This window comes from Nelumbo nucifera, chromosome 1 (genome assembly GCF_055504915.1).
Source record: "Nelumbo nucifera cultivar China Antique chromosome 1, China Antique-T2T, whole genome shotgun sequence".
NCBI lineage: Eukaryota > Viridiplantae > Streptophyta > Magnoliopsida > Proteales > Nelumbonaceae > Nelumbo > Nelumbo nucifera.
In genome coordinates, this window is record NC_142649.1 from 105,336,806 (window position 1) to 105,480,984 (window position 144,179).

The window sequence follows — 144,179 nt, forward strand, 5'->3', positions numbered from 1 at the left end:
TTGGAAGGTGATAAAGCATTACCCAAAGAGGAAATAAACTCAGGAGCCCAACAATAATCCCATAGTTCCCATATTAATACTTATAGATTCATTTGCCTTTTTTCATCATTTGCTTCCCCTTTTTCTTTATTCTCACAATCTCTCTCAAGTGTATTGCCTTCATCACTTACATGAGACATGTAATCCCTCATGGGTATTCACTCTCAACTTTAAAAACAACAAGCTCACTAGAAGTGTTGGTTTCATCTCCTCCCCCCTACCTTCCCCTATCTTATTTCAAAGCAATTTAATTCATTGAAATATTTTGATTCCTTTTGTAGTTTGATCTAATCTTTATATGATTTGTCATGTTGACAAATCATTTATTGAGATGTACATCTCCTCTCCCTACCTTTTGTAGTTTGATTTAATATTGTTAGGTAATGAATTAAATGTGGACTACACATATTGGTGTCAATTACACTTCCATCATGTTATCATAATTTCCTTAAATGCCAAATTGATAAATATTTACAAATATGAGTGTAAGGCATTGATTAAGTTTATTGATATGGATATAACCATCCGCAATTGGAATTAATGTCACAGCATCAATATTTGAGTTATGTCACTTAATTCAATTCTTTCCTTTGGGCGACCAACATCCGTTTTAATCCCTTCCTATTGTCTATCTTACCAATAATGTAATAGTGTTTTACTTATCATGTTTCATCATATCTAAACATGTTTTTAATGAATTAAATTGCTTTTCTCCATCACTGATGTGCTTAAGAAGGTGTGTATCACTGAAATTGACATGAGGTTGTTTGGAGTAATTGTTATTCCTTTTTTTTCTCTTGTTGAATTGTGTGCCAATTTGTTTGAGTTTTAATCACACAAAAGGGGAAACTTTATACAATTGGTTTTATCTCAAGTTGATATACTTGGCACTATGAATTCTTCATTATTTCCTTATGTATATATTTTTGTTTCAACTGACCTTGATTATTTTCTACAGATATTTACAATGCAAGATGCAAGTATACACTAGAAATAGTATCACCCATTTGGTGAAGTTTATTTTATCACTTAATTTGTCTAGCCATAAGAGTGTTGAAGATTTCATGGGACAAACACAATTTGCACATTTTCTTGACTTCCCAAATGTAATGTCTGAGAAGTCACTTCTATTTGCACTTGTGAATTGTTGGGACATGTAGTCAGATTCGTTTAGGTTAGGGAGAAAGCTTGTCACATTCACGATATCTATTGTAGCTTTGATTTTGGGTTTGCCTACGAGAGGCAAATTTATAGATTTGTACATGGCCCCACATACATTACATCTACAAACAAAATTCTACGAAAAAAATGTGATACAATGGGGTGATTTAGAAGAAAAAATTAGGGAGTTGTTAGGAAACAAGAAGGTAGAAAGGAAATATGTCTCAAAGTTGCTTATTGTCTATATATTGGGTCAATTCCTTTTTACAAATACCTGCTATAACATTGACTATAAATGGTTTGAGTACGCTGATAAGCTTGAAGAATTAAGAGATTATGATTGGGCTGGTGCTATTCATAGGGAACTACTAAATAATTTGAATGAACTCTCTATGTCAATGATGAAGGAGGCACCACCCAAATCTGGGTGGCTACGTGGTTGCGCTACTGTACTCATTGTAAGCTTACATTTTGTATAAAAATTAATTTCATTTAATAAATCTTGTATGCTAACGTTGAGTGAGTTCTTATCTTGTCACATGTAGATTTGATTGTTTGAACATTCCACTATATGGATTCTTTCCATGATCGATGCATTTCCAAGAATTGCAAAATGGTCTACCACCACTTATCGTCGAAGGAAAACATAGTGATGCTATTGCCATGCTTGCGGATAATGAGGTAATATAATGGGATTTTATCTATACTGTCAATCTTCTAACATAGATTATTGTTCTAAAAAATTTTGTGCTTCATTTTTTTAAGGTTCTTCAAATTTTAGTTCCTACCTCCAGTGAAGAAGTGGCTATATTGGATGATGGAGAAGATGAGGAGAAATGAGCTTCCTCAAATCAAGAATTGGTTTTGGAAATTAGAAGTCTTAAGTCAAAGGTTGAACAAATAACCGAGAACATTTATCTTCGATCCTTGTTACCATCACAAGTATGGGAAGAAAAACAAGGTGATGAAGAAGATCAATCTGAAGAAGATGGTAGAAAGATTCGCTCCAGGTGAGAAAGAAATAAAGCTCCTATTTTGTGTTCACCATTTGTTAACGAATGAGCAAAAAAGATTGAGAAAATACACATGATTTATGCAAATAGTACAACATCACCATCAAATAAGGAGGTATATTTCCATATCGTATCTATTAAATATGAAGGGTTGGCAAAACAAGTTTAACAACCTAGCAACAATTTATATTTCAGGTCATCAATGGAAAGAGATTATGGAGATCCTGCAACTTCAAATGCCAGTTACCTAAGATCTAACAATCAACTATTAGACAATTTCTATCAGCTCCAATTATTAGGTTGATTACACATGCATTAAACATTGGTAAATAGAACACTCCTGATTTATCGAGTTATTAATACAGTTTCCACATATGCAGTGAAATTATTTGGACCAATAGAACCAACAACTTGGCTGGAGTACACTTGTACTCACTATTTGATGGTGGCCTGATGTGGGGTGATGTATGTCAGTCTTGCAACATATTTTTTCCACCTATAATAATTATATATTTGTTATAATTTGCATATAACTATTGGGTTGCCTTTATTTTTTTTTGTAGGCCATAAATGTGTATGGATGTCTTTTAATTGAAAGGGAGCGGCAGAAATTGGGCAATGCTGAATGTGAGAGGTTCTTCTATATTAGCACATTTGTGCAAGTAATGGGTTTTAACCCTTTTTATTTCATTCATTAAGTACTCATATATTGAATAATCTATTTTTTCCCTTTTCAAATACATATACCAGGAAGTGATTAAAATGGGTGATGACACTGCAATAGAGCCCTATATTGGCAATCTTCTAAGGCAACGGTATAGCAAAGTATTTATACCCTTGCAAAGTAATAGGCATTGACATCTTTTGGTAATAAACGGGGATAGCGATTGCATTGAATGGTATAGTTCAATCCAGTCTGCTATATACAAGCAATTTGCCAGAACAATGGTATGCGTCTATGCACTACAATATTTTCATGTGCAAGTGTTTTTATATTAATACACAATCATCATTGACTTTGTAATTAATATTTGTCTTAGTCCAACTATTACAGGAATAAACTCTTGGGAGTGGGGTTTACAAGCAAATGTGGATTTAAAGTATGCAAGGATGCTCCATCCCAACATGCCAATGGGTATGATTATCATGTTGTTTACCATCAATCTTTATTATACCGATACATATCTTAAGTATTGCAAAGTAACTTCACCATACGTGTTGTGTAGGACCAAATGTGGGTTTTTTGTAATGAAGTACATGGATTGTTTATTTCGAAGTGCCCCATGGGATTTTTCCTTCAATGATACACAAATTTTACGGTGGAAGACGGGTGCACAAATATTGCAATCCTAGCTAGAGTAAACCATCACTAGCTCATTCAGGTCATCCACCCCATCTATACAGTTGTGTGTGTTACAACAGAATAATGTATTAATTATATTAACTATCTGTGATGTATTACTTGTGGTGTATGACTTACAACATTATGGTTTGGAACTTTTTCCATTTTATTTTCTATCGACACCAATCAATTCTTAAATAGAGGTGGTGCAAAACTTGCTTCGTGTAAGGTCTCAATGGCAATGGAGATGGAATTTTTTGCTATGCCAAAAAACTAAGCCAATGCTCATCTTGGTTATATCTTATCAATATTGCTATCAAGGCATGTGGTGCTATTGAGACATTAGAACTACCTACAATATTGCTATCAAGGCATGTGTAAGGTCTCAATATTGCTATCAAGCTTAGATAGTGAACTTTATATTAAATGAGTCTGAATACTATATGAGACATTAGAACTACCTACATAAGAACCTTCATTCTTAAGATTATAAGCATTATAAGCTAATAAATGGGCATATGAGTTTGACAATTTAGATATATTATATACATACTCATAATATTTAATTAGGTTTAGAGTGGAATCATTAAAATTCTTCATAGACCAACCCACCTCCATGTCTTCGATAGTTGCATCTGTAATATTAGTAGAGTTGCAAAAAACTATCATATGTTTTACTCTCAATCTCTTGGCTTTCATTAAACCATCAATTATGACTCTTCATTTAGATTGAGTTGCAACAAATTCTTCTTCCGTTTGTATAGACAGAAGACAAGTCTTTATACATTATCATAAAACCAATCCCTCCGACCTTAGTTGTTGGCACGTGAGACCCATCTGTAAACATTAGGACTTGAAGCATGACAACAGAATTTAAATGGGGTTTACTTGGTCTAGAATATTTCCCATAGTGCTGGTAATGAATATTTCACATTTTCTACAATCAAAGTTGGGTCGGGCAAAGGCTTTTTGTGCAATTTTGCATTTTTTGCATTTCATATTAGTTTTATTATAATTAGAAACTTTTCCAATAATAGTTGTACCTCCTACCTTTGGTAGGTAAGATAATTTAACAAGAAGAACTTATTGGTTGATGGGGACCAGAACTGGATCTTTCACCTTTATATCCTATATTCATGTCTTTATTCACACTAGCCCAAGTTGTTGATCTTCCAAGTTTTCTTCAATATCAAGCAACTAACCTTTCATCTTATGGACTAGTTTCAGATACAACCCATCTACAAATTATTTAGTATCATCTCAAGAATTTTTTTAACATAAAGGTAACATGGTGTAGAAGATGATGGTTAAGTATGAGTATGAGTTTGTAAGCATCTTAGGTAGGATTTGCATAGGCATATTATAGATATGGATATGTGATGGTTGAGTATAAGTTTGTAACAACCGAGTATTAGGTAATGAAAGTTAATTTGATATGCTAATGGATATCATTCAATGCAATTCATATGCATGCTTGTACTTTATTTTGTGCCTTGCTGAATTATGTACTAATTCATTTCTTTGTATTAGTTGTAAAGAAAGATTGGGAACTACTTTCAACTACTCATATATTGATGCTAATCAATTTTTATTGGTCACAGGTGGTGGTGCTCTATGAAATGTATCAAGTGATTTAGAAAAGGAGCTTCAACCTACCCTACAAAACTTGGTTCTTCCCGATGGAGGTGGATGCAAAAGCAATATCATATTTTCAGATGTAACATTTATTTTAATCTCTCTTAATGGCGAACAAAGATCATGTTCGGTGTTTTTTGGAAAGGCATATCATATCTACTAGGGATGATTTGTTGAATTTATTTTGCTAAATTCATATGTATAGTAATTACTATAAATATAAAAAAAATTGTCATAAGGACTATTACGGTGTTGGTTAAACATTTTTGGACGATGAAATTATTACTCACTTGCAATGTTTTTGACAATGGTGTGATTGTTAATTCCACATCAGGCTATGATTCAATATTGGCTTGATAGGCTAAAATGCCCAACTTGATATATATATTTATGTAGATGGATGTAAAGTGTTGAATGGAAAATTAAGACATGAGACAATGTTCACCCCCTCCTAAATGAACATTTATCAAATAAGGAGGTTATGTAGGTGGATGTGAAGGCTTGATGGGCTAAAATGCCCAACTTCATTCACGTAATGGTCATACATGCCTTAACAACCACCTTTGTAAACATTTACCAAGATGGAATTGGAGGTGTTGGTTAAGTTTATTTGAGAGAACATATCATTTGCAATTGGAACATCTGTTTCGTATGAATTAACTGATAACAAATGGTGAAATAGTGTCTATTATTATGTGTTTACCCTTTCCTTAATGGTCATTTTCTAATGACCCCATATTATTGAAATTTACCAGGTTGGTTCATATGACCACAATTTGCCAAATAGCCATCTAGCAACAGATGTTGATCATGGCATTAGCTACCCCCACCCCCCGGTGGCCACGAAGAAGAATAACTAAATAATTTTGCTGGTAGTGCCCCATCCTGGGACTGTTATCCTAATCTCATTCAATGAAAAGAAAGTTTTGCTAGATGTTGGGGAGGAAACGGTTGAGTTCACCATAGTGGAAACAAAAGAAGACATTATGGTGATCGAAAACTGGCTCTTAGGGTGCAACCATTTGATTAAATTCCACTTTACTGACCTCTATTGCAATAAGCAAGAAAGGTAAATAGAAAACAGGTTTATAAAGTTGAACTACAACTTTAATTTCAAAAAAATTAGCATTTGACATAAAAATTGTGGTCTAATTTTGGTGTTCTACAACGTGAATGTTTTTTTGCTTTCACTTGTTTTTGAAATTGACACATTGGCAAAAAAACAAACACTAGTTCTTGAACATTGTCTTTGTTTGAAAAAGCAAGAACAAGTTGGTTTTGTTCCAAAAACAATTCATGTTTTTGAAATCATCAAAATACAGGTTTTTAAACAAAAAAACTCTTTGAATATAGATATTGTATAATTTATAAGATATACTTTTTAAATCTCTTGATTTTTTAAGGCAAAAAAGATTATTCTATTAACTTATGAAGGTGATGTACATGAAGACTCATATTCAGTATATAGGGATCTTTCAACCCTTTGACAAGTTGCATAAGCTAGAGCATGCGATAGTTGGTTGTTTTCTCTATTGACACACATAATATTTGCATCCAACAAAAATACTTAACTAAGTATATACTCTAGAATATGTTAATATTGCCAAAAGAGTCCTACTTGAGGATGATGGCTTGATTTGACTACGACTAAGACATCAGAATAGGGCAAAATGATGTTGAGTCTTTGATTTTTAGTCTGCATCAATACTTCAAGGGTACCTCTCCATTTAGTTTTTGTTGGTCTAGAGTTTATGTGAACTTTAGCTACTGCAGTAGTTACAAAGTTATTAGAATTCATACTAACATAAGATGTTGCTTCTACTTCTAAGTGTGGATCATAAGAACCAACATCATATATGGAGAAAGTATGTGAGGTATTAATTTGTGTGTTGCAATGTTGCTTTAATTGGTCAATGGTGCCTGCTATTTTAGAGAAGAGATACGACTTTATTAACTCCAAAATTTGTATTGGCTATAGACAATATTTGTTATGCATGGTCCTATTTATCTGATCCCATATGAGTCTAAGCACAATGAGGAATTTTTGCAAGCATATAATTGCTGCTTATCAGATTTTGGTGGATGATTCAATTTGGTTGACCACCAATTTGAGAAGATTTTGTGTAATTCTAGGTTTGTTGTGTCATCCAGGTTGATGCCTATGTGCAATGACATCCAAATTGCTCTTGAAAATGAACATGTGAAAAAAATGTGGTCAAAAGTTTCCTGTGGGTGTGGTAAAGGATTCAGACAAATCATCTTCATTAAGGAAACCGAGTCAATCCTTGGTTTGAATTCCTCCCCAGGCAACCTTCAAGAAAAACATGTGGAGATTAAATGGCACTGATGCTTTCTAGATTAGGTACCAATTTAGGAGAGCAAAGAGCATATTAGGTGAAGAGTTGATTCTGATTATAAAAAATATAGACCAACTTAACTGTAAATTTACAGTTTTTCATTGGCTTTCACAAAATTTGGTATCGACCTAAAAGAGGATTTTGTAGTCTTAAGTACACTTTTGGTTACTACTTGTGGAACAAATAGTAAGTGAATCAAGTCCTTTCTCCAAGTACCATTATCATTTAATAGAAGCTGAACTTTCTATTACCTTACTAGGGGTCTGTTTAGGTTTTGAACCGATGTTGTAAACATTACCTATAGTTGGATGGATAAATAATGCTAGATTTTGAAGTGACAAGACTGATTTTTAATGCTCAAATGCATTATTTATTCATTTTCTAGACCATATAATTACTCGTCATATGTCATTATCAACCTAACTATTTGTTCTTCTAGTCTATTTTGAAACTGTAATACCTTAGGTTATATTCTAGAAATTTGCTTCCCTATAGTCGAGCACATTTTACTTTTAGTTTAAGACCACTTTTTTAACAATGAACACTCAAAGTCTAACAAAATGAGACCTTAAAAATCAAATCAAGTAAACCTCCATTTACTAGCATGAACCCACTGTAGATGACATCCAAGAAGATGCAAGCTTAGTGACAGGTGATTCTAGGTTTAATTTATACTATAGATTACGCTGCTTGCAGATTCTTAGTAATAGTTTTATGCTTTCTAAATACCCATGTTATTAAATTGACGATGGGATTGAATATGCTATTACTCAACTAAAATTAACTTTTAAGAGATCAACCCAAAAGTTGGTGCAAGTTTCTCACTTGGTGGCACAATAGGCATGTTTCTAAAGAAATATTAAAATTAGAGGTACAAGAAGGTTCTAAAAGCAGCTTGACTCTCCAAAATTAATGAACTTCCAGACTGACATCTTGCACTTTTCAATCCAACATTATCTTCAGATGTTATCAAATGGCTCCTAAGAAAACTATTAATCAGATCTGTTTTGCTCTTTATCAATGTTTTGCCACATCACCAAATCTTGAAGTAGGTCAAGCCACAACTACTAGTGGAAGATAAAACTGGTGTTTTCACTGTTAATTCCAAGTTCTATTTTTGGCACAACTTGCAAAATATTACACTACTTACAAAAAATGCAATTACTACACAAAAAAATTCAAAATGTAAGACATGTATAGTACCAAAAGACAAGACAAAAACCTGTACATGTGCTTATAATACTTGGGAATGCATCCAACTAATCGATTGCAGCTCGGCAGGTGTGTTGGTAGTGACCACTTTCTCCACACTGACTACAATGGACTTCCCTTCTTTCAATTTGTTGTAATTCAATTCTTTTAGTCATAAGTCGTTCGGGTTGACGTTTTTGCTTTAGTTGCAACAAGTTCACAACATTATGATTAACACCACTACTCATAAAAGAAACTGATTCATTACTGAAATCAGGCACATCTGAATTAGGCATCGCATGTATGTGTTCGGAATAAATTGCATGTTGAGTTTCTTTCAAATAGCAATCTTCAACAAAATCATAAATGTTTAAGCCCAATAGACCAATGGCACAACATGCATGCACACATGGTAATCCAACCATTTTCCATGCCTTACATGAACAAATTCTAGAAGTCAGGTACACTATTTCTTGTTTTCCCTTATAGCAAATTTCAAATTCATCAGCCACACATTGTGTGTACCCTAAATTTATGGACTCTAATATGTTAAACTTAAGAAAATCCTCTATATTAGGGCCCGCTAGCTGTTTATATCCCTTAGTTTCATATTCCCTCCTAAATATCAACTTGTCATTTTCAAGTGAATTATTTTGACTAAGGACATGATAGGTTGTTCTTGTGCTTCTAATACCCATGCATTAAATGACTATGCAAGATTAGATGTAAACTTATCATCCCTTAGAGATCAAATTTCATGGTATCCCTTGTATAAATTAATTGATTCACGTAATCCATGATTACCTCTTTTTCAACATTTAATAAGCGTAGACGACACATGTATCCCTTAAGGTTCTCCATCAAATGTTTTGAACAAAAAGCATGATATTCAGAGTCAAACACAGTTTCTACTGCATGGCGAATGCTAGTATTATGATCAGAAACAATTACTAGCTTCCAATCATCATTCAATGCAATTTTCAAATTCTCTAAAAACTAAATCCAATCTGGAATTAACTCGGAAGAAACAACTGCAAACGTAATTGAAAACATTTGATTATTTGCATCATATGCATTGGCAGCTAATAATTGACCTTGATAGCTACCCTTTAAATGAATCGCGTCAATGAATAGCATTAGACGACAACCAACTCGAAATCCATGTAAGGATGAGTGGAAAGCAACAAATAATTGATTAAATCTACCTGAATCATCAACGACAAAAGTAGCAATTGTTTTTAGATTAGTCTCGACCAACTTTTTGCACAACCAAGGAATAAGCTTATACAAATCATTTGCAGGCCCATTAAACATTTCTTTAGCTCTTTCTTTCCCCCGCCATGCTTGTTTATAAGTCAGTGAAATAGCATGATCACGATTAAAATCCTTTATTATATATGATGGAAGATACTTAGGAGAATCACGAAGCTTTTCCAACAAAGCAACACTTATGAATTTATTTAATATACGAAGCTGACAACTTGATTCATCACCAGCTGAATGTGTATGTACGAGATTATATTTATACATCCTAAATGTTGGTCTGCCACTTACTACACTTGCTCGAATTTCTCATTGACAAGTGTTGACATCACATCTACATTGTATGTATTCTCTTTCATTATTTAAAAACTTATATGCAAATCTTCCGGCAATGAAAAATTTATTTAATGTATTTCAAAAATCCTCTCCACTATCAAATGTTTGCCCCACTCTAATTATCTCATGCTCCCAAACATGTAACAAATTGGCATGATTGCTGATGTTAAGCTTAGTTGTTGGTGTCTAGAAGATGTTGTCAAATCATGTACAATATGTGCATGATGACTTGGTTGAGTTTCAACATTAATTTGCTCTATGCCCTTCCAAAACACATGCACCTTTGCACTTTCATTATTAAACCCCAACAGATTTAAAAGGTCACGTGGCCCATTTAGTGGCAAAAAGCATGTTTTGTTGAGATGTATTGTATAATGTAAGCCCACGCTATTAGCATGAACCTTCAAACCACCACACACTTCATCAACAAATTCATTAAAATCTATTTGACTATCAACACGAACCTCAATTATAATATCCTCAAAAGTGCAATAACATAATAAGACCTTGTGTGGAGTTGTTTCCATTTCTACATAATAAATAATATAAAAACATTGTCATAAATCAGAATAAAGACATGAACATATAAATTTAAATAAAGAGGTTATGCGATCTTGTAAATATTACGAAGCATGTATCTAATTTTATCATTGTGAATTATTCAATCCATATTAATCTTTTATCTCATCATTTTCCTCTATACATATTTCATAGTACATTATAAAATGTGTTAATTATGATGCTCAAACATCTATTGGACAACGTGATGATGGTTGTAGGGATGTGAATCATTAATCATCACAATATATATGCTTAAACTATAATTTAATAAAAAAATTTCCATAAAAAAAGTCACATACTCTGCATTTCAGCATTTGCATTCTCTTCAAATATGATTTCTAAGGTAGATAATTTATAAATTGGAAAAGGAAAAGCATTACCATCCTTCCCTTCATTTCTTTAATATATAATTTATACATACTCTATATTTCAACATTTGCACTCTATTTATTTGTTGCATTTTGCTGATTTAATGTGAGAATATTGGAATTCAAGCAGATTTAAAACAGGAAAAAAAATGTTGCAATCAAAATCAGTCTTGTCCAATCTAAAACTTAAGTTTGCTACCAAAAAAAAAATCCTTATATAAATGGAAAGACTTCAAAAGAATTTTTGGTGGAAGGGTAATGCAAGTAAAAAGGCATTTCACACTATTGGGTGGGACAAGATAATGCAAACCCAAAAGGGAAAGGGATTGGATTTCAGACGGATGTCTCTCATGAAAAAAGTGATATTTGCAAAACAAATATGGAGATTCTACAATGAGCATAATAGATTATGGGTTCAAACAATAAAAGCAAAATATTTGAAGAAGGGACCCCATATTTGATCAACACCCACCTCTGAACATTCCCTATGGTGGAAACAAATGATATTTGTGGCACGTCATATGGCAAATTAAGGATGGGAGCCAAATTTTCATCTATGGTGATCCTTGGATTCCTATCATTCAAGGTGGATATGTACATACAACACTAATAGTAAAGGACATTATCCTCCCCAATGGGAGTTGGAATATACCACTTCTCAAGAGTTTATTCACACATAATACAATAGATGAAATTCTCAAGTCGCATCCAATTTCCAACTCAAATCAAGACCAATTTCTTTGAAATCAATCTAACAATAGATGAAATTCTCATAATACAATAGATAAAATTCTCAAATAGAGTTTATTCTACTTGAGACGAGTTGTCTTCAGGGTGACCCACTTGCTTGGGCCTGGGGTGAACTTGTTCTTAATTCACAGACTGAGATGAGCTTAGCTCGGAGTGCAGCTCAGGACACCGGCGCACTCAAGCTCGCTTTGTGGCGAACTGATACTTGGTGAGTTGTTACCTGTGTCGAGTCATGTTCACGTGTCAATCCGCCTGTGCCGAGCTGTTATATATGCTAAGTCACATACACGTGTCACCTTCTTAGGGGGTCAGCTCAAATCACCCTTCATCATCTTTATTTCCAAATAACAGGAACCTCTAACAAGATCTGATGTACAAATTATTTGTTGATGGCTCATTCTTACACTCATGTAATCATGTTGCCAACTTGTTTGTATTACATAAAAATTCAGACTGCATACTTGCAACAATAGGGCACTAAAGAGATGAGAGATCCATCATATGGATGCCCGAATCTTGCGGAATAGAATGGGCGAATTTCAAAAATTTTTCTCCATCCTATTAGGAATTGTATTCCCTAATTTAGAAAAATCATATTTTTCAATGATCAATCTTGAACCAAGAACCGAACCAGATCTGAACAAAAATAGTAGGAGAAGGATATACCTGATACGGAGAAACAATATCTCCCAATGGAGGTGTTCACGGCCAAGGAAGGAACCAAAGACTGTTCCCACTGAAGATGGCGCAGTGTATGATAGAGCAGAATCAACAACGTTCTTCAAAAGAACCAAATCTTTCGCAAGAATCGGTTGGACGACAAGTGAGCACGACTTCCAATCAACCATTTCACAAAGAACTGATATCAAGATCCAATTTTGATCACTCCCACTGAGAATAGGAAATCGAACTGGTAGATATGGCGGCAGCAGGAAGCGGCAAGAAAGAATTTTCACAGAGGTGTTGAAGTCTTTCTTCTATGATTTCAGCTCTAAAGAGAATGTGAATATGAATTTCTTTTAAAAGCTGTCGCCGCCTCCTCATCTTATAAGCTTAAAGAGATCAATTCCTAATCCCATTAGGAGTTGTTGATCCAAATCATATTTGGATCAGAATTCCCTTTAAGTGATAAGGGTAAACCCTTATCTTATTTGCAGATTAGATCAGCCCTTTTCTTATCCCTTGGCTGCAAGGAATAGTGTTGTATCACGTACTCTTTTCTTGGGGATATCAGCCGATTTAGTTTTGGCTATGTTAGTTTTTAGAGAATGATGTAGAACATAGAGACCATTCTCCAGTTCCCCGTATGCGATGAATTTATTGTTTCTTTTAATAGTAATTGTATTATTGAAAAAGACAAAATATCCATTCGCACACAGTTTAGAGACAAAAATCAAATTTCTTCTCAAATTTTGCACAAAAAGACAATCTTTAACTACAATGGATCATTCTCTAAAAAATAACCCTACGATTCCTATTGTCGTAGCTGCAACACTTGCAGAAATCCCCAAGTAGAGCATCACTTCACCTTCATTCAACCTTCTGCTTACCTTGAACCCCTGTAGTGAATTACACGCATGAGTTGAAACCCCAAAGTCAATACAACAGAACGCAGAAGTCACCAATAAATTGGTTTCTATGACACAAGATTTGAAATTACATTTCTTGGATTCCAGGTATTTAAGGATAATTCATCTTCTAATGGTCGGTCTGTTTGTAGAAGTGACACGCATCTGATGCCCTGTCTTTCTTCTGCTTCTTGGGTTTGGCAGCTTTCTTCTGGGGCTTCTTTGCCTTCCTCTTTTTCTTGCCTGATTTGTTAGTTTCAGCAAGCATAGCCCCAGACTCATACTTTTTAATCAAATCCTCAGCCCTCTGCAACATATTGCTGAGTTCCTGGACGCTGACATTCAGCTTGTTCATATTGTAGTTCATTATGAACGGATTAAAGGAATGAGGCAAAGAATTAAAGATGGCATCCACTTGCGTGTCAAGATTTAGTACGGATCCAAGGGCTTCAAGCTCGTTGATATAACCCATCATCCGAAGGCAATGATTGTGAACCTGTTGCCCCTTAGACATTTGCACGGTCATGAACTGTTTTAAGACCTTTTGCCGAGTAGAACGATTCTGCTCTTCGTACATCGTCTTTAAACTATCCAATATGTCATTGGCTAGTTCGATCTGATCGAACTGCCTCTGTATTGGATGGTCCAAGGAGGCAATGACATAGCAGCGGGCTAGGGAGTTTTTATCCTCCCAATCTTGGAATTTCCTCCTTCTAGCCTCAGAAGCCATGTTATCCGGACGCTCCGAGGTAGGATTTTTGACTACCTTATGCAACTTCTTGGAAGTTAGGACCAGCATGAGGTTACGGTACCAGTCGGCATAGTTCGGGCCCTTAACCTTGTTGTCATCAAAAAGCTTTGCAAATTGTTTGTTTGCCATTTTCTGATAAAACAACAAACATTAGTTCACAACCTAATTTGATTCATGTTCATTACATAGATGTGGATTTTAATCTATGTTCCATTCCCATTTCTTCATCTCTGAGATTTCCCTCCCATCTCAGTGACAGAGACGACTTGTCTCTGGAAATGTGGGAAACTACATAGGGTGCATGGAACCAACTATTTCAGCTGCAAAACCCCACCACCTTTCTGTGAAGGATCATATCCACTCATCATATGAGCTTTCCCTTTGGCCTCTGTCAGACAAGGTTCATAGTCATTTTAGGGTAAACATTTCTGTTCAGTGAGTGCTTACCCATCATATTCGTGAACACTAAGGTACCATGAGAGAGTTCTCATTTTCTGGTGAAGCCCCTCCCACATCGGTCTATGACGCCCCTAACATCTTATGTAACACTCAAACAAGCCCAACAGCAAATGAATAACCCATTTTCTGGTGTGTTTCTTCATTACTGAAGGACTCATCCTCATGCTAATGATGAAAGGCCTTTAGAAAATTCATAACATGAATCTCCCTATCACATGCACTCATATTTGCTGGAGGGCACGAAAAATTACACCCTAATTTAATTTAGGTCAAACCAAAGTGGCTCCCACTGACTTTCATAAAACTAGATTTCGGTGGGCCCAAATCGGCTAGGGTTCTGCACGTTTCTTCTTCAGGAGGTGTGGGGCCCACCACTGAGGGAGATCATCCAATGACCAGTAGTGACACCATGGCAATGATGTGCATTCAACCATGGTGTGCGCAAGAGCCACTATCGAATCAGCATGGGCCAAACACTTATGGCCCATGAACGTAGCACATCACATGCAGGAAAGAATTGATCCAATCAATTAATATCTGTAAAGCTCATTTTAAAGCCCATTTTTAATCCATAATATTAACCATTAATATTATCTAGGTATATGGACCGAATTAGGGTTGAACAGTTTGGTCCATACAACTTTATCTACGAAATGGGCTTTGATCAGTTTTAACAATTTAAAACTGGGCCTTTATAGGTTGGGCCGAATTAAACATTCAATTAATTATCAATCATTGGGCCCATTACTGGGAGAATTATGACTGACATTCAGCCTTGATCGAACCCTAGATTCGGTCCAACCAGTTTAGACCAATCTGGTTAGAATGGGTCTAGGGTGTGATCTTTAATTAAAAATTTAATTCAAGAAATTAATATGATATTAAATACTAATAAAAGAAAGACAAGAATAAGTCAGATAGGGTTGTTCGCACAATCCATCCTGCAAAACAGAAATTAGATCACAGTTCGCAGTTTCATAAACAACAAATCGCACATAGCGATTCTCCCATCTGCGAAATCTCCTTCCTTGCGCCGCCATCTTCGATCCAAAATAAAATAAATAGAAAACATAATTTCTATTAATATTACATTAGATCAAATGCATATACATTCAATCTAAAAAATAAAATATATATATATATATTTTACATACCAAATGTAATAAAATAATCAAGAAACTGCAAAATCGCAGGTTCACTGTGCCAATCAAGATTCCGATCTCCATGTGTACGAACAACCCATAAATCAAGAAAATTATAAAGAATAATTCTAAACAATATCCAGATTTATAAAATTTAATTTCAGATCAATCGCCCATCAACTGGAAACAAATTTTCCAAAAAAACCCTAAATCTGTACAAATCGGGTAGAACGCCTTCTGCCCATTTATGCAGGTTCAGATTTGATCCAATTCGGTTCAAGACTTGAACCTGGCTCTGATACCACTGAAGAGATGAGAGATCTATCGTATGGACGCCCTAATCTTGCGGAATAGAATGGGCGAACTTCAAAAATTTATCTCCATCGTATTCCCTAATTTAGAAAAATCATATTTTTCAATGATCAATCTTGAACAAAGAACCGAACCAGATCTAAACAAAAACAGTAGGAGAATGATATACTTGATACAGATAAACAATATCTCCCAATGGAGGTATTCACGCTCAAGGAAGGAACCAAATATTGCTTCCACTGAAGATGGCGCAATGTAGGATAGAGCAGAATCAGCAACGTTCTTCAAAAGAACCAGATCTTTCGCAAGAATCAACTAGACGACACATGAGCACGACTTTCAATCAATCATTTCACAAAAGATTGATATCAATATCCAATCTTGATCACTCCCACTGAGAATATGAAATCGAACTGGCAGATATGGCGGCGGTAGGAAGGAGACGACAAAAAAGAATTTTCGCAGAGGTATTGAATTCTTTCTTCTGTGATTTCAGCTCTGAAGTGAATGTCAATATGAATTTCTTTTAAAGGTTGCCACCCCCTCCTCATTTTATAAGCTTAAAGAGATCAGCTCCTAATCCCATTAGGAGTTGTTGATCCAAATCATATTTGGATCAGAATTCCCTTTAAGTGATAATGGTAAACCCTTATCTTATCTGCAAATTAGATCAACCATTTCCTAATCACATTAGGAGGTTTCTAAATCTGTTAATCTAATCTCAGAATTTGCCCATCTTTTAACTGATCAAATCATACCAGTTTGAAATGGGCTTTAGGCCCAATAAGGATATGTGCTCAGTTAGCCTTCCAAACTGCTGCCCAGTTGGACTTCCTTGTATGGCATGGGACCCAAACATTGATTTACACATCAGCCACATGGGTTCAGCCCAACCTTTGTTACAAGGCCTGGTCGATTTCACTGTAGGAGACAGTGAACCCCTGAGCCCATCACCATGGGCTCTTAATGGGCCCAACATTTACACTAAATGGTCATTGGGTCAAGCCGCCTTATAAAAACCCAAGGATTGTGGACAGATGCAAGATTAACTCATCAGGTATTACCCTCAATAATTTTACACTTAACCTCTCAGCCCATAATGATCAAACAATGCCCGACAAGAGAGGACATATCCCTCGGCTACAAGGAACATTGTTACACTCTCTGTCACTATGATCACTTACTCAGATGAATTCTCGGACTGCCCCAACATACCCAAGTTTTGACCCCCGCTAAGGATCTCACTAATTGGCATATCAAAGACAACCCAACCCGACACTTAATGCAGTATCATAATCGAGTCTAGGGGTCAGGTGTAACTTTCCAGTTTTGCCCATCAATCTTCAAACTCCAGAGCAATACTGGAAATCTAGTCTGGTTCAAAGATTCAATTAATCCTACATTGCATGTGCCTTGGGTCTCACCCTAGCGGTTGAGACAGGCTACCCCAACATTTGGCAGCACACCGATGTCAGCCTTGGTAGGATAAATTTCCCCAGACTTATCCAACAGTTGTGAACATTCTAAAGTAACATGAGTCTCATAAGTGTCCAGTTTAAGGATATTACACAGAAACACACCACAAGAACATGAATCAAATATATACTTTATTCATTTATAATAAATTCATAATGTACATCATTCTGATTGGAGCTAAGGGCATACAACTGTCTAACAGGCACAGGGTCTCATCTCAACATCCATATGATGCACTAGCCATTGTGCAGAACTTGACCAAAATTTCCACTATAACCAACTAAAAATCTAAGTTGTATAATGATGCAATACTAAAGCTTAAAGCCTCTTTTGATATATGTCAAATAGTTTATGTAAATAGACAAGGAAATGCTTTAGCTCATCAACTGGCCACCAAGGCATGTAATAGGGGAACTGACCTGTTGTTTTAGTTACCCCTTAATGGATTGCACGATCATCTTTTAAAGAATTAATTTAAATCCTGATTGTGAAAAGAAAGAACAAATTTAAAACCAAATTACATAAAAAATTTGCAAAGGCAGAAAAGAAGATGAATAAAAAATTATCCAACAAGCTCATAAATAGGATTCAAGCTTGATAAGAAGTTAAATACCCTTTCTTGTGAGCAAAGTTTAAAATATCAATATAGGGTGATACACTGGTAGGGTGCATTAACATGTATCTATACTGTTTTTTTTTTTATTTTTATTTTTTTGAATCTGGTTCAAAGGGGTAGTCTACCCCCTAAAACACTCGCCAACCCAAAACAACCCCTGTAGGGGTGTATCTGGAACGGTCCAATACGATACATATCGGCCTATACGAGCCGATACGTAATGATATTTTGAACCTTGCTTATGAGAGCAATTTTCTATGTGTAAAAAGATCCTCTTCACTCTTTCAATCTATAGACTTCTAGTGGTCTAGTTCTTTCCACATAGAAATTAGGGCAGAATAACATGTTGCAAGACTTATTTCCTTGTTTTTCAATGCACCTGACTCCATTTAAAGTTGGTAGATTTGAGCAAAATGCTTTTGCTTAGATAATGTAGACTTTGCTTGGTCCCAAATTTCCTTGGTTGTTTCAACCCACACAAAATTCTTTTTAAGTACAGGCTAAATGGAAGATGTAAACCAAGACATAATAAGGTAGTTTCTTTCTCCCAATTTTCATACTCAACCCTTTCATTTGTAGGCTTCTTACTTTCCTGGTAAGGTACCCTAACTTTCCTCTAACTCCATAAAAAATCTTTACACTTTTGGACCATTCCAAATAATTTAGACCATCAAGAAGGACAATAGATACTAGAAAACCAACATTGTTCATCCCATTATTATCATAACTAACTTGTCTTTCAAAAGGGTTTGAAGTAACAAAACTCTCTAAGCATACTTGAAACACACTATTTTAAGGTCCAAACTCCAAAAATAGGGTTTTCTATGCACAAACACTCACATGGATGCAATAGTTCAAGGTAACAATGTTGGAATAGAGTTAGAATCCATCAGATGAATGGTTGAACCATGTTAGATGGTTAGCTGAAATTTCAAAAAATTTTCTAACATTTTCAAGAATTAATTTCTCGATAAATTTGAAATATGAAAGTTTAGGATTGTTTTTGCATACTAAACCAAATTTGAAACCAAAGATAAGGGAGATTATACTTGATACGGAGACCATAAATTATAGCTCCCAAGGTGGAAGTTTACACCCAATATCAGTCCTAAAACCAACATCCAACTGAAGATGGTGCAATGTACAAAGAACGGATTTAGCAACACTTGATTTCAACATATCTGTTATCCAACTTGCTTAGATCGAGTAGGGTAATTGAACTTGCTATTCTTCTGTGTTTTTCTTGCAAAAACAAAAAAGAAAAATTATCTAAATTAGTTCTTGAAAGCTTAGGTCATTCTAGGGTTTCTTGGGAGTCAAGAAAGAAGAAGAGAGAATAAGAGAGAGAGGTAGTCTGGCAAATCCAGATTTGACCCAAATCAAGTGATAGCTTAATTAATCTTATTAATATTGAGTCTTTGGCCCATTTTTTTCAAAGGGCCCACGACTCTAATGTTAAATGGCCACTTTAGGTCTGATATTGTATGGTGTGAGACTCCATAAAGGTCTCACTCAAGTCCATAAGGGTTTGGCCCCACCTTTGAGAAAGGTTTGGCCGAACTTACTATTCAGAACAATAAACCCCTAAGTCAATCAACATGGGCTCAATCTGGGCCCAACATTTTACACTTAAATGATCATTGGATTTAGTCACCCTATGAAGACCCAAGGATAATAAACTTAAGTGAAATAAAGCCCATCAAGTGATCATCCTTGTAATGGTCTCTTACACTTAACCTCTCGGCCCATAATGATTAAAACATTGTTCGGCAGGGAATGACCTCTTCCATGGTTGCAAGGTGCAGTGCCACACTCTTTGCTTAGATGGATCCCGAGATTAAAACATTTTGCAAACATTTTTCATAAAATAATAATATATATAATGTATAAATACATCTTGTAAAACCAGATTTCAAATACAATTAAAATCCACTACCAATAGTTTAGGTTTCCATCAGAAAGTGTAAACCCTAATATTCACTTTGTCTAACAATGGAGTCAATCTTATTATCACACACTCGGGTGATTTCAAAAACTACCCCAACATGCCCAGGTATTTAATCCTTGATGAATCTCACTAATTAACACATCAAAGATAACTTAATCCAACACCTAGTCCAATACCATAATCAAGTATGGGGTTATATGTAACTTTCTAGTTATGCCCATCTATCTCCAAGGTCTAGGGCATAACTGAAAACCAATCCAGATTCAATGTTTCTTCCCAACACACACTGCATGTATTTGGGGTTTAACCCTAACAGTTGAGGCAAGCCACTCCAACTGTTTGGCAACATGTCAGTGTCAGCCTTATCAAGATATCCCCAAGTCTATCCAGTAGCTGAGAACATTCTAAACTAACACGAGTCTTATAAGTGTCCAATTTAAATGGTAATACACAAAAAAAATATCAATATCAACATGAAATAATAATGTACTTTATTCATTTTCAAATAAGGCTCAGTTTGAAGGAATACAAATACAAATTTGTAGAGTGCAAAACATTGTATTTTGTATGTATTTGCACAATACATATTTGTATTTGTACTCCTTCCAAATTGAGCCTAAATGTTTATATACATCAATCTGATTGGAGCAAAGGGCATACATTATCTAAGAAACAATACTAAAATTGATTTGAAAAAGATAAACTGAAGCCTAAAAAACACTTACTCGAAAATTGCGATCACTTTAAACATTTACACTCAATTACTATGAATCACTATTGCAGATACCTGTTAACATCCAAGCAACCCTTTGGCTCCCACTTGGTAGACAAAAAAAAACATAAAATTGGTCACCAAAAGAAACCTCTTAAACTAAATACACCTTGCAGTTAAATACCAACATATTTCTTGGACATAACAACCTTCAGTAACAAACTTCTGTATACAACTTTCATGGTCCTCTTACATGCTTTAGTCATTTGAGGACCAATCCAAAAACAAGAAAAATGCAATTTGGTCCTATGGCCAAGAAAAGGAAAAGAGAAAACTTGATGGGGTGATAGATCACATGTTAGAAACGAACTACTATATTGGAGAAGAAGGAAGAGAAGAAAAAACCTAGAATATTCTATGATGCTCTGATACCATATAATCAGTCACAACATATCCTAGGAGAGAAGTGAAGGAAAAGGAGAAAGGAAAAGAAGGGAATAAATAGAAATGTAGGAAAAATGAATGAGAGTTGTGGCTTTCACTTTCCCCAATATATTAATAAAAGATATAATTACAAAATGGTCCTTGGAAGAAAGAAAAATCACAAAAAATCCTTTGTGCCTGAAACACTCATAAAAACACCCCTAACAATAGGTTCTAATGTTCTTAGGGTGACACAAGAAATCTTCTCTCAAAATAGCATTCTCCACACCTTGAATGATACCAACCTTATTTTCATACCCAAAATACATAAATCCTCAAAAGCTATCCAATATAGACCCACTAGCCTCTTCAATGTGTCATACAAAATCATCTTTGAGGTGCTAGCAAATATACTTACAACAATTAATGCCAAAATTGATCACGCCAAACCAAGCGGGTTTTGTCAAGGGTAGACAAGTCTCTGACAACATCAACATATCCGAAGAAATAATGCATAGGTCATGCCGGGCTTGAGTTTATTAGTAAGGAACCACAACTTTTTATTTATTTATTTATTTATTTTTTTTACAGATGGCAATGGTTGTTGTTGTATTCAGTTATGGTTCTATTGCATCTATCTCACCATTACAAGTAGTGGTTCTTGCTTTAAAAGGTTTGAAGTTGGTAAATGTGGCCTTACCTAGGGTTGTAAATTGGGTAGGGCTGCTCACAACCTAGCACAATAGCACACAACCCAGAATGTAGGTATAGGTCATTCCAGGCTTGAGTTATTAGGTCCACATACGACACGACATAACAGTGTGGGTCATGCTAGCAAGGGCCTATGACCCGGCATGTGGCACATTTGATTATTTAAAATAGGAGAAGTTAAGGAAAAGGGAAAAAGGGTTGTTTGCCAAAAATGTAGGAGTGACTAGCTATTGCAGAAAGGGTGACAAAATAACAAGGGAAAGAAAAATAACAAACACAAATTGGATGTGGGGTTTTGATACTTTTAAATATTCACAAGAAAAAATAAAACAAGAGTGACAAAATATATTGTACATACTAAACTTGATTTTTATTTACAAGCAAAATTTTATAGTTTAAGTGATTTCTTCAACTCGGAAGGAATGAATAATTTTGACATTTTAACCTGGTGGAGTGGACATGAAAATAATTATCCAATCATTGCCGCTATGGTATGTGATTTATTAACCCCTTCAATGTTTATAATTCCATCGTAGTCTTGTTTTAGTGCAAATATTAGGTTGATTGATGAAAATCTAGAGATGTGCATCTACTTTAAAGATTGGTTGAACGTTAGAGGATAGATTACAAGACAAATGAAGGCATAACACTACACCTAATGATTCACTTGAAGCAGATGATCAAAATCAAGATGGAGATGGAGGTGGAACTTGAAGAAAAATGAAATTTTTTTTTTGTATAAACAATTTTGTAACATTTTTTAAAATTATTATAAATTTTGTTATTCAATTTTATTTAAATTATTTGTTAATTTTTAATAATATAATTTTTTTTTATTTTCAATTTGTTATTGTATTATATCTTTTTATATTTTATTCCCTTTGGTTAAGTATTTTTTGACCATTGTATTGTTGAACTTTCAAATTTAAATGAAACAAATTCCTATTTTTTTTCTAATTTATTATCTACTTTTGTATTTTGCTAAATATTTTTTCATTTATTGTCCCTTTTTGTATTTTACTTAGCAAAAAAATAATCAAAATGTCAAAAGAACGTCTGGCCTAGTTAGGCCCAAGCCTAGCCTAGCATGGTGTAAGCCCATAGCACGACTTGCAACCCACTTAGCCTAGGTCCACGGCCCAACATGAGCTCGAGCCATGGGTCATGTCAAGCCAACCCCCAACTTATTTAAGGGAAAGGAAGCATGGCTCGGCTTGGCCCACATGGCTTGATTTACACCTCTACCTAGGAGGGTCAATGATCATCGATGAACATTCAAGATTGTTTGGTTCTATTTACATTTACTCAATAAACGTTTTGTACTTGTTTAATTACAAAATCAAAAAAAACAATTAATAAAAGCATTTATGACACATAAGCACCATTAGGCACATCAACAATATGCCAATAAACGCCAATTCATTTTAAGAAACTTCAAAACTGAAAAAAGCAATTAATGGAGCTCCCTAAAACATGAGAGGCATATTAACAAACCATGTCAAAAGGCAATATTTTTATCTTCTACTAGCATTCCAAGATAGGATTGTTTGTCCAATGAAGAAAGAATACCTTTGTTAGAATGATATCTAGAAGCCCAATCCTAGATTTTAACTTGCAAAAATCAAGTTGGCTTCTCATTCTTAGGTTTTAAACCTTTATCCCTTATTTGAACTTCTAATCAGCTTCTCTACCAATCTATGAGGATTTATTTTGAAGGAATTTAATATCTTCTTTGTTTCAAATTGCAAAGATTGAAATGTTAATAAAAAAAATTAAAACAAGGATTCATCTCACAAACTATCAACACCATAATGTAGACCATCCACAAGAAAATACCATAAACAATAAATTGGAATACAATCTGTCCATACACATTATTTTGTAAACATGAACTATCCATACATAACAGAATACCATATCTTATCATGAAAAGAGCCAAAACAGTCTCATCCATGATATTTACACTATCAACACCACCTAAAACATATAAGAGGTTTGTATGATTGTCAAAAAATTCAAGAGAGGTTTTTGCATTTTACTCTATATATTATTAACTTATTGCTATAATTTATTAAAATATTTATAATGTTTTCCTGATATGCATATCTATCTTACGAAATAAGAGTTCAAGTCATGGTTTCTGTACCCCTTGATCTCTTTTTGTTCTCCATGGCTAATAGACTAAGTAGGAGTTTAAATCATGATTTCGGTTCGGTGTCTTTTGTTTATGAACTGTTTTATTCCTGTTTAATGATAAATTAAATTTCTATTTGCCAAAATGGGTTTATATTTAAGCTACAATATATGGAATCGGATATGCATAGATTCAAATTTGAATTAAATAGATAATCCCTCAAAACCCTCATAACTGTTAGAGGTGAAGGAACAATTTTATGTATTAAAATTTTCATTGACACCCCTAGATGACAACTGTTCCAGTCTTCCATACGAGGCCTGACCCCCTAATAGCATTTATCCGAGAGGCCTCATCTCTAACCATGCATGTTTCTTATCTCTCATTCTCTCCTACTCCAGCCAAATTCCTATGAGCGAAACAAAGTATTACTAGAGAACCATCTTTTTTGCCATCACCAAAGGTGTAAAGCTTTTAGCTTTAACAGTTATTACTCCATAGAAAGAAACCATGCATTATCAGAATTTATAATCAATTTTCTTTAGACACCTCACTGTTTTTTCTTCAAAATCACTTCCACTCTAATTTGAAAGTATAATCTTTGTCACTGACGAAATCCTTACAAGACAAACTCGGACATTACAGAGATGGCTAAAATGTTTTTTTCTGAACCGCATGAACAAGGAGATGGCAGATGTATTACGGCAGAGATCACCTCTTAAAGGACATTAAAGGTGGAGATTACCTTCGTACTTAAATTTATAGAGTTCCAAAACATCTAGACATCTGAAAACAACACAATATCACAGCTAACATAATAAATCTAAGTCAACAGTCTTCGTTTGAAGCAAGAAAAATAGAGAGAACCTACAATCTACCAAAGATAATTTGCTTAGTTAGCGTTGCTTCCGAAGAAGAGAAGCAAGTTAAGATGCACACATTATCGATGAAGCCATATGAAGCCAAAAATCAAGTCACAGGAATGCGGAAGGCAGACTGATGGATGATGGGAGAGTGAGTTCAAATTATTACTCTCTCAGTCATCAAGCCCTCTCACCACGGATCCTCCTCGCAAGCTGGATGTCCTTGGGCATAATGGTGACACGCTTGGCATGGATTGCACAAAGGTTTGTGTCTTCAAAGAGACCAACAAGGTACGCCTCTGCTGCCTCCTGCAATGCAAGAACGGCATGGCTCTGGAAACGTAGATCCGTCTGCAGTATCCCAATAACATTGCATCATCAAGACACCGCCTTCAATTTCAGGAAACAATAGAACGCATGAATATACCCAGAAAAACGGAGTTTATCATCCCTACTCACTCACCTTGAAGTCCTGGGCAATTTCACGAACAAGCCTCTGGAATGGGAGTTTCCTGATCAGGAGCTCAGTGCTCTTCTGATACTTACGAATTTCACTGAACGATAAAACAAAAGGAGGTGAAAAAGTCCATCAATACTAACCAATCAAACAAAACAAAGGAAAGCAGAAGAGTTGCGTGGGGGAGTGAGGGATAGAATGCCAAAACTCAAAAGTTCTCAAAGTTTCCGGAATATACCGAAGGGCAACAGTTCCAGGGCGGTATCTATGTGGCTTCTTCACTCCTCCAGTGGTTGGAGCAGACTTACGGGCAGCCTGAAGTAATATAACATACCAAATGAGGATGTTGATAGATTAATATTTCATTAAAGAAAAGGTAATTCAACCGCAATTACAAAGCAGGGACCTTAGAAAACCCACCTTGGTAGCAAGTTGCTTCCTTGGGGCCTTTCCTCCAGTTGACTTACGAGCAGTCTGCTTGGTACGAGCCATTCTGCAATTACAAGATTTGTCTACTGCATTAGCATCCCTAGTACCTAAAATTTCAGTCGACAAGAAAGAATGAATGACTTTAACTAATCCCTGTAAGCAAAGTTGGTCATCGTTTATTGGGAATAAACTGCAAATCGTATTGGGATGACGGACACCCATACGAACTAGGGGAAAATAGGAATGAAGAATTCATCTCAAATTTTCATTGATTTATTGATAGGAAAGTAGGTACAAAATCAAAAAGTAGTTAACAAAGAAAGAGGATATACATTTAATTGAGTGAAAAAGGAACACATTGCAAACTTAGATTTAGTGGAGATTGCGCAAGTTCTAAGAAAAGGACTACTCGCAACAGACGAATCAAATCGGGAAGGAATAGAATATCCCTAAAGGAATCGCCGAAACAACAAACCAAGAAAACCTACTTTAAATTTTCTATTCACAAAATACGCAGAGACAACTAAACTATACCATTGTCCTCTGTCGTAACACTAATTAAATATGAGAAGAGTAAGAATACCGAAACCCTAAATCTCTTCCGGAAGAAAGGAAACAGGAAAAGAAAGTAAAGGCAAAGGATGGATGAAGAAGCCGCAAATCGAAACCCTAGCTAATCCCAAATGGAAAGACAAAAATTAAAATTTGAAGAAATTAATGTAATACAAGGCGACCAAATGAGATGCAGAGACAGAGAAAAGAGAGTACCTCTTTTTTAATTGTCAAAATTGAAAAAGCCGGAGAGCGACGAGCGTGGGAAGATGGAACACTTCGTAACCGGAGAATACGGGAGTTTTGAGGGGTAGCACGGCCTTTATATTTATAGGTATAGCTTGCTCCTTGGACGAATTGGGTTTAGAGAGCCCTGAAAGCCCAATGGGCCGAGTTGTCCTGGTTTCTGAATTCTCATACCAGTCCAAGTCCAAGTCCAACCAGGAACAGGTCATATGAAATTACAATACTAGACCTGCGTTGGACCAAGTCTGTTCCACCAACATGACTGATGTTGAACAACACACACCAAACACGCTTTGCCATTCAAACGTACTCCAATCTATTATGCACGTGTCGAAAACAAAGTTGTCCTGATTTGTATCCAATCATGGTATTCAACCATACGCAAGGCAGCCTAGACTAGACTACCTTCCGGGGTATTTCCGTCAATCTAAGAGACAGTTTAGCGGGGCCCGGGATGAAGGGCCCCACCTCCGGGTTTTCTTGGTCGTGACTCCATGGAATGGAACATGCGTAATTAGTAATTAAGTTAATTACCTCTCTCCCATCCAACAGTAAAAATTCTTGTAGCGATCCCCACTGAGTGGTTTCAACCAATAGAAAGCGAGTATTTAGGTTTCACGATCCGTCGCAGTGCAAACTACAGCATATGTCAGCCGTTGATGACTGTCAAGGAAACACACCGTAAGTCCATATCGGCCGTTCGATATCAGAACGGGAAAGAAAACACAGTGCAGAACAATCGCCGACATCCTTCGTCTATAAAACACAGTGCAATCTATCAAAGTGTTTGGTTTTGCTCATTCTGGTCGAGGGTAGAGGCCTATTTCTGATTGTGTGAAGCAAAGCTTTTCGTTTCCTAAAACACCATAATAGGTAATGCGTTCTTTTTGTGTTCCCTTTCCTTTTAAAATTGGTAGTTACAATTAGCTTTTTTCTTATCCACTAATAAATTTTCTAAATCGGACTTCTGTTCTGCTGAGACGATTTTTCTGTTTTCCCCTTTGAATTATAGATTGTTTTGTTCATTGTCTCTTGAGTCTTGCCGAAAATTTTATTTTTTCTTCCTCAAGAGGTTTCTAGTTTCTTTTCGAATTGGTACTTTTGCGTTCCTTTTCTTATTTAATAGAAGAGGTTTCCTTTTAGTCCGTCTTTCAAATAGACTGTTTCCTTTTCTTCCTAAAATCTAGAATTTTTAATAATCCTTGTACAATATGCTTACTCTCCAAGGATTAGGGTTTGCTACAAAGTTGCAAGGCCCGTTGAACTGTTTTAAATTTTTATTGGAGGAAGTTCGCCCAAATTGGTTTTAACGTATGGCTTTGGTTGTGGATTTAGTTTTCTTCTCTTCCATTTTGTAAAATTCTCGTTAGGTTTATGTCAATCTGGGTAGAGGATTTGTTGCAGGTGTTTGAATTTAAAACGTTTGTAAATTTTGATTTCGTGAACCAAACATTGCCAACTGCAGATGGCTCGTACCAAGCAAACTGCTAGGAAGTCTACTGGAGGAAAGGCTCCCAGGAAGCAGCTTGCTACCAAGGCAGCTCGTAAGTCTGCCCCAACAACTGGAGGTGTGAAGAAGCCTCACAGATATCGCCCCGGAACTGTTGCTCTTCGGTATGTTATTTAATCGTATCTGGTTTCTCCGTCCTGTAAATGTTAGTCTTGGCGTCTTTCGTCTTACACTAATTTAGTGGCTTGATGTGATGCAGTGAAATTCGCAAGTATCAGAAGAGCACAGAACTTCTGATCAGGAAACTCCCTTTCCAGAGGCTTGTTCGTGAAATTGCCCAGGACTTCAAGACGGATCTCCGTTTCCAGAGTCACGCCGTGTTGGCCTTGCAGGAGGCGGCCGAGGCATACCTTGTGGGTCTATTCGAGGACACCAACCTCTGCGCCATCCACGCCAAGCGAGTCACCATTATGCCCAAGGACATCCAGTTGGCGCGGAGGATTCGCGGTGAGAGGGCTTGAAGCTGATGACTAATTAACCCTTGCTCGCTGATCAACAATTCTGGTTGACTTGGGCGTGGGTAGAAGTATTAGTGGTTGGATTTTTTTTCTTATTTTTAGCAGTAGGGTTTTATTAATCCAGGTTGCGGTAATGGAATTGGGATACAACGACTCCTTTGGTATTGGATGGTGGTGTGCAGTAATAGAACGTGGGATGAAATTTACAATTGTTTTTGTTTTTTGTTAGTACACTATTGCCTTAATTATTGGTTGTAGATTTTATGTGTTATTTTGCCTTTTTCTAATAATTAGATTAAATCCTTCTTTAATTACTGTATGAGCGATCGACATGGTTTGTGAATCCTTCAAAAATCTATTTATTCTCTTTGATCCTCGCTTTAATGATTAGACATCGGAACGGAATGGCATTTCTTAGACTCGGTCACCAATCAAATTGAGACCTAGTTTATGACAACATATCCCCATATTGAGCTTACGAATTATCAATTAAAAGGAGGTAAATCTGCAAGGATCGGAAAAAGATGAAAGACCTAATGTAGAAGGTTACAACACTTGGTTGCCTACCGTCAAACCATCAACTGCCTTGTTATCTCATTATATTGCCATGCCTTGGTTGTCAGCTTAGTCATGATGATGGAAGACTGGATAGTTTTGTGGGGTTATACGTTATAACTATATTTTGTCGACTCGATACGCAAAATTATTCCTTTGACGTGATTACAGAGGGCGACCCTAAGGCGGATGAGCCCGCAGTTGGGATTTGGCCGAAATCAAGGACAGTACTGGTTATGGACATTGTCACTCTTGGATAAGAAAATGGAAAGTATGAATCGGAAGTAACCATTCTTGCCTATGCAATTTTGAACAGATTGGTTACTGGGTATCTGGCTTTCTCAATCCTGGATGCTGGAGGCATAAGAAAACTGGGAATAGGTATTGTCAACCATTCACGAATCACGACCATTTCGAACTAATCAGGTCTCTACTCGATTTTGATTGAATCCCTCACAAAAATGCCGTTTTTTCATCTGCTGGTTCTTCAATGCTGCCAAAGATGACGTTGCAGACTTGCAGTAAGCAAGTGTTGCGATCACAGAAGCATTTTAATAATATGATGATATGCGGCATATGCCTGAAACAACGATGAGACAACTCGAGTACTCGAGCTTTCCATGCCAAAAACAACTTCCAACCGGCCTTTTATCATGAAGAAAACATCAAATTCTGGAAACTATCAACTATGATTTCCGCAATAGTACGTAGCATGCAGAATTCTCACCGTTCCATCTCTTTCTCATTCAAGGCCTTGGTACTGTAATTTATTTGTCAAAACATAAAATGACGTTGAATTGGCAGAGCTTGGCTTGACACCGCCAAGCATGGCTTTTATGTGAAAGATATTTCCTGTGTTTTGGACTTTAAACTAGTGCAGCAACAGACCTGCAAAATTTTTTTATTAACTCAAGTCTTTCAAATAGGAGAGTATATAGGATTCCCTGTTGATCACTCTCACTTCAAGGAACATGTATCCTCGCCCAACAACCTGGCAATAACGCTCCCACAACAGTTGCCTTTGAAATGTCAACTTCTACAAAGGGCCTGGAAAGGCTCCATTCTCTCTTTGCTCATTCCACCTCTCTATCTGCATCAATATATAATACCACATAGTCAGCATCAAGAGGAAAATCCAAACAGATCAACAGAAATGCTATAAGGATAAAAGTATGCTACCTAAAAAACCTATCTGCTTTGAGGAAATGTGTTACTGCTAGTTTTTAGCATGTACTTATCACAATTAATCCCGATTGGCCTAAAGGTTTGAACTGGGTATCCATCATATTCTTCTGGTTGACATCCAACATGGACTTTAAGATATAGATGAAATGGCTTCATTCATCTATTTGCTAGTTGAAAGAACCTTTTTCATAATTATATGGATTCAATTTAACTCTTGAACCACTTGCAGGAGTATTTTGGTGATGTTGGCTTGACAAAAACAAAAACCTTGAGATTGCCCACAGGGATGGGTGACTACTTTGCTCAATCAAACTCTCCTTGATGTTGCGACAGGGGTGTTGGCTTTGCAAAGGCAGTCTGCAAGTACAGAAAAGCTCAATCCCTGAGAAATTCATGGGACCCTGAGCACATGCCTTTCATCAAATAGGTGGAAGTCCTTCCACAGCAGAAGGGCAAGGGCATGGGGTTCAATATGTTTTTGATAATAAAAGAAACTTTTATTAAAAGGAAAAACATTACAAACAAAAAGTAGAAAGCATATTGAGGAAACCACTCAAACAGAAATATATGTCTATCCAAAACAATCCCTTACCACAAATGGAACAGCCTAACAACAAAGACTTGAACCAAAAGACTATAGCAGAATTGACATATTCCCCAATAAATACTACCAGCACTATGTGGAGTGGAAGAGAAAATATTATAACATAAGTTGGTGACAATATTGTACATATAAAGTAACAATGGTATTACCCATCTAACTTAACACGACTTCCACATTGAGATAGCTCAATATCCATTTCAAGCATGAAGTTAGATAATAGCTTTTGTTTGTGTAATAGATTATTTGGTTGATTTGTTACAACCATTAACATTTTCTATGAGTTTTAATTTTTGCTTTACCCCATCCATCTTGAAGCTGACTCTTAGGGTTTATAGGGCAACACCAGAACATATTCTTTTGTCTATAACCTTAGTTTCTTAGATTTGTTTAGTGATTTGGAGAAAGACAATAATTTAAAAAGGTGTGCATATTCTTCTTTTATCATTTCATAGAATATCATTCATTGTTTTGCATATTTTACAATGTTTCCACCATGTCTATAATTTTTACAATATTTCCATATGATATTTCTAACATTTCCAACATGTTTCTTATATTTTAAACCTTGATAGATACAAACAACAAAACCACTGCTCCTCTTTTCCTGCACTGATCAAAAGACATTTTTAATCCCCTTAACAAATACTAGCAGGGTGGCCCCTGCGTTGCAAGGGCTAATGAGTGTAAGAAAAAAAGTTCTTAGTGTGTGAGATTTTTATACCCCCACCATGATAAATACTCCTTATAGTAGTTAACTCTGACAATGGTAAGGGGTGTCCCGACAATTTATAAACAACATAAGAGGTGTTTTGATACAAGAGTATTTGTCACACAAATAGTGAGAAATTAATTGTCGATCACAATAATATGTTTTTGAAAGAAATTAATTATATATTTGGAAATGGTGTAATAAGCACTGCCCATATGAATTTAAAGAAAGGTTAATATGCTTCTTACAAAAAAAAAAAAATCTTATTCTTTACATAAACATGTTAATGCCTTCCCCTTGAGGTGAGCTATTCAAATTGCCTTGTATAGCAGAAGTTGCTCTTCAATGGACATCGTTGTCTCTCAACCCTCGTCCCTGGCCAAAAACCATTGAATCGGTCAACAACCCATTGACCCGAGTGGTCGAACTGTCAACCTGCTGACCCGTTCAATGGTTTTTGACCATTTTTTTATTTTTTTTAATTGGGAACCGTCCAGGCAACCAGTTCCGTTTTATCCCAATCCCGGTCCCTGGCCAAAAACCGTTGAATCGGTCAACAACCCATTGACCTGGGCAATCAAATCATTGACTCGTTGACTTGTTCAATGGTTTTTGGCTGTTTTTTTTATTTTTTGAATTGGATGGTTGAACCTTCGACCCGAAAACCGGTGGCTAGACGTTTTCGGGTCGTATGAGTCACGCTCAAATGACATCGTATGATACTGCTTAATGGACCTCACACACTTAATTTTTTGCCTATAATTTTTGTTGTTAGAATAGGTCGTCCGTTCGAACCAAACGATCAAACTACCATTTTTTTATTTTTTTAATTGGGAACCATCCAAACAACCGGTTCCGTTTTACCCCAATCACGGTCCCTGACCAAAAACAGTTGAATCGGCCAACGACCCATTGACCTGAGCGGTCGAACCGTTGACCCGTTGACCCGTTTAATGGTTTTTGGCCATTTTTTTCTTTTTAAAATTTTTGTTGTTAGAATGGGCCATCTATTCGAACCAGTCGGTCGAACCGACCCGAAAAACGATGGCCAGAACGGTTCCGTTTTTGGGTCATATGAGTCACGCTCGAATGACATAACGCGTATGATACTACTTAATGGACCTCATACACTCAATTTTTTGCCTGTAATTTTTGTTGTCAGATCAGACCATCCGTTTAAACCGAACGGTCGAACTGTTGACCCGAAAACCGGGTGGCAGATAAGATATATAAGATTCTTCATGTTTGTTTCTTGCAATTTGAGAATTTTTAATGAAGAATCTTTTATATATAGTAAAGGGAAATATTGCCATTTAGCGAAAGGGGAGAGCACCCCTTTCCCTTGGATATATATTATATAAGATATAAGATAAGATTTCTCATACCTGAAGTTGATGAAAATTGGAACTTTCTCTTCTACAAACAACTGAACAAGAATTTTGGTTTCCCCACTCCCTAGTTCCCAATAGATAAACACACGTACCTAACAACCCCTCAACACAGAAATTGGAAAGGAGACATGTAGACATCAAATAAATTAGGAGGCGTAGGTCACCACTCGCCACCTTGGAACGCTCGCCATGGAGCTTCAAGGCCTTACTCCTCGAGGGGTCCAAAACACTAGACCGTCTCCAACCCTCGGTGAACTCTTCTGGCGAGTGGAGAACACCCAAGACGAAGCCACCCGCAATGAGACTCCTCGGCACCAATCGCTCGACATTAACACCGGTGTTGACTCCAGGTCTCTTCCTTTTATTCTTTCCTTTAGTAATCTGACATACAACATGAAGACTCACCGTAAAATTTCGTTTCTTACGTGTTTTGGTCGGACCAAGAGTCTCGGAGCAGCGACGGGTCCAATCCATAACAACCCTAGGGTTTTAAATTCAAACACCAAGGTTCTCTTGAATGATATCTGCGGCTATGCCAAAGAAGGAGAAATCCTTGCTGTTCTGGGTGCTAGTGGGTCGGGGAAATCAACTCTTGTTGATGCTCTAGCTAGTCATATTGCCAAGGGGAGCTTTAAGGGGATGTATAACCTTGAACGGCGAAGTTATATCATCTAAACTTCATAAAGTGATATCTGCGTACAGCGTACATCATGCAAGATGATCTACTCTTCCCAATGTTGACAGTGGAGGAGACACTCATGTTCTCTACCGAGTTCAGGCTGCCACAAGCTCGCTAAATCGAGAAGAAAGCTAGAGTTCAAGCTTTGATCGAACAGTTGGATCTGACAAGTTGAATTCCACAAGTCATAGCAGCAAAAAATGAATCATCCGTCGACCTACGGATACAATAGATAGGGTCTCACGTTGAAAGACGCCACCGCTACCAGCATTTCAAGAGGAAAGCCAGTTTCCGGGGCGACAAACGATGGAGCCATACATCGTCAATGCCAACATTTGCTAATCCATTCTAGACTCTGAGGTGGCGATACTATCCAATTGATCGATGATGAACACGAAGCGAATGCCAAAGCTGGTTAGGGTCCATTTAGGAGCAGTTTTGGTCAAGGTTCAAAGTATCGATATGATACGAGTTTCGGTCGTATCGTATCGGCACTTAGAAACGGTCGAAACTCTATTTTTTTAATTTTTTTTCAAATTTTGTTTTTTTGGGAAGCTTTTAGCATGCTTTTTATTATTAAAAAAATTGGGGGTCCGAAACACCTGGAAACAGGAATTTCAGACCGTATCATTTTCAAAAGATACGATACGATACAACTCTCCCAAGGGCATCCAAGAGCGACTAGGATTCTTTGCCTTCGCCATGTCAACGACATTCTACACCTGCGCAAAGGCAATGCCAGTGTTCCTGCATGAGCGATACATCTTCATGAGAGAGATAGCTTATAACGCATATCGTCGGTCGTCCTACATTCTATCTCAGTCTCTAGTGTCCATACCTTCTCTGATATTGTTGTCGTTGGCGTTCGCGGTGGTAACGTTCTGGACAGTGGGTCTAGCTTCCTTCTGGGCTGATCTACCGCCGGTTCGACGGTTGAGAGAAAAATAGGGGGAAGAAGAAGAGGGAAAAAAGAAAAAATAAAAAGAAGGGAGAGGGAGGAGGCCGGAGATGGGTTTGGAGAACGTTGTCGCCGCTCCTCTGTCGTCGCTAAGGTAAAAGACAATGAATCTCTTCATTCCTCATCTAACTTCACACTTTCTACGAGTGAGAGAGGAAAAGAGAGACGAAGAGAGGTGGAAGAAAAAAACAAGAGAAAAAAAAAGGAGAGGTGGAGGGAGGAGGTAGCAGAGACAGGGGACGGAGATGAGAAGAGGGAGGGGGCAGCAGAGAGGCAAAGAGGGGAACGTGGGAAGAAGCATATTGAAGAAGAAATGGGAGAAGTGATTCGAGAGAGAATGGAAAGAAAGAGAAATCCAGATACGTTTGTGTCATGCAATGGGTACACGCACGAGTTGCTTCAAACAAAAGAGAGAAGTGATCAGAGGAGAGAGAGACATATGTCTCTCATGAAATGAAAATATATATATTGTACACACGTGTAAGGCATTCATCTAAAACGAACTACAGTGTTGAATAGTATGATTTTTTTTTTTTTTGATCAATAACAAATTCATTCAATTCATTGAAATATCAAAATATTTACAGCAAGGAAGACAAACTCTTATCTTCCGAATACAACTTAAACTCTCCAAAGAGAGAAAAAGAGAAAAAGAAACAAAAGAAACAATTAAGTTACAGCTTAGCCCAAAACAAAAGAAACAATTAACTATAGTGTTGAAAGTAAGATTCCGAATACCAAAAGGGGAAAGCACCCCTTTCACTTCAATATATATAAGATTTCTTCCCTCATTTCATCAATTCTCTTAGTTCCTTATTTTCCTCAACAAATTCCCTACTTCAGATTCATGCACTCTCCCCACCCTCACTACCCCACAATCCTCCAACTCCTTAACCCACCAACATCTGATCCACAAGATTTTTTTTTTTTTTGATGAATGGATCCACAAGATTCCTCCACCCTTAAAATTGCCTCCTCTCCTTGTTTTGTTCTGTCTTCTCCTTGTTTTTTCTTCCCCTATATTTCTAACTCTGTTTTCTTCCCTCATTTCATCAATTCTCTTAGTTCCTTATTTTCCTCAACAAATTCCCTACTTCAGATTCATGCACTCTCCCCACCCTCACTACCCCACAATCCTCCAACTCCTTAACCCACCAACATCTGATCCACAAGATTTTTTTTTTTTTTGATGAATGGATCCACAAGATTCCTCCACCCTTAAAATTGCCTCCTCTCCTTGTTTTGTTCTGTCTTCTCCTTGTTTTTTCTTCCCCTATATTTCTAACTCTGTTTTCCAATTCAAGAAGTGAAGAAGACATTTCTAGCATATTTATCCTCAACATAAAAAAACAAACCCAAGCTTTTGGCTATATGAATTTCAGTATGAACTATTTCAAATCAATCTTTCTATTAATTCAATCCATTGGAATGCCGCATCTCCATCTTCAACACCATATCACTGATGCAAATCCCATATAGACTAAGATCAAGTGCATGCATTCCTTGCTAGTCAAATAAATTCTACCTTAGATTTTTTTTTTTTTGAAGCCAATTCCACCCTAGATTAATAGGGGAATCATTGCAACTTTTGAACTCACCGAAAATTCACTAAATTAATGACATGATGGCACAAAAATAACAACAGGAAATACATCTGCAGGGTTCCATGGAAGATGGATTATAGTACACTTCAGACACAGGACTAGAGCACTGGATTCTGTTTCAAAACACAATAAGTCTATATAGGAGCTCCAATGTTAGCTTCACATAATTAGGCATGCAGGCATAGAATTGTATTGGAAAACAAAGAGATTTGACCCCCAAGAAAAACCTCCAGAAGGTACATATCAATGATTACAAAAATTCCAAAGCAGCATGACTAGCCAACAAATGAAATCAAGAGAAAATGCTTACCCATTCACCAGGGCAAAGAGAACGATAATATTTTGCAAATTTATCACACTCTGGCGCACCTTCCCCTTTTGCAGCAATGCACCTGAATAGAATTTTTTTTCTCATTGTCAACGACAAAGTTTACTCAAGAAATAGGTTTATGGATGCAACAAACTGACATACAGAAAATGAAGTTGCATAATGACAAAATCCTGATCTCAGAACTTGTTTTGCTCACCTATGATACTCAATATAGCGGGTAAAGCAGTGTCTTGTTTGATTGGTGGTTGGGAAACGAAAATCTGCCGGTGCTGTCTCAAGCTGGAAATAAGCCACAGTGTAAGAACAGGTGCACTATATCCTTCCAGAGAAAAAGGCATGGAAAAGAGAAAAAATAACTGTTGAAACCACACTATACCTTTATTTCTGGAGTCTGTTCAACAATTTCTGGATCACTTGACTCTTCCTGCTCAGGAGCTTCACTGCTTTGTTCAACTGCAGCTTTGTTGGTTTCTTCGGTTGCATCTTCGTTGATTTCTTCAGTTGCAGCTTCATTGCTTTCTTTGGATGGAGTTTCATTGCTTTCTTCAACTATGGCAACTTCTTTAGTTACTTCAGCAATATCTTCCACAACAACTGTATCTATTGGTTTTTCATCTTCAGTTGCTTCAGAAGGGGGTTGACCCTGATTTGGCTGTTCCACTTTCTCATCCAGCATGTATTGCTGCATGTGAAAACAATCTAATTAGAGAGGCAAAAGGACTGGCATCATAACCACTTAATCAATTGAACATTAGAAAGTGCCCAATGTAATATGTATTACAGAACTTACTAAAAGTAGCAAATATCGAAAACCCTCCAGGACTTGTAGACCATGATATCACTTCAGACCAATAAATGGTTGATATTACATCTAAAGAATGTTGGTCAAGAAGCAAGCAACTTGAATAGTAGGGACTGAGATCAGTCCTAGTCTAGATGAGAATTTCAACAAGAAACCAGAATGAAATAGGGAGAAAGAGAGAGAGGAATGAAGAGAAAGAATTTCAAAGAAAGAGTAGGATCAATCCCTTGCCGCTCTACTCAATTATATATATATATATATATATATTAAAGATTTAAAAGTTGCACACTTAGAAAATTGCCCCTACTAACTAACACTACTAACATGCTAACGGCTAATACAAATGACATTACTGCCCTACAACTTACTTTACACTCCCCCTCAAGTTGGGAGTAAATATCAATCATCCCCAACTTGCGTAAGTCTGTCTCCAGCTTGGACTTTGGAACTGCCTTAGTGAATAGATCAACAAGCTGCATATTAGAGGCAATATATGGAAGACACACTTCTTGAGAAGCAACTTTCTCTTTGATAAAGTGTCAATCCACTTCAATATGTTAGTTGTGTCATGTTGAACCGCATTATGGGCAATATTAATAGCAGTCTGATTATCACAATACAGCATTACGGGCTTCTCATAAGCAATACCCAGTTCTTCAAATAGAGATCTCAACCATAAGATTTCAGCCACCCCATTAGTCAAAGATCTGAATTCAGCTTCAGCACTGGAACGAGCAACAACATCTTGTTTTGTACTTCTCCAAGAAACAAGATTTCCTCCTATAAAGGCACAATACCTGGAGGTGGATCTCCTGACATCAACGCACCCGACCCGATCAACATCTGTGTAGACTTCTATTTTCATGTGACCATTTTCCTTGAAAAGTATACCTCTACCTGGACCTCTCTTCAAATAAGCAAGGGTCCTCTCAACTGCAAGAAGTTGAGTGGTTCCGGGGGAATACATGTTCTGGCTAACAACACTAATAGCATAAGAAATGTCCGGTTGTGTGAGGCAAAGATAAAAAAGCTTCCTAACCAATCATTGAAACATAACCTGTCTTCAAGGGGCTCTCCCCCTTCTGCACTTGTCCTATGGTTTTGTTCAATAGGTGTGTTAGTAGGTTTTAACACTAGTTTTCCAGTTTCTTCCAAAAGATCGAGAACATACTTCCTTTGGGAGACAAAAATCCCATGTTTGGACCATGCTACCTCAATTCCTAAGAAATATTTTAGTTCTCCCAAATTTTGACCTCAAACTCTTGGTGAAGCAATTGCTTAAGAGAGTCAATCTCACTAGTATCACTCCATGTCACAACAATATCATCCACATACATAGCAAGTAGGGTCAAGGAGGAATTCATCTTCTTAATGAAAAGGGTGTGATCTGACTGGGCCTGTACATAGCCGAATTTTTCAAGGGCCTATCTAAATCTATCAAACCACGCTCTGTGAGACTTTCAATCCATATAAGGCTTTATTCAGTTGGCAGACCTTCCCTGCTTCTGTATTATAGAATCCAGGAGGTAACCCCATATACACCTCCTCCTGCAAATCACCATTGAGAAAGGCATTTTTGGCATCCATCTAAAACAACGGCCATGAAAAATTTGCTGCAATGGATGGTAAAACTCTAACAGTATTCATCTTGGCTACCGATGCAAAAGTTTCCAAATAGTCTATGCCATATGTCTGTATAAACCCCTTTGCAACTAATCTAGCCTAATATCTTTCAACAAAGCCATCAGCATTACGTTTCACTGTAAACACCCATCTACACCCAACCGGCTTCTTTCCTTTAGGTTGATTTACTAACTCTCATGTATTGTTCTTTAGAAGAGCATCCATCTCGACCTTCATTGTATCCTTCCACTCAGGTACTGACAAGACTTCCTACATTGTTATGGGAATGGGAATAGCAACAATGAATGCCAAAATGGACTTATAGGATGGAGACAAAAAATCATAAGACAGAAACTGGGAAATACAATGGGTTGTAGATGAGGTACAACGATGCTTCCCTTTATGAACTATAATTGGAAGATCAAGATCATCCAAAAGAGGAAGAGAAGGCTCAACAATGGGAGGCATGGAAGGTATCTCATCTATAGTAGGGGATAAAGAAGTGATACCTGAATCTGGAGCCGCAAAGGAAATTCATGTTGGCCCAGACTGTTGATGACCAAAATCAACTTGCCTCCACCGCCTATGATACAAACACAAGTCCCGATGTCTGTGACAACCCTCCTCACTACTCTTCACCTGAGAAGAAACTCTATGATAATAGGGTGCATCCTCAAAGAATGTGACATCCATAGGAACAAACCATTTTTCAGAAACAGACTCATAGCAACTATATCCTTTTTGATTTTGTGCATACCCAAGAAAGACACATCCATAGCTTTAGGATCAAATTTAGTGCAATGAGGTCTAAGAATCTAAATAAAGCAGGTACATCCAAAGGTCTTAAGAGGGATGGTAAACAAGTCCTTATTGAGATATAGGAGGCTAAATGGAGTTCTCATGTCAAGGACCTGTGAGGGAACTCGGTTGATGAGGTACACCGCAATGTGGATAGCATCTCCCCAGAAACGTATGGGACCAATAGAGGTTAATATAATGCTTCTAGCAACCTCCAATATATGCCTATTTTTCCTCTCAATAACCCCATTTTGCTGAGGTGTATGGGGACAAGTGCTCTGATGGATAACCTTGTGGTCAAGGAGATATGAGGCCAATGGGTTTATCTTATGCTCCAAGTTAGGGTAGGGACCTCATCTCGAGAGTGCATAAGATAAACCCATGAGAAACGAGTTTAGTCATCATCTATATCCCCTATAGCAGTGATATGATATGGTCCCCAAACATCAGTATGATTTCAAAAGGAATACTACTTTTTTTTATTTTTGCTCAAAGAATAGGTTGTTCTGCAGTGCTTTGCAAGTTCACAACTTTCACATTTTAAACTAGACATTTGAACTAATTCAAACATACTGGGAAATAAACTCTTCAAAGATCTAAAAGACAAATGACCTAGCAGATTATGCCAAAGGATAACCTGAATTACAAATTGAGAAACTAGTGACCTCCCCACTTCTCTATCTTCCCCATGTGAATCCCCTCTAAGTAGGTAGATTCCTTTCATCTCATGGTCAATCCCAGTCACTTTTCTTGTCTCCAGATCCTAAAAAACACACCGATCAGAAAAGAATGTCACTGAATAGTTTTGATTTTTAGTGATACTACTAACGGAAAGTAGGTTAGTACTAAGTTTAGGAACATGCAAAACTGAGGATGAGGAGATGGCATCAGACAATCTAATGTCTCGCTTGCCAGAAATGGGAACAAGGGAGCCATCAGTAATGGACACTTTGTCTCTGCCAGAGGATAAAGAATAAGTATTAAACAATGAGGATAAGACAGTCATATGGTCAAATGCACCTGAATCTATAACCCGACAAGGTTCATTGTTAACTAGAGCTGAAGCATGATATGTTGAAGTCTTTGTACTTGAATGAGCAAATGTAGAAGTGGAAGTAGCAAATATAGTCGGTGGCTGAGATGAGGGTGTTGAAGTGCCAACCTCACTTTCCAACTAAGTTAGGGAAGCTCGGACAACAGCTAAGGTGTCCAGGGGTGTAGTTCTTGTACTAGAGGATGAAGCACCATCAGTAATAATTGCCACATTGGCATTCTTCTTTTTGTTTCTGAGCTTTGCTGGAATTAGATGTGGATACAGTTTCCAACATGTGTCCTTGGTATGCTTCGATTTCTTGCAATGGTCACAAACTAACTCCCTCTTGTCCTCTTTCTTCATATCCCTTTCCTTGTCACTAGACCTGTTCATGGGCCGGGCCGGGCTTGGGCCGGTTTGCTCTTTATTAACATAAACTTTTCAGGCCCAAGCCCAAGCCCGGCCCGACCAACAGGCCTAAAACTTGGGCCCGATCCCGGCCCTCAAAAAAGCCCGAAGTCCGGGCCCGAGCCCGAAGCCCGACTTGGGAGTCTGAGCGCCGGTGCCTGTTGAGTTCGCCGATTCCTGGGAGTCTGAGATTGAGAATAGAAACCCAGAAAGTGAGAAAATAGAAGATGACAACACACAACAGTGCCGGCTAGAGAGAGAGAGAGAGAAAGAGAGCTCACCGCTCGAGAGAGAGAGAGAGAGACGATCTAGATCTGGTGGTGCCAGCCGCCAGTGTGGCGGTGCCTGAGTTCGCAGAATGAAAACGGTGCGCCTGGGTTCTGGTGGCGCTGGGCCGCTGGTTGGAGAGAGAATTGAGAAGATAGAAGGCCTAGTTCTAAGAAGAGAGAGAACTGAGAATGAGAAGAAAGAAGATGAAAACGGTGCCAGCTAGAGAGAGAGAGAGAGAGAGATCACCGCCAAAGAGAGAGATGACTGGTTCTGGACCTTCTGGTGGAGTCGGCCGTCGGTGACTGAGTTCGCAGGTGGGTTGGGTTCATCGGTTCTGAGAGTTGAGAGGGAGAAATGAGAGCCGCTTCTGTGAGAGTGAGAGTGAGAAAGGAGAATGAAAAGAAAAATTTTAAGTATTTAGGGTTAGGGTTAAGTAGTTTAGGAAAAGTCAGGCCAGGCCGGGCTCAAGCCGGGCTTTTTTAACAAATCCCGAGTCCGGCCCGTAAAATAGTCTGGCTCGGGCTTTTAAGCCCGAGGTCAAGCCCGCGGGCTAAAACACATGCTCAAGCCCGTCCAGGGGCCGGGCCGGGCCGGGCCGACCCATGAACAGATCTACTTGTCACCCCCATACTTCGGTTTCACTACTGCTAGGGCTGATTCCATAGGCTGAGATTGTAGCATAACCTTTCTCCTACTTTCTTCACTGTGAACTAAGGAGTAGGCTTGAGACAAGGTCACACTCTCTCTAGTGAGGAGTTGTGGTCTCACAATGTCATATTTTGGGTTCAAACCAGCTAATAATTCAAAAATTCTATTGGTTTCAACCTGTTTTTTATATGTCTGTGCATCCTTCTGGCTTTCCCACTCAATTGTCTCCATGTGATCAATTTCATGCCACAAAGACTTCAAGGTAGAGAAGTAAATTGAGATCGGTTTCTCTCCCTGCTTAAGATTATTAACTTCACATTTCAGTTCATAGGCCATAGCAACATTAAGTGGCTGAGAATAGGTTTCTTTCATAATGTTCCAAATTTCCTTGGCAGTTTTAGCCCATAAGTAATTTTGGCTAATATGAGGTTACATGGAATTGTACAACCAAGTCATGACCAAATAGTTCTCCTGAACCCATTTGGCATATAATGAGTCTTCCTTGGCTAGTTTCTTAACATCCCCCATCACATAGCCTAATTTCCCTCTACCCCCAATAGTCATCATAGCTGATTGGGCCCACTCCGAGTAGTTTGATCCATCAAACTTCACTATGGTAATCTGAAAGTCTGAAAGGTGTTTTCAGTAATGCTTCCAGCCCCCAAAACACCTTCCCCTTGGGTTTTCAACTCAGTACCTGCCATCTCTACCAAGAACTTATCACAAAAAAATGTTTTTATGCTGAACAAAGGTAATTAATACCCTGAAACTGCTAACAGCCGAATTGGAATGCTAAAAAGGATCTAGCAAACACCCAGAAATTCTGAAACAGGTCTAATTGGAATGTTTTTATGCTACTAACAGCGAATTTGAACCCTAATCTGGAGTTTCTTTTCTTTCCTTTGATTCTTTCTGATCACCAGACTCTTTCCAAAACTCCAAAATCTCTTGAAAAGGTGCTGCACTCTACCTGTGATCTCCAAGAACCAGCTGATTGCCAAATCTTGCTAAAACTTCCAACCCTAGGATGTTCTCATGCAGTAACCTGATAAGACTCACATGAGAAACCCTAGGTTGGCTCTGATACCAACTTGTTTAGTAGGTATTGAGATCAGTCCTAGTCTAGATGAGAATTTCAACAAGAAGACCAAAGAATGAAATAGGGAGAAAGAGAGAAGAGAGAAAAGAGAGAGAGGAACGAAGAGAAATAATTTCAGAGAAAGAGTAGGATCAATCCCTTGCCTCCCCACTCAATTATATATATATATATATATATATATATATATATATATATATTAAAGATTTAAAAGTTGCACACTTACAAAATTGCCCCTACTAACATAACATGTCGGCAACTAAAAGAATAACAGAAATAACTAACTTATAACTTACTAACACTACTAACATGCTAACAGCTAACACAAATGACATTACTGCCCTACAACTCTACGTGTATTACAGAACTTACTAAAACTAGCAAATATCCAAAACACTCCAGGACTTATAGACCATGATACTACTTCAGACCAATAAATGGTTGATATTACATCTAAAGAATGTTGGTCAAGAAGCAAGCAACTTGTAGCTCATCATAAATACTGATAAGTAGCAACATGAGCAAGGTTGGTCCAGAGAAAAAATAGAACCATGAGAAACAAAGAGAGGACTAATTGAGAACACTTGATTTTCTTTTACTCAGAATCACTGGTACAATTTATAATATAATGAAAAAGTCCCATAATATTTGAATCACTGTTGCTCTGTAAAAACATTCTACTCCAAGGTTTTTCTTTTTTTGAAGAATAAAAAGGAAATTCATTAAATTGAAAAAATGCAGTACATCTCAAAATACTGGTTGTCTAGATGACAAACCATCTGTTTAACAGAATTACATTTAAAAGGAATCAAAATTACATGGATTCAATTCCAAAGTGTTACAGAAGTTCTCTAACAGATCTGCCTTGTGCACTTGGTCAAACTCTGGAAGACTTGGAGCCCAGGCTGAAGTCATATTGCCCACTCCTGCTATCAGATATTCAATGTTTTTTCACTTGTCTTCAAATACCTTTCTATTCCTTTCTTTCCAAATGGCCCAACACACTGCAAATGGAATACAGCTCCACAAGATTTTGGCTTCCTTGCTTCCTCTGATTTTAGGCCACAAGGAAAAAATCTCTGCTGATGTTGCGGGATGAAAAACAGCCACTCCAAACAGATGAGAGAAAAACTTCCACATAAAGTTTGCCACATTACATGAGAAGAATAAGTGGAGAGTTGTTTCCTCCGCTTGGCTGCACATATAGCAACAATTTGCAAGCTGCAAGCCTCTGGATATCAGATGATCGCATGTTAAGATACTATCATGTGCCACCAACCACACAAAAGCCTCTACCCTTGGGGAAACAGGATTGCCCCAAACACCTTTTATCTGACCATCTCTCAGAAGAGCCTTGTAAAAGGATTTAACTGAAAATTGTCCTTCTTTGCAATCTTTCCACCATAAACCATCTGTTGTATCTCTGGAAATATTAGCCTCTTCCAATTTCTCAAATAGCTGCATGCATTCTTCCACTTCTTGGTCCAATAAAGGTCTTCTAAACTTTGGATTCCAGACCACTTGCTCCCCCCTCCACTCATAACACTGCTCAATAGGCACTTGCTGATCTGTCAATTTATGAAGCTTAGGACATACCTCACATAATCTTTCCACCTCCAACCACTCATCTTCCCAAAACCTTACCATAAAGCCTTCCCCCACTTGATTGAAGCTCATGATACCCTAAAACCATCTGTTGATTAGACAAAATTTTAAGTTCTTCCTTATTGGTTCAGGTTTTGAAGTCTTTGAGGGTTCAATACAGCATTTAGCAATGTTTGTATTGATTGAATCCCAACAAATAAGAAAATAATAAAAACAAATTAGTATATAAACACACAAAATGAATATTTTAGTTTAATAGTACCTATTTTATAATTATAATGTCAAAAAATAAAGAATAAAAAAGTATTTTACAATACATAGTACAAAACTGCTTGGCGATTAGGCGAGGCAAGCCTCAAAGGGCACCTTGTCACCTAGGCGTTGCCTTGACAACTATGCCCTTCTCCATAATGCCTCCCCTTCTTCCTCTTGCCCAAACCTCAACAGCCATTTCCCTAACAGAGCTTTATTAAATAACTTTACCCTCCTCAGCCCTAAGCCTCCCCCCTCCTTTGCTCTCCAAACCTTCTCCCACTTAACCAGGTGGAATTTTTTGGTCCCCCCCACCCCTTCCCATAGAAAGTCCCGCTGAATTTTTTCCACCTTTGCAGCCACTGGGAATTTTCAAGAGGGAAAGGTAATATGTTGGTAGACTTGAGAGAACACTCTTGATGAGTGTGATTCTCCCACCCATAGAAAGGTACTTGGTTTTCCATCTGTCTAGCCTCCTCTCCGCCCTTTCTAATAAAGGTTTCCATACTACTTGATGATGCCCTTGCTCCCACCAGTAACCCAAGATAAATGAAAAGCAGCTCCCCTACCTTACATTCCAGCACCTCTGCATACTGTCTCATTACCTCAACTCATATATCCCCAACTCCTATCAAAACGCTCTTCTCTATGTTCACCTTTAGGCCAGCCAACATCTCAAAATTGGCTAAAATAGCTCTTAGGTTCAGGACTTGGTTTGCTGAAGCGTCTAGGAATATTAGGGTATCATCAGCATATTGTAGGTGAGTGATACTCAGGCTTTCTTTTTTTTTTTGTCAATAACAGTGAATTTTATTAAATATTGAGAAAGTACATAAATAAGGAGCTAAAAAAACTTAACTCCCTAATACATCAAAGTACACCCAACCGTAACCAACCACAAAACAGCCCAAAAAATAGAGTTTATGTTCACCCCTTGCCTAGCTAAGCCATTTTCCAATGAGTTTGCACTTCTCTTTACCCATGTACATCTAACTTCCATGTCCTTACTCAGCCACTTAAATTTCCTCTTTTCATTATTGTAGTTCCGGAGCTTGGAGTTGTCCTCTTTTAACCAGTTCACTACAATTTCAGAATCACCTTCTATGATCAATTTCTTGATATGCATGTCTTTGACCCTTTGTACTCCTTCAAGAGCTCCTAATATCTCAGCCCTCAAGGAGTCTCCCACCCCAATTGGGCCAGAATACATAGCTAACATATTCCCTTTTTCATCTCTTATCACTCCCCCTATTCCAGAGGGCCCTGGATTGCCCAAACTACTGCCATTAAAGTTCAGTTTGATAAACCCACTTGGTGGAGGGGTCCAACAAGAACTTGAAGCTTTCTTACTTGAAGTTGATTCTGCAATTTCCTTCCAATTCCTTAGCATCACATCAACTGAGAATTCAGCAAACAATTCCAAAGCTTTTAACCAATGTATCACCCTAATGTGAATAATCTCCAATATTACTTCCAAGCTTCTTTCTTTGTTTAGAAAAATCCGCGAATTTCTCTCCTCCCAACTTTGAATCCTTCTATCCATCCCCTCTGCACTCCTTTCTTCAAGATCAGGTTAAGTGCCTCCATGACTATGACAAACAGGAAAGGGGAGAGTAGATCCCCTTGCCTCAACCCTCTAGAGGCTTAAAATTTTCTGATGACACACCGTTAATTAATAATGAGGAGGCTGAAGAAATGCACCCGTATATCCAACCCCTCCAAACCTCCCCAAACCCCATCAACCTTTGCATTTCCTCCAAGAATCCCCATTCAACATGGCCATAAGCCTTTTCTATGTCTAGCTTACACACCAAACCTGGTCTTCTACTTCTTAACCTTGAATCTATACATTCACTAGCCACCAACACCCCATCCAGAATCTGTCTACCTTCTACAAAGGCCATCCGGGTCTCCCCTATCACCTCCTCATTTGAATATGCTTTACATATTATGTTTATGTATTTTAATTTTAGATAATAGGTTTTTTAAAATATTTATTTTAAAAATTAAGTTTATATTTTTTATTAATATTATGTTTAATATTTTTTATATTTTGGCTTTTTGGCTTTTTTTGAATTTTCTGACATTTTTTTATTTTTCAGCATTTTTTTGTATTTTTGCACCTTGCTTCAAAAAGGTGCACGCCTCGCCTTGTGCCTTGCGCCTTAGGCACAAATTGACCCCTATGCCTTTTTTGCGCCTTTCGCTTTTAAAACACTAACTCCACCTTCTCCCCGTGTACAACTTCTTATAATATGAAACCACTTTGTCTTGGATGTCTCCCCATGTGTCAAACACCTCCTCTACTTGGATCCTCGTAATCAAATTTCTCCTTCTCCCATTTGCAAAACCATGGAATAAAGAAGTATTCTTAACTCCCTCTTTCAACCATATGGCCCTAGATTTTTGTCTCCACCTAACTTCCTCAACATTAAGTTCTCTAGATCGGTTTCCAATACAGCCATCTCATTTCGAGTCTCTCTCCTAAGATCTCCTTCCTCTCTTACTCTTTCTAATCTGGCCAGCTTTTCCAAGATCTCTTTTTTCCTGTCATCCTCCCCTCCAAATGCTTCCTTCCTCCTCTCCCTTAGTTCTTGCTTAAATACTTGCAATGTTTTAAAAACTTTTATATCTGCTGACCCATCCACTTGCACTTCCTTCCACTTGTTTTCTACCCATTCTACAAAGTTTGATTGAAGAAACCATCCATTCTCAAACCTGAAAGGTTTGGAGCCTGAAACAGCCGCAAATTTTCTCAACAGAATTGGTTATGATCTGATAATTGAATGATCCACTTCTCCCACATAACCTGCCCAATCTTTTGAGAATAAGATTCTATCCAGCCTTCTGAGAATGGCTGGAATTTGGCCATTCGACCATGTAAACTTCCCTCCAACCAGTGCTGGATCAATCAGCTCATTATTGGTTATAAATTCTTCAAACCTCCTCATACCTACAGAAGTTCTCTCCCTTCCCCTCTTATTACGTTCCTTCTCCTTACTATGTTGAAGTCGCCACTCACACACCAAGGCTCATCCCACTTTTGTCTCAACCCTCCTAATTCCTCCCACATCTTCTCCCTCTCCCCCTCCTCATTTGGCCCATACACACTTGTTAAACCCCATTTACTTCTTGTAAGCATACTGAGACTGAGAACACTCAAAAAGGTCATGACTATAACAAAAGACACATTACAGTTGCGCCCAGAACAATGTTTCCCTGTTTGTCCCTTGTTTTGCCAAGACATCAGCAAATGCATTAGCTGATATCCCAACCCACTGCACTATTACAGACATATTCCTTGTCAGCCTTTTGAATTTCTTTATCTTATTCTTGTAGTCCCACGTGACATTCTCCGGATTATTTAACCAGTTCACCACCGTCTTAGAGTCCCCTTCAACCAGAAGCTTCTCCACACCCATTTCTTTTGCAAGAATTATTCCTTGTATTGCAGCTAACAGCTCTGCCTGAATAGAGTTACGAACACCTAAAGGGACAGAGTATAGTAAGACAGCCTCTCTAGCCTCATTCCTCAGTACACCTCCCAAACCAAAGGGACCCAGTTTGCCCTGGCTACTTCCATCAAAATTCAGCTTCAAAGAACCGTGAGGAGGGGGGACCCAGCTTGTCATTACCTTTATCTTTGAGGAGGAGCAATTTGCTACTGATAACCAATCCCCCCAACAGTTAGTAAAGGAGAAATGATCAAACAAATCCAGAGTCTTTAACCAATGCATTGCCCTATACAAAATGCAGTCCTTCAAGGCCTGACTGCTTCTCCCCTTTTCCTGGAAGATCCTGGCATTCCTTGCTTCCCAAACCATCCATAACAAGGCTGCTTGTGCAAACTCCACATTTTCCTTCCTCTTTTATGGGGCCAATAGAACATAGAAGGGTTAAAAGATTGTACTTCTGTTGCCATATCCCATCTACACCCAAACAATGATAGAAGCCAACCCCAGAGCTCTACAGTGACACTATAAGATAAAAATAAGTGATAACAGTCCTCACCATGAGATCTACAAAGAGTGCACCAGTTTGGAGAAATACATAGGAAGGGTCTTCTCTTTTGTAGGTTATCCATCATGCTTACTTTACCATGCCACACTTTCCAACACAAAGCCATAACCTTGGGGGGAACCGGTCGACACCAGACTTCTTTGGAAGGGAAACTTTGTTGAGAGGAGGTTTGGCACAAGAAATTAAAAAAGGAACCACAAGAAAAAGACCCATTAGGGTGAATGGCCCAAATCCTCTTATTAGGCTTCAAAGGATCCAACCAAACCTTATCGAGGAGACCAAGAAGAGCAGACAAACAATCAATTTCATCCTCCCTTAACCCTCTATGGAAACCATAGTCCCAAGACAAAGATGACAAATTTAAAATTAAAGGAAGGAATTTTGAAATCACCTCTTTTTATACAAAGAAATAGAGTACAAGGACGGAAAAAGGTCTTTTAGGGGAAGATCTCCAGCTCAAATGTCCTCCCAAAACCGAATAGAGTTACCAGAACAAGCATCATGCCTTATACAACTGAGGAACTGCGGAAGAATTTTGTGAATTGCTTTCCAAGGTGTTGCTAGGTTAGCTCTCCTTGAAAACATCCCATCCACTCTCTGAGCATCCATGAATACTCTTTACCACTTCATGCCACAGCCTGTCGTGCTCCATAGGCCACCTCCACAACCACTTCCCCTAACAAAGCTGAATTCTTCTTAAGCACATTCCCAAGCCCTAATCCTCCTTCTTTGCTACTACCCACAACCTCCCAACTGATTAAGTGGTCTTTTTTACCTTCTCTCGGTTCCCAAAGAAAATTTCTCATTAATTTTTCCAGTTTCTTCGCTTCCCTAGATGGTATCCTAAAGACAGAGGTAGTAAGTAGGTAGGTTCGCAAGGGTAGCTCTTATCAAGGTGATCCTCCTACCCAAAGAGATGTAATTTTTCTTCCACACAGCTAACCTCTTTTCAAACTTTATAACTGGGGTCTAGAACCAAATCTCCATAGGGTTTACCCCTAACGGCAGCCCTAAATAGGACAAAGGCCAAGTAGAAATGGAGCACTAAAGACAATCTGCAATAGCCTCAACCTCCTCAAAGTCCAGATTGACTCCAGCAATACAGCTCTTTTCTAAATTGATTTTCAAATTGGACACTCCTTCAAAGGCTTTAATCAATTCTTTCAAGTTTCCCACCTTCTCACTAAAACCACCACCACAAAAGATCATCAAGTCATCCGCAAACTGCAAACGAGTTACTGGAATTTGGTTTGTTCCTATTCTCCATCACTTTATCACATCTTCCTTATCAGCCCTTGTGATAATTCAACTGAACACATCAGCAACCAAGGTAAAGAGAAAAGGTGAAAGTGGTTCCCCTTGTCTAATACCCCTACTAGATGGAAAAAAATCCCTTACCACCCCATTTACTAATATGGAGTAGTGACAAGAGCTGACACAACCGAACATCCAACCACACCATCTTTCCCCGAACCCACACTTCCTCAAAACCTCTACTAGGAACTGCCAATCCACCAAATCATAGGCTTTCTCAAGATCGAGCTTACATACAAAGCCTCTTTGCTTAGACCTCTTCATCTCCTCCACACATTCGTTGGCAACTAGGATCTGATCAATTAATTATCTGTCATCCTTGGATGAATGCCCCTTGGGCCTGACTAATAATGGAGGGAAAGATTTCTTTAATCCTCAAAGACAGCACCTTTGCCAAGATTTTATAGATACTAGTCACCAAACTAATTGGCATGGAGTCTTTAGGATTGATGGCATCAGATTTCTTTGGAATTAGAGCCAAGAAAGTAGCATTAATGCCTCAGCTGACTATATGCTTATCTGCAAACTCATTAAAAGCCTCACAAAGATCACTTTTTATCACATCCCAACAATCTTGGTAAAAGGCCATTGTAAAACCACCTAGGCCTGGAGCTTTGGATCTATCCATTAAGAACACTGCCTTCCTAATCTCTTCTTCCTCAAAGATTCTTTTCAGCCACCTAACCATAGTTGTCAAGGCAGGCGCCCAGGCGACTAGGCAGTTTTCCATGGTCGCCTCGCCCAAAGACTTAAATGGGCACCGGTTACATGCTTCCACCCTTGATTGTTCTCAGTCGCTAGTCCTAGTCTCAGTCCCTTTTTTTTTTGAAAAAACAAGGGCTCTGCCCCTATACTCCTCTCTGCCCCTAACTGTTCTCAGTCGATAGCCTCAGTCCCTTTTTTTTGAAAAAATAGGGGCCTATACTCCTCCCTGCCCCTAATCCCCTATACTTCTTCTTCTTCCGCCCCTATACTCCTCTCCTCCCTTCCTAGTTCCTACACTTTTTTTTTTCAATTAATAGTTAGTGTACAAGCTTGCTAGTTAGTGTATCGTTAGTGTACATGCTTGCTAATTAGCACACAAAACCAATAAAATAGCTTAGGAAAGCATAGATAAAGTAAAAACTCTAGAAAATTAACATTTTAAAATTCCAACACCTAGCCGCCTGGGCGCCCTATGGTCACCTAGCCTCGCCTTGGCACCTTGAAAACTATGCACCTAACTTGATCTTCATCCAGACTTGACCAATCTATCCCTTCCAACTCCAACCTCTCATCCAAGGGTCTTCTATAAATCGATTTAAAGTGATCCACAAACTTCCTAGCAATATCATCTTGATTAGTGAAAACCTCCCCCCTATCTCTAGCTTAGACACAAAATTCTTTCTCCTCCTCCCATTTGCCACATCATGAAAAAGCTTTGTATTTCCATCACCTTCCTTGATCCACCTATGCCTTGATTTCTGCCTCCAACTTATTTCTTCTCTCAATAAGACCTATTCTAAATCCTTCTTCAATTGTTTCCTCGTGTCTCTGTCACCCTCCTCCAACTTATTGGGTATCAGGGATGTTGAATCAATCAACGATTTTTTTTCTTGTTTTTGTTTTTTTCAAGAGGAAGCTAAATGGACCTAGATTCCAGGATGGGTGACGGGTTGACTGGTATGACCAGCTGGGTGAATAATGGGTTGAAAACCTTGGTTCAAACAGTGTGAACTTTGATTTGGTGCATATCCAAACAGTCCAACACCACCAAATATTTTGATGGACCAAACCATCGACTGAACTTACTAGGTATTAGGCAATACCTTTTGAGCACAATGCATGGATTTTGATAGCTCAAACTAAAATGCATGCATAGCAAATTGGGTACAACTTTAGCTAAGCACTTGCAAGAATTTAGAAAGACAATACATTCTGTCAACTGTCATTATTGGTCCTCATTTGTTCTTCTCAAAGAGGAAGAGAGACCAAATTTCTTATGAAGTTGGAAGATTACACCATGAAGCAATACTGAATACACTCATAAATCCACCATGCTTGTTTTTCTAGGAACATAGGTTTGCTACACTTCAGAATTTCTTTTGGATGAAGAATGGAAAAGTGATGTGTAAGTGTTGCAACACTGACAAAGTGCATTAACCCATTGACAAAGTCTATTTACCAAAAAAAAAAAAAAAACCATTAACAAGGTTTCAAATACTTATGTTTCTTTTTTCCCCTCTATTTTTGGGTACTAATAAGATTAAACGATTTACTAATAACAGAAGAAGTTCATATACCAGACTAAGACAAGAAAATCAAAGTTATTAGTTACATCTGGTGCCGCTCCCAAACTTGAAACTGCAATCCTGATAACTTACAGAAAAGAAAATGACTTGCTTTTGTAATTATGACAGAATTCAAATGTAGCTAGAGTACAATTTCGCGAAACCCCTCATGGACAAGGGTCAAAACCAACCAAGCAGACTATATCTGGAAGAAATAACTAAAACTAAGCATAATAAAGCTGAAATTATACAAGGGTCAAAACCAACCAAGTAGACCGAGACAAACTAGACCAAGGTATTAAAATAAATTTACCAACTTGGAACAAACATAGCGATTTTCCTAGAGGAATAGATAAGCAAATAAAGAAACAAATCTGAACCACCTCGCTCACATTTTCAACACTGCAAGCAATTTCTTGACTGATGTTTCTGTTCATTTTAATAATAGACACCTGACTGGAATCAATTACACAAAAATAAAATAAAAACCGAATTGGAAGGAACAAGAATCGAAGAAACCCACATTACACTCAAGTTATCAGAAGAAAAAAGATTGTGAAATGTCAGAGACCGATATCAAATTCGGATCTATCGAGATAGATTGATACCCCAACCGCAAACCTAACATGTAATCCGAATGACATCCATTTGATTGCAAAAGACTAAGAGAAAGAAGTAGAGAACGTTTGAGATTAGCACCTGAGAGAGGGTTCGGGACTTTTCGTTCTCAACTTCGGCCATTGATCACGAGGAGGTTCCGGCGTCTGCTATCGAAGCTGAATCAGAGTAGCAAATTTCCACACAGAGGAAAAAAATGAGTTTTATGGTAGGTTTGATGAGAGGGGACTAAGCACTAAATTTTAGCCACGTTTTAATCGGAATAAAGCGGTACAAACGCTTTGGGAGGCCTCGTCATTCGTCAACTATTGGTCCAACAATTCCAATTTCCAACCTATGGGCCTCGCGGTGAAAAAGGAAACCGGGCAAAGTGTGCCGAACTGCCGATAATACAATAATGACCTTGACCATCCATCTTTTTAACGCAAACATGAGCCGTATGCCACGTGGCCCGTTTTGAAAGGAACAATCCAGAATTGGGCCAATTCTTGGATACATGGGCAAAATCAAACCCAGTCTGAACCAAGGTTCAAACGGAACCTTCCCGATACGCCCCAATAGGGGGTGTTTTGGGTCGGTGAGTGATTCCAGGCCTAGCACGGCCCTTCGGAACTAAATTTGAAAGAAAATAAAAAAACAAAAGAAAACAGTATGAATACAGGCGAATACACCCCTATTGGCATATCGCCTTGTATCTATATATTGAACCCACTTTTGGTCATGAACTTGTCGTGTGTTTTTTCCCTTCTTATCTTTATTTGCAAGGACCTCAAACAGTTGTCAAGCCAAAATAGTTGACCATGCCGGGGTGTTATGGACACACCACCTAGCAGTGCACTGTGGCGCAGTCATAGGCAGCAGCACATACAGTGGGCCGCCCAGTAGCACGCACCGCCCGGCAGCGCAGCACAGCAGGCCGGCAGCGCGTACCGCCCGACAGCGCGCTGCACGCACCACACGGCAACGGCACCATGGCGCGCAGCACGCACCGCATGCATTGCACGGCAGCACGCACCGCGCACACGCCGGCACCGCATGGCAGCGACACCATGAGCCGCGCGCACGCACTGCACGGCAGCAGCACTGCGCGGCAGCGGCACCATGAGCCGCGCGCACGCACCCGGCAGCAGTAGTAGAGCGGGGCCCACACGACAGCTCATAGGGGTGGGCCCACCCTTATCTGGACACGTCAACTCGCTGCCAGCTTAATCTTATCCCTCATCCCTTATCCCTATCTTATCCCTTATCCCTTATCTTATCCTTATCTTATTTTATCTTCTTAAGTAAGAGTTATGAGTTTTAGTTTGATTTGGATTACCCTAGCCTAGCCGAATCCAACAAGGAATTCTCTTCTGTAATCTCCTATTTAAGGAGCTACGAATTGAAAGAAGGCATTCAATTTTCCAGTCAAGAAACGAGTGATGAGAGTTTGGGTGGTCTCTTGGACAAATCACCCACTAGACAGGCAAAATAGGGTCTGTGCGCAAGGCCAAAGGCAAGGGAAGATCAGGGGTTCCTACCGTGGAACGACCCGTGACGCGATCCTATGCTCGGGCCCATAACATTTTTGTATCAGAGCCTACCGTCATGGGGGAACAGGAGCCGTTGTCTTCCAGGGTCCACGAGCTAGAGCATAGGCTCGCCGAAACCTGCTTGGAAGTTTGTGAGGTCAAGGATGATGTCCGAGAGCTGCGGCGCCTGTTAGAAGCGCTCCTCTCCAACAACGAAAGAAGCTCTGAGGGAACCGCCACCACCAATAGCCGCTGTCCGGACGGGGCGGAGACATCCAGCGAACAGCAGACCGCTGCCCCAACAGCCGCTATTATTCCCAAGTACAGCTGGCTAGAATTTCCATCCTACAACGGCGCTAGAGACCCACTGGGATGGTTGCACCGCTGCGAACAGTTCTTCCGCAACCAGTGCACAAGGACAAGGTCAGCTTGGCCGCGTTCCACCTGACCGAAGAAGCGCAGCTCTGGTTCTACCGAGTGGAGTAGGAGGAACCAGGTCTTAGTTGGGGGCAGTTCAAGTCGTATTGCCTCCTTCGGTTCGGACCCCCACTAACAAACAACCCCTTGGGGGAACTCATTAATCTCAAGCAGACTGGTACCGTAGCAGAGTATCAGCAGCAGTTCCAGACCCTTCTCGCCAGGGCCTCTTCAGTACGCCCAGACTAGAATGTGGATATGTTCATAGCTGGTCTAGCCGAACCCCTGAGAGTTGATGTAGAGATGCAGAGCCCGCCTAACCTGGTCACGGCAATGAATTTAGCCCGAGCCATCGAGCGCAAACTGCAGATTAGCTGAGGGCCGTTCAGCATGGGATGCCTAGCAGCGGCTTGGACAAACCCGAAGTCTACTGGAGGAGGGTCTTCGCTAGCAGCCAACAGAGAACCACTCGGAATGGCTCCATATCCAACAGCCAGCCTAGAACGGAAGCCACAGACGAGCACCAATTCCAGATCAGCATCCAGTGTGGGGAGCAGCGGCGGTACACCCCCTATCAAGCACTTGTCAAGGGTTGAGATGGCAGAGCGCAGGGCGAGGGGGCAATGTTTTAATTGCGATGAACTCTACTCGGCAGGGCACAGGTGCAAGAGACTTTTCTGCCTCCTGGTGAAACAAGAGGAAGAGGAGGATGAACCCCCTCCATGGGAACCCGATCCTAGAGAGCAAAGCTACCCAGGATTCCTTTGAGGGTGTTTCGACACCCAATTCGAGCTTGAGGACAAGCTCGTAGTCCGGGAGGGGTGTGATGTTATGGACACACCACCCAGCAGCGCACTGCGGCGCAGTCATAGGTAGTAGCACACACAGCGGGCCGCCCAACAGCACGCACCGCCCGACAGCGCCGCACAGCAGGCCGATAGCGCGCAGCACGTACCGCCCGACAACGCGCTGCACGCACCGCACGATAGCGGCACCATGGCACGCAGCACGCACCGCCAGGCAGTAGCGTGCACCGCACGCATTGCACGGCAGCACGCACCGCGCACATGCCGGCACCGCACGGCAGCGGCACCATGAGCCGCGCACACGCACCCGGCAGCAGCAGCAGAGCGGGGCCCACACGACAGCTCATAGGGGTGGGCCCACCCTTATCTAGACACGTCAACTTGCCGCCAGCTTAATCTTATCCCTCATCCCTTATCCCTTATCTTATCCTTATCTTATTTTATCTTCTTAAGTAAGAGTTATGAGTTTTAGTTTGAGTAGGAAATTAGGAGTTTTAGTTTGAATTGGATTACCTTAGCCTAGCCAAATCCAACAAGGAATTCTCTTCTGTAATCTCCTATTTAAGGAGCTACGAATTGAAAGAAAGTATTCAGTTTTCCAGTCAAGAAACGAGTGAGGAGAGTTTGGGTGGTCTCTTGGACAAATCACCCCAAGGGAGAGTTCGGGTGGTCTCTTGGACAAATCACCCACTAGATAGGCAAAATAGGGTCTGTGCGCAAGGCCAAAGGCAAGGGAAGATCAGGGGTTCCTGCCGTGGAACGACCCGTGACACGATCCTATGCTCGGGCCCATAACACGGGGGCTGGCCTCACCTCTGATTTCTGATGCTGACGATTTTTTTATGTTTTCATAATGTAATGGTCTCCCTGATTTTTTTTTTCAAGATTTTTGAAACAAGAACACTTGTTTCAATTAGTAGATCTTAATTGCAGCAAAATTAAAAAATTTATTCTTTACAACATAACGCTGAATTTTTAGTTTTTTACCATATTAAAACAATGTTCCAACCCAACACATTGGCTGTGTTTGTATTGAAAGAAAAGATCGGGAAAGGTAGCAACCAAACACAGCATTTGTGGTAAAAGTTTGCATGATGGGGAGAGTTGAAGGGTGTTAAATGGATAGTTATGGTGACTAGTGAGACACAATGGTTATAGTTTGTATTATAGTTTTGTAGATTGTTAAGAAGATGTTTGAACGTAACGTCGATATGTCCGAGTGGTTAAGGAGACAGACTCGAAATCTGTTGGGCTTTGCCTGCGCAGGTTCGAATCCTGCTGTCGACGTTTAGTTTATCTTTTCCCTATCTTCTTTTTTTTTTTTGGGAACACGACTCGCCATCAGAGGCCCACACGACATAAACATTATTATCACCCTTCAGTTACCAATTAATGAGTCGCCCGTTTTCTCGCTCTGGGTAACGCTGGGTCACCGGAAGTCGGGAACTCTTCCCTCATCTTTCTCGAGTGTTTGCCATTCTCTGTGATGATCTCTGCTGTAAACATAATTTTGACTGTTTCCAATTAATGACAATACCATGTTTGTACAAACCTCATTATACATGTGAACTTGTCCTAGTGGCTGCCGGCCGGGATGCTGTTCTACACACCCAAAAGAAGCGGAGATGTGGGATTGAATCCCTCCTGCATCACGGTCGTACGATGGGTGCAAATTTCTTAAATTATCTTTACTGTGAAAATTAACCACCCCTACGGTTTTTCATTAGCATTCCTTATACATGACATATAATTTTTTTTTAAAACCTAACATTACCCTTCTTTTATGTAACGGTAACCACATCATCATTTGAGACCTGTCTCTGATAGTCTTGTCCCAATTTGATTCCCATATGCAAATCTGAAGGAAATTCCTCTTGACCAAGTTTTTTTCAAAACCTCTCTACTGAATAGAGGGTTCATGCTCGCAAGGATGGACGCGTTGGCAATGCTAAAGAGTAGTAAATATTAAATAGTATACTTGGTATCGATCAAACGGCTCTTAACTTTTTCATGTTAGCACAACTTGGCAAGGGGGCAAATGGAGATCGGCTTCTATCAGGGCAAATTTGTGCCCACACCATTCTATAGTCTTTTGCAACCTTGCATTGGGAATATCTCCCCATGAAATAATGCACACAAGTACGAAGATATTCTCAATGCAAGGCAGTAAAAGCTGCCCGAATGGGCTTTTCCCTTACTGAATCTGAGTTCAGGCAAATGAGCCAAGTTTGGACCCTCCGTCCAAGTCTACGACTAGATCAATGACTCTTCTCCCTTTCATCCCCTACGCCGAACTGAAGCTTGACCCTCCGTCCTAAAGTCTACAATTAGACCAACGACTCTTCTCCCTCTCATCCTCTATGCCAAATTGAAGTTTGGACTCTTCGTCCTCCAAGTCAGCAACCAGACCAACGACTCTATTGCCTCTCATCCTTTGTGTTGAACTGAAGTTTGGACCCTTTGTCCAAGTTTGCAACCAGACCAACAACTCTGCTCTGTGATCAGACTGGCATGGGTGGAGAAGGCCATTAGTGCTGGTACGACCCTCAAGGGCTAGGGCTCTTGATGCGGTGAATCATTTAGCCTACACAAGCACACAACACAAACCAGCTCAGTCCCCTTGCCGTCATTCTCTAGTTAAGCTACTAGAACCACCGCTCCAACCCAACCCTCGCTAGAGACCTTCGCAACACTACTGGAACTAGCTAACACCTCATACAGGTAGCTTCTTGATATTGATGTATCTACCTCCATTCTTCCCCCATTAAATGAACTCCATTGAGCATTTTGAAAGATCAAGATTGTTCATCCCTTCGCCCTTTTCATCCATCATTCAGAACCCTGAACAACTCAAAAAATGGAGAGACCCGGTGGTTGATCTACCAGATTTGCAAATCTAAGAGAATGAACGAACCCTAGATTTGGGGATCCAAGGGGAGGAAGAAACCCTTCTTTTTTTTCCCTATGTCAGCAACGGAAGACGCGCTTGGGTTTTAGTGCACCAATGGTAGTTGTAGAAGGGTATCATATATAGGGCTGGCTGACTAAAAGAAATAGAGATTATAACCAATAAGGACAGCTTTTGGGCCCTAATATCAATAAAGTAATACTTTTAATAAAATTTCAAAAATATGTTAACTTTTTAAAAATAATATCAAATAAGGGGAAAAACATTGTTCATCTTCTTCCTCTTTGCAAACTATTCATCAGTGCCGCCACCACCTCCGGCAACATCCGGCAATGCCTCCGCCTACCTCCGTCGCCTCCACCCACCTCCACCTCCGCCTTTGCCGAAAAGCAAGTTCTCTCTTCAAAAAGGCTTTCTTTTTTATCATATCCTCCACATACAGACAAAACATTTTCAAAAATAACAAATACAAATTTATGTTCCTATTGATCCTATAGAAGAAAATGGAGTTTGGGAGTGCCCTTCGATTTCTGAACCGCAGACAAAGCAGCTTGAGCCACTATTAGGAGCTACCGACCTGATAAAGCTAAGACATCAAGTGAGTAGGTTGATGTGGGAGGAAGCTGGGTCTCTCTTTGGGGTGATGATGTTGTGTAATTGCTAGCTTCTTCATCATCACCGGCTGGTTCTTCCTTGATTGACAAGAGGACAACAACGATCATTTCAGTCTCCGACAATTTGTCGATAATTACTCGCCCTTCTAGCATCTCAGTAACATGGGCCATGGTGGGCCTAAGCCTGTCCCTCTCTTGTATGCAACAAAGAGCTATATACACTAAGACTCTTACTTCTCTCTCATCAATGCCTCCACCCCCGAATTAGTCTCTCATCAACCACCTCCATGAAATTCCCTTCTCTCACCTTCTGGTTCACAATTCTAGGAAAGTATGACCACTTCCTCTGAGTTATGTCAACACTTTGAATCAAGACATTTCTTCGTCTGCCAACAATCTCCAGAAGCACCATGCCATAACTATAGATATTGGATTTCTCAGAGATTCCATTCTCTAGGAGCCACTCGGGAGCCAAGTACCCCCTAGTGCTTTTGATAGTCATAATGACTCTACTCTCATCTTTACTCATAAGTTTCGACAACTCGAAGTCTGACACAACAGCCCGGAAATTTTCATCCAGAAGTATGTTTTCCAGCTTAAGATCAAGGTGCAGGATCTTGGGCCTGCAATCATGGTGAAGGTAGGCAAGAGCCTTAGCGATATCAATGGCGATTCTATACCTCAAGTTCCATGGCAAGCACACTCTCTAGGCTCTACAGCTTCCGCTTGGTGGGTAGATCCAGGCGTCCAACGACCCATTATGGATGAACTCATAAACAAGATACCAAGGCCCTCTCGGGACGAAATAGTATCCGAAGAGGCGCACCAGGTTGACATGTTGCATGTTGGCGATCACCATGACCTCTGACTGGAACTCCCTCTCCCCACGATCCATGCCTTCGATTCGTTTCACAACAACCAGCGTGCCATCATCAAGGATGCCCTTGAAGATAGAAGCGGAGCCACCTCTTCCGAGGATCGCCCGGAAATTGTTTGTTGCATCCTCAATCTCCTTATACCTAAACTTCGTAGGAACTCCTACTACCTTCCTAAGAAAATTATACTCAACCTGAAATTCTATTGCCTTTGAAGAGAATTCCCTCTCTAATGAATTTCGATGATGACCAACACGATTTTGGAGGTATACCCAGATGAAGACAACAAGAATTCCAGCTATGCTAGCTCCGGAAATGAGGAAAAAAGCTTTGGATAGTTTCAAACTTACACGAGCAACAACAAGCACGACAATGAGGAAGACAATCACTGAGACAACAATGATCTTAACTTTCTTCGCCTCCATTAGAAGTAAAAACTAATAAAATGGGAGGAAAAGAAAAGGTTGTCCATGATTGCAGTGATTGTAATATTTGTTCTTCCCAAAGGCGGAGGCGGAGGTGGCGACGTTGGGTAGAGGTGGAGGCAAAGGTGGCGGCGTTGGGTAGAGGTGGAGGCGGAGGTGGCGACGTTGGGTAGAGGCGTTGTCGGAGGTGGGCAGAGGTAGGCAGAGGTGTTGCTAGAGATTGCTGGAGGCGGCGACACTAATGAATGGTTTGTGATGTAGGGTAAACTGGCCCAACCCATTACAAGCTAGAGGGCCCAGCCCACGGACACCAACCAGGGTCCCGGTCCAGCACGGAGGGGGCTACCCTACTCCCCTCGTATAGAGCCAATAGCGGAGCGCCCCAGCATCCCCGCTTCTCTTGCTAACCGCCCTCATACGGAGCTCATCGGGGGCATCCATCTCCACCAACCTCCAGGTAGTTCAAGTATAAATACGGGATACCCCCCTCCAGGTAAAGGATCCCTAAATACCAGCTTTAACTCTAAACTTAAGTGAAGAACCTTACCTCCTGGGAGCCTAGTGGATACGAGCACCCTCTTCAGAGCCCTCGTCTACACAAGATCCCTCTCTTCAACCCCTGTACTAACTTGACCGTCGGAGCCTCTACCTCGGGTTCTCACCCGGGGTCTCTAACATCTACTGTCTTGCAGAACCCCAGACTACTAGGGACTTCACTGCTTAACTGACAGCCCTCGGCTTCTATAATACTCAGAGACGATCTGCCTCGACCTACGGCTCTCGGCCTCAGCACACCTCCTCTAAACCCCTCAGAGCCTTCAACCAGCCTTCAGAGCTCATGAGTGTTTTTACCTTGTTGCCCTCGACCAATTCGGGTAGTAACAATCGGCGCCATCTATGGGAATCATTGCTAAGACGGTCCCTTTTAACTCTACAAACTTGAAATCTCCTAACCTTTGATTGCCATGGTACAAAGAGCTAGGAACGCTTAGAACCTGGTCATGCGTGAACAATTCCAAGCTGTCCTCAACCTTCTAGAGTACCTCACACAACACGTGGAACAAGCCTACCCCCCAAGTAGGAGGTCCCTCCCGAGGCAGCCGCCCTGCCAGGGTGTCAGATCACCAGGGCCAACATGACCATGTCGAGCCCCCGACACTCGACCTAGCCGACCCCCAGTGGGTCGAGTCTAGCAGCAGCCGATTTGCTAGCCCACCATAAAGGAACGAAGGATCTCCCAACCGAAGGGAGGAAGAGCCAGCGTGGTCCGAAGACAACCGCCAGCATTTTGAGCAACACCGTCTTCGTTGGAGGGAGAACCCCCAGGATGAAGGCAAACACCTTGGCCGTCATAGTGTCCACTCAAGGGCCGAGGGCCGACGTCGAGCCTCTCCCATGCTGGTCTCAGACCTCTGCGATGTCCTGAACAACTGCCGTGCTAGACAGGAGGCACACGGTTCTGTCTCGAAGTATTCCGGAGTTCATGCGGATCCCCACCATGCCCGCGAAGATATAGACAGGCGGCAAGCTCCACCCGATCCTCGGATTACTGAGTTGCAAGCCGAGCTCGGGTTCATCAAGGACAAGCTCAGCCAAGTTCGAGAGAGCCGAGATGACACCTCAGCCGACGAAAGCAATCTGATGGGGAGAATGGACACCTTCACCTCGGATATCATCTCCGAGCTTCTCCTTTAGTACTTTAAGGCCCCTACATTGGAAATGTACGATGGGACCTCGAACCTTGACGACCACCTGGAGAGCTTCAGAGCGCTCAAGATACTTTACGAGTATTCTGATGCCTTGACGTGCTAGACTTTCTAGGCAACCTTCATAAGAGCTTCTTGTCGTTGGTTCTCCGGCCTCCCACCTCGGTCAATCAGTTCGTGGGAGTAGTTCACCAATTTATTTCTCGCCCGCTTCATCAGTAGTAGGCAATGCTAGAAGAGCGTCATCTTGTTGATGTCTATCAAGCAAAAGCAGGGAGAGAGTCTATGGTCATACATCGACCGCTTCAAAAAGGAAGAGATCGAGGTTCGTGACCTCGACCCCATGGTCTCTATGCATGCACCCATTAATGGACTCCGCGTCGGATCGGCCCCGAAGTGCTCAGTCACCAAAACCCCTCCGAAGACAAAGCTAGAGTTTCTAAAAAAGGCCCAATAGTATATTGCAACCGAAGAGGCTTCGGCCTGGGACCACTAGGAAAGAGAAGTCGAGCGCCATAATGGGCCCCTTAAGAAGAAGAGAAAGGGCGGAGACAACCACCGCAACAACAACAACAATGGCAACAAGGACAACAAAAAGCCATCGGCTTCGGCCCTAGGTTACAACCAGTACACGCCACTCAACTCCACCCAAACTCAGATCCTAATGCAGATCGGGGAGGAGAAGTTCCTAAGCACCTCCATCCAGTCGACATCCCGCTAGTCGACTTCTCCGGAAACGTGATTAGACAGGAGGGAAAAATTACCCTACTAATTACGGTAGGGAAAGAGCCCAAGCAAGTGATGAGGATGAACAAGTTCCTAGTCGTGAGGATCGGCTCACCCTACAATGCAATCATGGGGAGACCAACCCTTCACGCGCTAAGGGCGGCCACCTCCTCGTATCACCTTGCCCTCAAGTTCCTCATCGAGCACGGTGTCGGAGTTGTTCGAGGGGACCAACAAGCAGCTCGCTAGTGTTATTTGGTAGCACTAAAAGGCAAGAACAAGGAAGCACTGCCATAGTGGGCTTTGACCTTAGGGAGGAACCAGTGAGGCGAGGCCAACCAGCCAAGGACCTCATCTCGGTTCCCCTAGAGAAGGCCGAGCTCGAGAAGATAGTCCTCGTCGGGTCCAACCTTCCCCCTAAACGCCTATCCGAGCTGGTAAGTTTTCTCAAAACTAATGCCGGCATCTTTGGTTGGTCTGCCGCTGATATGCTCAGAATTGACCCATCGGTCATCACTCACAGGCTGAGTGTGGACTCGAGCTCTAGGCTAGTTTGGCAAAAGAAGAGGAACTTTGCACAGAAGCGATGAAAGGCCATAGGAGAAGAAGTTGATAAGCTACTCGACACCGCCTTCATTTAAGAGGTACATTACCCTAACTGGTTGTTAAATGTGACCTCAATCCCGTCCAGGTTGCTTGCAGAAGCATACTCGGCAAGGGCATGCTAGTACTCGGCAGATCACTTGAAAGCCTCTACCGCTTCGGCCACCCACCTTTCAGCCTCAGACGCCCACCTGCTTGCCTACCTCGATTGCTCATTCCTCAGCCTGCTTCGCCCTCCGGTTGGACTCTATGGAGAGGCTGTCAAGATAAGCCCTCTCCTCCTCAGATGTCTTCAATGCCTCCTACAGCTTGTCAAGGTGAGCCTTTGCAGCCTTCAGGTCATCCTCCAGGGTCACTCGGAGCTGCTGCTTGTCCTTGTGGGCAGCCCTAAACTTGTCCCGGCTACTCTCAGCAGTGGCAACCTTCACTTGGAGCTTCTCATTAATCTTCTCCAAGCGCTCCAAGCGCTCCAAGGTGAGGCCCATTCGATCTCCTAGGTCGATAAAGTGGCAGTGCAGACCTGCATCAAGTGCCATCAGTAATGCCACAATAGAAAGGGGGGGGGGGATCACGAAGAAAAAAGGGCAAGGAACGTACCTTGGCCACGTGATAGAGCCCCTTGTTGTAAACGAATTAGGGGTCGCTCTGCATCATCTCGAAGTGATCCCTCGGTAGAATCGCCCCTTCCATCAAGGCCTTCCCGACCCCCTTCTCTGTAATAGAATCCCCCTCATGGATGGACCATTGGGGGCAGAAAACTTTCGTGGGCTGCCCAGTCTCTTCAGAAACTCCTTGCAAGGAAGTGGGGGCAGATGCGGTTCCCCCCGGGGTGCCCCTTTGTAGGGGGCTTCTTCAGCATAGCACCCCCGACAGGGCGCTCTTGATGAGCCACCTTCGTTGGCGGCTGTCCCTTTGGTGTCCCCTCAACTGGCTTCTTCTTCCCGACCTCGGCCGTAGGAACCGGCCTCGTCTGACCGACTTTGATCCCTTCCGTGGGCCTCTTCACACGATCTACCGACCTTTTGTCGCCTTTTGCTATTGGCTTCTTTTTGTCTTCGGTCGCTAGCCTCTTGCCCTTGTCCCCTCAGTTGACAGGGACTTGCTGTGCGTTTCCCCTCAATGGAGGGGCGGGAACCCGATCCTTCCTTACAGGCTTCTCCTTGATCGGGCCCTTTGGCCTTCTTCTGGGCCTGAGCCCTCTGCTTGGCCTGTGCCTTCTCTACCAAGAGCTTCTTGGCATCCATGGGTACCTCTGCAAATAAACAAGAAGTCGTCAGTACAGCAAACCAAAGACAAAGGGAATGTGTTAAAAAAAAACTACAACACCTCTCCTACCGAGGGGAGTAGGACTGAGCCCCGTGAACACCAGCGGGAGCTCCTCCTCCACCAAGGGAAGGGCTCGGACTCTCTCTAGCACGAGTAGGTAAGCTAGATCAGCAGCCTCCTCATCCCGAAGCAGGGGGCACTCTTCTCCACCGTTAGTAAAGCCTCTCCCCATCCTGACTTGAAAGACCAACCCTTTGGGCAAGATAGGAAGAAGAACTTACTCTTCCAATTGTGAATGGACAAAGGGTTATCTATGTTAGTCCTACGGGGTTGGAAATAGTACATATCGGCCTTAGAAGTATGCTTCCTTGGCATGAACATAGCTTGGAAGAGCTTCGGCGTCAGCTACACCCCTTGAAGCCGAGCCACTACCAGCATGGTGACCATGGTTCTAAAAGCATTGGGTATTAATTGGCTGAGGGTGATCCCATACCACCTTAATAACTCAGAGATCACAGGGTGAAGGAAGTGTTGGTAGACGCAGATCTCCCCCTCCTCGGGAGTCTACGGCCGGTCACCTACATCGGGCACCGTAATGGTGTAAGTCCGAGGTATGAAGTACTGCCTAGCCAGGGACATAATTTGATTCATGTCTAGAGAACTATCGAACTCCGAATGTGGAAGACTAGCCCTGGCCGCCCCAAGGGCAGCACTTTCGGCCACCATCCTTGGGGCAAGATTTGGGGTCCCCTCCCCCTCAGCTTAGGGGGACCCTTTTGACTCCCTCGGCGTCGCTGACGCGATGCTCTCACAGGGAGGGTCACTGCCTTGACGGCTGCCCTCGGCACCCCCAGAGGCTATCCTCTCCTTTAGCACCATCACCTCCTACTGAGGGGGGACGACTACCAAGGAACCTAGGGAAGAAGGGGATGAAGTCGAAGGAGAACTCCCTTCCGAGTCAATTGGAAGCTCACAACACTCCAGGCCAGAATCAGAATGAGACATGGTGAAAAGAATTACCTAAAGATGAAGGGTAGGAGGAAGATGAGGTGTGTTGGAAAATCGAAGGTCTGGGAGCAGTGGTTCACTCGAATGCAAGGTTGCCTAGAGACAAATGGTGGAGAAAAATCGGCACTAAGGCACCTATTTAAAGAAGAATGAACGGCCCAGATCTTGCCGAATCCAACAGCCAAGAAACCTCTGCTTCCACAACCCAACCACGGTGTGCCACTCGGTGCCCAACCTCGAAAGACGAAAGGACGCCCAAGCAACGACTCAGATCGCGAAAAATCCAATGGCCGCGAGGACCTCCGCATCAGCAACCCAAATGCGTCGTATCCCTAGATTCGCGCCCTGGGAAGATGAAACGACATCTCAAGCGAACCAATGGACCCGGTCGCCATGACCTGTGGGTTCGAGCCCTTTAACCCGACGAATGCGCACATCAACCGGGAGTCTCACCTGGTTTTCGAATGCATGTTGGGCATGGTCCCCATGCGCCAACCTAGAACGCCAATGCCGCATGCACCTTCGAGCCATTAGTACAAGAGGGCATGCGCTCGGCTCTCCTGAGGCCTTGCCGCTTGACCTTCCTAGAAGGCCGAAGCGTGCCAACAACCTTGTCCCCTGCTTGTGAAAGACGAATTGAATGAAGGCACGAGAAATTCGACGGCACTACAGGGTACCCCTTAGTTGCCCGACCCACTGGCGCCCACCATCGCTACTCCCCTTGGCCAAAGCCGAAGTCTCCACCTCGGCCTCGGGAGTGGGGGGCAAGTGATGTAGGGTAACCTGGCCCAGCCCATTACGGGCAGGAGGGCCCAACCCATGGATGCCATCCAAGGTCCCGGTCTAGCACGGCAGGGGCTACCCTGCTCCCTTCGTACGGAGCCAATAGCAAAGCGCCCTAGCATCCTCACTTCTCCCAGTGACCGCTCTCGTACGGAGCTCATCGGGGGCGTCCATCTCCACCAACCTCCAAGCAGTTCAAGTATAAATACGGGGTACCCACCCTCCAGGTAAAGGATCCCTGAATACCATCTCTAACTCTAAACTTAAGTGAAGGACCTTACCTCCTGGGAGCCTAGTGCATACAAGCACCCTCTTCAAATCCCTCGTCTGCACTAGATCCCTCTCTCAACCCCCGTACTAACTTGACTGTCGAAGCCTCTGCCTCGGATTCTCACCTAGGGCCTTTGACATCTACTGTCTTGCAGAACCTCAGACTACCAGGGACTTCACCGCTTAACCGATAGCCCTCAGCTTCTACAGTACTCAGAGACAATTTGCTCGGCCTACAGCTCTCGGCCTCAATACACCTCATCTGAACCCCTCAAAGCCTTCAGCCAGCCTTCAGAAGTCAGGAGTGTTTTTACCTTGTTTCCAAGATGAATAGTGTTTTGCCCTTATTTGATATTATTTTTAAAAAGTTAAACCTATTTTTGAAATTTTATTAAAACTATTATTTTTATTGATATTAAGGCCCAAAAGTTGCCCTTATCAGCTATTTCCCTAAAAGAAATTACTAAGATAAAGCTTATAAGAAATGGTGATGAAATCAGGCTTATGAAATTTCTCCATTACTTCCTAGTTCCAATCATAAGCCTTTACTGATTTTGAGGCTTACCACAAGCAATAGTTAATTCCTATAATTAGCTGCTAATGATTTATCCATGTAACTCAGGTTGACGGCTTTTGTTGAAAGATTTTTTTTTTTTGATATACAGTAAATAATTGATACTAGTAATTAATTTCTACCCAACTAAGGATTAAGGATGTAGGCAGGCTATCCCAAAAGTAGAATTATAATATAATCATAAGCGCAAAATTGATCATAGAGTGGGAATCAGATGACTACATGTCCATAACTAAACCATGTCTAAGCAATTGATTTTAGAGAAATTGCATCATCTATTTTAGAGTTTCTATGAGAATGTTGAATATATTAGGCAACTCTGAGGAGTTAACTTACTCTTTTATGTGCCCGATTAAAAAGTTATAGGATGTGTAATGTGTTTGGTTAAAAAAAAAGTAGGGAAAGGAAGGGACATAATGCGCAGTGCTCTAATTTTATGGGGTAAGCTGTACGACCATCATTGGGTATTGGTAGTGCTGACCTAAATTTAAAAGCTCTCATTCATAAAATCTTCTAATAACAATTTGCTAATGATCCATAGAAAACATTTACGTGGAAATGTGGCTACAGGTAAATAGAGAAAGCCTGGCTTGGAATGAATTTGGATTGTGCTTTTCGGCTTATGGGCTGGGCCTGAGCCTAAGTACGGATCCCATTTGTTGAAATGGCTAGGCCCAGGCCTAGGCCCTATCTTGTTAAGTCCAACAGACCATGTGGTAGCCTGATATTACTTGTTTTTAACGTTTAATGCAGTTGTAACATTGTCTCATAATTGTTTTATGGATTTTTAGAATATGTTTAGTTAGAATTCTGTTCCAAGAAATCATATTTGAAGAATGAATTTTGGGCCAAAAATTAATCTTTGGAGCTCCAAACAACTAATTCTTAGAATAAGGTTTGATCCAAAAAGGAATAAGTTCAGACAATATTATGCACAAAATAATTCTTAGAATCACGAAGAATTAAAAATCATCAGAATTATTTCTCTGAAAGCATGTTAAAAGCTGCCTAACTGGCCATGGGACCTCAAATGAGACTATTCTACTCATTATTCAACGAAAACATATATACATGAAACGCCATAAACAAGGCAGAATAGCTGAAGCTCAAACACAATATATACATCAGTCTCTTTATTTGGTATATAAAAAAAATAAATTGAACCATATTACCATAAGCTTAATTAACTATGCTCGAACTCTTAATTTACAAACTAGAAGCTTCATTATACAAACAAACAAAATAAATTGAACTATATTACCATTATAATCAACATCAAGTTTGTGATCAGTTTATAGTTTTAAGTGCTCAGCTAATTGATGGCTCCCTTCTGCGTGCGGTAGCTTGTTTTCTTCAGAAGATCTCCGAATTTTCGCATCAACGCTTTCTTCTTACGCTGTGAATTTCTATGACTATCCATACTATCAACTTGGGTCTGATCTATATGATCAAAATCATCCGAGTTTGTCATCTCTCCATCATCTATAAATACCACAGAAGTTGTCCTTTCCGTGTCCACATTTACTTTTCTGAACCCATTTGAAATTCTAGGATCCTCAAGATGGAGACTGAGAACTTTGGCTAGTTTCTTATTACCATTTTTATGCTCCTCAACTATTGAGTTCTGTTTCTTAATTACTCCATCCATCTCCTTATCATCTGCTTTCAAGTCATCAATTGGTTTCGTTGAAAGAAACGTCATCTTCAAATCTTTGACATTCTCAGCAGTTGTGGCTTCATTTTTTCTAAGGCGTTCATTTTCTCGCACGAGACTTTGCAAAGCTTCATCCTTGTCAACTATGCTATCCTTGAGCTGAGAATTCTCAGCTCTAGCAATTTCTGCAGCTTCCTTTGCAACGCTAGACTCATTCAGGGCTTGTTTCAGTATATCGCGTAAATTCCCATTTTCTTGCTTTGACATTTTAACCATGTCCTCGGCCACTCTGAGTGACGCTGCCAATCTACCGTTCTCCTGTTTTGCAGTGTTGCACTCTTCTTCGGCCCTTCTTATACAATTAACAAATTCAATTTCCTTTTCACTCCAAGTCAGGGATGATTCCTCAGCTTCTAATTTCAGCCTTTCAACTTTGTCTCTAACTTGGTCAATTTCCTTCTTTGCTTCATCCAAGAGCCTTTCATATTTCTCCTTGGTACTCTTCATCAGCTGCTTCAATTGTTCTGCTTCCCCCCTCGCATTATCTAGTTCCAGTTGGGTTGAGCTGAGTTTCCCCGTCACCTCCTTGGCCTCCGCTGAGACTTCTTTCAGGGCTAATGCTAGATCATCCATGGCTGTTTTGCTCTTTTCTTCTGCCTCTGTAGCTAATTTCAATTCAGTTCTAAGTAGGTTCATCTCCTTGTCTAAACTACGGGCCTTCGATGAAGCAAGTTCTTCCCCCTCTCGGGCACGGAGTAAGCAATCTTTCGCAACTTGAAGCTCAGACTTGAGAGTCTCGATGCTTTCTCCCATGGAATATGCCCTTTTCTGAGCTGTTAAAGCCTCACTGAGCCTCATATTGGCTTCCTTGGAAACTTTCTTCATCTCCACGAGCTCATCGAGAGCTTGATCTTTCTCTTCCTCAGCTGCTTTTAATTTTTCCCGTGTCTTCTTCAATTCTTCCTCGAGTGGACCCAATTGATGTTGCATTTCTGAACCTTTGCCGCTTTTCTATTTGAATTACAGAAGCCAGCAATCAAATAAAGAGGTAAACGAATGAAAAAGGTAAATTCGATCCATTTTTTTGGAAATTCGAGCTATTTTTTGTACATTAAAACATGGAGAAGGGGAATCGTATACCTGGTTTAAATTAAGGAGCTTGGTGGGTTTCCCTTAGAGAGATTCAGGAGACCTTGAATCAATTAACAGATCCGTGCACTTTCAGAAATGCCAGGCCTATAACCCACAAAATATTCACGGAATTCAATACCAAATATGCAGCACTAGAGATACCCGGGCCATGAAGTCCAGAAACTCATTCCACACACGCGGGTCTTCCTTTGTTCAAAGATCAAACTTGACTTGGTTACATCTATATGGAGAGTCCACTGCAGAGGAGAGAGAGAGAGAGAGAGAGGTATTGCCGTAATGGATATCAGTGGTGGTTTTTGGTCGAGAAATGAAACGATTACACTTAGAATAGAATTTATTAATTTTCAGATTCTAACTTTTCGTTAGGTATTGACATCTTCCACCTATACCTGCACTGTTCGAAGTTTGAACCTCGAACATTGACTAAAGCGGTCGTAAGTCGTAACAAAACCACCGTCCCACAGACCTGACGTTTTCAGCCACGCGTATACGTGTGGAGCTATCGAATGGTGGGGCTCGGTACGCTAGATAAATCCTCTCTGGCTGGTTGTAGTGAAGAGATGAATCGATTCCCCAGTATCACCAGTTTTTTAGTTTTATTTTTTAAGGGAAATCAAACCCACCATTAACATTTTAAAACGTTCACGGAATCCCATATCAATAACTTTACATTAAACATAGGGATTTTTTTTTTCAAACTCACCATGAACATAGGGAAAATTCTCGATATAAGGAAAATTATCGATCAGCATCCGCTCGAATGACAATTTCGTTTTCAAACTTTAAAATACGATAATTTAATACTTAAACTTTTAAAATGTGATAATTTAGTACCTGTCGTTAATTAGTATGATACAAATATCTTTCAAGTGTTATTTAATTTTTTCTATTAATCATCTACTAAAATCAGAATTAATTGTCAAATTTTTTATTCTTGTGGCAACACTTTTGTCCTTCTTCTCTTCTGAATATTATGTCATCTTCGGACTAAAATTAAAGCAAATTTTGAGAGAAAAGTTTCCTTTAACTACTATAATTATATTATCCGAAAAACGAAAAAAGAGAAAAATCTTCGGCCACCATCACTGATCTCTCTCTCTCTCTCTCTCTCAAGTATAAAGACAAAGCTTCCAATTCTTCTCCTCTCTTTTACCTTCAAGATTAAAATATTACTGTGTTAAGTTAAAAAAAATAAAAATAAGTTGTATAAAATCTGGATTTTTTCTGCTTTTGGCAAAGTCATTGCAAGTGTTTGTGATAGAGAGCTTAGGCTCTGTTTCAGAGAGCTTGGGCTCTATTGCAAGGGTTTTGGTGTTTGTGACAGAGAGCTTGGGCTTTGTTTTATCTTCTTAAGGAAGATGATGGACAATGTGTTTTATTCCAAGATAATTTTGAAATTTTCGAATGTCTTAAATTGCACATGAAGTCATGTGATATACACAACTGACGGTCCATTAATGACAGGTACTAGATTGTCACGTTTCGAAAGTTCGAGTACTAAATTATTGCATTTTAAAGTTTGGGGACCAAATTGTCACTTGAGCCAAAGTACAGGATACTGATCGGGAACTGTCCCTTAAACATATTAATGTTGTTAATTGATTATGCTTTAGTTTCTTTACTCTCTCCTCATTCATCAAGCATTAGTACCTTTCTCAACTGATGCAGCCTCAGCTTTTGCCCCCAACTTATGTGGCGTTTGATAAATCCGAAATTTCAAATCATAAAAGTTAAAAAGACATTTTTTGTGTTTGAAATTTGAAAAGAAGCATAGGTGCTTTTCTACTTTTTTGAGGTTTTGAATCCATAAGTTTGTTTGTGTTGGATCAACCCTTTACCATATAAAATTTATTGACTTTACTATTCTACCCGTAGAACATACTATTTGGAAATGTTGAGTTAAATTTGCATTATGTCATAAAAAAAATATTTTTCAACCTCAAAATAATATTGAAACAATACAAATAAAAATGATAAATTAATAATTAATAAATGAAATGATTAAAAATAAAAAATAACTAATGACTATAAAAATATTAAAATAATTAATAACTACTAATTAATAATTTACACAAAAAAATTAATGAAATAATTAAAAATTACTAGTTAATAAAAAAATTAATAATTAATAAATAACACAAGTAAAATTAATAAAAAATAATTAATGTTTAATAAAAATATTAAAATAATTAATAATTAATAATAATTATTATTATTTTAATATTATTACTCACCCAGCCGCCGCTGTTGGAAGTTGCAGCGGCGGTGGCGGTGGCGGTGGCAGGAAGACAGGGGAGCGAGAGAGAGAGAGAGAGAGAGAGAGAGAGAGAGAGAGAGAGAGAGAGAGAGAGAGAGAGAGAGAGAGAGAGAGAGAACCATTGTTGCAAATCCCCATCTTCGGCCTCCCTCTCTTTATCTCTTCCTTCTTGTTTCCTTTGTGTGTTTTTTTTTCTTTCTTCATCTTCTCAGATTCACCAGAATACATTATTCAACATTGTGCACTCACCCCTTCCTCTCGATAGTGGCGGCGAACCAGCTGTAGGTCTCCGTCCGTTCTCTCTCTCTTTTCCTCTCTTTCCTCTTCTTCTTCCTCATGGCATTTTCCTCCTTCTCTTCTCCTGTTTTCATCACCGCCTCTCAAGTGTTGCAGTGGCTACCTATCTTCTCCAGGCTATTTCTCCCTTCCTTTCTCGCTAACATCTCTCTCTAACTCTTTCTTCCTTATCTTCTCCTCCTCCTTCTTCCTTAACAGTTTGCCCTCCCCTATCTCACAGCTGCAATTTCAAGCAATGGCAGTTATCCTCCCATCCCTCTCTTCCACTCTCTCCCTCTTCTGTTTGACCATCAGATCTCTCTCTCCCTTCCACCTCTCTCTTCTCTCTGTTTTCGTTTACCCATTAGATTCCGCTGCATTTGCAGTGCCCCAAAGTAGGTCGCAGACCCCCTGTTCTCCGTCTTCTCTGTCAGCTAGGTAAGCTCGAACAACAATGACCGTCCGTCGGTACTCGTTTCTCAGTTTTAAACTAGAATCCCATCGGAAGGCCGACATCCAACATGGGGCATCCTCTTCTTAATTCAGGTGCTGAGACTCGTACAAGAATCTTCTCACCGGTGGCAAGAAATGGGAAGATAGGGAAAGAGAGAGCCACCGCTGCAAGTTGTAGTGGCAATGGCGAGAAGATAGGAGAGAGAGAGAGAGAGAGAGAGAGAGAGAGAGAGAGAGAGAGAGAGAGAGAGAGAGAGGTTCTTCTTGGAGCTTGGATTCACGAGTGGCGCTTTTTCCCTGAGAAAACACGAAAATGATTAGGTTTTTTGGGTTTGGGGGTAATCAAGGGTAGCATGCGTCATTTCCAAAAAAATTAGAAGGGTAGCTTCGACTATGCACTGGCTCTAAAACGCGTCTGAGCGCGTTAAGAACCGGCCCACGCTATAAAGTTTTCAGATTTGAAAACAAAATTTAGATCAAGTTTAAGAGGTAAAACTAAACGAGTATGAGATCTGAAAAGCAACATTTTCAGATTCAGACATTTGAAAAGTACAACCAAACGCCCCCTTAGCTCCTCAGGCTTAGTTTGGAAGGAGTACAAATACAGATATGTATAGTACAAATACATTCAAAATAATACAAAATACAAGATTTTATATATCTGTGTTGATACTCCTTCCAAATTGAGCCTAATATGTAGAGTGCAAAAGTTTGTATTTTGCAATATTTTGTATACATTTGTACTATATATTTGCATTTATACTCTTTCCAAAATGAGCCTAATATGTAGGCACAGCCGCCATGTTGCTATGTAATTTCATTGGGGGAAGCGAGAGATGCTTTGCAACCTTCGTGTTTTCTATGGCTAAGACTTCCTACATTTGTTTCCCTTTTACCCATTTAGTAGTTATAGAAGAAGAAGCGATGGTAAAACTGAACTTCCTCCCTTTGTTTCCCCTTTACTCATTCAGTAGCTACAGAAGAAGAAGCGATGGCAGAACCGAACTTCCTTCCTTTGTTTCCTCTTTACCCATTCAATAGCTACAGAAGAAGAAGAAGCGATGGCGGAACCGAATTCGAAGGTATTTTCACAGTGCAGCTTACTCCATCTCCACCCTTTAGTGCCAAAATAAATAAATATACATTCAAGCATCGACAATCTTCCTAGTTTCTTCGTCGACCTTTATATAAAGTTTCGTGACATCACTGCAAATAGGAGCACTGACAAGTCTCGTCCCGACCGTAGGGTCGTTCTTGTCCAAGGATCCGATGTTACGGGGATTATTGTAGTGACCGGTGACCCTCTCATGGTAGAGATGCAGCAGAGTTTGTGGCTGTCTGATTCCTCTGGTTTGAAAACCCTAGAAATCTCTTACAACCAAGCCTCAACATTTTATTATCCTCCCTAATTAAAATTGTTTTTTTTTTTGTTTATTCTCTAGTTCTCTGGAAGCAGCAGCAGCAGGATAGCTTGAGAGAAGAAAAAACGGTGTGGTGATGTATGTTTGCCCCTTCCCTCTTTAACGACAAAAAAGAGAAAAAAAGGGGGAACTGAAGGGAGATAAAAAGAAGGGAAAAAGAAGAAAAAAGAAAGGGGAAGAAGAACAAGGAGGCAAAGGAGGAAGAGAGAAAGAAAGAAGGGGCACCTTTGGTTCGTTGGGTAAAAGACGATGAACAATGTTTTTTATAACGTTCGAGGTAGTTTGGTCGTAAAAATTGCATCTATGCTGATGTTGACAATTTCTGTTAATGAAAACTAACAATTGCCTACTTTTCAGAAATTTTAAAGTTATGATGAATTCAAGAGAAATATTGAAAAATTATGATAAATTTTAGACTTTTCCCTTTATTTTAATGGAAAATTGTCTAAAACCTACTATCACTTTTTATGAATTCTGTTAAATTCAGGTAACTTTTCAAAACGTCCAAAACTCACCATATCAGTGAGATTTTATTTTCTAAAACTCATCATCCCTTAAAACACGACTCAAGTTGTCCATGTCAACCTAAATGCATGTTTCATGACCAAACTGCCCCTAAATGTTGAATCAGCCTGTTAAACATTTTTTTGACTGAGATGCCCTTAAAGCACCCAATCCTATTTCATATATAAGATTCCACACTGAAGAGTCTTTCTTGCTCTCAACCCAAAGTGTCCTTGCTCTCAATGTATTGCCTCTATCCACTACTCGTGGGCCTAGCAGCCAAGCAGGAGGTGGCACCATATCCCGATGAGCCATTGAGCCCTTCGCTTTCAACATACAAGGGGATGGCGATAAAAACAAGAAACAGAAGATGCGAAGGGGGCAAAAAACGGTCCAAGGACTTGTGTACCTGCAAGCATCATCCTCCTAACTCTAGTTGTTAGGTTCTCCCCCATGATGCTGAAGAAATAATGTTGCGTTAGATATGCCACCATAGCGTAAAGCCCTGCTCCGATGTATATGAACACAAACTCCTCTGTTTTCCTCTCCATTGCCGTGTAATCCCTATACTAAAACTCCTCGATCATGTTGCTCATTACGAATGCAAATGTTGGACCAATAAAGCATGATAAAACTGAATCAACTGCCCCCATGATTGAATATGGCCACTCGGGTGCATTCAATTTGAGTAGCCGGAAGCTAGAAGTATCCATCTGGATCAAGATTATTCCTATCAGTGTCTGCATTCGATATCATCTCAATTCGACCATCTGCTCTAGTACTGTACCGATAGCTCAAGTTCCTCAAACTACCAGACCGCAGGCTCAGGGACTTTGTTTAAAGAGAATGGCTTAAACGGGAGGACCGTGATCGGCGGGTTGAAGGTGCACCCAAATCCCTGTTCCTGGCAATCTCCTGGAATCGGATTAAGGAGGCATAGGATCCAGCCCCCACAAACACCGCGATCTCCGACCATCTCAGCACGTCCATGAATGGAAGATCCAGAATTGGACGCTCTGTAATCACCACCGGCACGCAACCGAACTGCAACGCGTCTCCGATTCCCGAAACATCTCCTCCGTAGAAAAACAAGCAGAACTTACTGCTCGACAGTCTCTCCGCGTACAATGTGGGATCAGACGACTCGGATTCGACCAGGAACTGGGCAATTCGTTCGAGAACGTCGATTCGAGCTTCCCATTTTGATCCCCGCTGCCGTTTAGGTTTAAGTAGCCCAAATACTTGTCAGTCCGTTGCCGGACGACGCGTGAAGATGTTGGTCGTTGAGGTGAGGAAAGCTGACATCTTAATTTGTGAGGGATGAACCTACCTTCGACTATCGGAAAACACGAGATTTGAACGGAGTTCTTCTTCAACTCGACGATGTTCCTGTCGGAGTTCATGCCAATCCCGCTACAAGAGACGTAGAAGTGGTCAGCCCCGAGTGTACGGTTCCAAAAGGGGAAGTTCGTCCGCAGATTCCTGATCAACCGGACGATCCCTCTGTAGTTACGGGAGGAATCGTGGGGGAAGGCAAGTAGAACAGATGGGCATTTTTCAGCGGCATTTTGGACGTTTTCAGCGGCATGGGCATACTCGGCATTTTAGCGGCGGAAGAAGGGTAAAATAGTAAATTAACGATGTCTGATGAATTTAAGAAAATTCATGAAAAGCGATGATGGGTTTTGGACACTTTTCCTATATTTTTTATAACACGCCAACCGGCCAACACTTTGTCACTTGTGAGTTTTGTGGCCCCAAAAAAAAATTACAGAAAAAAAAGTGGGGTTTGAATCTACACCACAAGACCAGACAGACGATTGCTATACGATATCTCTTGCGTGTCTTACAAAAGAATATTGAGGGTAATTACTCTTTTACCTCACACCCATGTTCATGTCATCATGTGTAATTAGTGAATGATCCTGTATTAAGTACGGGGAAGTTAATTATATATATATTAATGATTTTTATTATTGTTTATAAACTATCATTTTTTAAGACATTCATACAATCTATGGGTCTACATAAATTGACCTTTATATGTCAAACCCATAAAATTATATGGGTTATTAAATTCAATTTGAACTGTTTATTACTATAATTTAACCATTATTATTATTAATTTATTTCAGTATTTAATTTATTTTTTTTGTTATATAGTAATAATATTAACTAAATTTGTAATTATTTAAATATTTACTTAAAATATTTTTTTTTCCAACCGAGTATAATTATTATATAATAGATTTGTTAATTCATAATTTGCATTTAAGAATAAACATTAATGATTTGGCTTAACAATTTTAATGATTGTTGTTGCTACTCGGCTTGGTCGAGGGCAATAGGGTAAATTCGCTCCCAAGCTCAGAAGGTTGGCCGAAGGCCTTGATGGTTCAGAGGAGGTACAACGAGGCCGAGGACTATAGGCCGAGGTGGATTGTTCTCTTCAAATATTGTAGGAGCCGAGGGTTTACGGCCGAGGGCTGTTGACTAAGTGGTGGAGTCCCTTGAAATCCGAGGTACTACAAGACAAGAAGTATCAGAGGCCTTGGGTGGGAACCCGAGGTAGAGGCTCTGACGGTCAAGTTAGTACGAGGGCAAGAAGAATGGGATCTGGTGCCAAAGAGGGCTTGGAAGAGGGAACTCGTAGGCATTAGGCTCCTAGGAGTGAAGTTCTTCTCTTAGGAGTAGAGCTAGAGCTAGAATTCAAGGATCTTTTACCTGGTGGGGGGCACCACATATTTATACTTGAGCTACCGGGAGGTAGGTGGAGATGGACGCCCTCAATGAATGTCGTACGAGGGTGCTCAGCGGGCATTGTGGGGACGCAGGGGTGCTCCACTGTTGGCTCCGTACAAGGGGAGCAGGGTAGCCCCTGCCGTGCCGAATCGCCCCCCAAGTCTGGCGCTCGTGGTAGGCCTCCCAGCCTGAAATGGGTTGGGCCGGGCTACCCCACATCACTTGCCCCCCACTCCTAAGGCCGAGGTGAAGGATTTGGCTTCGGCCAATGGGAGTAGCAATGGTGGAAGCCGGTGGGTCCAGCGGTCGAAGGGTACCTTGTGGTGGCGTCAACTCTCATTCATGCCTTTTCTTGGTTCGTCTTCGTGAGTAGGGGCGAGGTTGTAGGTGCACTTTAGCCCTTCGGCTGGGAGACTAAGCGGGAGGGCCTCGGGGTGGCCGAGCTCGTGTCCCCGTGTGCTAGTAGCTCGAAGGTACTCGCAGCATTGATACCTCAGACTGTCGTTCAAGGGCCATGCCTAGCACAGGCTTGGATGCCGGGGGAGCATTTCGTGTGTGGAACGGCCATCCAGATTAACCAGTGCGTGCATTCACCGGGTCGAGGAGTTCAAATCAGCGGGTCGCAGTGAACGAACCCATTGGTTCACTCGGGGCGTCGATTTGTCTTCCGAGGGCGTGCGCCCGGTAGTGCGGTGTACCTGGACTGTAGAAGCGGAGGCCTCCTCGGCCATTGGATTCGACCTGATTTGGGCCGTTGTTTGAGGGTCGTTTCATCTTCCAAGGCCGGGCGCTGGGTGACACATCTTGGTTGGTTGGCAGAGGCAGTGGGCTCGCGGCCGTCGGATTCAGCACGATCAAGACTATCCATTTTCCTAGAAACAGGAGCCTTAACTGTGATTTCTTCGTCATTTGTCTCTAGCCAACCTCGCACTTGAGTGAACCACTGCTCCCAGACCTTCGATTCTCCAACACACCTCGTCTTCCTCCTACCTTTCATCTTTAGGTAAATCTTTTCACCATGTCTCATTTTGATTCTGCCCTGGAGTGTTGTGAGCTTCCGACTAGCTCGGAAGGGAGTTCTCCTTCGACTTCATCCCCTTCTTCCCTAGGCTCCTCATTAGTCGTCCCCCCTCGGCGGGAGGTGATGGTGCAAAAGGAAATGATAGCCTCTGGGGGTGCTGAAGGCAGCCGTCGAGGCAGTGACCCTCCCTATGAGAGCTCCGCATCAATGACGCCGAGGGAGCCAGAGGGGTCCCCCCAAGCCGAGGAGGAGGAGGCCCCAGATCTCGCCCCAGGGATGGTGGCTAAAAGTGCTGCCCAAGTAGGGGTGAGCATTCGGTTTATTCGGTTAAAATCCGAACCAAATAAACCAAAATTTTAAAAACCGAATCGAAACTAAAATTTAGAAAAACCGAAATAACCGAAACCAAAATTTTCGGCTCGGTTTTCGGTTAAAACCGAATTTTAATAATATATACTTTATTATATATTATAATATATAATATATTATAAAATATATATTATGAAATCGAATTTCAGTATATTATATATTAATATATAAATATATAATATATATTACATATTACATTATATATTATATATAATAATAAAATGTTTGGTTAATTCGGTTAACCGGAATTCTAATTCCAAAAACCAAAAACCGAAATAGCCGAACCGATTTAACCAAAAACTGAAAAAATTGAATTAAAATTTTCGGTTTGGCTATTCGGTTTTAACCGAATAATGCTCACCCCTATGCCCAAGGGGTAGCTAGGGTTGGTCTTCCGCGTTGGGAGTTCGACAGTTCTCTGGACGTGAATCAGATTAGGTCCCTGGCTAGGTAGTACTTCATACCTCAAACCTACACCATTAGGGTGCCCAATGTAAGTAACTGGTCGTGGACTCCCGAGGAGGGGGAGATCTACATCTACCAACTCCTCCTCCAATTCAGCCTTAGATTCTCCCTTCACCCTATGATTTCCAAGTTGTTGAGGTGGTATGGGATCGCCCTCAGCCAATTAGTACCCAACGCTCTTAGGACCATGGTCACCATGTTGGTGGGGGCTCGACTTCATGGGGTGGAGTTGACGCCGAAGCTCATCCGAGCCATATTCATGCCAAGGAAGCATTCCTTTAAGGCCGTCATGTATTACTTCCAGCCCCATAGGACTAAGCCCGTAGACAACCCTTCGTCCATCCACAATTAGAAGATCAAGTTCTTCTTCCTATCTTGCCCCGAGGGTTAGTCTTTCAAGTTGGGATGGGGAGAGGCTTGCCTGATGGTGGAGAAGAGTGCCCCCTACTTTGGAACGAGGAGGCTGCTGATCTAGCTCACCTACTCGTGCTGGGGAGAGTCCGAGTCCAGCCCTTGGTGGAGGAGGAGCTCCCGCTGGTGTTTGCGGGGCTTAGTCCTGCTCCCCTCGGTAGGATTGTAGCTTTTTTAACATGCTCCCTTCATCTTCGGCTTGCTGTACTGACGTCTTCTTGTTTATTTGCAGAGGTACCAATGGATACCAAGAATCTCCTGATAGAGAAGGTGCGGGCCAAGTAGAGGGCTCAGGCCCAAAAGAAGGCCGGAGGGCAAACTCCCAAGGGCCTGACCGAGGGGAAGCCTATAAGGAGCGACTGGGTTCCCGCCCCTTGATCAAGGGGAAACGCACAACAAGTCCCTATCAACCGAGGGGACAAGGGTAAGAAGCTAGAAGACGAAGGCGACAAGAGGACGGTAGATCGCGCGAAGAGGCCCGTGGAAGGGATCGAAGCCGGTCAGATGAGGCCGGTTCCTACAGCCGAGGCTTGGAAGAAGAGGTCAGCCGAGGGGACACCGAAGGGTTAGCCGCCGACGAGCTCATCAAGAGCACCCTGCCGGGGGTGCTATGCAGAAGAGGCCCCCTACAAAGGGGCACCCCAGGGGGACTGCATCTGGCTCCACTTCCTTGCAAGGGGCTGCCAAAGAGGGCGAGCAGCCCTCGAAAGTTTTCCGCCCCAATGGTCCGTCCACGAGGGGGATTCCATTACAGAGAAGGGGGTCGGGGAAGGCCTTGGTAAGCGGGGCGATTTTGCCGAGGGTTTGCTTTGAGATGATGCAAAGTGACCCCCAGTTTGTTTACAACGAGGGGCTTTACCACGTGGCCAAGGTACGTTCCTTGCCCTTTTCTCTTCGTGATTTCCCTTTTCTTGTTGCGGCGTTACTGATGGCACTTGATGCAAGTCTGTCGTCACTTTGTCGGCCTAGGAGATCAAATGGGCCCTACCTTGGAGCGCCTAGAGCACTTGAAGAAGATCAATGAGGGGCTCCAGGTGCTGCAATTGTCGAGAGCAGCCGGGACAAGTTCAAGTCTGCCCACAAGGACGAGTAGCAGCTCCAGGTGACCCTGGAGGATGACCTGAAGGCTGCGAAGGCTCACCTTGACAAGTTGAAGGAGGCGCTGAAGACATCTAAGGAGGAGAGGGCTCGTCTCGACAGCCTCTCCATAGAGTCCAGCCGGAGGGCGAAGTAGGCTGAGGAGCGAGCAGCCGAGGCAGACAAGTAAGCGGTTGGGGTTGAGAAACTGGCGTCTGAGGCCGAGAGGCGGGTGGCCGAAGCGATGGAGACTTTCAAGCGGTCTCTTGAGTACCAGCATGCCCTCGCTAAGTATGCTTCTACGAGCTATTTGGACGGGATCAAGGATACCAAGAGGGCCATCCAGCAAGTGATGCCCGAGTTTGATGTTGACAGGCTAAAGGTGATCTCCGACTCTCCTTCGGCTTCGATTGCGGTTGTTGATGAGGCTGCTAAAGGCATCGAGGTCTCCACTCCCCCTCCTCCGGCCGGTGGTGACGCATAGTGGGGCTCTTTTGGCCTTCTCTGCTTTCTTTCTCTTTTTTTTGTGATTGTAAATGTATTCGGCCTTAGAGACCTTAAAACATCTCAATACTTGAAGTATAATGAAAAACTAGACATTCTTTTTGTACATTGTGTTCTTTTTGTTCCGTGCATCATGTTCTCCCTTTCTTTCTTCTTTCTTTACTTCTTCTTTCTTCCTTCTTCGCCGAGGGGTCCCTGCCTCTTCCAACGATGAGACCACAAGGCACACAAAAAGTAGCTTGTGTTGGCTCGTTATACGCACGCCTTAGGTTGTTAGGAGGGAGAGGCTGAAGTAGAGCCGCGTGACCGAAGTGTGGCTCACCTAGCCTAATTCCCTCTAAGTGTTCACTAGGCAAGGCCAAGGTGGCCTACTAAAATGTGGGGGAGAGGCCAAGGTAGAGCTGAAGCTTGCCTGGCTCCCTTCCTCCCGTGGTTGCTTAGGCAAAGCCGAGATGGCTTAACGAACTTTGGGAGATGGGCTGAGGCAAAGCTGAAGCTTGCCTGGCTCCCGTCTCTCTGAGTGGTTATTTCGACGAAGCCGAGGTGACGCTTTAAGGAGGTTGGGGTCTCGAGCTGAGGTGAACCACCGAGTTAGTTGGGGTTGCCGCCTTTAGTTAATCGTGCTAAGTGTATAAGACCAAGAGGCCATCGACGCCGAGGCGGGTAGTGAGGCGTGCGAGGCCTCGGCCTTCCTGGAGTAATTTGGCAAGGTGTTAGGGTGTTCGCTATTTGTAATATGCCCTAGCGACGATCCGACGCAAGCGTATGGTCCTCGAGAGAGGCTATGCGTCTCGACTAGTCGCAAAGCCGATGGGTCTTAGAGACTTAGTGAGAACACGCGCTAAGCTTTGAGCCGAAGAGGAACTTTGCTTCATTCATTCATTACTTCATAAAAAAATTACACTCATCTATAGTACATCTGGAGGTTCTCTGAGTTCCACGTCCAAGGGATGGGTCTTCCATCTAAATGTTCCAAATGAAAGGTGCTGGGGTCGACGAGTTGCTTGATCCTGTAGGGGCTTTCCCAGTTGTGGCCCATCTTTCCCACACTAGGTTTGGGGTCCATGACCTTCCTAAGGACGAGGTTTCCCTCTCAGTAGCATTTTTCTTTCACTTTTGAGTTGTAGTAGCGGGCCACTCTTTGCTGGTAAGCAACTACCCTGATCTATGCTTGCTCTCGAGCTTCTTCCAGCAAGTCTAAGTTTTCTCTAAGTGCTTCATTGTTCTCGGCTTCGCTGTACACTTCAGTTCAGAGCATCAGCTAGACGATCTCTATTGGGATAACTACTTTTGTACCGTAGGTTAGGCCGAACGGGATCTTTCCCGTGGCTGTTTGAGGTGTGGTTTGCTATGTCTAGAGGATACTATGTAACTCATCAGCCCATAAGGCTTTGGCTCGGTCTAGCCTAGTCTTCAGTCCATTCAAGATTGTTCTGTTGGTGACCTTGGCTAGGCCATTTGTTTGGGGGTAGCCCACCGAGGTGTATTGCTGCTTGATGCTGAGGGACGCACACTACTCCCAAAACTTGGCATTGTCAAATTGCTTCCTGTTGTTGGTGACTAGCATGTGGGGGAGGCCAAAGCAGAAAATAACGTTCTTCTAGAAGAAGCTCTGAACTGCTCGAGTTGTAATGGTAGCCAGGGGTTCGGCTTCTACCCACTTGGTGAAGTAGTCCACAGCGACGACGAGGTATTTCCTATCCCCCGTTGCTTGAGGAAAGGGGCCGAGGAGGTCCATCCCCCACTTGGCAAAGGGCCAAGGGCTGCTAAGAGCCGAGAGGGTGGTGGCAAGCTGATGGCACAAGTTGGCATGTCTCTGGCATTGGTCACACTTCTATACTAGCTCGGCTGCGTCTTTATGAAGGGTCGGCCAAAAGTACCCCTACCTTAGTGTTTTTTGGGATAGGGCTTGGACGCCGAGGTGGTTACCGCAGATACCTTCGTGAATTTCTCAGAGCACGTATTCGCCTTCCTCCTGACGGAGGCATTGAAGGTAAGGCAAAGTGAAGGATCTTCTGTACAATTTTCCCTCCAGTAGGATGTAGTGGGCTGCTTGACGTTGGGTCCATCCATCATGGCTCAGCCTCTACTGTGAACACTTGGGCTTCTTCTTTGGAGGGCTGATGTAGCTTCTCCACGTGGACAGTGCAGTCGAGGGCTGCATTCGAGGTGCTTGCCAATTTAGAAAGGGCTTCAGCTCTTGCATTTTTGGTTCGTAGGACTTGCTGCAGGGAGAAGCATTGGAAGCGGCGGGCCAGTTCTTGGACTTTGGCGAGGTACTTGGACATACTTTGCTCTCTAGCCTTGTAGTTTCCATTGACTTGATTCACCACTAGTTGCGAGTCGCTGAAGACTTCGATATGTAAGGAATCGAGGTTCCTGGCAAGCTGCAAACCAACGAGGAGGGCCTCGTACTTGGCCTCATTATTGGATGCAGGGAAGTCGAACTTTAGCCCATACTCTATGATTGCATTGTCTGGGGTGAGAAGGATGAGGCCTACTCTGCTTCCTTTGGTGTTGGAGGAACTATCCACAAAGAGTGTCCACATGGGGTGAGTCCCCTCGGCCAGGTGATCCCCTTCAACATCTTCGAAGGCTCGGTTGAGGGTTCGACTGAAGGTGCATTCTGCTACGAAGTCTGCTAGGGCTTTTGCTTTGATAGCGGGCCTCAGCTAGTATTGTATGTCAAATTCAGACAGCTCAATGGCCCATTTGGTCAGGCGCCCCGAGGTCTCAGGTTTGGTGAGGACATCCCTAAGGGGATGGTTTATCAGGACTATTATAGTGTGAGCTTAAAAGTACAGCCTGAGCTTTCTAGCCGAGACCACAAGGGTGAAGGCCAATTTCTCCACTTTGGGATATTTAGTTTCAGCATCACAGAGGACCTTGTTGATGTAGTATATCGACTTTTGAGCTCCGTCTTCTTTTATCAGCACTGAGCTGATTGCCTCGTCCCTGGCCGATAAGTATAGGTAGAGGGTCTCTCTTGGGGACGACCGAGTGAGGAGGGGAGGTGAGGTGAGGTAGGCCTTTAGCTCGTCAAAGGCTTGCTGGAATTCTTTCGTCCACTGAAATTCCTTCAACCTTTTGATGGCACGGAAGAAAGGAAGGCAGTGGCCAGCCGACTTCGACATGAAGTGACTGAGAGCAGCTATTCAGCCGGTTAGTCTCTAAGTCCCCTTTACCGACTAAGGTGCTGTCATGTCCAGTATGGCTTGTATCTTGTCAGGGTTGGCTTCGACGCCTCTTTGAGTAACGATGAAGCCCAAAAATTTGCCTGAAGTGACGCCGAAGGCACACTTTTTGGGATTGAGTTTCATGTTGAACTTCTGCAAGGTGTCGATGGTCTTGGCCAAGTCCAACGTGTGCATCTCGGCTTTCAGGCTCTTTACCACCATATCATCTATGTAGGCTTAGACATTGCTCCCCATCTAATCTTTAAACACTTTGTTGACAGGGCACTGGTAGGTGGCCCTTGCATTCTTGAGGCCAAAGGTTATCACTTTGTAGTAGTAAATGCCGTGCTGGGTGATGAACGAGGTTTTCTCCTTGTCCTTTGGAGGCATCTTTATTTGGTTGTATCTAGAGAAGACATCAATGAAGCTGAGTAGCTCGTACCCTGTAGTGGCATCAACGAGGTGGTCTATCTTGGGTAAAGGAAAACTATCTTCCGGTCAGGCTCAGTTGAGGTCTGTGAAGTCAATACAGATCCGCCATTTCCCGTTAGCTTTCTTCACCAAAACCAAATTTGACAACCAGTTAGGGTAATGTACCTCTTAGATGAAGCTGGTATCGAGTAGCTTATCGACTTCCTCTCCTATGGCCTTCCATCACTTCGGTGCAAAGTTCCTCTTCTTTTATCGAACTGGCCTAGAGCTTGGGTCCACGCTCAACCTGTGAGTGATGACCGATAGGTCAACTCCGGGCATATCTATGGTGGACCAGTCAAATACGTCGGCATTAGGTTTGAGGGAACTTACCAGCTTGGATAGGCGTTCAGGGGGAAGGTTGGATTCGACGCGGACTATCTTCTCAGGCTCGACCTCGTCTAGGAGAACCGAGACGAGGCCCTCGGTTGGTTGGCCTCGGCTCGCTGGTTCCTCCCTGAGGTCGAAGCCTTCTAGTGGAAATGCTACCTTGTTCTTGCCTTTCAGTGTTGCTACATGGCACTAGCGGGCTACTTGTTGGTCCCCTCGAACAACTTCGACGCCGTGCTTGGTGGGGAACTTGTGGGCGAGGTGATATGAAGAGGTGGTCACCCTTAGCGCGTGAAGGGTCAGTCTCCCCATGATTGTATTGTAGGGCGAGCCGATCCTCATGACCAAGAACTCGTTCATCCTTGTGACTTGCTTGGGCTTTGTCCCTACCGTAATTGGTAGGTTAATTTTTCCCTCCGGTCTGACCACATTTCCGGAGAAGCCGACCAGTGGGACTTCAGCTGGCTAGAGGCACTCAGGCGCGATATTCATCTTCTGAAAGGCTTCGTAGAAGAGGATGTCAACTGAGGAGCCCGTGTCGACGAGGATCCTCTTAACATCGAAGTTTGCGATGACGGGCGAGATCACCAAGGCGACATCATGGGGGACTACAACCCCTTTAAGTCCTCATCCGTAAAGGAGAGGGTTTCCCGCTACTTCAGCTTCTTGGAGGCAAGCCCTTGGATGTTTAGATGCCTAGTGTAGGCCTTGCAGGCCGAGGCCAAGGCTCCACCCGAGGCCATACCCTCGGCAATGACGTTGATGACGCCGATTATTTGCTGGTGTTGGTGTTGCTGAGGAGACGAGGTGTCCGCTTCTCCCCCGACATATTTCTTGAGGTGGCCACGGCGGATGAGGGACTCTATCTCGTTCTTGAGATCATAGCAGTCCTCGGTGTCATGGCCGGTCCCCCAGTGGTACTTGCAGTACTTTTTTGGATTTCCCCTCTTGTGCTTCCTCTTCATCTTCTCTGGCCACTTCATGAACTTCTCTTCCCTGATCTATATCAGTATCTGCGTTCGGGTGGAATTGAGTGGCATGTATTGGTTGTAAGCCAGGGCTGAGGCTGATGGCTTCTTATGGTCCTTGCGGTTGTTGTTGTTGTGGTGGTGGTTGTCTCTGCCCTTCTTCTTCTTCTTCTCAAGGGGCCCATTGTAGTGCTCGACTTCTCTTTCTTGGTGTTCCTCGACCAAAGCCTCTTCGGCCACAATATACCTTTGGGCCTTTTTGAGGAACTCTAGCTTTGTCTTCGACGGGGTTTTGGCGACCGAGCATTTTAGGGCCGAGCTGATGCAGAGTCCATTAATGGTTGCGTGCATAGAGACCATAGAGTCGAGGTCACGAACCTCAAGCTCTTCCTTTTTGAAGTGGTCGATGTAGGACCGCAGACTCTCTCCCTACTTTTGATTGACAGATATCAGCGAAACGACGCTCTTTTGGCATCACCTACTACTGATGAAGTGAGCAGGAAATAAATTGGCGAACTGCTTCCACGAACTGATTGACCGAGGTGGGAGGCTGGAGAACCAACGACGGGCGGCTCCTCTGAAGGTGGCCTGGAAAGTCCGGTACGTCAAGGTGTCGGAATACCTATAAAGTATCATGAGCGCTCTAAAGCTCTCTAGGTGGTCTTTAGGGTCCGAGGTCCCGTCGTACATTTCCAATGTAGGGGCCTTAAAGTGCTGGGGGAGAGGCTCGGAGATGATATTTGGGGTGAAGGCATCCATTCTCCCCATCGGATTGCTTTGGTCTGCCGTGGCATTAGCTCGGTTCTCTTGGACTTGGCAGAGCTCATCCTTGATGGCCCTGAGTGCGGCTCGCAACTCAGCAATCCGAGGGTCGGATGGGGCTTATTGCCCATCTTTATCTTCACAGGCATGGTGGGGATCTACACGAACTTCGGAATACTCTGAGACAGGTCCGCATGCCTCCCGTCTAGCACGACGATCATTTAGGACGTTGACCTTCGACCCTTGAGTGGGCGCTATGACGGCCATGGTGTCCGCCCTCGTCCCGGGGGTTTTCCCTCTGGTGGCGATGATGTTGCTCAGAAGGTTGGTAGCTGTCTTCGGACCGCGTCGGCTCTTCCTCCCTTCGGCTGGGAGGTCCTTCATTTCTTCGTGGTGGGATGGCGGGTCGGTTGATGCCGGACTTAGTGGACTCGGCCTGCTAGGGGTTGGCTAGGCCGAGTGCTGGGGGCTCGACATGCTCATGTCGGTCCTGGTGATCTAACACCCCGGTAGGGCAGTCGCCTCAAGAGGGACCTCTTGCCTAGGGGTAGGATTATTCCATGCATTGCGTGAGGTGTTCTTGATGGTCGAGGACGACTTGGAACTATTCATTCGTGACCAGGTTCTAGGGGTTCTTGGCTCTTCGTACCATGGCGATCAAAGCTTAGGAGATTTTAAGTTTGTAGAGTTTTAGGGGATCATCTTAGCAATGTATCCCACAGACGACACTAATTATTGCTACCCGGTTTGGCCGAGTGCAACAAGGTAAATTCACTCCCGAGCGAAGGCTTTGATGGTTCAGAGGAGGTACGCCGACGCCGAGGACTATAGGTCAAGGCGGATTATTCTCTTTGAATACTGTAGGAGTCGAGGGTTTATGGCCGAGGGCTGTTGACTAAGTGGCAGAGTCCCTTGAAATCTGAGGTACTACAAGACAAGAAGTGTTAGAGGTACTACAAGACAAGAAGTCCCTTGAAATGATTATTTCTGAATTATTAATTACCATTATAAAAATCATTATTAATTATCATTCAAAATTAATAATGAGAAATACTATCAGTAATTAGTTAATATCAGTAATTAAGTATTAGCAATAATTATTATAAGAAATTATTATCAATAATTAATTTTTATTAGTAATTAATATCTAAAATTAATTAATTAATTAGAAGTCATTAATTATTACCAGTACCCCCTCTCTTTCAAAAAGTTGACTCATCATCATCATCATCATCATCACTAACAACAACTTGATAAATACATAATTTGATAAAAGTAGGTAAATATCATTAATTTATTTATTTTTTATCTTTTGGAAAATTGAATAAGAGAAAAATAAAATGGTTAGCATTACAAAAGAAAAATTATTTGGATTTTTCAAAAAAAAATATTGAACATAAAAAACCAATTATTCAAAAATAAGGTCATTAATCAAAGAGTAATTAAAATTATTCAGTAAATAATAAATTTAAGAAATTAAAATTAATAATTAATTATCTTTCCGATTAAAATGGGTAATTTCAGCAAATAATTTTAAATAATTAAAATTTTCTATTAAATTTTTTAATAATAACCAGTATTATTAATAGATTAATAATATATTAATTATTATGAAATCGGTAATAATAATAAGTATATTATTATCAACTAATAATATATTCTTATTATGTGTGTATTGATTTTGAAATTAGTAATATCAATGTATTATTATTATTCCTACTATTATTATTTTTTTATTTTTATTTTTTAAGTAATTAATTTGTTATAATTACGATTTTTAGTTAATTCATAAAATAATATTTTGTTTTATAATTCTTTAAGTTTAACAATATTGAATAATTGAAAGTTTTATAATTTAACTTTCACTAAATGAAGTGTTTATTGGAGAATAATAATAGTATTAATTATAAATATGTAAAACTAATTATATATTTATAAAATAATTAATATGAATTTAATGTTAATATAAAATGATTATATCCCAATTAATAATTAACATTATTAAAATACTCATTAATTATCATTAATTAATTAACATTCCGAAGTAATAATTATCATTATTAGTATTAGTAATAATTAATTATAATTATTGATAATAATAATGTAACTATATTAATTAATATAATATTATTAATTATAATTACTTATAATAATAATATAATTAATTATTTCATATAAATGTATGAATTATATTTTCTGATAATAATTATAATTTAAATAATTAAAATTAAATATTTATTTTCAAAATAATTAATATTAGTTAATATAAATGTAAAATGATTATTTCCGAATTATTAATTACCAATATGAAAATATTTATTAATTATCATTTTAAATTAATAATGAGCAATACTGTCAGTAATTAAGTATTAGCAGTAATTATTATAAGAAATTATTTTTCCAAATTAATAATGAGCAATATTATCACTAATTAATTATTATCAGAAATTAAGTAATGGCAGTAATTATTATAAGAAATTATTTTCAGTAATTAATTATTATCGGTGAGTAATTATTATTAGTAATTAATAGCTGGAATTAATTAATTAGAAGTAGTTAACAATAATTAATTAGTAATTAACAATAATTATTTGCTGTACTTAGTTAATTAGAAGTAGATTATTATTAGTAATCAATAACTGGAATTAATTAATTAGTTTAGCAGTTAACAGTAATTAATAGCATAGTTTCCTTTTTTTTAGTAAATGATTAAAAGTGGAAACTTCCCATTTCTCACAACTCTGCATGGTGGTCGACTCCACTCTGCATGTTAGTGGACTCTTTTCTTTAAGTACTACTAATTAGAATTTGACACATGTTTTATGGGCTCTATTCTTGAACTATCACTAATCAGAATTTGACATGTATTCATTTTGTTTAAGTCTTTGGAATGACAGGTGTATGAATAGAAAAAAGTCACATGTCTGACTAAAAGAAAGCTTTATCCTTAAATCATTCCTTTAATATATATATAGATTAGATATCCAAGAACGTTCCCAACAGCCAATGAAGGTTTTTCTGATTTGTTAACAAAGCACACTATTTAAGCCCGTTCATGGCTTCAGCTTTGATTGAACCACTTTTACTTTGAAGAAGCTACAAAAACTACTTTTAATTACCTAAAATTCAATTGTTTAGCTGGATTAAATTGTACTTGAGTTTTTTAAAATTTTCATCAAACATAGTTGCAGTTTCAAGACACTTGTGATAATGCGTTGTTACGTTTTATATACGTGGTATAATTATGGGCCCCACTTATCTGATTTGGTTGTACACGTGAGGCCATGTTATCCCCAGGTGTACTGTTCTATCTGAATTTGCCACTTGTTTGTTTCGCGGCTCCACGGATCAAGCAGGAGTGACCGGGCGAGGTCGTCTTTGAACCAGCTGAACCGAGGTGCCGAGATCAAATTTTAGAAAACTTCAAATGAAGTTTTTTGGTCTTTCCATGTGATAAATACATTCTGAACATATTTTTAAAAGTCCACACATAGACTGAACGGCTTACTAAACCGTTTTTATCTGCTTTAAAATTAAAACCCAAAAATTCAATGTGTCTTTAAACTATTGAAAGATCTTTTTAAAAGAACTTGTGAAACAAAACCTTAGGCTTTCTGTGTAGATCCAGCATCTTGCAAAGCCAAAGGCCACTTCATAATTAATACCCTCTCAAACAGGCACTTGGATAAAGAGCCTTTTCCTCAAAATAAGGTCAGGTGGGAAGCTTCGGCCCCATGGACTATTTCATGGCTTATCCATGTCATCCAATGGGTTGAAGACCTTCTAGTTCTGGATTTGCAACCGGTCAGGTAGGAAGCTTCTTACATAATACATAATGGTTATTTTTGTTTTCCGGTTCTTAGAAATATTGATTTTGTCAAATACAATTAAACGCATGTTTTGATAGGTGTTGATTGGTCTAACTACCACAAATATGAAAAAATATTCATTTCAATTTTTTTTTGCCCAAGTATTCCAAGAAGAATATTCTTTCGTAAGTAATTTTTATATTGAAAAAACAAAAGCAAAGTTGGCCCGCCATAGTTGATTTGCAAAACGTTCCAATGGACGCTGACATAGGGCTGATGTGAACTGTGAGATTGAATGCATAATTAAACCTGAATATTCTTTGTTTTGTTTTGTGTTTTTGTTGAAAAGCAATTCACTACCATAATTAAACCTGAATATTTTTTGTTAAAAAATAAATAAACGAGAAAGTAGGGAACAAAAGATATTCTCTCGAAAACAGAGAGAGCCAGATTTGTTTCCAACTCTCCACTGCTTTATTTTTATGTAGAGAAAATAAAAAATGTTAAAAGGAAAAAATATTACATTATTATTTTGTTATATATATTTTCTTTGGCTGCATTTGTTTTAGATGTAAATTCAGTTTTATATTGATGGAAAATGTGAACCGGTTTAGTTGTCAATGGAAATTGAGATCGGTAAATTTTGAAAATTTACACCAACCATATTTAATTGTCAAGATGTAAATTCGATGAGATTATTTGTGAGTGTTTGGATAGACATCGGTGTGAATTTCCAACCCAATTTTTATTGCTGTTAATCAATGGATTTTGCGCCATTTTGGAGTAATTCTCCACTTATGACTTACGAACAACAGGAGAAAACTAACTCCAATTCAATCAATTGAATAGATGAGAACACAGAGAAAGAAAATAACTCACTTTTCTCCCCTTCTTGAATCGAAAAGCTTGGGCTGATGCTCGGAATAGGCTGAGGACAACTTTGTAGCTTCGCTTTCTAGACAAGCTGGCAGATGGAAGAGTTCATTGTGGCCGAGGTCAGCTGAGTTCAAGGAGGGTTGAGGCCAAGGACCAGTGGGGTCTGAGGTGGGCCGGGGCCGAGGACCAATGGAGTCCGAGGAGGGTTGAGGCCAATGACCAGTGGAATCCAAGAAGTGCCGAAGCTGAGGACAAGTGGAATCCGAGGAGTGCCGAGGCCGAGGACCTACAAAGAAGGGGGCGCCAGAGGCCCCGAGCGCTAGCCCGAGGTGGGGACTCTGACGATCAAGTTAGCGAGGGCGTACCAAAGAGGGCAGATGAGGCCTGAGTAGTAGCTTAGACGAGGTCGCCCAGGAACTAGAGAGCTTGGAGTAGTGGGTTTCCAACTCAGGTTTTTTAGATGATTACCTTGAGGGGGATAGCACCTATTTATACTTGAGACCACTTGGAGATAGATGGACGTGGACGATCAGGATGCCATTCAGCCCTGGGAGTGTAGCCATCCGAGGTCGTCGTGTGGCCGTGCCATTGGTCCCGTGCTGCACACCGTGCTCAACTGCGTATCGGCGTGCTACTGGCTTGCCTAAAGTGCCTACATCATTTGCCCCCCTCTCGAGGCCGTGGTGGAGGTCTTGGCTGAGGACCTCGGTTTCGGCCAAAGAGAGTGTGCCATCCTTGATGGGAGGCGCTGAGTGGTCTTCTTTGGCGAGGGCCTCGGCTACAGCCAAGCTGGTGAGAACGACCTTCTGGCATGGAGGTGCTGGGGCCGAGGACCTATGGGGCTTGAGGGCTGTTGAGGCTGAGGACTTGTGGAGTCTGAGGAGTGTTGAGGCCGAGGACCTGTGGAGTCCGAGGATTGCTGAGGCTAAGGACCTATGGAGCTTGAAGGCTGCTCAGGTCGAGGACCTGTGGAGCCCGAGGACTGTTGAGGCTGAGAACCTGTGGAGTTCAAGGATTGTTGAGGCCGAAGACCTGTGGAGTCCGAAGGCTGTTGAGCCGAGGACCTGTGAAGCCTGAGGGTTGTTAAGGCCGAGGACTTGTGAAGCCTAAGGGCCGGCGAGGAGGGGTTCGTATCCGTTGAGAGGTGAGCAGAGGGGGTAGCCGAGGTGTGACCGTCGAGGGGCCGCTACAGTGTGATAAAGGGGCAACCGAGGTGAGGCCGCCATCCGAAGTGACAATGCCCCGAGCCGAGGAGGTGAGATCTCTAGCAAGGAGGGGTGCGCGTTCGTCGAGAGGCGGGCATAGGGGGTAGCTGAGGTGTGGTCGCTGATGGGCAGCCGAGGTGTGGCAGAGAGGGCAGCCGAGGTGTGGCAGAGGGGGCAACTAAGGTGTGGCCGCCGAGGTGTGACCGTTGGGGTGTGACCGCTGAGGTGCGACTGTTGGGGTGTGCAAGCTGTCTGGTTGATTTGCAACTACCGCTACAGAATTTGAATTCTGGATCCTTTTTTTTTCTTTTATTTCCCTTGTTGATTCCCACACTTTATTAAATAAGACAATAAATAAAAATCAGAATTTAATAAAGTATGGGAATCAACAAGGGAAATAAAAGAAATAAAAAAACGATCCAGAATCTGGATCCGATAGTGGTAGTTGCAGATCGGCCAGACAGCTTGTAGAAACCCCTCCTGACAAGAATCGGATGTCCGTCCTTTCTACAACCCTCAAACCCCTCGAGACACCTTAGCGTTGAACCAAACGAATTCAAATCTGCAAAACAGAGAAATGAACAAGAATTAAATCTAAAAGATTGCAGAAATAAAAATAACAGAGAAGAAAATAAAGAAAAGAAAAGAATGGTTGATCAGATCCAGTGGCGGTAATTGTAGAATGGTTGAACAGCTTGCAGGAACCCCTCCTTACAAGATCTGGGTGTCCTCCCCTTCTACAACCCTTGAATTCCTCAAAAAACCTTAGCCTTGTTAACTGGGTGAATTGACCAACCCCTTCTCTAGGGCACCCGGGGTCCTTTTTATAGAGAATGGTGGATATAACTGGAATTAGAGAGAAAGAGGGGGGTGGATGTTGGGTTTTAGCAAAAATATGGGTGCCCTAGGGTTTAGAATGAAGGGTTAGGATGGTTCTAAGGTGATCCTAAGGCTGAAAAGAAAAGGAGAAAGCACCCAATATTATGTAAGGCTGAGATTTAATGGCTAAATGTTGAATGGTGAAGATTAGAAGTTAGGTGGCTCGTAGGGTTAGAATGCTAAAAAGAGAGTGCCCTAGAATGGATGGTGGGGATTAGAAGGGATGGAAGGTGAGGATTTAGCAGTTAGGGGTGGCTAGGGTTTGTTAAGAGTGAAAAGAATGGGTAGGCACCCTAGGGTTTGCTAAGGTGTGGGTAGTATGCTAATACAGTGGGAGGGGTGTCAAACTGGGTTTAGCAGGTAGGAGGCGCCCTCCTGCTTTCAGTTTTTCACAAAAACACCTCATCTCTCAGCTGGACTCCACACCAGTTTCCCAAAATCTGCATTTCAGCCATGAAAACTTTCCAGTTTTCCCCAGAATTTGCATAGAGACCCTTAGAGGCCACAACATTGCATTTAATTGGGAAAATGACACATCTTGACTATTCTAAGGCCGAAAATACCCCTGAATTGATGCCCTTAAGGCATCAAAGCGCAGAGTTATCACACCCCCAACTTAAACATATCTAGTCCTTTAGCAATGCAGCCTTGAAATTACATTGATCATAGAGATCTTTCCCATATCAAGATCATTCCTAACAGAATTAGTCAAGCATCCTTATTCCAGCATTCTCAAACTCTATATAGATTGGTATTGGGTTTTAGGGGTAAAACCGTCTTGTTTTGAATATTACAGAAACATGGCTTAAAATTCTTATTTACCCTTTCATTTGAAGACTATCTTGATAAGTTGAGATTGATTCTTAAAATTAGACATGTATTCTTCTTATCATTTATGACAGTGGATTTCTACCCCTGAACTTGATTTGCACACTTTTTTTATTGCTACCTTCCACCATTTGACGCGAATCTCGACACTTGCCTTAGGTGAAGAGATCCGGTTACTAAGTGTTAGGTGAGTGTCTTTGGCATTCCCTTTTCAGTTTGACGCAAATCTTGACACTTGACTTAGGAGAAGAGACCCGGTTACTAAGTTTAGGGTGTCCATTGACCTTTTGTTCTCTCTTTCTCTCTCTCTTCTTTTTTTTTTTTTTTTTTTTTTTTTGCAGAAGCACAGTTCAGGGTAGTCCACTATCTCTACCAATTTTGAAGAATTTTTTTTGTCTAATTTCTCAATCTCTCTCTTCTTATCTTGGCAGAGGCAAACTTGGAAATATATTCAAATTTTTAAACGGTTTCGACAATATTCATATAAGACCAATTTTTTACTCCTATCACTTGCTACTAATTTCTACAGAATTTAATATTCTTTTATCAGTTTCCTCAACTTTTTCTGTTTGAGAATTTATTTTAATGGATTTTTTTTTTAAATTTCAGTAAAATTTTAATTCTACATATTTAAAGGTTTAGCTTTTCAATTTTTTTTTTCAATATATATATATATATATATATATATATATATTAATTTTGTCTATGTTCAGTCCAAACTTCAGAATGCACCCTGTTAGAGGGGTCAATGGGTCCCCCTCTAATTGAATGCCCAACATGCCGGACCATACTTAACAGGACCTGGGTTTGAAAACATAGAACAGAATTCTAATTCTAGACTGAACCATTTGTCACAGAAAAGTTGGAGCTATGGCTATAAATTAAGGTCATTGAAATTTGATCCATTCATATATAACTGGTGGATCAAATATGGATCTATCTCAATCCGATCTGATAATGAACCAATATCATAATATTTAAACATTTAAATTTATGCTGATATACACCTACCTAAAATTAATGTTTATCTATTAATAAAGTTGATTTGGATTTAATTTGTATTTTTACATACTAAAAAGTCAGGAAGCCTGACAGAGTAAGACCAGGCATATAAGATAGCTTGGACTGTTGGTGGTTATGTTATTTAATTAGTTTCTCTACTGAAATTAAACCTCTTCTTCTCTAATCTGCAATTCATACATACATGTACAATTCTTCCTGTAACGTAGAACTGTTGGTCATACTGCTGGTTATGTTCTTTAATTAGAACTGTTGGTTATGTTCTTTAATTAGAGTGACTGAGCCATCTGCATACAGACTTCAAATGGTAGAGATTTGTTTATTATAAGAATCTGACCAGAGATACTATTACAATATGAAAACCAGTAAACTGCTTTAGTAGCAGTACTGTTGGTCATACTCATATGTTAGCCTCTTTCCAAAACTGGCTAGATAGATCCTTTTACGGCCATATTATTATCCAACTGGAACCAGAAATTGCACTTTGAGATCGATTGTAAAATACTCTGTTTAAATTCTACAAATAGATGGGTTCTCCTGAACCCCAAGTAACATGTTAGTCAGCAATATTTTAGAAACCGTAATTGAAACTTAATTTAGAAACCGGACTTCATTACGTGGAGCAAGAAATACCAATTTGACATTTATAGAAACAAACTCTCACAATAATGAAGAAACCCTAACAAATAGAGAAAAAAGACAAGGAAAGAGAGAGATATTTACCTGTGAGTCAAATGCTGTTGATGTGTCTGAGAGAGACCGTGAGAGCTAGATGTGTGAGAGATATAGCCATAGAGAGAGAGCGAGTGCGAGAGAGAGGCAACTTAGTGAGAGAGAGAAAGAGAAAGAGAGAGACGACTGAGCGAGCGAGCGAGCGAGCGAGAGAGAGAGAGAGAGAGAGTATTGAGCAAGAGAGATCGAGAGAGGGATGACTGAGAGCGAGGGAGATCTAGAGAGGGACGATTGAGAGAGAGAACTTAGCGAGAGAGAGAGAGAGTGAAAATAAGAGAGAGACGACTGAGCGAGAGAAAGAGACGATTGAGCGAGAGAGAGCGAGAGAGGGATGGCTGAGAGCGAGAGATGGATGACTGAGAACGAGGGAGATCTAGAGAGGGACGATTGAGTGAGAGAAAGAGAAGCAGAGAGATGAATTGGTATGAGAGAGAGAGAGAGAGAGAGAGAGAGAGAGCGCGAGAGAGGCTGAGTGAGAGAGAGGGCGGGAGGAATTTTTTAGCGTTTGGCCTCTAGCGGCAGTTTTAAACAACTGAGAGGGACGATTGAGTGAGAGAAAGAGAAGCAGAGAGATGAATTGGTATGAGAGAGAGAGAGAGAGAGAGAGAGAGAGAGCGCGAGAGAGGCTGAGTGAGAGAGAGGGCGGGAGGAATTTTTTAGCGTTTGGCCTCTAGCGGCAGTTTTAAACGACTGCCGCTACAAATCTATCTTTCTAGCGGTAGTCGCCAAACAGCCAGGTCGAAAAATGCCGCTAGAATTTTTTTTTTTCTTGTAGTGCGCCCAGTTGCTAAAATCGCAGGTGCCGATCAGAGCTTTGACGATATTGTTGAGCTGCTGTCGAGTGAACGGCATCTCGGATGAAAATAGCACTAGGGAAGCGACTACGGCAATGGCGGTTCGTGGGTGTAGGAATGTCAGTGTCAAGAGGAGAGGTAAGACGACGTTAGCCATTACCAAAAGTCTGAGAAAGCTTTTAGGCAAAGAGAGAGAATATTTCATACTGGATGTTTGACGGAGACTGGGCGCACTGGATGTTAAAACCGCAGGTGCCGATCGTCGGCGCCGGCGAGAGAAAAAACGGCAGTTAAAACAGAGAGGAGAAAAGAAACGTTAAGGTGAGAGGAATATGAGTACCGGATGTTTTACATCACTTATCAGCGTAAAGAAAATTCAAAAACGAATTTTATACCGATTTACCATATAAAATTACACTCTTTCAAAACACCTATAAAATCAAATTAGAATGTAAAGTTGACCCCAATTCAATTTTCCACCTTTCTTTTTCAATCCTTCTTCATCGTTGTCAGCAACTTTGAAAAAATTTACATTTCTTTGGCCCAGTTTGCAAAATTCCAACAGAAATGTGTGCATTCCAAAACCTTGTATATTTGTGTTCGTACTCTTTCTAAACCGAGCCTTAATTTTGTTTTTGCTAATTCTTTCTGATCTCATTTGTTTGAAAATTGAAACCAAAGGCCAAAAGTGAGAACCGGATCAAGTGATCAGTGACAGGCCATCGGAAAGTAGAGTTATATTTTTAGACCCACAATCCTGAAATCAATTAAGAGGAAGGGCCAATTGGAGTTTCTTTCATTTCTTTTCTTTTTTGTATTTAATTTGGCCAAACAATGCTAGTATTCAAGCATTTAACAAAACAATAATGACAGATATATAAAAGAAATACAAAATACAAAATAAAAGAGATATTATATTATTGGTGGAAGATAAATAAAACTAAAAACCCAATAAAAATTTATGAAATGAAACAAATCATAAATTTTCTGATGAGAGTAGAATTTATCATATTTTTATCCCCAATTATTCTGTCTTTTATACTAAATTAGCATCTAATTGGACTCATATTTCTTGTATTTTGGTACAGGGTATGAAAGAAGGCATTAAGAGCAAAGAAAGACAAATCAGATGATTTTTCACAGTTTCGACATCGTTCAGTGATCTGGGCCTAACTCGCGTCTCCGAACTCCGAATGGGCTGATTCAAGATCCATTGGAAAGATAAGAAAAAAAAATCCACAACTTTCATGTTTTGGGCTTTCACAGATTCGGCCTGCATTGAAGTCAAATCCGGGCCCGAAGTCGGGGCAATTTCGTAGGAAGGCCCAATCCGCAGCTGAAGCCCAACTCGCAGAAAAGCCTGGCTGAAGCCCAATTCGTAGAGGAGGTCTATTACGAATCCAAGAACAAAAAACTAAGAAGAATCCTTCTAAATCTAAATTCTTGATGTAATCTTAGAGTGAAAAAGGGATTGAGTTCAAGAGATAAAGAGATAGGATTAGAATTAGGATATGACTTTCTATTTCTTGTAAAAATCAACTTCAAGAGAAAGTAGGAAACCATCATGTTCCCTTTAATCTATAAGAAGGGGGGGGGGGGGGGGACCAGCTAGAGAGAGCACTTGATGACTGAATCATTCAATCATTCAACTTCTGATTTGAATCAAGAAGCAATGAGCAATCAGTTAAGGAGGGTTTAAGAAAGGTTCAAGAATTCAAGAAACTTCAAGAAGAGGAGATCTCAGTACCATGGGCAAATTCAAGAGTTCTTTCTTCCCCTTTGTTTGTTTTAATTCTTTCATCATGAACTGATTTGTTTCTTGCTAGGGCTATGAAAAGTCTAATCATGTTAATGAATATATTTTTATCTTCTTGATTTATCCAAGATTGACTCCCATATAATCTATGAATCATTGTGCTTAATGCAATTAAGAGCTTGGCCACCTCTTAATTGATTTGGATTATGTGAATGAATTGAGAGAGGAATTCACATGATTGATAGAATAATTCATAGTGTGAATTGAATGGTATATAGAGATATATATACGTGATTCATCTGAATTTAATGGTTTTCTTGGACTTAATGCACTTCCATCTTGAGAGCTCTACTCGAGAGATCGAAGGGTTACCTGATGGGCGTAGGTTTAGTATATCTCGAGAGAGAATATTAAATAAATTTGAAAAAATCTCAATTTATGGGAATGACAATTAGTTTTGGATAATTGAACCCATCAATATTCATTGCATTGGTTAGGTGAACCAAAAGTCCTAGCGATTCCATCATTTGCATATTCGATTAGTGATCACCCCTGTTTTTATTTTCTTTATTCCAGTTTTAATTTCAGTAGTTTTTCCTAAAATCTAAATTTCGATTGTCCAAATAATTAGGAAAAACTGTGATTCTAATACTTATTTTGTTAAATCCCCGTGGGAACAATATTATTATACTACTTGATAAGTAATACACTTGTTAGGGTTATATATTTATAACTATCATTTTCCACAACAAAATATAAAAGTGGACTGAGGACAATCCCCACATATATCTTATTAATATATATTGCCAGTGGAGATTATTTAATTTATCTCACTGACAGTCATTTATCACTGGCCATATATATCCTTTATTTATAGATGAAATAGAAAGCACATACATTAATTAATATATATCAATACATGTGATAAGAGAAGATGGTGGTTGGGATGAACAACTCCAACTCCTCTATCTGTCCATCCATATTATGCAACGGATGCTCTTTTCTTGGATAAGCAAATCAAAAGCTTTGTTTATATCGTGAAAGCTCACCTCGTGTGTTATGAAGTCGTCCAAATGCAGCTCCTATCAATATCATGAATCATGCGCAAAACAAACCAACACACAACCAAAATGTTAAAATATGAATCATGTAACTCAATCCTACTCTCGATCGATCAGATTAAGACTGATCCCGAGACCATCCAACATTCCAACTAATGGAATTAATAATTTAAGATTTTAAATTAAACTTAATATACTAACTTTAATTAATTTACACCAAATTATAATTATAATAAAAAAATTAACTAATTAACGAGGAAGTAGGTACCTTGTCCAGATACATTTTGGCGAAGAGTGGAATATCAGTTTTGGCTTTAGTTCCTCCAAATAAGGCGCCTGTGATGCATTTGCCTCGTAGAATCTCCAAACAGTTTATACTTAACGGTGATCCATGCATCTCAACCCCCAATATCACTGTTTTCCCCCAACCCTAATGCCATCAAATAAATTAATAATTTAATAAAAAAACAAAAGAATACAGTCTACCAAATGAAAGGAATGGAGAGAGAGACCGATCGACAACAATTGAAAGCATCATTCATCAAGGACGCCAAGCCAATGCATTCGAAGCAATAGTCGGCACCCCCGTCAGTCATTTCTGATATTACCTAGAAAACGTATCATGCAAGATAAAATTAGAGAAATCGACCACGGCAGCTTGATACTTAATTGAGCTTTAATGAAGAGTAGGTGGCAGATTTAATCAAGACCTCGGTGATGGGTCTGTCCAAGCAATCTTTTGGGTTCACGAAATCGGTAACTCCAAATTTCTTTCCTGCACGAAATCAAGAAAAACAAAAGATATGTCATTACATAACATAATGCTATCTTTCGGTCTCCAGTATTACTTTAACTTTTCTGAGCTGTTGTTAAATTATCAAACTGTTTTAGGACTTCGGAGTTCGGATGAAGGTCTATTTTTGTTATTAAACCCAGCTAAGGTTTGTTATTAAACCCATTGTGTTCACATGGTTAAAATTATAATCGGGATTAGTTGAATGCATTAGACCCACATTATTGAGATGAATGATTGTAAGCCATACTTAACATTAGTTCCACAGCCTGTTTAACAGCTATTGCTTTCAGTTAACATCATATAGTCTAGAATCATTGATTGCACAATTGACAACTGACAAGGCCATTGATACGTGGCCATTGCTAAGTTATCTCTTTCAAATCTGTTGAACGTGGTAATTAAACTACTGAAATGTCTAACTCCATGTCAAATCAATCTTGTGAATCACATGGTTGAACCACTGAATTATGAAGGGACGTCCCTACTGCCTGATGGTTCGACGTTTAATTCGCTTTCACAACAATGGGCGAAATAATTAAAACCAAGAGAAAGAGAAAAACATACGGAATGAGCAAATTAGAACAAACCTATCTCAAACTTTTGGGGATTCAAATCAACTCCAATGATTTTTGAAGCTCCACGTATTCTTGCTCCTTCTGCAACCTGGGGCCACAAAATCTTATCAGAGAGAGAGAGAAAAGCCGGTTCAGACCAGTATCTATTATCCACTTAGATATGGTGAAATGTGAATGTGGTTTTTGATTTGTAAATATATACAGATCGTCAACTTGCTGAGCACAAAAGAGATTTGAGCGTAGCTCTACGCTCTGAATAGTCAAAGTTTGTTTTTTTTTTTTTTTTAATTTGCTCTCTTCTTCTTTTTGTGAATAAAGACAAAAAAGAAAAAAAATATTGAAAAGAAAATGTTTATCAATGGTACAGGCTCCACCAAATAAAAAGAGAAATAAAAGAGAGACAATGATGTACGAGAGAGATAAGGTTTTAGATAAAAAAAAGAGCTTTTTATTGTTCAATCCACCTCAGAAATCTAAGCCCCATCATATAAATGGACACTTTTTCCACAGTGTGAGATCATTTTTAGAAAAAAATTAATAAAATACATCTCAATTCGGAATAGCTGAACGCTTTGGTTTGGACTGTTTATTATTGATTCCACAACCCAATGAATAGTCAAAGCGTTCAGCTAAACCTTGCTTCTCAATTAGCGCTTATGCGGCAGATAATTATTCATATTCATATGTGGTATTAAACAGTTAGGGGCATCTGAAAATTCATTTTTTGGACTTCCAATGTCTACTGTGTAAACAAACGAACCTTTAAAGAAAATCATTAACATAAGTGGTGTAGTTTATAAGTGAGCATATGTGCTCACATCCCACTTTTGTTCCGGGTGTGCTGCGCTGTTGTCTTATTACATGTGCGGTCTAATGAGTGCGGATCTAATAATAAGCAAGGCTCAGGTGAATGCATCGAGTAATCACATTACTGAAAGGTTGGTGCATGTACTTTAAATGCCCATTTTCTCAATGTGTGTTCATTTTCATTTTATGCATATAAACAAAGGAGTGAAGGACAGGATCAATTTTATTTACCGCAAGTCCCACGGCACCAAGCCCAAAGATGACAACTGTAGATCCTGCTTCTACGTCAGCCACCTTCCATGCTGCACCTACACCTGCATTATTTTCCCATTATACAGTGGATCCAATTAGAATCGAATAAGATAATATTTGAATTTGAATCTGATTAAAAAATTTATTATTTTAATTCGATTAATTAATTATTTTAGGTAATTAATAAATATATAAATAAATATTTTATTTATATAAATATATAAATTATTTTTATAACTTAATTTTTATATATATATAAATTACATATATTATATATAAAAATTAAATAATTAATCAAATTTAGATATTAACTAATTAATATGAATAAAATATTTGAATTCTATTCGATTATATCAAATCTCGAATTCTAAATCGCATTTTCGAATACCTTTGGATTTATATTTACTGTGGCCTTGCATGCATCATGTGTCGCAACAGAATATTTTCTCCACTAGGTAGATATTGGTAGGAAAGCCTATAACTGTTAAATGGGCTGGAGTGACAGTCTGGTTTGACATACGTCGAGAAACATGGATGAACAGGTGTCAAAAAAATTTTCTGACATAGGAGCAACCACTGGCTTTGGTGTTAGTTTAAAAGGGTATTTCGAGATGCAGTTTTTGGCATTTTGAGTTGGACCTTACATAAACTGTTTTTGGTAATTGGATGCCCAAACGAAGGATAAGGTAAGAAAGCCTGTACAAGCCTTATACGGGTTTTCCCATCTTTCCCCTCCTTTCTCTACAATTTTTTTTTTTTTTTCAAACCAAACAAATCCTAAATAGCTTATCCAAAATATGAGTGCTCCACCGCACTCCAAACATAAAAACCCTTCCAAACAGGCTCTTAATGCAAAACGAAGCGTGTTGGCGCTTTATTGAGGAGGTATCTCAGGAGGAGGTTAACAATGAAATTAAAGCTAACAAACTTGTATGAAATGGGATAAACGGGCAATTAATCTTGACTTACCCGTTGATACACCACAACTGAGCAAGCAAGCCTTTTCAGCAGAGATGCGACGGTCGTCTAGCTTGGCGACGTGAGTAATGTCAACCACCGTGTATTCGGCGAAGCTGGAGACACTCAAGAAACAGTGTAAAACCTCCCCTTTTGAGTCCCTGAACCGGCTGGTCCCATCCCTCGGCAACCCGGGAACAACCCCGAACGGAAATTTGGAGCAGATATTGCTCTTCTTCGACTTGCAATCTCTGCATTCCTCACAGTTGGCCAGGAACACTGGAACCACCATATCTCCTTCTTTTACCTCCTTCACATTCTCTCCCACGCTCTCCACAACACTACACCACCACAAGAAATTAACCCCTCGAAACCAAAAATCAAATTCACTATTCCAAATCCCAGAAAGAGAGAATCCAGAAACATAAATGAAATTCACGACTAATTCTAAACATTCAACGGAGAAACAGAGATTCAAAGCAAGGAAATTACCCAACAGCCTCGTGTCCAAATATCCTTGGGAAAATTCCATGTGGCTCCTGAAGAGATGGATTTGGAGAAACAAAATTCGGTTATGACATGACCCTAGCTAATGTTATAAAGCAATACTGAGCGAGGACTGAGATGATTTACTTTCAACTTCCAGAAGGTTACATCACTATGACAAAGAGACGTGCAGATTATTTTGATTCGAACTTCCCCAGCTTTGGGAGGGGCTACTTCAATCTCCTCTATTACCAGGGGTTCTCCTGAGCTTCTGCAAACTGCCGCTGTGGATTTATACAGAAGAGTCATATAAGAAATGGAAAGCAGTTCAAATTTTGAAGCAAGCACATATAGGAACGTTATTGTGTGTGTGCCTGTGTGGGAGAGAGAACCTTTGCATCTTATAGCTTTCCCTACTGTAGATGCTACTGAGTTTCCGTTCTCCATAACTGACAGAGGAATAAATTAACGAGATCTCAGCTCTTCTTCTCCCTACTGGAAACTAACAAAAGGCTGAAGAAAAACTAAGCAGACTCTGCCTAAACAGCCATTTTCTTTGTTTATCTACCGACTCCGTATAGACTAGAAAAAGTTATCGCTGCGATGATGCTGATGATGTAAGGCTGTAAAAGCTGTTCGAACGGAACTTTCATTGACCGAAGCTGATCTCTATAAAAGCTGTGAAGGCAATTTTTGGGTCTCAATATCAATAAAAATAATATTATTAAAACAAAATAAAAAAAAAGTTGATTTTTTAAAATTAAATCAATTAAAGGCAGATCACTGTTGATTTTTTTTTTCTTGCAATCCATCCGCCGCCTCTGGCAATACTTTTACCTATCTCCGCCCACCTCCGCCTTCGGCAATATTGTGGGAGGTGGGTAGAGGCAGATACGACGACAACGGCGGAAGAGAATATGATTTTTTATTACAGGTACATTGACCCATTTGTTAGACAGTTTTGTATGCCCTTAGCTCCAATCAGTTTTGATATACTTTTAACATTTAGTATAATGAATAAAGTGCATATTTGATTCATGTTGTGCGGTATATTTCTATGTAAGACTCTTAAACTGGACATTTAATGAGACCCGTGTTAGTTTAGAATGTTTACAACCGTTGGATAAGTCTGGGGAGATTTATCCTGTCAAGGCTGACACTGGTGTGCTGCCAAGTATTGGGGTGGCTTGTTTCAGCCGCCAGGGTAAGACCCAAGGCACACGCAGTGTAGGATTACTTGAACCATTGAATCGGACCAGATTTCCAGTATTGCTCTAGACCTTGGAGATTGATGGGCAAAACTGGAAAGTTACACCTGACCCCTAAACTCGATTATGGTACTGCACTAGGAGTCGGATTGGGTTGTCTTTGATATGCCAATCAGTGAGATCCTTAGCGGGGGTCAAAACCTGAGTATGTTGGGATAGTCTGAGAATTCATCTAAGTGTGTGATCATAATGATGGGATCAACCCCTTTGTCGGACAAAGGTAATGATCGGGGATGCACTCTCTCTGATGAAAACCAAACTGCCGGTAGTTGATTTCAATCGTTGGAATTTTGTTTTGCAAAATATATATATATGATATATATACTTACATACGGTTTCAAATGTTAGACAGTTTTGTATGCCCTTAGCTTCAATCCAATTTGATGTACTTTTGACATTTAGTGTAAATAAATAAAGTGCATGTTTGATTCATGTTGTTTGGTATAATTCTGTGTAAGACCCTAAAACTGGACACTTAAAGAGACTCGTGTTAGTTTTAAATGTTCACAGCCATTGGATAAGTCTGGGGAGATTTATCCTGCCAAGGCTGATATTGGTGTGCCACCAAGTGTTGGGATGGCCTGTCTCGGCCACCAGGGAAAGACCCAAGGCACATGCAGTATGGGATTACTCGAATCCATGAACCGGACCAGATTTCCAGTATTGCCCTGGACCTTGGAGACGGATGGGCAAAACTGAAAAGTTACACCTGACCCCTAGACTCGATTATGACACTTTGCTAGGTGTCGGATTGGCCTGTCTTTGATATGCCAATCAGTGAAATCCTTAGCGGGGATCAAAACCTGGGTATGTTGGGACAGTTTGAGAATTCATCTGAGTGGGTGATCATAGTGACAGGATCAACCCCTTTGTCGGACAGAGGTAATGATCGGGAATGCACTCTCTCTGACGGAAACCAAACTGTCGGCAGTTCATTTCAATCGTTGGAATTTTGTTTTGCAAAATTAATATATATATATATACATATATATATATATGTATATGTACGGTTTCAAAATGTTTGCAAATGGTTTTAATTCCCGGGATCCATGTGAGTAGAGAGTGCGACACTGCTCTTTGCAGCCAAGGGAGAGGTCCTCTCTTGTCGGGCAGTGCTTGTTCATTAAGGGCTGAGAGGTTAAGTGTAAGACCATTTAGGATAGTACCTGCTAAGCTAATCTTGCACCTGCACACAGTCCCTGAGTTTTTATAAGATGGCTTGGCCCAAGGACCACTTAATGTAAGTGTTGGGCCCATAGGGTCCATGTGATGGGCTCAGGGGTTTACTAAGCTTTTCAGTGAATTCGGCTGGGCCGAACCCATGTGGTTGGTGTGTAGATCAATGCTTGAGTCCCATGCCATACAAAGAAGCCCAATTGGGCAGCATATTGGAAACTAGTTAAGCACTGAACACTTAAATAGACCAAAAGCCCATTTCGTGCTGGGTTGATATGATCACCCATCTATGGGGCATATCTGGGATTAAAGTCAGAAAAGGATTGGGCCTTTTAATCTTATCTACTCTGGGAGACCAAATTCAAATCAGATTTGAATATGGTAACCTTCTGATAAGATCAGGAGTAAGCTAACTTAATCTGCAGATAGGATTAAGAGCATCACCTGTCCAAATACTGATTTGGATTGGGATAACTCCTAATTAGGAGGTTTCTTAATCAAGAAGAAATGAGGAGAAACACTAAGAGAAATCAATATCAGATTTCGAACCTAGGGTTTGGGGCAAGCAAGAAAGCATCCTGCGAATAGAGATTGGATCTCATACAGACTTCAGAAAGAAGAGAAGCTATTCAACCATCTTCGTCCCAGGAGTTCTCCTCCAGCCGCTGCCATTCTTCCTTATAAGATTCGATCTTTGAAGAAGAAAGAAATCAAGAAATTGTTTCTTGACATCAGCTTTGCAGAAAGACTGAAAAGATCTAGTGCTCAGAGTTTCCAGAGGATTCTTGCGAAGGATCCAGTGTGTAGGACGCACTCTACTGTTTCCGTTCCACATACAGCTATGTCATCTTCAGCAGAAGCGGATCTTGGTGTCCTCTTTGGGCGTGAACACCAACTTTGGGAGATACTGCTTCTCTGGATCAGGTATAATTCCTCCATTTCCTTTTGGTTCAGATCTGGTTCGATTATGGTTCAAATAGGATCATTGAATATTGTATTCTAAATTTAGGGAATATGATTCCCAATTGGAAGAAGGTAGCAAAATTTTTGAAATTCGCCCACCCATTCCACAACCTTCATGGTGTCCATTAGATGGATCCTACCATTCTTTTATTGGTATCAGAGCCAGGTTCAAATCTTGAACCAAAAGAAAATCAGATCTGAACCTACGCAGATGGACAGAAGATGTTCTGCCAAGGTTTGCGCAGATTGTTTTCTTTATTTCAAGAAACTCTTTCTTGTTAAGGGCGATTGGTCTGAAATTAATTTTTGTTAAATCCAAAATTTATTTAGAACTGTTCTTTATTTATTTTGATTTAATGGACTGTTCGAACTTGGAGATCGCAGTGCAGATTTGGCGTAGATGGTCTGCGCACCCTTTTTCCTTTTTATTCAATTCAGTCTGTAAATAATTTTTTTTTTTTATTTTCTAGACTGAATGTATAGGATTTGATCAAGAATCTAATTAATTAATAGAAATAGGATTTCTGTAATTTTTATTTTCTTGATTAAAGAAGAAGGAAGAAGAAGGTGGCGCTGGAGATTTGCAGATGGAGAAATCGCTTTCTGCGATTTGTAGTTTGTGAAACTGCAACCCTAGTGATTAACCTCTGTTTTGCAGGTGGTGCGAACAGTCCATATTTGATTTTTGATTGTTTAAAATTGAAATGATTAATTTCAGATCTTTCATGGATTAATTCTTGATTTGAAAATCAGTTTCGGATAATTTCAGACGATTGGACCAAAACTGTTTGGACCGAATCTAGGGTTTGAAGGGGACTATTTTTAGTCCAATTTTCTCCCTCTTGTAGTTCCAAATCTGATGTTCAATTACAGGGATTAATTTGGCCCACCTGTAAAGCCCAGTTTTAAAAGGTTACAACTGCAGAAGCCCACTCTTGTGAGAAAAGATGTTTGGGCCGAATTGCTATCTGCGATTCAGCCCGTACACCTAGTAGACATTAATTGTTAATGTTATGTTTTTAAATGGGCTGTTCAATGGGCTTTACAACAGTTAATTGATTTGATCAATTCTTCCTTTTTGGTGTTGTACGTGGACGATATTCTACTCATTGGGAGTGATGTAGGCATGTTGACTTCGGTCAAGGTATGGCTATCACAACAGTTCTCCATGAAAGATCTTGGAGAAGCTTTATATATACTGGGTCTTCGGCTCTATAGAGATAGATCGAAGCGGATAATTGGATTATCCTATGCCGCTTACATTGACAAAATTGTCAAAAGATACAACATGGAGAATTCCAAGAAAGGAAACGTTCCTTTCAGGCATGGAGTCACTCTCTCCAAGAAGATGTCTCCAAAGGCTTCTGAGGAGATTGAGGGCATAAGAGATGTTCCCTATGCCTCAGTCGTAGGGAGCATCATGTATGCCATGCTGTGCACTTGCCTGGACATTGCTCAGGCGGTGAGTGTGGTAAGCAGATTCCAGGTCAACCCAAGGCAGGAGCATTGGACTGCTGTGAAGAACATACTCAAATACCTTTGAAGGACAAAAGAATTTTGTCTGGTATTCGAGGGTGGTTCACTACAAATTCTAGGGTATACTATTGCCGATTTCCAGTCGGATCCAGATGATAGAAAGTCTACATCTAGATATGTTTTCACGATAGGATCGTGTGCTGTTTGCTGGAAAAGCAGCAAACAGGGGTCCACTGCAGATTCCACAAATGAGGCCGAGTACATTGCCGAAAATGAAGCTGCCAAGGAAGCCGTATGGATGAAGAAATTCATACATGAATTGGGAGTGATTCCGTCTAGCACATCACCCATCCCGTTGTTGTGTGACAACAATGGAGCGATCGCCCAGGCTAAAGAGCCTCGAGCCCACTCGAAGTCAAAGCACATCGAGAGGAAGTACCACGTACTACGAGAGATCATTGGTAGAGGGGACATCCTAATTCAAAAGGTAGCATCAGCGAATAATGTGGCGGACCCATTGACTAAGCCATTGACACAGAAGGTGTTTGAGAAACACGTGGTAAGTATGAGACTCCAGATTGTACTATTTTGGACCTAAGTGCAAGTGGGAGCTGTTAGACAGTTTTGTATGCCCTTAGCTTCAATTCGATTTGATGTAATTTTGACATTTAGTGTAAATAAATAAAGTGCATGTTTGATTCATGTTGTTTGGTATAATTCTGTGTAAGACCCTAATTCTGTGTAAGACCCTCATGTTAGTTTTAAATGTTCACAGCCATTGGGTAAGTCTGGGGAGATTTATTCTGTCAAGGCCGATACTGGTGTGCCACCAAGTGTTGGGATGGCCTGTCTCGGCCACCAAGGTAAGACCCAAGGCACATGCAGTATGGGATTACTCGAATCCTTGAACCGGACCAGATTTCCAGTGTTGCCCTGGACTTTGGAGATGGATGGTCAAAACTGGAAAGTTACACCTGACCCCTAGACTCGATTATGACACTTCACTAGGTGTCGGATCGGGCTATCTTTGATATACCAATCAGTGAGATCCTTAGCGGGGATCAAAACCTGGGTATGTTGGGACAATCTGAGAATTCATCATAGTGGGTGATCATAATGAGATGATCAGTCCCTTTGTCGGACAAAGGTAATGATCGGGAATGCACTCTCTCTGATGGAAATCAAACTGCCGGCAGTTGATTTCAATCGTTGGAATTTTGTTTTGCAAAATTAATATATATATATATATGTATATGTACGGTTTCAAAATGTTTGCAAATGGGTTTAATTCCCGGGATCCATGTGAATTGAGAGTGCGACACTATTCCTTGCAGCCGAGGGAGAGGTCATCTCTTGTCGGGCAGTGCTTCATCATTAAGGGCTGAGAGGTTAAGTGTAAGACCATTTAGGATAGTACCTGATGGGTTAATCTTGCACCTGCCCACAGTCCCTGGGTTTTTATAAGATGGCTTGGCCCAATGACCACTTAATGTAAGTGTTGGGCCCATAGGGTCCATGTGATGGGCTCAGGGGTTTACTGAGCTTTTCATTGAATTCGGCTGGGCCTTGTAATAAAGGCTAGGCCAAACCCATGTGGCTGTTGTGTAGATCAATGCTTGGGTACCACACCATACAAAAAAGCCCAACTGGGCAGCAGATTGGAAACTAGTTAAGCACTAAACACTTAAATGGGCCAAAAGCCCATTTCGAGCTGGGCTGATTTGATCACCCATCTATGGGGCGTATCTGGGATTAAAGTTAGAAAAGGATTAGGCCTTTTAGCCTTATCCACACTGGGAGACCAAATTCAAATCAGATTTGAATATGGTAACCTTCTGATAAGATCAGGAGTAAGCTAACTTAATCTGCAGATAGGATTAAGAGCATCCCCTATCCAAATACTGATTTGGATTGCGATAACTCCTAATTAGGAGGTTTCTTAATCAAGAAGAAAGGAGGAGAAACACTAAGAGAAATCAATATCAGATTTCGAACCTAGGGTTTGGGGCAAGCAAGAAAGCATCCTGCGAATAGAGATTGGATCTCATACAGACTTCAGAAAGAAGAGAAGCTATTCAGCCATCTTCGTCCTAGGAGTTCTCCTCCAGCCGCTGCCATTCTTCCTTATAAGATTCGATCTTTGAAGAAGAAAGAAATCAAGAAATTGTTTCTTGACATCAGCTTTGCAGAAAGACTGAAAAGATCTAGTGCTCAGAGTTTCCAGAGGATTCTTGCGAAGGATCTAGTGTGTAGGACGCACTCTACTGTTTCCGTTCCACATACAGCTGTGTCATCTTCAGCAGAAGCGGATCTTGGTGTCCTCTTTGGGCGTGAACACCAACTTTGAGAGATACTGCTTCTCTGGATCAGGTATAATTCCTCCATTTCCTTTTGGTTCAGATCTGGTTCGATTATGGTTCAAATAGGATCCTTGAATATTGTATTCTAAATTTAGGGAATATGATTCCCAGTTGGAAGAAGGTAGCAAAATTTTTGAAATTCGCCCACCCATTCTGCAACCTTCATGGCGTCCATTAGATGGATCGTACCATTTTTTCAGAATGCACATCATTGCTATGGTGTCCTAGAAGGTCATTGGATGTCTCCTCCTTACTTGGTGGGCCCCACATCCCTGAAAAGGGATGCGTACGGAAACCCTAGCCGCTTAAGGTCCACCAAAGATCTGACTTTATGAATGTCAGTGGGAGCCACTTTGGTTTGACCTAAATTAGAATTAGGGCGTAATTTTGTTCCCTCCAGCAAATATGAGTGCATGTGATAGGGAGAATCATATGATGAACTTTCTAAAGGCTTTCCGTCATTAGCACAATGATGGGTCCTTCAGTAATGAGGAAACACAACATAAAATTGGGCTATCCGTTTGCTGTTGGGCCTGTCAGAGTGTTTCATAAGATGATAGGGGCGTCATAGACCGATGTGGAAGAGGCTTCATTAGAAAATGGGAACTCTCTCACGGTACCTTGGCGTAACCTGAATATGATGGGTGAGCACTCACTGGACAGAAATGTTTACCTAAAAACGACTCTGAACCATGTCTGACAAAGGCCAAAGGGAAAATCATTCGATGAGTGGATATGATCCGTCACAAAAAGGTGGTGGGGTTATGCAGCTGAAACAGTTGGCCTCACGCACCCTATTTGATTTTCCACATTTCCATAGACATTTCGTCGTCTCCGTCACTGAGAAAAGAGGAAAATCTCAAAGATGAACAAATGGGAATGGAACAAAGATTAAAAACCATATCTATGTAGGTAACATGAGTCAAACTAAGGTTGTGGACTAACGTCTTTGCTGTTTTATCAGAAAATGGCAAACGGTCAATTCGCAATGCATCTAGACGATAACAAGCTTAAGGGCCCAAACTATGCCGATTGGTACAGAAATCTTATGTTGGTTCAAACTTCTGAAAAGTTAGATAAGGTAGTGAAAAATCCTGCCCCGGAGCGTCCAGGTGATAGGGCTTCTGAGGCTCGTAGGAGGGACTACCACGATTGGGAGGATAAGAACTCCCTAGCCCGTTGCTATGTCATTGCCTCACTAGACAACTCAATACAAAGGCAGTTCGATCAGATCGAACTAGCCAAGAACATATTGGACAGTCTAAAGATAATGTATGAAGAGCAAAACCGTTCTACTCGACAGAAGGTCCTAAAACTGTTCATGACCGCGCGGATATCCAAAGGGCAGAAAGTTCATGACCATTGTCTTCGGATGATGGGCTACATTAACGAACTCGAAGCTCTTGGATCTGGGCTAGATCTTGGCACGCAAGTGGATGCCATCCTCAATTCTTTTCCCTCTTCCTTCAATGCGTTCACAATGAACTACAACATGAACAAGCTGAATGTCAGCGTCCAGGAACTCAGCAATATGTTGTAGAGGGCCGAGGATCTACTCAAGAAGGATGAGCCTGTGGTTATACTTGCTGAAGGTGACAAATCGGGCAAGAAAAAGAGAAAGGCAAAGAAGCCCCAAAAGAAAGCTGCCAAGCCCAAGAAGCAGAAGAAGAACAAGGCATCTGATGTCTATCACTTCTGCAAGCAGACCGGCCACTGGAAGAGGAACTGTCCTACCTACCTGGAATCTAAGAAAGGTAACGTCGAAACTTGTGTCATAGAAACTAATATGTTAGTTACTTCTGTTTCCTGGTGTGTTGACTCCAGGGCTTCAACTCAAGCATGTAACTCACTGCAGAGGTTCAAAGTTAGCAAAAGATTGAGTGAAGGCGAAGTGACACTATTCTTGGGAACGACTGCAAATGTTGTAGCTGCGGCAATAGGAACCGTAGAATTAGCATTTAGAGAAGGAGTGCTTGTACTTAAAGATTGTCTTTATGTACAGAAGTTGAGAAGAAATTTAATTTCTGTTTCTAAACTGTGTGCTAATGGATATAATGTATATTTTAGTAATATGATTACTGTTAAACGGAATAACAAATTCATCGCATGCGGGGAACTGGAGAACGGTCTCTATGTTCTACATCATTCTCTGGAAACTAACTTAACTGAAACTAAGTCGGTAAAAAATCCCAAGAAAATGAATCGTGATAAAGTAAATCCCACGTGCCTCTGGCATTACCAACTTGGCCATATCGGTGTTGACCGAATCACAAGGCTGGTAAAAGATGGTCCTTTGGATTTTCTAATCGTAGAAAATCTTCCCACTTGTGAGCCTTGCCTACAAGGTAAGATGACTAAGTGACTATTTGACGGTAAGCCTGAAAGATCTGCAGGCACACTTGACCTAATACATACTGATGTATGTGGTCCCCTATATGTTAGGACACGGAATCGACACGTGCATTTCATCACATTTACAGATGATTTTTCACGATATGGTTACGTGTACCTAATAAGACATAAGTCTGAATCCATTGAAAAGTTCAAAGAGTTCAGACAGGAAGTCGAGAAACAATTAGGGAGAGAAATTAAGGCCCTTCGATCGGATCGAGGTGGTGAGTATCTCTCTGACGAATTCAGGGACTACTTAAATGTCAGCGGGATAGTGTCACAACTAGCTCCTCTTGCTACACGTCAACTTAACGGTGTTTTAGAGAGGAGGAATAGGACCTTGTTGGACATGGTCCGGTCACTTCTCGTATGCTCAGAATTACCCACATCCTTTTGGGGATACACATTAGATACTGCTATCTACGTGCTGAATCGGGTTTCAACCAAATCGATTCCGAAAACTCCATATGAACTATGGACCGGAAGGAAGCCAAGTGTAAGACACTTGAAGATTTGGGGTTGTCCTGCACACGTTAAAAGAACAAGTGCGGACAAGTTGGAGTCCAAAACCAGCCGTTGCCTATTTATAGGCTACCCAAAAGATTCGGTGGGTTATCTATTCTATGACCCAAGTGAGCAGAAAGTGTTCTGCAGTCGAAACGCCCAATTCTTAGAAACCGAATACATCCTGGACACCCAGGGACTACTTAAATGTCAGTGGGATAGTGTCACAACTAGCTCCTCCTGCTACACGTCAACTTAACGGTGTTTTAGAGAGGAGGAATAGGACCTTGTTGGACATGGTCCGGTCACTTCTCGTATGCTCAGAATTACCCACATCCTTTTGGGGATATGCATTAGAGACTGCTATCTACGTGCTGAATCGGGTTTCAACCAAATCGGTTCCGAAAACTCCATATGAACTATGGACCGGAAGGAAGCCAAGTGTAAAACACTTAAAGATTTGGGGTTGTCCTGCACATGTTAAAAGAACAAGTGCGGACAAGTTGGAGTCCAAAACCAGTCGTTGCCTATTTATAGGCTACCCAAAAGATTCGGTGGGTTATCTATTCTATGACCCAAGTGAGCAGAAAGTGTTCTACAGTCAAAACACCCAATTATACATCCTGGACACCCATCATCCGGAAATAGTTCTTGATGATGAGAGCTCAGGAGAAGTGGGAGATGTCTTACAAGTTCTAGGTAGTGACCAACCTAGAAGATCCACTTGGGTATACAGACCACCAGTCCGATTTGGTTATGACCAGGATAGTTACCTGGTGGAAGCCTTGACTAGTGAGGAGGATCCCGTAACTTATGCGGAAGCTATGTTAGACATAGATTCCTAGAAGTGGGTGGAGGCCATGGGAGCTGAGATGGACTCGATGGAGACCAATGGAGTCTGGACTCTAGTAGATCTGCCCTCCAGGGTGAAAGCAATTGGTTGCAAATGGATTTACAAGGGGAAGAAGGGCCCCGATGGCAGGATTGAGACCTACAAGGCTCGTTTGGTGGCAAAAGGGTATACTCAGAAAGAAGGCATCGATTATGAGGAAACTTTTTCACCCGTGGCCATGCTTAAATCCATTAGGATCTTGCTAGCTGTAACAGCATACTATGACTACGAGATTTGGCAGATGGATGTCAAAACCGCATTCCTGAATGGAGATCTTGGTGAAGATATCTACATGCAGCAGCCGTAAGGCTTCATTGCGGTTAGTCAGGAACACATGGTATGTAAACTTAATAGATCCATATATGGACTTAAGCAGGCTTCTAGGAGTTGGACCATTCGTTTTGATTCAGTTGTCAAAACGTTTGACTTTGAGCAGAATCCGGATGAACCCTATGTTTACAGGAAGTCCAGTGGGGATAAGATCACCTTTTTGGTGTTGTACGTGGACGATATCCTACTCATTGGGAATGATGTAGGAATGTTGCTTTTGGTCAAGGTATGGCTATCACAACAGTTTTCCATGAAAGATCTTGGAGAAGTTTCATACATACTAGGTCTTCGACTCTATAGAGATAGATCGAAGCGGATAATTGGATTATCCCAGGCCGCTTACATTGACAAAATTGTCAAAAGATACAGCATGGAGAACTCCAAGAAAGGAAACATTCCTTTCAGGCATGGAGTCACTCTCTCCAAGAAGATGTCTCCAAAGACTTCTGAGGAGATTGAGGGCATGAGAGATGTTTCCTATGCCTCAGCCGTAGGGAGCATCATGTATGCCATGTTGTGCATTCGCCCGGACATTGCTTAGGCGGTGAGTGTGGTAAGTAGATTTCCAGGCCAACCCAGGGTAGGAGCATTGGACTGCTGTGAAGAAAATACTCAAATACATTCGAAGGAAAAAAGAGTTTTGTCTGGTATTCGAGGGTTGTTCACTACAAGTTGTAGGGTATACTGATGCCGATTTCCAGTTGGATCCAGATGATAGAAAGTCTACATCTGGATATGTTTTCACGATAGGATCGTGTGTTGTTTGCTTGAAAAGCAGCAAACATGGGTCCACTACAGATTCCACAACCGAGGCCAAGTACATTGCCGCAAGTGAAGCTGCCAAGGAAGCCGTGTTGATGAAGAAATTCATACACGAATTGGGAGTGATTCCGTCCAGCACATCACCTATCCCGTTGTTGTGTGACAACAATGGAGCGATCGCCCAGGCTAAAGAGCCTCGGGCCCACTCGAAGTCAAAACACATCGAGAGGAAGTACCACGTACAATGGGAGATCATTGGTAGAGGGGATGTCCTAATTCAGAAGGTAGCATCAGCGGATAATGTAGCAGACCCATTGACTAAGCCACTGACACAGAAGGTGTTTGAGAAACACGTGGAAAGTATGGGACTCCGGCTTGTACCAGATTGGACCTAAGTGCAAGTGGGAGTTGTTAGACAGTTTTGTATGCCCTTAGCTTCAATCCGATCTGATGTACTTTTGACATTTAGTGTAAATAAATAAAGTGCATGTTTGATTCATGTTGTTTGTTATAATTCTGTGTAAGACCCTAAAACTGGACACTTATAGAGACTCGTGTTAGTTTTTAAATGTTCACAGCCATGGGATAAGTCTGGGAGATTTATCCTGCCAAGGCTGATACTGGTGTGCCACCAAGTGTTGGGATGGCCTATCTCGGCGACCAGGGTAAGACCCAAGGCGCATGCAGTATGGGATTACTCGAATCCTTGAACCGGACCAGATTTCCAGTGTTGCCCTGGACCTTGGAGACGGATGGGCAAAACTGGAAAGTTACACCTGACCCCTAGACTCGATTATGACACTTCACTAGGTGTCGGATCGGGCTGTCTTTGATATGCCAATCAGTGAGATCCTTAGCGGGGATCAAAACCTGGGTATGTTGGGACAGTTTGAGATTTCATCTGAGTGGGTGATCATAGTGATAGGATCAGCCCCTTTGTCGGACAAAGGTAATGATCGGGAATGCACTCTCTCTGATAGAAACCAAACTGCCGGCAGTTGATTTCAATCATTGGAATTTTGTTTTGCAAAATTAATATATATATATATATATATATTATATATATATATATATATGTATATGTATGTATATGTACGGTTTCAAAATATTTGCAAATGGTTTTAATTCCCGGGATCCATGTGAGTAGAGAGTGCAACACTGTTCCTTGCAGCCGAGGGAGAGGTCCTCTCTTGTCGGGCAGTGCTTGATCATTAAGGGCTAAGAGGTTAAGTGTAAGACCATTTAGGATAGTACCTGATGGGTTAATCTTGCACCTGCACACAGTCCCTGGGTTTTTATAAGATGGCTTGGCCTAGGGACCACTTAAAGTAAGTGTTGGGCCCATAGGGTCCATGTGATTGGCTTAGGAGTATATTGAGCTTTTCAGTGAATTCGGCTGGGCCTTGTTATAAAAGCTGGGCCGCACCCATGTGGCTGGTGTGTAGATCAATGCTTGGGTCCCACGCCATAAAAAGAAGCCCAATTGGGCAGCAGATTGGGCCTTTTAACCTTATCCACTCTGGGAGACCAAATTCAAATCAGATTTGAATCTGGTAACCTCCTGATAAGATCAGGAGTAAGCTAACTTAATCTGCAGCTTGGATTAAGATCATTCCTTATCCAAATACTGATTTGGATTGGGATAACTCCTAATTAGGAGGTTTCTTAATCAAGAAGAAAGGAGGAGAAACCCTAAGAGAAATCAATATCAGATTTCGAACCTAGGGTTTGGGGCAAGGAAGAAAGCATCCTGCGAATAGAGATTGGATCTCATACAAACTCCAGAAAGAAGAGAAGCTATTCAGCCATCTTCGTCCCAGGAGTTCTCCTCCAGCCGCCGCCATTTTCCTTACAAGATTCGATCTTTGAAGAACAAAGAAATCAAGATATTGTTTCTTGACATCAGCTTTGCAAAAAAGACTGAAAAGATCTGGTGCTCAGAGTTTCCAGAGGATTCTTGCGAATGATCCAGTGTGTAGGACGCACTCTACTGGTTCCGTTCCACATACAACTGTGTCATTTTCAGCAGGAGCGGATCTTGGTGTCCTCTTTGGGCGTGAACACCAACTTTGAAAGATACTGCTTCTCTGGATCAGGTATAATTCCTCCCTTTCCTTTTGGTTCAAATCTGGTTCGATTATGGTTCAAGTAGGATCCTTGAATATTGTATTCTAAATTTAGGGAATATGATTCCCAGTTTGAAGAAGGTAGGAAAATTTTTGAAATTCGCCCACCCAATCCTCAACCTTCATGGCGTCCATTAGATGGATCCTACCATTCTTTCATCAAAATGTTTGCAAATGGTTTTAATTCCCGGGATCCATGTGGGTAGAGAGTGCAACACTGTTCCTTGCAGCCGAGGGAGAGGTCATCTCTCGTCGGGCAGTGCTTGATCATTATGGGCTGAGAGGTTAAGTGTAAGGAAATTTAGGATAATACCTGATGGGCTAATCTTGCATCTGCCCATAGTCCCTGGGTTTTTATAAGATGACTTGTCTTAGGGACCACTTAGTGAAGTGTTGGGCCCATAGGGTCCATGTGATGGGCTCAGAGGGTTCACTAGGCTTTCCAGAATTCGGCTAGGCCTTGTAACAGAGGCTGGGCCAAACCCATGTGGCTGATGTGTAGATCAATGCTTGGGTCCCACGCCATACAAAGAAGTCCAACTGGGCAGCAATTTGGAAGACTATTGAGCACTTAATACATATTGGGCCTAAAGCCCATTTTGATCTAGGCTGATTTGATCGGTCACTTAAAGGGGCGGATCTGAGATTAGGTTAAGCCCAAAAGCTTATCTAATCTGCAGATAGGATTAGGAGGAGTCCTAATCCAAATACAGATTTGGATAAGGGCAACTCCTAATATGATTAGGAGGTTTCTTAATCACCAAGAAAGAGGAGGAAACCCTAATTTTTGAATTACTTGAATTCAAACCTAGGTGTTTTAGCAGAACACTCTCTGCATTCTTGAGATAGGATCTCAGATAACCCTAGAGAAGAAAATAGCAGTTCACCACCTTCTTCTCTAGCATTCTTCTCCAGCAGCCGTCACCACCTTTTCTGTCAGTTCGAGTTCTCAATTAGAGAAGATCAAGAAAGGTTCTTGATTGTTCGTGTGGTGCTCCAGTTTTCCATCGAGTTCTTCAGAAGAACCTGGTTCGTGAGATGAACACTATTGGTTCGGCTCCATCATCACTGTGTCATCTTTAGTAGAAGCTGATCTTGGGATCTTCTTTGGGCATGAACACCAACATTGGGAGATACTGCTTCTCTGGATCAGGTATAATCCCTCCCTTCTTTTTTGGTTCAAATCTAGTTTGGTTTGGTTCAAGTAAGATCCTTGAATTTTGATTCTAAAATCAAGGAATATGATTCCCAGTTGGAAGAAAGGTAGGAAATTTTTTAAAATCGCCCACCAATTCCGCAACCTTTTTGGCGTCCATACGATGGATCCTACCATTCTTTCACTATTGACCTATGGCGACTATCCAGACAGCATGCAAGCTCTTGTGGGAAATCGTTCGATTTCCTGGGATTAAATTACTATCCAGACAGAAAACGCTTCCACCTCCAACTATGTTCCCACAAGCTACCTTACAGATTCTCGAGTGACTTTGACATCGCAACGGAACGGTGTCCCCGTTGGTCCAAAGGTATTGGTTTTATATCAGCAACTAATCGATCAATCAACTCATTCTATTAAATAAATTGATTAATTAGCAGTTTATGACTTATGTGTTTGATTAAATTACAGTCTGGTTTTGATTGGCTTTATGTATACCCAAGAGAAATTCGAGACATGTTGCTCTATGTAAAGGCACGATACAATGATCCAACCATTTATATTACAAAGAATGGTGAGTTAATCAATCACGTACAGTTGATCTATTTCTTTCAGTAATTAATTTTTCCCATATATCATGAAACGTTGATGGTCACGAGTGGAGAAGTTGCTGATATATATTATGTTCTTCAATTGATTTGTTTGCTAGGAGTTTCAGAGGTAGACAAAAGTACATTGACGTTGGAGGAAGCCCTGAGAGATGACTTGAGAATAGATTATCAACGTCATCATTTCTATTTCCTTCAAAGAGCCATCTAGTGAGTTGGGATAATATTCTTTCGTTCTTTTCTGTGTGTTTTCTTTTCCCCTTCTGATGGTACGCGATCTAGATACTCCTAGCTGGAAGATGATCCGAGTTTCAGTTGCACGGCGAGCTGGACCAAGTTGCAAAATAATAGATCAAAGAACCCGGGGTGGCTAATCCGGTAAGGTCGCTCCGATGCCTAAGTCAGTTCTATACTATGGATGTGAGCTAAATACTTGAATGCTTTAATGCTAGTGAGTAAATAATCATGCGTACCTTTGCCTTGGGGTTTCATGTCCTTATATAAGGGAGTATGATAGATATAATTATATAACCCTAGCAAGTGCACTAGTTATCAAGTAGTATAAAGATATTGTTCCCACGAGGATTTAACAAAATAAGTATTAGAACTATAGCTTCCCTCAATTATTTGAACAACTGAATTCTAACAATAGGAACTACTGAAAATTAAAGAAAGAACAGAAATAAAAACAAAGGCAATCAACGACTGAACTTGCAACAATTTAATTGAAAGCGCTAGGACTATTGGTCCACCTAACCATCCCAATGAACATCAATTTATTAAATTAACCAAGATGATTTATTATTTTCATAAGCTGAAGTCTTTCCTAATTTATCTGATATTCCCTCCCAGGATATATCAGACCTACTTCTATCAAGTAACCATTCGATCCCTTGATTGGAGTTCTCGTGATAGAAATGCATTAAGTTCTATGAAAAACTTATATCATCAAATGAATCATGTATATATATCTCTATATACCATTCAATTCACACTATGGATTATTCAATCGATTATGTGAATTCCTCTCTCGGTTCATTCACATAAACCAAATCAATTAAGAGGTGGCCAAGCTCTTAACCGCATTATGCATAATAACTCATAGACAATATGAAAATAACAATCTTGGATAAATTAGAATAAAAATCAATTCATTGTCGTGGTTAGGCTTTCCACAGCCCTAGCTACAAATAAATTAATTCATGATAAAGGAAATAAAACAAACAAGGGGTAAGAAAGAACTCATGATGTCGCCCTTGAAGCTAAGGTATTGTCTTCTCCTTGCCGCCACCTCTTTCTTGAAGCCTTCTTGCCTTGCTGATCTCTTTCTTGAAACTTTCTTGATTGTCTTCTTGATTGCTTCAGAGAGAGAGCTTGAATGCTTCATGCCCAAAGCCAATCCCCCCCCCCTCCCTTTATATAGCTTTAGGAGGAGGGGCTGTTTCCAACTCCTCTTAATAGAAAGTCCTAATTAGATCTAATACTATCCTATTCTATCTAGTAATCTCAATTTTTTATCTTTCTAGAATTACAATTGAAATTTAAATCTGATAGGACTCTTTATTCTCGAATTCGAGTTGGGCTATTTTAATAAATTGGGCTGCTACAAGGCTTTTATGCGAATTGGGCTTCAGCTGTGAACTGGGCTTTACTATGAATTTGTTTCATCTACGGGCCCGATTTTGAACATGATGCAGACCGAATCTGTCAAAACCCAAAACATGAAGGTTGTGGAGTTCTCCCTTATCTTTCCTATGCATCTTGAATCATCTCAATCTGAGTCCGGATGTGAGAGTTATGCCCAGATTACTGAACAGTGCCGAAACTGTGCAAAATCATACGATTAGCCTTGTTTCCCTCCTGTCACCTTATTGCTTGCCCTAAATCGAAATACAAGAGTAATGAGTCAAATTAAGTGTTAATTAAGTGTAAAAGAATGAATATTTAGGGATAAAAATATGATAATTTTTATTCACATCAAAGTAGTCGTGGGCCTTACGAAAGAGCTCTGGGATCTCCGGGCTGGGCGGATAAGATCTGTTTCGTTTTTGAAGGAGAGCAATGTGTTGATAAGGTTTATCATTTTACCTCTGATTCAGGCGGAGCTAGGATGAGTCTCGTCGTGATCCCGAGAGATTCAGGGTTCGTTGGTGAGGCCTTTGGAGTCGATTACGTGGAGTTTCGGCTCTTTAGCTCCGAAATGGTACTTCGTTTCTTTAGTCCTGAATTGGATTGGGTGTCGAGGTGTCTCTACGCCAATGTGGTTTTTGGGCCGAGGTGACTGGATATCCAAGCTTCGAATGTTGCGAACTGGGTTTGTTTGGCTGAGTTGTCACCCCTCGAGCAGATCACGTCTACGTGGCCCCTTTTTACTAGGTCGTGCCAAATCACCCTTCATCAATTGCCCTCCACTCCTCGTGCTAGGGGTCCTAACCCGATGCAGGGAGTTCATGACGAGTCCAGGTGGATTTGGCATGAAGTCTAAGCGGCTTGGAGGGTGAACCGTTGGTCGGACCTATTCAATCATCTGGCTCAACCATGAAATGACACAGATTGCATCTCGATCATGCGTGGATGCCACACTGTTTATAAATTCCGCGGATGCCAAAGGGCGTGCTCAACTGATTTTGTCCTCGGGTAGCATGCTACCGGTTTTCATGGGAGTCGTCGGATTGCACAAATCTCAACCATTGATTGCCAGAAGTGGTGGACTATAAATAGGGAGCTGAAGGGCCCACTATCCTCGCCATAAATCGTGTAATTGAGCTCTCTTGAGGTCGCATCGGAGTCCTTCAGCTCGCCATTCTCTCCCTTGTGTTCAAGGTCGTTATCATCTTCTTTGATGAGTTCGTCTTCTTTCACTAGTTGTTCCCTTTTCCTTTTCTTGTCCAATATGTCTAGTGCTAGCATAGATAGGTTACTTAGTGATTCTAGCAAGCCCGGGGGTACCGAGGTGCGGTCCTCAACTCCTGTCAACGAGGCCAGCTCTTCGCTAGAGAGCTCCTCTTTAAACCTTTTAGGAGAAATGCCTTTACCTGATGCCTTAGGAAGAGTTGCCGACCTCCAGAGAGGGGGTCTCATCTTCTACTTGAGGTTGGGATCCAGACAACTTTGGCCCTTCCACGATGACCTCGAATAGGTTGTTGTCCTTGATAGCTCGTTACCGTTTCACTCTTGTCTTCAGCATTCCTTTGGGTCAGTACCCTTGGGTTCACGATCATTACGAACTCACGGTTTTTGAGGAGCAACTTGTAGCTGGGCTGCACTTCCCACTCCACCCCTTCATCATAGAAATCATTAAGTTTTTTAACATCACTATTGACCAGTTTCCAGCTACACCTGAACTCCATCCGTACCATTGTTGGTACAATCTCACTCTTCCACGAGTATAAATGACCTCTTACCCTAGACATCTTTAGCTCAATCTGTTCCATTTAGAAGAACTCTTCTTTTCTGCACGGGGACACCCGGCAAAGCTATTATATCTCACCTTGCCTTGGGTTCAAGGTCTTGTTCGATAACCCGAACAAGGTATCGGCCTGGAAGAGGAGATACTTCTTTGTTCGGAACTCAGAAGGATGGTCATTCCCAACTCATTGGCAAGTGGCCATTAAGGACCCCAGGGTAAGGCTAGATGCAGAGACCAGGGCAGTCATCCATTCTTGGAGGGACCTCGGCCTTGAGATGGAAGATTTCCTGGCCAAGGAGAAGCTTGTACGAGCTGGGTTGAGTCCTCTTGGTATGCCTCCACCTCGGCACACACATTACTTTTCCTTTTTGCACTTCACTCCGCAGCTAACTCTTTTTCTTCTCTTTTGCAGAAGCTATGATGGGTGTCGACGCCGCTAACCTTTTAAAGAACGTTCAGAAGGGGAAGAAGAGAAAGGCCTCGAAGAGGTCCCATCGAGAGGAGGCCACCTCTTCGGTTCCTACCGAACCTGAGGTCGCAGCGCCAGAGCCACCCTCTGCCGAGCTCCCAAGGGAGGAGGTTCGCCCCCAACCTCCGGTTGTTGACTTGGAGGAGGATCAAGATGAGGGGACCCCACCTCGTGAGCCGAAGGTACTTTGGTGTCTAAGCCTCAGCCCCCCTTAGCGAAGGAGAGCATAATGACTCCGAGGCTCGGGCTTCTTAAGAGCAAAGATGTCGTGTTTCCTGCGGAGGTCGCGGAATGGGCTGACATGCCAACAAGTCAGCTCGGAGGGAGGGCAGCTAGCTACTGTATGGTGGTAAGTAACCTGCCCCTTCGTTTACTTTCTTATTCTTTTGTCAATGATACTTACACTTGCTTTCTATTTTCAGGTGAACTCCGTTATCCACTCGCCGATCTATCAATTTGAGATCCGCTTGAAGCAAGCTTGGGAGGCCAAAGAGAACACTCAGAAGCTTTACTGCAAGTTGGATTTAGCTCGGGGTGAAGTTCTTAGAGCCAAGAAGGGAGCTCGGAGCCAGGAGGAGCTGATCCTATTGCTGACGGAGGAAAAGAAGAAGCTCAAGGGGGAGAAGGAAGCTCTCCTCCGAGAGAATGAAAACCTTGAGATGATGATCAAGGAGCGCACCAAAATCTTCGACACCGCCATTCAGGAGGCGAGAATTCAGGAAAGAGATCGCACCATCAAGGAGTTCAAAGAGTCTCTCGAGTTTCATGACCTCAAGGTTGAGTATAGCTCTGGCTCGTACCGATCGGCCTTCAAGCTCTACAGGTAGTTGTGAAGGGATGAGAGATCTATCATATGGATAGCCGAACCCTGCAGGTAGGTTGGGCAAAATTTCAAAAATTTCTCTCTCTCCCTTGTGGGAATCACATTCCTTATTTTAGAAAACTACATTTTCAATGATCAATCTTGAACCTAAACATGACCAGATCTGAAACCAAAAGGTAGGAGAGGGATGTACCTAATACAGAGTAACAGTAACTCCCAACGAAAGTGTTCACGCCCAAGAAAAACACCAAAGACTGCTCCCACTGAAGATGACACAGCGTAGGGTGGAGCAGAATCAACAGGTGGTTCTTTAGTAAGAACCGAACTCTTCAGCAAGAATTCGATGGAGGGTGTGTGAGCACAACTTCATATAAGCTTTTCACCAAAAACTGATATCAAGAACCTTTCTTGATCGCTCCTACAGGTAGAGATCAAACTGTCTAAGGCAGCAGCAACAAGAGAAGGCAAGAGCAGAAGATGGCGTCAGTCTAATTGGAGTTGTCTTCTCTCTTGAATCTGTAATCTGATTGGTTGAACTGGGGTTTGTCCTTCCCCTCTATTTATAGCCTTAAAGAGAGCTTCTCCTAATCCCATTACGAGTTTCCTAATCCAAATCTTGTATTTGGATCTGAACTCTCTTTAAGAGATAAGGATAATCCCTTATCTTATCTGCAGATAAAGATCAGCCCTCCTAATCTTATTATGAGTTTCCTAATCCAAATCTTTATTTGGATCTAGACTTTCTGAGTGGATAGGGATAACTCCCTATCATATCTGTTGATATAAATCCCAGAACCGCCCCTCTTTAATTAATCATATTAAACCAATTCGAATTGGGCTTTAGGCCCATTAAGTCCATGTGCTCACTTATCCTCCAAACTACTGCCCAGTTGGGTATCCTTGTATGGCGTGGGACCCAAACATTGATCTACACATCAGCCACAAGGGTTCAGCTCAGCCTCTGTTACAAGGTCTGACTGAACTCACTGTAGATGACAGTGAACCCCTGAGCTCTATGGGCCCCCTAAAACCCATACACTATTATGGACAGTGCACCCCCTGAAACCCATACACTATTATGGACAGTGCACCCCCTGAAACCCATCACATGAGCTCTATGGGCCCAACACTTACCCTAAGTGGTGCCTGGGCCAAGCCACCTTGTAACACCCAGGGACTGTGGGCAGATGCAAGATTAGCCCATCAGGTATTACCCTCAATGGTCTTACACTTAACCTCTCAGCCCATAATGATCAAACACTGCCCGACAAGAGAGGACCTTTCCCTCGGCTGCAAGGAACAGTGTTGCACTCTCTACTCACATGGATCCCAGGAATTAAAACCTTTTGCAAACGTTTTGAAACCATAATATATATACTTTTATATCTCATATAAAATATATTTTGCAAAACAAATCTCAACAATTGAAATCGGCTGCCGGTAGTCTTAGTTTCCATCAGAGAGAGTGCATCCCTGATCATTACCTTTGTTCGACAAAGAGGCTGATCCTGTCACCATGATCACCCACTCAGATGAATTCTCAAACTGTCCCAACATACCCAAGTTTTGACCCCCGCTAAGAATCTCACTGATTGGCATATCAAAGACAACCCAATCCGACACCTAGTGCAGTATCATAATCGAGTCTAGGGGTCAGGTGTAACTTTCCAATTTTGCCCATCTATCTCTAAGGTCCAGGGCAATACTGGAAATCTGGTCCGGTTCAAAGATTCAATTAATCCTACACTGCATGTGCCTTGGGTCTCACCCTGGTGGCTGAGACAAGCCACCCCAACATTTGGCAGCACACCAGTGTCAGCCTTGGCAGGATAAATCTCCCCAGACTTATCCAATGGTTGTGAACATTCTAAACTAACACGAGTCTCCTAAGTGTCCAGTTTAAGGGTATTACACAGAAACACACCACAGGAACATGAATCAAATATGTACTTTATTCATTTATAATAAATTCATAATGTACATCATTCTGATTGGAGCTAAGGGCATACAACTGTCCAACACTGAGTGGAAAGGGATAACGCCCTATCCTATCTGTTGATCTAAATCCCAGAACCGCCCCTCTTTAATTAATCATATTAAACCAGTTCGAATTGGGATTTAGGCCCATTAAGTCCATGTGCTCACTTATCCTCCAAACTACTGCCCAGTTGGGTATCCTTGTATGGCGTGGGACCCAAACATTGATCTACACATCAACCACATGGGTTCAGCCCAGCCTCTGTTACAAGGCATGGCTGAATTCATTGTAGATGACAGTGAACCCTTGAGCCCATCACCATGGGCTCTTAATGGGCCCAACATTTACACTAAATGGTCCCTGGGTCAAGCCACCTTATAAAAACCCAAGGACTACGGGCAGATGAAAGATTAGCCCATCAGGTATTACCCTCAATGGTCTTACACTTAACCTCTCAGTCCATAATGATCAAACATTGCCCGACAAGAGAGGACCTCTCCCTCGACTGCAAGGTACAGTGTTGCACTCTCTACTCACATGGATCCCGGGAATTTGCAAACATTTTGAAACCATAATATATATATATATATATATATATATATAAATATATTTTGCAAAACAATTTCAACAATTGAAATCGGCTGCCGGCAGCTTTGGTTTCCACCAGAGAGAGTGCATCCCTATCATTCACTTTGTTCGACAAAGGGGTTGATCCTGGCACTATGATCACCCACTCATATGAATTCTCGGACTGCCCCAACATACCCAGGTTTTAACCCCCTCTAAGGATCTCACTGGTTGGCATATCAAAGACAACCCAATCTGACACCTAGTGCAGTATCATAATCAACTCTAGGGGTCATGTGTAACATTTCAGTTTTGCCCATCAATCTCCAAGGTCCAGGGCAATACTAGAATTCTGGTCCGGTCCAAGGCAATACTGGAATTCTGGTCCGGTTCAGGGTTTCAAGAAAACCCACACTGCATGTGCCTCTAGTCTCACCTAGCAGCTGAGACAAGCTACCCCGGTATTACACAGAAACACACCATAATAACACGAATCAAATATATACTTTATTCATTTACAATAAATGTCATAATGTACATCATTCTAATTGGAGCTAAGGGCATACACTGTCTAACAATTTGAAGAGGGTCTCATCCATTGTAGTCTTGATAGTAGTTCGGTAGGCCCAAAGGACACTAGGAAGTTCGTCCTCCCACAATCCCTTGGCTTGAGCGAAGCGAGCTTTCAATCCGCGAAGTATTGACCTGTTAGTTACTTCTGCTTGTCCGTTCGCTTGGGGGTGTGCCACCGAGGTAAAGTTTTGTTGAATCCCCATCTCGACACACCAGTTTTGAAACTTAACATCTTCAAATTGCTTCCCATTGTCGGATATCAGCACATGGGGTAGCCTGAAGTGGCATACTATGCTTTTCCGGAAAAAAAATTTGTATGTTACGGGTTGTGATCATTACTAGTGGTTCGGCTTCCACCCACTTCGTAAAATAATCTACTGCTACAACCAAGAACCTCCTCTACCCTGTTGCTGGGGGAAAGGATCAAGGATGTTGATTCCCACTACACGAAGGGCCACGGGCTGGTGAGGTATTTCAAATCAGTAGCAGGTTAGTGGTGGATGTTGGCATGTTTTTGACACTTGTCACACTTTTTGACGAGTTCAAGTGCATTTGCCTTCATTGTGGGCCAATAATAGCCTTGCCTTAACACTTTCTGTGCAAGGTCTCTACCCCCCAAGTGTCCACTACATAAGCCTTCATGGGTGTCGTGAAGTATGTGCTCAGCTTCTGAGGGTCGCAGGCAGCGTAGATAAGGGAGCGTGAAGGATCTTCTATACAGTTGTCTGTCTATGAGGACGTACTTGGCTGACTGGTGCTCTACCCTCCGAGCCGCACTGCGTTCTGCAGGTAGTGTCCCATGGAGCAGATAACCAGCAAGTGGGTTGATCCAGCTTAGTTCCGCTTCTGCCCCCCCCCCCCCCCCCCCGAGAATGTTGGGCCGAGGTAAGTCCTCTATGTACATAGTTCACATAATGTTGCTGCTTGTTCTTGGTAGACGTGACAAGGCATTGGCCTTAGTGTTCTCAGACCTCCAAATTTGCCTGACAAAACAGGAGACAAAGCTATGCAGGATCTCTCTGACTTTGGCCATGTAAGCTGCCATAGTTGGGTCACGGGCTTCGTACTCGCCAGTGACTTGGTTGACCACTAGTTGTGAATCGCTGCATACGATGAGGTGCTTTGCTTTCATTTCCCTTGTTGGGGTTAGCCCGGCGATTAGCGCTTCATATTCTGCCTCGTTGTTTGATGCCTCGAATTCGAACCGGAGAGCATACTCCAGCTTCACCTCGCTTGGGCCGTACAGTATCAGTCCTGCACCGCTTCCCTATTGGTTGAACGAGCCATCGACGTAGAGAATCCAGGGCTCCTCGTCCCAGGTCGGTTCCACTCTGACTAGGGTTGGTACCATACTGGTTGATGCTCCCGTCATGTGAGCAAGCTCAGTCAACTCGGGGGTTGCTGCGTTGAACGTGCACTCTGTTACGAAGTCTGCCAAGACCTGGGCTTTGACTACTGGTCGTGGCTCATACCGGATATCATATTCGCTCAGCTCGATGGACCACTTCGTTAATCTTCCAAACACCTCAGGCTTGAGCAGAATCTGCCTCAGGGGTTTGTTGGTGAGAACAATGATAGTATGGGCCTGGAAGTATGGGCGAAGTTTTCGGGTTGCTATGACCAGCGCGTATGCTAGTTTCTCAATCTCCGGATATCTAGTCTTTGCATCCTGCAAAACTTTACCAACATAGTAGATGGGTCATTGAACCCGACCTACTTCTTTGATTAGTACCGAACTAACCACTTCGTCGCTCGTAGAGAGGTATAGCTTTAACACGTCCCCTTCTTCGGGTCGAGTTAAAACTGGGGCGATGCTTAAGTGCCTTTTCAGCTCGTCAAAAGCGAGCAGGCACTCTTTAGCCCATTCGAAGTTCTTGCTCTTTTTTATAGTTTTAAAAAAGGGTAGGCACCGGTCTGTCGATTTATACACGAAGCGGCTTAGGGCGGCTATCCGACCAGTCAGCCTCTGGACTTCTTTTATTTTTTGGGGTGGTTTCATATCTAGGATCGCCTTTATTTTGTCTGGGTTGGCCTCGATGCCACGTCAGTTGACTATATAGCCTAGGAATTTACTCGAAGTGACTCCGAAGATGCATTTATTCAGATTTAATTTCATGTTATATCTTCATAAAATTTGAAAAACATCTTTTAAATCATCCAATAAAGAATTTGAAAACCGGGTCTTCACGACCATGTCATCAACATAACATTCTACTTTATTGCTGATCAACGGCTCAAAAACTTTGTTTACAAGGCGCTGGAATGTTGCCCCAGCATTTTTCAATCCGAAGGGCATGACCTTGTAACAATATAACCCGAGCTCAGTTATGAAAGTGGTCTTGTCTTCGTTAGTAGGATTCATCTTAATTTGGTTGAAACCAGAATAGGCATCCAGGAAGCTCAGCAACTCATGCCTTGAGGTCGCGTCCACTAGGCGTTCGATCTTGGGCAGCGGGAAGCAGTCTTTCGAGCAAGCTCTGTTCAGGTCGATGTAGTCGACGCACATGCGGCATTTTCCATTGGCCTTTTTCACCAAAACCGGGTTGGCCACCTAGCTCGGGTAATGCACTTCCCTGATGAAGTTTGCCACAAGGAGATTCCCGACCTCTTCATTGACTACCCTCCAACGTTCCGAGGCAAGGTTGCGTTTCTTTTGTCTTACTGGCCTGACTAAAGGGTCGGTATTAAGTTTGTGAGTTATAATTTTTGGATCAATCCCGAGCATCTCTGCCGCAGACCAAGCAAAAATATCTAAATTTTCAAGTTAGAAACTTACTAGCTGGGTTCGAAGTGGTTCATTGATCGAGGCACCGATCTGAAGAGTTTTGGCTGGTTCGACGGCAGAGACTGGTATGTGGACCGTTTCTTCTTTCGGGGCAGCTCGCTCGTTGGTATACTCCACCGGTTGCTCGAGCTCGACGTCATTTTCCAGTTTTGCTTTTCCTTTTAAGGCAGACATGTAGCACTTGCAGGATTCGAGCTGGTCACCTCGCATGACTCCCACTTCGTAATCAGTTGGGAATTTCATTGCTAAGTAGTAAGTGGACACTATCGCACGTAAAACATGCATGATAAGCCAACCTACTATCGCGTTGTAAGGGGAGGGAGTCGTGACTACCAAGAACGTGTGCTCAAATCGCATAATGTTTGGCCACATGCTGGCTTTCACGAGTATTGTAATACGACCTAGAGGTCAGATGTCCTCGCCGCTGAACCCTATCAAGGGCGTATCTACCAATTTCAGGTCGCTCTGTTGTAGCTGTAATTTGTCAAAGGTCTCCTTGAAGAGTATGTCTGATAAGCTGTCTGAGTCTACTAAGAAGTGTTTCACCTCGAAGTCTTTGATTCTTAACTTCACTACTAAAGCATCGTCGTGCAGGTACTAGATTTCACGTGCATCATCCTTTATGAAGTAGAATTGTTCTTCAAGCTGACGTCGCTTTGGTGGGTTTTCGCCTTCGTTCTCCAACTCGCGGACCAAGGTACTCCCAGCTATTGAAGTACATCCGGCAATGATGGACCCGCCGGTGATCATGTTGATCACCCCGCGGACTGGTCTCTCCTCTGGTAGCTATCGAGGTGGTTGCTCATTCTGCCTGCTGGCCTTGGGGCCATTCCTTCTCTGGTCCCTCTATCGATCTACTTGTCGGTCTGCTTGCCCCCTCTCTTCTCGCAATATGTAATTCTTCAGGCACCCGCGGTGGATGAGTTCCTCGATCTCGTCGCGGAGATTCTTGCAATTCTCCATGCTATGCCCATGATCTCGATGGAAATGGCAGTAGACATTCAGGTTTCTTGTTGTTGGGTCTCCCCTTAACTTGGGAGGTCATTTGACGAAGGAGGAATCCTAAATAGCCATTAGGATCTCTCCTCGCTTAGCATTCAAAGGCATATAGCTTGTTCTTTCCACGGGTGGGGTCCTAGAGTGCCGACCTGGCTTGTGGCTGCGCGAAGGGGACTGGCTCCTTGACTTGTTTCTTCCCCTGCTCGTGGACTTGCTTTTCTTTTTTTTCTATCAACCATTGCTTGTCCCTTCATTCTCTCTCTTCCTCTTTTCCGACGATGGATTGTCAATCTTTTGGTTGATCTCCTCCTCGGTACCGATGAACAGATCTGCCAACTTAAGGAACTCGGTAATATCTTTCGGTTTGTTAGCTACCGCGTGCCACTTGAACTCTTTATGGGTGATTCATTTCTTTGCCGTAGTGAGTCACACCGCTGGATCGAGGTCCAGTATCTGCATGCAAGTATCGTTGAAGCGCTTTACATAGTTCTGATTGATTCTCCTTCCCTCTGAACCACGTTCAGAAGGCTTTCTTGCGACTTTTGGCACTTCTTGCTGGTAATGAAATGTGCATTAAACAGGTCAGAAATTTGGGACCAGGTTTTGATGGAGCCCGGTGTGAGGTTCTGATACCAAGTTTGGACTATCCCCCTAAATGTAGTGAAGAAGGCCACACACATACAAGATTCGTCAGGCCCCAGCTAGGTACATCTGAGACTAGAAGGAATCCACATGATCGTTGGGGTCAAACGACCCGTCATACTTATCTAACAGGGGCACCTTGAAGTTTTTCGACATCGAAGTTGCTAGGAGCTCGGGAGACCGAGGAGATGACCGGCAAAGCAATGGAGGCGCAGTCTTCGTCGCCACCGAGCTCACTTCTTCCTTTTCTTTAGCTTGCTCTGCTTGCTGGCTTGGCTTCGCTAGCAGACTATTTTTGGCCGAGGAGCGACGTGTCTTGCGACGTTGCCACTACTGCTTCTTCACCGGCTCAGCGTTGGTGCTACTGATTTTGGTCTGATTTGGTATCTCGGCATCACTACGGACATTATCGCGAGGTGGATCCTAGTTCCTTCTTGCTGGGTTCTCTTGGTTGTGGAGTTCACACTGGCTATCACAAGGGACAGAGGGGTCTTGCCTCGAGTTCGCACCTCGAACTCTGGGCTGGTTGTTATCTCCTCGCAAGTCGTTATTTTCCTGTTGGGAGTGCCGAGCCAAATTGGCCTTGTTGAGCTAACTATCCCCAGGCCTGTTTCTAAAATTTCCTTACGAGACTGGAGGAGTGTGTTGACCGTCTCTCCTCCCACAAGGTGAAACTTGATCCCTCGGAGGAACCGGCACCTATGAGGTCCCCTCACCCCGATGGGGGGATCGGTTGACGTTCTGGCTAGTTCCAGGCCGATTCGCCTGACGCAACCCTGGGTGTCGGGTGGAATTGGCTGCTGGTTCGACTGCAGTGGTGGGAACTGCTACTTATACTGTGGTACAAATAGTACTACTGGTACTGTTGGAATTGTTGGACCTGCTGGATCTGGATCTGGATCTGTATTGTCCGGATGCACTGAACAAGGTCATGGAATTGGGAGTGCCCGATTCCAGGAGGGACTATAGATGTCTCGAAGAAAGTTATGCCCACTAGGGGAAGCGGGATGCTCACTTGAGTACTGCCCTATGGTACGGACAGTGACGGGAATCCTGAAGATGTAAGAGGAATAGTAAACTGGCCAATGCATACCGTAGGACTTTGGGGGAAGGTTGAATGCTGATCGTGCCCCCCGGTGACATTCATCTCGATGCTTTTTCCGGTGTTGCTAGAAGAATTCATTGGGATAAATCGAAAGATGAAATTACAACTAAAATTGGAATGACCTTTCGATCGAGTTTCCACAAACAGCGCCAATTGATGGTGCGCGATCTAGATACTGCTAGCTGGAAGATGATTCGAGCTCCAGTTGCGCGGTGAGCTGGACCAAGCTGCAAAATAATAGATTAGAAAACCCGGGGTGGTGAACCCGATGAGGTCTCTCCAATGCCTAAGTCAGTCCTATACTGTGAATGCGAGCTGAATACTTGAAAGCTTGAATGCTAGTGAGTAAATAATCACGCATACCTTTTCCTTGAGGTTTCATGTCCTTATATAATGGAGTAGTCGTGGACCTTACGAAAGAGCTCCGGGATCTCCGGGCTGTGCGGATAAGATCTGTTCCATTTTTGAAGGAGAGCAATGTGTTGATAAGGTTTACCGTTTTACCTCCAATTCAGGCGGAACTAGGATGAGTCTCGTCGTGATCCCGAGAGATTCGAGGTCCATTGGTGAGGCCTTTGGAGTCGATTATGTGGCATTTGGATTCTTTAGCTCCAAACTAGTACTTTGGTTCTTTAGTCCTGAACTGGATTGGGTGTCGAGGTGTCTGTACGCCAAGGTGGTTTTTGGGCCGAGGTGACTGGATATCCAAGCTCTGAATGTTGCAAATTAGGTTCGTTTGGCTGAGTTGTCACCCCTCGAGCAGATCGCATCTACGTGACCCCTTCTTACTAGGTTGTGCCAAATCACCCTTCATCACCTTCCATTTCATTGTTGCATTGAAATTGAAACTACAACAAATTGATGGGTACTAGGAAAACATTAATGTAAAAGACTAAAGTGAACGAATGTTGGTTTTTTTTGGAATGCAGGGAGGGTGTGAAGGTGAAGGGATACTTTGCATTGTTGCTTTTGGACAACTTCTGCCGCTACCGCTTTTGGACAACTTCCGTGGCTATATGTATACTTTTAAAATTTTTATTTTTTAATTATGATACCATAGGTTAACCAATTTGATCCAAATTGTTGAACCACAGACCTACCACCTAAATAGAAAATGGTTTCATTTTTTATTGATTTTAAATTCACTACAAGAAAAAGCAGTTTTAGCAACGGACAAAACCGTTGCTAAAACGCCCAAAAATTGTTGCTAAAGGTTATAGCAACGGTTTTTTATCCATAGGGGATATTGCCATGGCTAAAAGTTATAGCAATGGATATTGTACACTGTGGTTAAAAGTATACATATAGCCACGGTTTTAACCGTTACCAATTGCAACAATTTTATTATGTACCGTTGCTACAAATTGAGATAGCAACAGGTTGTCCGTGTCTAAGTGTATGAATTGTTAGCAATAGCAACGGTTTTATTATGTACCGTTGCTACAAATTGAAATAGCAACGGGTTTGTCTATGATTAAATGTGTATGAATAGTTAGCAATAGCAACAGTTTTAAATAAAAACCGTTGCTACAAGTGCTTATATTGGATGATACGTTTACTAACGCTTTTATTAAACCGTTGTTAAAAGTGTTTTTTAATTCAAATGTTGGATGGTTAACATTGCAACTTTAGAAAAACATTTACTTTCACCTGTATCTATATCTGTATGATGGATGTTTTTACAAATAAAACCTTTACACATTTAAAAACTAATGCCACTGGGTCCTCAACATGCAAGCAGCCCGCATATGATTTGTGGTTGCTGTAGTAAATCAAGTGTCCTCATAATCCCCTATATCTGTATGATGGATGTTTTTACAAATAAAACCTTTACACATTTAAAAACTAATGCCACTGGGTCCTCAACATGCAAGCAGCCCGCATATGATTTGTGGTTGCTGTAGTAAATCAAGTGTCCTCATAATCCCCATTGATCCTCTTGTCAAAGTAAAATGATCCCCCAGCAAAATTAGCAAATCTCAATGTTCCATAACTGAATGACTTCCTAACACTAGAACCTTCCTTCCCATCCTCTAGCTCTCTTTCATCAAAATCATCAAGGGAGTCTGTCAAATGGGTATGTATATTCACCATCCTTACTCCTTGCAGAGCATTTTCCCTCTCTGTCCTCTTCCTCACAGTATGTCCTCTTCCTCATCTCTCTCCATTGAGATAGATTCTCTAGATTGGGGTGATAGTGAAACAGGAACTATTGACCGTGCCATTGTCCCTGCATGTTCTTGGGTGGCTCTCAATTCTAATAAGCTGAGTGATAACTGTGACAAAGATAAAGCTCATGGTCATAATTGAAAGAAACGAAGAGTATACAAATTCTGCAATGTTTAATAATGTTGTTCCAACAACAGGAACCTTGTTCTTTGGCCCTAGTTTCAAGCCTTGGATAAAGAAGAAAACAAATCAAAACTAAATCAATCTAAGTTAACTTAAATTAGAAAAGAACTAACCATTTATACCATTTACATTATCAAAATCAAGCAAGAGAAAGCTAGAAAAAGCACTATGCACAAGTTTGTCTATAAAAATACTTTCTTTCTTGATCAGTGTAGCATTCAAAAATAAAACGCATGACAATTACATCAAACTTCAAACTTGAACTCTGCAATATTAACAAAGAAACAGAACTGGCAGTGTGGCACACACAGAAAAGTAAAAGGGTGAAAAAGCAGAATGAAAACATTAACCAATAACAGAAAAAATACAAGTCCAGAGAATACTTCAGAACCTTTACATAGAAAAAGTTCGACCTCAAAAAAACCTATATATCTGGTGTTGGAATGGTAGTTTGGCTCTAGACAGTGAAAGAAGGATTAGAAAATGTAGTCATCAAGTAGGAAAGACAAACTAATGAGGTATAAATTTTCAAGGCAGTCATCAAGTATCCTATTTACTTGATACATAGATCTTGTTGGAGTATACTTTTTGTTTGTTTTTGTTCAGACGGCAGAGGTTTTTGTAGAACACATGCATTAGAGGTATCTTCCATATGAAGAGAGAAATCCCATGATATAACACTAAATTTTCAAGGCAGTCATTGAGATTGTGACCACCAAAGTCATTCATTTGGTAATAAACATGGATTCATTCATTTGCTATTACTAGAATGCATATCTGTCAATGGAATGATATTTACATGGGTTTGCTCCTTTTAATCAATAGATATATATGGACTTCCTAATAAAAATGTATTTTCCTCAATTAAAACATGAAACTTTTCTGGGGACTACATAGAAAAGATCCCAATATGTTGCATTGAGACCAATATAACACAACTGAAATATTAGTGCACTGGGCAGAAGTGTATCCTGGCTCTATTAAGAATAACCAACTATTGATGCAACATAGCCCATAACAGTATCTACGGAATGCGAGCTGTAGGCCATGATCTTAATGACAATAGAAATTAAACTAATACTAAAACAAAAAGGCAAATAATCCCCACATTTTTTTTCAAATAAGCATGTATTCAACACAACAAGAATGACAAAAAAAAAGTGAATGAATGTTTCCAAAATCTACATGGAAAACTGGACAATGATCATTATGAATTTTTTTATACAAAGTAGAAATTTCATGAAAAAAGTGATGAAAAAACTCTACTAAAAACTTTTGACAATACAAGCAAACAAGACTTCAACATAATCAATGCAAAGCAGCTCCCCCTAAGTAATTAACTACTCCCAAAACCCATTACAAAGACCCAATATCAACCACAAATTGGAATCAACTTATATTGGCATCTTTAAATTCAGGATGCACCACCAATCTGACCATGATTAATGAGCACATATCTATAGTTAATAGAGCTGTCAAATTGGAATCAACTTATATTGGCATCTTTAAATTCAGGATGCACCACCAATCTGACCATGATTAATGAGCACATATCTATCTTTTCCTTTCTTTCCCTACCTTTTCCTCCAAACCAAACACAGCCTAAAAGGATATTGAAAGATCCTAGGTCACTTTGCAGTTGTGGACCTCTGCACCAAGCTTAGGCCAAACATGGGTTTTTAATTGTATTGGTAAGTATCAATTTGTGTGGACTAGTACTCATTGGCACCATCAGCTGAAATAATCTGATACCTAACAAGTAACAATACGAGCCATGAAATAGCATTAAGACAGAGTGATTCCACCACACATGCAAGCATTATGTAAAACCGATACGGTTTAGAAGCAAATTACTTTGAAAAATTAAAAGAACTTCTCAAAAGTAAGGCTACCTTGGGTTGCAGTGCAAATCTGAACCAGATGCAAATATTGCATCCAGTTCAGTTTTGTATTTCTGTTTGTTTATAATAACCATGATTTACATCCCTATCTGATATAAAATTTATACTTTTGTCTCAATTGCACCCATTAGGGGTGTAAAATTTGCATCTCAAAAACTGATGCAAAATTTGTACTATCTTCTTCATACCTCAATTCTCTCGTATAAGTAGGGACACCATATATTGCTTCCTACCTCACTCCCAAGGAAGCAATCCTCCTACTTCCATTCTATTGGATGGAACCACACCATTTTACTTCTATTTTACTTTTTACAAACAAACAAGATAAAGGTTAAACCTGAAGCAAAATTAAACCAGAATTTATACTCAGCCATTTGCACTCATGCATTTAAACTAGTGAAATTTACACCGAAGAAAATTGCAGCCTAATATAAGAAAACATATAAATTTTGTGCAACTAATGTATATTTAGCCATATATGAAGCTCTTCCTTTTGGGCACTTACCTATAACTAGGGATTGCAATTTCTACCCTACCCAGTGGGTACCCGCTCTGATGGGTTTTTCTCTTGAAGGATGGGTTTTGGGATTCTACAACCCATATCGGTACGGGTAGGGTATGGTATTAGGCTAAACCCGACCCTCCCCGACCCGCATATTGTTGGAAAGCAATAAACTTTATGTATTAGGAGTTAAATTTAATAATAGTTTGAATTTTATGTGAAGGATAATTGATAGTTTATATTATGTTAATGTTCTTGATCAAATAATTGAAAATTTTGTTGTTTGTGTTATTTTACTTGTCTGGTGAAGTCAAGTATTTGACTTATCTTCATGCACAGGTAAATGCATTTCAATGGCATGGTGGCTGTGGTGAGGTGACAAATCAGGTTTCCATTTTGATTACTTTTTCAGATAACTATTGAAAGGAAAATTTTCTAGTTCTTGGTAAACCTAGGGAAGATGGTGGCAGTGGAAGTCATGCTAATGTTGGGTGCAAAGAGCAGTCATAGCATCCCATCATCAGAGAGAGCTTGCAAGGCTTGCAAAAAGTTGGTGGGCGTGAGCCAACTAGTATTGACGGGGACTCCCACCTATAGTTTTCTGTCTTTTTTTTATAATAAAATTAAAAACTTATTTAATAAAGGCTGTATTAGTTGTATATGACTATGTTCCTAGCAACAACACCAAAGAAAAGGCACAAAGAAGCAAAACATGGACCAGCCCTGCCAAGCCCAAACTATGAAATCATACAAGTTCTGCTATACAGAAATCATGTTGTAGAAAGATAATTTAATGGGAAACAAATACATTAACTGCAAATCCATTTGTTCTGGAAAACAAAAAGACATTGTTAGTAGTCTAACAGAATGAACAATATTCAGGATTATAATGAAAATCTTACACAGTTGCATATGTCCCATACAAACAATCCTGTAGTTGATCCAAACCCTCCATTAGATGGGAGGCCCTCTAGATCGACCATGTCTTTTATCTTCACTCTTGTTTTTTTTTGTTGGTTTATCAAGTGTGGCAACTTTTATCTACTTTTCAGATTGAGGACCCTTAACCATAGAGGCATTAATTCTAGAACTTCTATGCATGTCAAGAAGTCTCACTTCTTCATTACCATTGCAGTTTCGGTCCAAACAAAAGAATGTAGTGGTCCTAGCTATTTGGGTCTTGAGAGGGGTGGACTAGATGTGAACCTAAAGTTTGGAATTTTTTTGCACAAAGTGGATGCATTCAAAAGAAAAAAAAAATGAAAGTAGAATATATGAAAATCAAATAGAAAAGTATAAATTAAAATGTATGTAAATCAATTGATTTACTTGCAAGTGAACAAATTATTTCATTTAAGTATAGAAGGTTATATATGTTTGTTAGCATAGGGGTATTTCTGTCCTTATACCCAGATCAAGGTTGCTGATCTGTAATGTTGTGTTAGAACCAGTGCTCCTTCCTTAAATAAGGGCACATATGTCTTTTCAATTATTTTAATAATAAAAAGCATTGTCTGGCTGAATGGGAGTTATGTTCTTGAGACTTCCAGTTCGAACCAGACTTTCTCCTTTTCTCTCTCTCTTTCTTCCACCTTTCTACCTCTTTCTACATAACCGATCTCAAACAAATAGAACTCCAAGGCAGGCCGAATCATAACATGGTATCAGAGCAACTTGAATCTGCCTAGATTTCTTTACGCACCCTATCTAGGGTTTCTCTTGATTTTTCTGCATTCAACTGGAGATAAGGGAAAGGGCTGAAAAGGAGTGATCGCCCTCTTCCCTTGGAGGTTTCTATGCCTCCAGTCGGGTCTTGTGTGGTCGGTTGTTGTGGTTTCTAAGATCGCCCTCCCCTAATCGATGAAGAATAGAGGGCCGATCTGTGTGGTGCAGCGGTTGTCTTGTGTTGACTGATTTCCTGCTCGTGTGGTTGTTCCTTCAATGATAAGGTAAGAGATTTTTGTGCATGATGTCTGTTATGGATCAAATAGGAAGTGTGTTTCAGATCATATGTTGGGGTTTCAAACAGTAGCGTGCTAGGGTTTATGCTATTTTTGTGTATTTCGAAAGAAGAGTTGTGATCATATAGTGGTGAGATTTCAGGTAGCCGTAGGAGTAGGGTTTGTGGTTTAAAGAGCACACTTTTCAGCAACAACAAGTGCTGAAATCAGTGTGACGAGTGTGAACTAGTCGTCCGCAGTGTGCAGAATTCAGTGGTAATAGAATTCAGCAAATGTGCAGAATCGGTGATAACAGAATGGGAGATAACAGTGATTGTAAACCTAATGTGATGTACAGACTACCTGAATGTTCAAATGACCTCCATTAAACTAAATGGAGAGAATTATGTGCCTTGGGCTAAATCCGTCGAAGTCTTTCTGAAGGCAAAGAAGAAGGTAATGTTAGACAGTTTTGTATGCCCTTAGCTTCAACCAGAATGATGTACACTATGAGTTTATTGAAAATGAATAAAAGTACATATTTAATTCATGTTCCCCTGGTATGTTTCTATGTAATACCCTTAAACTGGACACTTAATGAGACTCGTGTTAGTTTAGAATGTTCACAGCCAGTGGGTCGGTCTGGGGAGACCTATCCTAATAAGGCTGACACTGATGTGCCGCCAAGTCGGTTGGGGTGGCCTGTCTCAACTGCCAGGGTGAGACCCCAGGCACATGCAGTGTAGGATCAATTGAATCTTTGAACCGAACCAGATTTCCAGTATTGCCCTGGACCTTGGAGATTAATGGGCAAAACTGGAAAGTTACACCCGACCCCTAGACTCGATTATGATACTGCACTAGGTGTCAGATTGGGCTGTCTTTGATGTACCAATCAATGAGATCCTTAGCAGGGGTCAAAACCTAGGTATGTTGGGACAGTTTGAGAATTCATCTGAGTGGGTGATCATAGTGACAGGATCAGCCCCTTTGTCGGACAAAGGTAATGATCGGGGATGCACTCTCTCTGATGGAAACCAAGACGACCGATAGCCGATTCCAACCGTTGGTATTTGTTTTGCAAAATATATTTTATATGAGATATAAAAATATATATATATATATATTATGGTTTCTAAAATGTTGGCAAAAGGTTTTAATTCCCGGGATCCATATAAGTAGAGAGTGCAACACTGTTCCTTGCAACCGAGGGAGAGGTCCTCTCTTGTCGGGCAGTGTTTGATCATTATGGGCTGAGAGGTTGAGTGTAAGACCATTGAGGATAATGCCTGATGGGCTAATCTTGCATCTGCCCACAGTCCCTAGGTAATACAAGGTGGCTTGGCCCAGGGACCACTTAGGGTAAGTGTTGGGCCCATAGAGCCCATTTGATGGGTTTCAGGGGGTGCACTGTCCATAACAGTGTATTCGGCTTGGCCTTGTAACAGAGGTTGGGCTGAACCCATGTGGCTGATGTGTAGATCAATGCTTGGGTCCCACTCCATACAAGGAAGCCCAACTGGGCAACAGTTAGGAAGGCTAAGTGAGCACATAACTTTATTGGGCCTAAAGCCCATTTCGAATTAGGCTAATTTAAGTAGTTAAATATGGGGCAAATTCTGGGAATGGATTAGTAGATAGGATAGGGTTTAACCCTTTCCACTCAGAGAGTCCAGATCTGAATGTGATTCAGATCTGGAAACCTCCTAATGTGATTAGAAGAAGGCTGATCCAATCTGCAAATAAGATAAGGGTTTATCCTTATCACCTAAAGGGATGTCTGATCCAATTATGATTTGGATCAGCAACTCCTAATGGGATTAGGAGCTGATCCTTTAGGGTTACTAAAGAAGGAAGGGGCGGTAAACTTTAGATGACACACATTCACATCCTCTTTAGAGCTGAAATAACAACAGAAATAATTAAGCAACCCTGCAGAATTCTTTCTTACCGCCTCCTTCTTGTTGTCGCCTGCCTTGCCAGTTCAATCTCCAGTTCAGTGGGAGAAGTCAAGATTTGATCATGACATCAGTTCTTGGTGAAAGGACTAATAGGAAGCTATGCTCACGTGCCATCCTACTATTTCTTACGAAGGACTAGGTTCTTAGAGAAGAACACTACTGATTCTGCTCCATCCTGCACTGCGCCATCTTCAGTGGAAGCAGTCTTTGGATCCTTCCTTGGGCGTGAACACCTCCATTGGGAGATATTACTTCTCCGTATCAAGTATAATCCTCTCCTACTGCTTTTGTTCAGATCTGGTTTAGTTTATGGTTCAAGATTGATCCTTGAAAATATGATTTTCTAAATAGGGAATATGATTCCCATTTGAAAGGGAGAGAATTTTTTTTTGAAATTCGCCCACCTTATTCTGCAAGATTTGGGCGTCCATACGATGGATTTCTCATCCCTTCAGGTAAAACACATAAGAGAGGAGAAACCCTCCACTGACTCTCACGAGTATGAAGACTGGGAGCAAGAGGATGCTCAGATCATCACATGGTTGTGGAATAGTATGGAACCAGGATTAGTGTAAACTTCATGTTTCTTGACACTGCCAAAGATGTGTGGGACCATGCGAAGAAATTGTATTCGGGACAAGACAATACAACCAGAGTGTATCAACTGTATCAGGAGTATTTTAATCTGCAACCGGGCAATCAGAGTCTTGAGGAGTACTATGCCAGCATGAGAAACATACGTAATGAGTTGAATGTCTATCACCCTCTCACTTCTGATGTCAAGATTCAGCAACAACAGAGAGAATAGCTTGATGTGACTAGATTTTTGGTGGGACTGAAGTCTGAATATGTATTAGTTCGGGCTCAGATATTAGGAGGATCATCTCTCCCCTCTTTAGAAGAGGTATTTGCTCGACTCCGGAGGATTTCTATCAGATCTACTGAGAACTCTAATATCTCTGATCGATCTGCCTTTGCTGTATTGAGAGGTCATGGTGCTAGAGGTGGAGCTCGGGGAGCTCAGTCTGGCCGTGGTGGTAGTAGTGGTCTTGTGTATGGCTGAAGCGGCAATGGTGGGCCTACTTATAATCGTGGTGGTGGTTGTACTAGGGGCAGAGATTCAGGGGGAGCCCGTGGTAGAGGACGTGGCTCAGGCCCGAGGAAGTGCACTCATTGTGGTATGGATGGACATACCATTAACTATTATTATGATCTACATGGTCCACCCTCAACCTGGGCCAATCATGCCGCGACTAGTGACTCCAGT

The 144,179-nt window shown here is 41.1% G+C and overlaps 6 protein-coding genes, 1 long non-coding RNA gene, 1 other non-coding gene and 2 pseudogenes across 10 annotated transcripts in view; 3 read left to right on the top strand and 7 right to left on the bottom strand.

Moving 5' to 3' along the window:
- Positions 1-24,986: 24,986 nt before the first annotated feature.
- LOC104608642 (histone H3.3) lies at positions 24,987-26,905 on the bottom strand. Of its 2 annotated transcripts, none has more exons than XM_010274686.2 (5): positions 26,786-26,905; positions 26,009-26,081; positions 25,827-25,903; positions 25,595-25,685; positions 24,987-25,482 (listed from the first exon to the last, which is right to left on the bottom strand). In XM_010274686.2, exons 2-5 carry the CDS (start codon positions 26,078-26,080, stop codon positions 25,312-25,314), a joined length of 411 nt encoding a protein of 136 aa, XP_010272988.1. In that variant the 5' UTR covers position 26,081; positions 26,786-26,905; the 3' UTR covers positions 24,987-25,311. The 2 variants fall into 2 exon arrangements, with proteins under 2 accessions (XP_010272988.1, XP_010272989.1); XM_010274687.3 differs by having other exon boundaries at positions 26,009-26,124; positions 26,786-26,891.
- Positions 26,906-27,547: 642 nt separating this feature from the next.
- Positions 27,548-29,094, top strand: LOC104608643 (histone H3.3). Its single transcript, XM_010274688.2, has 3 exons — positions 27,548-27,688; positions 28,281-28,429; positions 28,525-29,094. Exons 2-3 carry the CDS (start codon positions 28,281-28,283, stop codon positions 28,784-28,786), a joined length of 411 nt encoding a protein of 136 aa, XP_010272990.1. The 5' UTR covers positions 27,548-27,688; the 3' UTR covers positions 28,787-29,094.
- Positions 29,095-29,890: 796 nt separating this feature from the next.
- On the bottom strand, positions 29,891-53,798 carry LOC104608644 (uncharacterized). Its single transcript, XM_010274689.3, has 5 exons — positions 53,638-53,798; positions 37,176-37,481; positions 36,996-37,078; positions 36,779-36,860; positions 29,891-30,428 (listed from the first exon to the last, which is right to left on the bottom strand). Exons 1-5 carry the CDS (start codon positions 53,677-53,679, stop codon positions 30,375-30,377), a joined length of 567 nt encoding a protein of 188 aa, XP_010272991.1. The 5' UTR covers positions 53,680-53,798; the 3' UTR covers positions 29,891-30,374.
- LOC148803657 (ABC transporter G family member 1 pseudogene) lies at positions 33,269-34,213 on the top strand (annotated as a pseudogene).
- Positions 53,799-57,495: 3,697 nt separating the features above from the next.
- TRNAS-CGA (transfer RNA serine (anticodon CGA)) lies at positions 57,496-57,577 on the top strand. The gene has a single exon. It is a non-coding gene; the product is annotated as a tRNA-Ser (tRNA).
- A 2,081-nt stretch (positions 57,578-59,658) lies between these two features.
- LOC104608689 (putative receptor-like protein kinase At5g20050 pseudogene) lies at positions 59,659-61,112 on the bottom strand (annotated as a pseudogene).
- Positions 61,113-69,148: 8,036 nt separating this feature from the next.
- LOC104608645 (uncharacterized) lies at positions 69,149-71,159 on the bottom strand. The gene is made up of 2 exons (XM_010274690.3): positions 70,843-71,159; positions 69,149-70,713 (listed from the first exon to the last, which is right to left on the bottom strand). Exon 2 carries the CDS (start codon positions 70,690-70,692, stop codon positions 69,361-69,363), a length of 1,332 nt encoding a protein of 443 aa, XP_010272992.1. The 5' UTR covers positions 70,693-70,713; positions 70,843-71,159; the 3' UTR covers positions 69,149-69,360.
- Positions 71,160-84,426: 13,267 nt separating this feature from the next.
- Positions 84,427-85,488, bottom strand: LOC148803658 (uncharacterized). Its single transcript, XM_088897053.1, has 2 exons — positions 85,180-85,488; positions 84,427-85,026 (listed from the first exon to the last, which is right to left on the bottom strand). Exons 1-2 carry the CDS (start codon positions 85,486-85,488, stop codon positions 84,427-84,429), a joined length of 909 nt encoding a protein of 302 aa, XP_088753179.1.
- A 15,226-nt stretch (positions 85,489-100,714) lies between these two features.
- Positions 100,715-105,573, bottom strand: LOC104608646 (alcohol dehydrogenase-like 7). 2 transcript variants are annotated; one of them, XM_010274691.3, is made up of 10 exons: positions 105,287-105,573; positions 105,042-105,178; positions 104,901-104,947; positions 104,421-104,749; positions 103,431-103,513; positions 102,405-102,480; positions 101,732-101,796; positions 101,534-101,629; positions 101,290-101,451; positions 100,715-101,042 (listed from the first exon to the last, which is right to left on the bottom strand). In XM_010274691.3, the coding sequence occupies exons 1-10, from the start codon at positions 105,339-105,341 to the stop codon at positions 100,926-100,928; spliced, it is 1,167 nt and encodes a 388-aa protein (XP_010272993.1). In that variant the 5' UTR covers positions 105,342-105,573; the 3' UTR covers positions 100,715-100,925. The 2 variants fall into 2 exon arrangements, with proteins under 2 accessions (XP_010272993.1, XP_088747235.1); XM_088891109.1 differs by having other exon boundaries at positions 105,269-105,536.
- A 30,340-nt stretch (positions 105,574-135,913) lies between these two features.
- Positions 135,914-144,179, bottom strand: part of LOC148803659 (uncharacterized) — a 14,835-nt gene continuing 6,569 nt past the window's right edge. The window contains exon 2 of the long non-coding RNA XR_016078379.1: positions 135,914-136,532. This is a non-coding gene — a long non-coding RNA (uncharacterized LOC148803659). The remainder of the gene's footprint in view (positions 136,533-144,179) is intronic.

Excerpts from the sequence above, each read along its gene's own strand:
- LOC104608642 (XM_010274686.2), bottom strand. The coding sequence starts at position 26,080 with ATGGCTCGTACCAAGCAGACTGCTCGTAAGTCAACTGGAGGAAAGGCC. Across the intron at positions 25,686-25,826 it reads CCTGGAACTGTTGCCCTTCG|TGAAATTCGTAAGTATCAGA; the intron begins GTATATTCCGGA and ends TTTATCGTTCAG. Across the intron at positions 25,483-25,594 it reads AAATTGCCCAGGACTTCAAG|ACGGATCTACGTTTCCAGAG; the intron begins GTGAGTGAGTAG and ends GGGATACTGCAG.
- LOC104608643 (XM_010274688.2), top strand. The coding sequence starts at position 28,281 with ATGGCTCGTACCAAGCAAACTGCTAGGAAGTCTACTGGAGGAAAGGCT. Across the intron at positions 28,430-28,524 it reads CCCGGAACTGTTGCTCTTCG|TGAAATTCGCAAGTATCAGA; the intron begins GTATGTTATTTA and ends GATGTGATGCAG.
- LOC104608644 (XM_010274689.3), bottom strand. The coding sequence starts at position 53,679 with ATGGCCGAAGTTGAGAACGAAAAGTCCCGAACCCTCTCTCAG. Across the intron at positions 37,482-53,637 it reads AGTCCCGAACCCTCTCTCAG|CAATACATGCTGGATGAGAA; the intron begins GTGCTAATCTCA and ends TTTCACATGCAG. Across the intron at positions 37,079-37,175 it reads AACAGACTCCAGAAATAAAG|CTTGAGACAGCACCGGCAGA; the intron begins GTATAGTGTGGT and ends GCTTATTTCCAG.
- LOC104608645 (XM_010274690.3), bottom strand. The coding sequence starts at position 70,692 with ATGCAACATCAATTGGGTCCACTCGAGGAAGAATTGAAGAAGACACGG.
- LOC148803658 (XM_088897053.1), bottom strand. The coding sequence starts at position 85,488 with ATGTCGAAGTCGGCTGGCCACTGCCTTCCTTTCTTCCGTGCCATCAAA. Across the intron at positions 85,027-85,179 it reads AATTGGCCTTCACCCTTGTG|CTGAGGCCCGCTATCAAAGC; the intron begins GTCTCGGCTAGA and ends ATACAATACTAG.
- LOC104608646 (XM_088891109.1), bottom strand. The coding sequence starts at position 105,341 with ATGGAGAACGGAAACTCAGTAGCATCTACAGTAGGGAAAGCTATAAGA. Across the intron at positions 102,481-103,430 it reads TTGGTGCCGTGGGACTTGCG|GTTGCAGAAGGAGCAAGAAT; the intron begins GTAAATAAAATT and ends TTGTGGCCCCAG. Across the intron at positions 101,452-101,533 it reads CTTTCAATTGTTGTCGATCG|GGTTGGGGGAAAACAGTGAT; the intron begins GTCTCTCTCTCC and ends TGATGGCATTAG.